Raw genomic sequence first — 110280 nt, 5'->3', positions numbered from 1 at the left:
GTCACGACATTCAAAACTGCAGTATTTATGGCATATTTGAGGTAAGAATTAGGCGGATTTGTATTATATTTTTAGAATAAACAAGCTACAGATCCTTAGGGTGACGATACGTGGTACCCCCAACCCTACATACACGTGAATTTCACAGTCATGCGTCGTGCTCACAATTTACAAAGCGGATGTGTAACTGACCCATGTGTAGTTTGCTAGTTTGTGTACGAGTTTGTTTTTCGCATCTTCTATATTATTGAATTATTTTCATAGCTTATGGCGCTTAAAGGGATCGTATAGTTCTGGTTGAGACTTAACTTCAGATTTTTATCGTTTTTTGGTGAGATAGTGAGAAACCTCTTTTGAAATATGAAAGAGCATGTAATTCCATGAGGATTTGATGAAAATTGATTTTGAAATGGCCGAGATATCCAAAACAGAGTGATCCAAATAAACACTTTTATTACGATTGTTCTGTTTTACTTTGTTTTTGGGTGTTTCAGCTATTCCAAACCCGATTTTCATCAAATAAACTTTGAATTCCTCTCAAAATGGTATGCTCTGTACTACTCACTAGGGTCAAGTATTTCATGTTTTCTTGGTATCTCATCTCCACCAAAACTGTACTAAATTTACCCCTTTAATCCAACGCGTACTTTATCGTTCTATACGCCAACAGCTGATACGTAGGGTGCCAATGTTATAGTATTAGCTATTCGTATTCCTAAATCAAAACGCTCTGTCACCTGTCTGAATGAGATGATGCAACGAATCTAATTTAGTTCTACAAGTACAATGGCCATGATGGCCAAGGCATAAAATTGTTTTGAAGGATAATCAGTGTAATTTAAATTACAATTATGTCTGTATCAGCCCCCTGCATCCTGAGGGTTCTATCCTGCAAGTTTACATGTAACTACAAATACGTAGTAACAGTACTAACACCTGTAGTTTTGCCTTGAATCGACATAATCAAAATCTACCGAGACGCCAATCGCATTACAACACAAAAGAGAGTACATGGGACTATTACAACGTAGGTCTAGTCCCATTTGTCGCTTTTCATGTATTTCAATTCTGTAACTGTAGTGTAAGAGTAGCGGCCGCGTCTCAAATTCTGATTCGAGAACGGGTCCAAGTCCGAATGTCAAATGACTTCTGAAAGAGGTTTTATTAATACGACAAATTTGAAATATATTGTCATGAATGTCGTTCACGTACGGCATAGAATGAGAATCAGTCGTCATCGTCGTTTGGTTTGGGGTCGGGCTAACTCGGCCCACGGGACATCTCGTCCCACCCGTCGAGGGTGGGCCGAGTTGTCCCACTCGTTGGTATCGATAGTGATCGTGAGCGCTCGTCTGTGTTTGAGTTTATTTCGTCTTTATGACGTCTTTTCTAACCGTAATATTTATGGAATTGTGCTCAGTGGTTTCTGTAAAGAATATTTGCCAACTTTTGGGGGATACAACGACGTAAAAATGAAATTTCAGACGTTTTTATCGCGGTTCGCGATCCCCATAGGTTCACGTTCATTTCGCGCGGTGGGCTAACTCGGCCCAGCTAAGTTTTAGCTGTTGTTTTGTCAGTAAATCTCCGTAAAACTGTCAATTTTATCATGTATGAATGTGTATTCAGGGTTCCTTCAACTAATTTCATCTTCGAGGGAATTTAATTTTGCACATGTTTGGTGAAATGTTGGATATTTGTTCGCATGATTTCATCTTTGCCGTGTCCGCACCGCACTGTACTGGTCTCGCCACTGCAGCTCGCTCACACACACAGTGGCAGAGCTGAGCTGGCAGCGCCATGCCCACTCGGGGAGGCGCGGCGGAGGGGCGCAGCGGGGCGCTGCGCGTGGGGCGCGAGCGGCAGAGGGAGCAACCGGCCACTCCGTACCCGTATCCCCAGTAGAGAAGAAATCAAATTATGTAGCAGATCATTCGATGTGAACTACATGAAGGTCATTATATGCATTTGATTTTAACTGTTAAATGTTTTGTTGTTGCTGTTGTTGTTGCTGATTTTATGTATAGATCTGCGTTCTACTCAAAAGTTATTTCTGTCCAATAAATGTTACCTTTTTTCTTTATAAAAACAAACAAGCAAAAGTCAAAGGGGCGAGTCTGTTTATGGGCATTACCGTGGAAATTAATAAATTGTTTGATATCCAGTGGTCAGTTATTTGACCTGTAGATATGGATGGTTTGGTTGAATGGCTGATATCATGAAACCGGTAATGAAATGTAGTGCTAGCTAGATTGGCCTTGTTTATGATTGTAGGGCCTACCTTTTGTGTGTACTTTCAAAAATAAAAAGGAATTGTTTTTGTTTCGATGACATTGCCATTTTTGCCATGGGAATCCTTACCCTAATTCAAGAGAAAAATCCTCTGCCACCTGTGACCTGCACGATAATGGCCAACCGTCAAGTTCTTTTTCTTTTTTGTAATTTTCTTTTTATATATGTACTGCAGGGCTGCCAACTCTCACGCACTGAGCGTGAGACTCACGCAATTCAACCAATTTTGACTGTCTCACTCTGATAAACGAAATCTCACGCTCAACCCCCTAAATGGACTGTACATGACTACAAAAATATATATATCTAAATTCTCTGATATTCCGAATATCGATATGCCCAAGCCCAAAATGTCGAGATTTTCCAGCCCGGGTGTAAAGCTTAACCAATAATAATCGTTTTCGGTTCGCGCGCAAAGACGAGCTATTGGATTACGATTGGCTTCTACCTATACCACGTGAGCGTAGCTTGTACTTTTGGCAAATTACAGTACATGTATGGCTATGACGTGTGCTTTACATCGCTTTACATAGGCCTACACTGACTGTGTATGTAGTACGTACGTACGTACGGCCGCACAGCAGGCCGCCAGGTGCTAGCCAGGAGGCCGCTCCGCTCCCTCGCAGTGTCTCACTGTACTGTATATACAGTGTATATCTCTCTCTCCCTCTAGCTATGTTGTGTATACTGTGATGATCTATTGAACCAAACTTGGACTTCATATCTTACATCTTTTCCATGCCTTAGCCCTATTATATGTGTTAATCTTTTACATCTTTATTTATTTGTACAAAACAAGGCTGATTATAAAATTCTCAAATCCTTGCTTGTACAAATTTGTACTGCACTCATACTGTTGAATTCATGCACATTTTTTTTTTTTTTAACAAGCAGCAAAGATGAATAGCTTCTCAAATGGTCTTCCTTCTCAAGCACGGTACCTGGTACTCAAAGTGTTACATAATTTGCAGTCATGCAGGGTCACAAAAGAAACATTACAACATGCACTGGTAGGCATTGGTAAGGTCATGCATATAAGCTCTCATCTTCCTTCACAAAAGAATCTCTTGTTTTGTGGCCATTGCATCCTTTCGACTGTTGCCCTGCCTGCCCTTGATTACAATGTACCTGTACTGCTCTTTCCAAGCCTGCAAGATCACAGCAAATGTTGAATAATAATAATGTGAGCATGTAAAGTATGTTTTGTTTTGTTTTGTCATTTTAACATCTATTACTTTATTATTTCCTCTCTATTTTTTTTTTCTTGAATAACAGAACATTCTCATTTGACTTGAAATAATACTTTCATTTTCAATTATCACATTACCAAGTATCATCTGTGTACAAAGCTTTCTTTCCACAACTGAATTGTAAAGTTCTGTATTTTTTTATGATTCTTCGTCTGGCTCTATAGATCGCCTACTGCCAATATTTCCGCTTCCTTTCCCCGTCTCTCTTTCACTCTTCCATCAACCCATTCTTTTCTTATGCGTGATCAATGTGTTTGTCAAGTGTCAAATGAGATTTGATTTGAAACCCTGCATACTTCATGTGAATTGCACACCAGTATTTTTTTTCCGAATTCATATTTACATAGAACAACTAGTGTGTGCATATCTACACTGATGTTCAATGTAGACAAAATTGATATCTTTAATAAATAAAAAAGTCTCAAGTAGCGCTGTACTATGGATTAAAAAACATATGTGACAAAAACATCATTTTTTTTTTTTAGAGTCATCACACTTCATCATCAGTGAATAGTGTGCACTCATAAAATGTGAATTTAATTCCGCCACATTTTATAGTGTGTTATAACGGTAATACAACATTTGTTCCTGTGACCTTGTAACAATTGCTCTGGTGTATTATTTTCTCCAAGGACTTGGGATCAAGGTTAGGATTGTGATAGGAGTACGGTTAGAGTAATGCTACTTTGTAGAATTTATGTTTGGTTTAGCATGCAGAATTTCAAGTGAACAATTGTTGCAGGAGCAAATGTCATGGAACCATTACGACACTGACTTCAGTCCTACTTCAGTTAATAGGCCTACTTCAGTCGATTGTTTGCTTTCTTCTAGATTTTCACCTCTTGACCTACCTGTAAAACATACAAGTAGTTTACCAGATAGTTGCCAATTGATGAACTCTGCCCCAGGTGAGGTGCATCGCAGGAAATGAGATTGTTGTACATATGTCAATCCAGATACACTTCATGAAATGTTGCATTATTGTAACACTCATTTCGGTGTCCAACATTATGCTCAGTCACTCCGCAAAACCAGACAATGTCCTCTCAAAACTGAATATTCACTATAGCTGTAGGGGCTGAAGAAAGCAGATCTGTTCTCGGTCAGTTCCTTTGGTAGACTCTTTCTTAATTCTACCCACTTACTTTTTCCAGGGGAGTTAATTTACATATTAAAATCATAAGATAGACAAATCAACCAAAACGAAAGGAGGAAAGTAGTTTCACCCGAGGACCGAAGGAACCGATGGAAAATAAAGGTAGGGCCTACAGGTGATCACAAGGTGAAGTTGAACATGAATGGAAACAGATCAAAAGAGTTTGAGGACGTAGGTGTGGAGGTGAGTGGAGAGAATTAGGTTGTGTGGAAAACTAAATGTGGATAATTCATTAGGGGTGTGTCTGAAAAGTAAACTACAAATATGGAAAACTACACAAAACAACAACAACAAACCAAAGCTACACAAAAAATTAGTTTCTGGTCACATTAATGCTCTGACATTATTGTTAGGTGTTTTGTTGATCTTTTTTGTATTTATTGGTTTTCCACTGATTGCAATACAGTATAAGACAAATAACCATAAATAAAAATGATTACAAATAGTCAAAATAAGAATTACAGTAAAGATTAAAAAAAAGAGCAGCTTACAAGATTGAGGCATGGCCACGGAGACTTTGCAAAACATATAAGGGACTGAAAGGATATCCAAAGCACACCAGAGACAGCCCCACAAACCAACAGGAACTTACTCCATAGCTACACAGTGTAGAAGCCAGATCCCATTTATTATGAAGTTGGAGGTACCGGGTACACATCAGTGTTTTGTTGATTTTTGCTCTATGAATTTGCACATGGATAGTATGTAAACATTAGTCCTGCATGCTTCAAGTCATAAACATAATTTACATAAACTTAAAATATCTAAATTAACTAATAGGACCAATATCCAACATGTCAGAAGGATGCATATCACCTTCCATGTACCCGAAACAATTTACGCAAAAAACAATAAAACAAAACAATAAATACATTGTGTATTATGTTCACCATGGGCCTAATTATTGAAATGAACTTCCCAATATGCTGCACCGCACCACCTTCTTTCAAACATACTCTTACAGTCTTAGGCTGCGTTCACATAGGAGTATACTATTCGGGTATACGGTGCTCGTTTTCGAGGGCACACAAATATAGCTTGAATCGAACGACAGGATTTCCTAACACCGGTTCACATAAGAGGGCACTATTCGAAAATGCCGAATAGCATAGAATAGTATAGTGGGAATCGTGCTTGTTCGATTTTCGAACAGCGTATACCATTTCTCGTTTATGAAATGATGACGATTTTGGTCTCAATTTGCCCTTTAGCAAAAATAAGCATGTAGACTGACATTCTGATGCAGTTTAGACATTTTTAATAAGATTGCTAGGATGGTTGTGTACGAGGAAGAAATCCGGATGGTGCAGGTGATGGTGTACTGGGTCGACTTGACGGCGCATAGCGAATAGCGAATAGCGAATACCGTATACCGAATACTTCTATGTGAACGCAGCCTCTGCGTTCACATAGAAGTATTCGGTATTCGGTATTCGCTATTCGCTATTCGGGCACCGAGTACACTATCACCCGCACCGTCAACTCACCATCCCATGCAGTGAGGATTTCTTCCTCCTACATCCCAGCAAATCTTATTAACAATTTCTAAACTGCATCAGAATGTCAGTCTACATGCTTATTTTTGCTAAAGGGCAAATCCAGACCAAAAGTGTCATTATTTCATAAACGAGAGACGGTATACGCTGCAAGAAAATCTAACAAGCTCGATTCCCACTTTGCTATACTTTTCGCAGCTATTCGGTACTTTCGAATAGTGCCCTCCTATGTGAACCGGTGTGAGGAAATCCTATCGTTCGATTCAAGCTATTCGTGTGCCCTCGAAAAACGAGCCCGAATACCCGAATAGTATACTTCTACGTGAACGCAGCCTTAAAGCAACATCTCATTAGCAGCTACGGCACGCAAGTGCATACCGGGTACCTGGTAGTAAACTTGTTGCTTTTTTTCCTTGTCTATTCTTCTACTCCGGAGGGATCCTAACCAGGAATGCAGGTATTGATCAGCCTGCCTGCTACATTCCACAAGTCCTTCATTATTGTACCTGATTTCAGAATTCTTGTACGTGGCCTCTTACGAAAAAGTCCTGTGGTACTCCTGTGGTAATTACCACAGGACGGTACCACAGGACGGTACCACAGGACAGTACCACAGGATAGTACCACAGGACAGTACCACAGGAATTGTCCTGTGGTATTTTGGGACATACCACAGGACAGTACCACAGGAATTCCTGTGTTATTTTGGGACGTACCACAGGGCAGTACCACAGGAAAGTACCACAGGACCGGTACCACAGAACAGTACCACAGGACAGTACCACAGGAATTCCTGTGGCATTTTGGGACGTACCACAGGGCAGTACCACAGGAATTCCTGTGGTATTTTGGGACGTACCACAGGGCAGTACCACAGGACTAGTACCACAGAACAGTACCACAGGAACTGTCCTATGGTATTTTGGGACAGTACCACAGGTCGATAATTACCACACAGCATTACCACAGGGCAGGACCACACAGCATTTCCATGGTACCACAGGAGAGTACCACACAGGATAGATCGAAAAAAAAAAAATCTGGGAGAATTTTAGCCACATATCAAGGAATATTCCTGATAGGTGAATGATGGATTTCAGGACAAACATGGCCCTACTTAATAACCTGTCCTACTCCTAACATATAACCTCAAACGAGAGTCTAATGGCCAAGTGCCAATCTAGTCCTATAATAGATCTATATAGTCATATTCTATTCCTAGGTAGCCATCGACCGTATCAGTACATATATATATGGCCGTCTATCCGTAAAGCATTAAGGCATGGTTAATAACTCAATTATACTTTATTATCAAGATATGAAATTACACTTTCATAACAATATCTATGATATTGGGAATAACATAACATAATTAGACAATCTTTCATAAAGTTCAAAGTAAGTTCCATCATTAATACTTTGACTTTTTAAGTCATATATGTATTTTCTAAAATCTAGAGTGCTTTTTATGAATATTCATGAGCTATGTAAAAATTTGTACCACAGGAGTACCACAGGAGTACCACAGGAGTACCACAGAAGTCCTTATGAAATTTCTCATGCTTTACATCAGCACTTTCATTAAATAGGTAATACTGTAGGAGTAGAGGACAGGATAAGTAATGGCAAATCAATTGTTATAATTCACAGCATAACTCATCTATCAATTAATTGAGGAATATTAATATGTGCTTTTTTGTTTGTATTTTTGTTATAAATTTCAGTTGATTCTGCCTTACAATTTTCCTGTGTGGTACTCTTGTGTGGTACTGCTGTTTGATATTCTCCTGATGTGATAGTCCTCTGGTATAAAATGTTAAGAAAAAAAAAGAATATCCTGTAGCATTTTTCTGTGGTACTTACGAATTTAATTTGCTGTGTGGTACTTCAGTGTGGAATAGCACCATATTATGATTTTCCTGTGGGATTTTGGACAGTTCCTGTGGTACTCTCCTGTGGTATACATCGAAAATTACCACAGGAATTCCTGTCGTACTGACCTGTGGTACGTCCCAAAATACCACAGGACAAGTCATGTGGTACTGTCCTGTGGTACTATCCTGTGGTACTTTCCTGTGGTACTGCCCTGTGGTACTGTCCTGTGGTACGTCCCAAAATACCACAGGGCAAGTCGTGTGGTACTGTCCTGTGGTATTATCCTGTGGTACTGTCCTGTGGTACGTCCCAAAATACCACAGGACAAGTCCTGTGGTATGTCCCAAAATACCACAGGACAAGTCGTGTGGTACTGTCCTGTGGTACTATCCTGTGGTACTGCCCTGTGGTACTGTCCTGTGGTATTGTCCTGTGGTACTGTCCTGTGGTACATCCCAAAATACCACAGGTCGTGTGGTACTGTCCTGTGGTACTATCCTATGGTTCTGCATTGTGGTATGTCCCAAAATACCACAGGACAAGTCGTGTGGTACTGTCCTGTGGTACTATCTTGTGGTACTTTCCTGTGGTACTGTCCTGTGGTACTGCCCTGTGGTATTGTCCTGTGGTACTGTCCTGTGGTACGTCCCAAAATACCACAGGACAAGTCGTGAGGTACTGTCCTGTGGTAATATCCTGTGGTACGTCCCAAAATACCACAGGACAATTCCTGTGGTACTGTCCTGTGGTATGTCCCAAAATACCACAGGACAAGTCGTGTGGTACTGTCCTGTGGTACTTTGATGTGGTACTGCCCTGTGGTACTGTCCTGTGGTACATCCCAAAATACCACAGGGCAAGTCGTGTGGTACTCTCCTGTGGTACTATCCTGTGGTACTTTCCTGTGGTACTGTCCTGTGGTACTGCCCTGTGGTACGTCCCAAAATACCGCAGGACAAGTCGTGTGGTACTGTCCTGTGGTGCTATCCTGTGGTACTTTCCTGTGGTACTGTCCTGTGGTACTGCTCTGTGGTACTGTCCTGTGGTACTGCCCTGTGGTACTGTCCTGTGGTACGTCCCAAAATACCACAGGACAAGTCGTGAGGTACTGTCCTGTGGTACTATCCTGTGGTACTGTCCTGTGGTACGTCCCAAAATACCACAGGACAATTCCTGTGGTACTGTCGTGTGGTACTATTCTGTGGTACTTTCCTGTGGTACTGTCCTGTGGTATTATCCTGTGGTACTTTCCTGTTGTACTCTCCTGTGGTACGTCCCAAAATACCACAGGACAATTCATGTGGTACTGTCCTGTGGTACTGTTGTGTGGTACACGTCCCAAAATACCACAGGACAATTTGTGTGTATACTGTCTTGTGGTACTGTCCTGTGGTACATCCCAGAGTACCACACGAGCCTGTGACACAGTACCACACAGTTCCTGTGTTAACATATATTTGTGTGGTACATTGTGTGGTACCAACCAGTACCACAGGGAGTACCACATGAGCCTGTAAAACAGTACCACACAGTTCCTGTGGTAACATTTATTTATGTGGTACATTGTGTGGTACTGACAAGTACTGCAGGGAGTACCCTACAAGCCTGTGGTACAGTACCACACAGTTCCTGTGGTAACATTACAAGTGTGTGGTACATTGTGTGGTACCGACAAGTACCACAGGGGGTACCACAGGACTTTTTTTGTTAGGGGCAGCTTGCTGGTTACCATGGTCACACAGTCTGGTTCTAACTAGGAGCCCTGCTGGAATGTGACTCCTGATGAGCTTATTCTCCATGTATAAGTTGCAGCTGAACAAACTTGCTGGTATGTATAGGCCCCATCATATTTCTAGTACCATAGCCCAATTCTAAACTCACCTTTGACTTCATGCCGAGACAGACTGCTGTACATTTTTATTTTGTCTGTACTATTTTCATGAGAAATATGGAAATACATGTAAATTGAAATTGAAATTGAGAGTAACAGGAATGGAAGAGACCAACTAAAATGTAAAAATCCAACTCACTATGACTACAAATGAAAATAAACTGGACGAAGGTGTCAACAAGCTGAGGTGAGAACTTATTTCTTCTTTTTCTATGTCACTGTCGAACATCCCAATGTAGAGGCCGACTGGACGAGGGAAGTTAAGTTCGGACTACCGAACTTAATATGGAATGTTAAACAAAAGAGTAGGTGTGGTGTGAAAGGGATGAACACATGAATGGGAAAGGAATGAGGGCGATAAAAAGAAACAGCATATGGTCAATGAGAATGTGTGTCAACCTATGAACCTATACAATTACAAACTGAACAAAATATAATGATCTGAGATTGAAAAGAATGAAATAGCCAAGAAGCTCAACAAATTCAAGTTTGCTGTCTTACCGTGGGCCTACAGGCCATCGTAACACAATTTTAAGCGCAGGTAAGAAAAAATGTGAAATATTAGCAAATGTTAAGCTTTGTCGAAAGTTCTAGGTGTTACAAAAAAAAAAAATCCCACTTTTGATCTTTAATGCAATGTAGTTCCAAAACTAGTACTACAGTACAATCTCAGAGCTTACCTGGTCATATTTTCCCCTACCAGGCCCTACTACTACTCGCAGTATCCATCCTGCACAAGTCTGCATGCAACTCAATACCACAGAGTTTACTGGTCTATCCTGCCAGAGAAGTAATACCTGGTACTTGGGTGTAAAAGAAAGAAAGAACATACATGTACTAATGTAAAATTAATTTCAGGGCCAATAGTATTCATTGTTAGTAGCAAGGTGCAGTCTATATGACAATTCAATGATAAAGTGATAAGTTAGGTTGCTACATAGATGTGCTTCGATCACAATGTAATTTACTATTGCTTTATCTGCTGCTTTCGTTACAAGGTTATATATTCCATTCATTTCAGTACCGGTATAACAGTATTTCTTTGAATTCATGAAATTCTTCCGTCAAGATGTTTTTTAATGCAAGTGATTGACAAATTGCCCTACATCGATGTCAATAATTATCTCTATAAATCATCATATTTACATAAACATTTATATCGATGTACGTGTAGGGCAATTTGTCAATCATTAGTGCAGTAACAACAGTATTTCTGTTAGCAATTATAGTACATTGAATAAATATCACTTTGAAAACAGACTTCACCATAGTACTAGTAAATCATTTCAGACACAAAAAGGTGACATTTTCACATATTAAAACTCGTATTATTTCACAAATGTTACATATTCGTAAATTAAGGAGCAGTGTCCCAACATAGCGAATAGTGTCATCCGAGTCACGTGATAATTGCCAACAATACAGCATGCATCCAAATCGTTATTTTATGTGTGTGTTGTGTGTGTTGTTGTTTTTTTTTTATTCAGTATCAATCATTAATAATAATAATAACGTTGATGCTGGGGGATAGACAGAAAAACAGCAAAATGACAACTGCAAACTGCATGAGGTTGGAATACATATTATTGAGTCATCCTGGAAAAAAAATATCAGAAAAAAATAAAAGACAAAAAAAAAATCAGAAAAAAAAAGAGTCAAGCAACCCCCTATATGCCCAGCCTTTAGCAGAAACCTTGCCCTTTCACCTTGGCATTGGCTGGCGGTAGCACACCAGCTCAGCCCAATTCACGCAACGTTGCAGCAAAACACAGTTGAGTTGAAACAAGTTGCTCCCTCTCTAGCTCTCAGCTCAAAGTTCAAGACATTGGATAGGAAAATGCCAACTGACTACTGCATAGAATTTAGTACTCACGCGAGAAAATTGGGAAGTGCAGCAAATGACGCCTTTTTCTCCAATTTCAACCACCGCCCGTATCCGTAGCGACGTTTACGGAGTGGCTGGCTGCTCTCTCTGTGCCGTTCGCGCGGGTGCCCCGCGCCGCCCCGTACCTCCCCGAGAGTGGGCATGGGCATGGCGCTGCTCAGCTCTGCCACAGTGATGTGTGAGTGAGCTGCTGGTGGCGAGACCGGTGCGGTGCGGATACGGCAAAGATGAAACCATGCGAACAAATATCCAACATTTCCCCAAACATGCGCAAAATTAAATTCCCTCGAAGATGAAATTAGTTGAAGGTACCCTGAACACACCTTTATACATGATAAAATTGATAGTTTTACGGAGATTTACTGACAAAACAACAGCTAAAACTTAGCTGGGCCGAGTTAGCCCACCGCGCGAAATGAACGTGAACCTATGGGGATCGCCAACCGCGATAAAAACGTCTGAAATTTCATTTTTACGTCGTTGTATCCCCCAAAAGTTGGCAAATATTCTTTACAGAAACAACTGAGCACAATTCCATAAAAGTTACGGTTAAAAAAGACGTCACAAAGACAAAATAACCTCAAACACAGACAAGCGCTCACGATCACTATCGATACCAACGGGTGGGACAACTCGGCCCACCTTCGACGGGTGGGACGAGTTGTCCCGTGGGCCGAGTTAGCCCGGATCCGTTTGGTTTATACCGGCTTGTCCGATCGTGCACAGCAGGGTACGGTCTGCATCCAAACGTTTGACGTACCAGCTTGGGAGGTGAGAGGAAAGTCTCACCTGCCTGGACGTACCGACCGGTGGTAGTGGCACGTACGTTGCTGATGACTCGAACAGTACAGTTGTAAATGGGATCTGAATCACACGCACCACGACCCAACCACGACCACCCCATCTCCACCTCCCTGCCTGCGACTACCCAGTACCCTGTGCGCTGTGGCCCTCTACTACGAGACACATCCACGTTGCTCACACAACACCAGTGCACAACACTCGGGGAGTAGAGAGAGAGAGAGGCGGGGGGGAGGGGGGGGGGGGTGAGAAAGTACAATATTGTTGTTGTTGTTGTTGTCGTCGTCGTCGTCGTCATTGTTGGGGTTTTTTCCCCTCCTTTTTTTCCTGGAAAGTACTAGTAGTATACAGTTCACTGCCAATTATAAATTTTGGCAGGTCTGGTGGGTGTTTCACAAAGAATTCAAGTTGAAATCATTAAAACATATTTAATAAATAATTTAAAAAAAATTCAGGTCGATCCTAAATTTGAGATTAACTTCCCTAGTCAGTTTAATTTTTTTTTTTTTTAAGAATCTGCTTCAAATTGCATATGAAAAATAATTAACAGAAAATCCCTTGATAATTCATTCCTTAATTTATTCTATATTATTAATGCCTGCATGAAAAAAAAAGTCTGCAAAATTGTTGTTTTCATCTGAAAGTTTAAGAATATCACTGAAGACACACACAGCATACCAAATTTCTAAGTTGATCTTGAAAAAGCTAAAATCGACTTTGAAAATCTTTGTGAAACCACTAGTGCGGTGATGTACAGAGTACAATGTCTTTGTATGGTAATGTATCATGTATATACTTAGTATATTATATTTGAGACTCTTTCTTCTTAGTATATTATATAATTATATATATATAATTATATATATATATATATATATATATATATATACATAAACAAAACTGGAACAAAGTTCATGCTGTATTCACCAACGGTTTATTTCTGTAAACAAATTTTCGAGCGACTTACTCTTTTTTTAAGTATTGGCAGGTCGCTCGAAAATTTGTGTACAGAAATAAACCGTTGGTGAATACAGCATGAACTTTGTTCCAGTTTTGTTTTTTATCTTTTTATCTTGCCAACACGTGGACAACCTACTCAATTATATACATATACATATATATTCTCTCTTTTCGATGTAATTCTGTGTGCAATTCAGTCTTATGACTGCAAGACATGAATTTCCTTAATACCATTTATCTATCTACTGTATACACCATATATTTCGCGAGTCTAAATTTTTCATGAATCGGGAATTCCCGACGATTTCGCGAGTGGTTAAATTCGCGATCATGGAGTCCTGTACTGAACGGAGAAATGTACATGCGTATGTCACATCCACATTGGGATCAGAGTCAATATTTTCGCGTGTCTTTAAATTTCGCGAATAGCACCTGACTCTCGAAAATCGTGAAAATAAAAACATCGCGTATACAGTATCTATCTATCTATATAACACCGTATATGCTTTGTAATTACTGAGGTGTCTGTATGTCTTGTTAGTTTATTACAGCACCATAGATACTATTAACTAGCCACAAAACCAGCATTTGGAATGAAAGATAAATGATAAATGTTTCTAATACAATGTATATTAAATGGACTTGTACTATCATTGAGTCAAAAGTACATGCAGGCCTTCATCAGTCAAATGATGTTTAAGAAAAATTTTGCTCTTGTTTTACTTTGCCTATAATGAGACATCTGGGCTGATTGATATTTGTATCACTAAAACATTATTTTAACACATTTTAATGCATTGGTCATCCAATCTAGTGTCTCAGTTTATAGATAATTATTCCATACACAAACAACATGACAAATACAGCTGAAATAGAAGAGTTTCACAAACAAGAGATCTAATTTGGGCATATTTGGTATCACAAATATGAATAAATTTGAGAACAAAATAACAAAGAAAATATAAAGAGAATTCAATGTGTGTACATTTATATAGGACAATGAAAAAGCCTTTGGCTTATCTTTTGGAAGGCATGGGAATAACATCACAATCAACAAGCATTAAAAAAAAAAATTGATAATTCTCTTTATAATTTCTTTATATCATTGTACTTCTGCAATATCAGCAATTATCGTAGTCTTCTTATGCAGTGATGGCAGTACAGAAACTTTTACAATTCTCGGTACTGCAAATGCACAGAAAACTTCTGCGCATGCTTAAAAGCCCTGTCACAGATGCAGTGTGGGATTCCTCACTGCCATTATCGCTTCCGGTTGTCCTGCGCGTGTCTTAGTTCCAATGCAATTCAATGCAATAATTGTCTGCTTTCTTTCATTGCTGCTCTCTTCTTCGCTTAGAAGTCAACTAAAAAGACCTTTAAAATTTCACAATTTTACTGATTTGCAGTCACTAGAGTCATGGTTCACTACTGCAAGGCTTCAATGTGCTGGTCACATGATGGAAAGTAAAGAAATATTCAACAAAAAAAATAACCCTGGATAAAGATGATTTGTGACCTGAGTGCATGTGCAGCCAAAACGGGGCAAGTTTGTCCCCTGAGCTATCCCATACTGCACGCTGCTCTGTGCACGGCACCTAGGTATTGGCGATACTGAGAATTACTTTTGAACACATTGTCCAGTCTCTTCTTCAAACTTCACTGATGTGTTCTCATGCAATTGTTATTAGAGAGCTTTACATTTTTGCTACGGACGTAAAAGGGAAAAAAATCACTTATCAAAGTGATCTCGCGAGATTTTAGTTTTAACATCAGTGCCGAGCCATTTTTGCGTTCACTCAAATTCATGACGCAGATAGCAGCTTGATGTAATTTTCGTATGGGTGGACCATTTTACTTCATATAGGCTGCGTCTTCACTAAAGCTTGATGCAATTTTGGTATGGGTGGACCATTTCACTTCATATAGGCTGCGTCTTCACAAAATCTAAAGCTATTTTGCAACACGACGCAGGGAGAGAGGAGAACAGCCAGTGCATTCAATTTGATGTCCGCATTGCAAATCTAATACTCCCTCCAGTATTCTCTTCCACACATAAATTTTGGGTTCATTGCCCTTTCAAATGCTCACAGCAGAACTTCTGTAATCTTGGTTTTGACTGTTCACGGAGGAATTGATTCATGAAAAGCTCCCCCCCCCCCAAAAAAAAAAAAAAAATGGTCATATTTTTAGGGTTTGCAAGCTTGTGTTATACACAGCTGGCCACTTAATTACAATGATAACAATATATCATTCTGACAATCATTCGTAGAATTTGGTATTGAATGACCAAGACTTTCTAGTATTCTGTCATTTGGTCTTAGAGTTTGATCATTCAGCTACAACTTTGCCATGAAAGTCACAATAAACTTGTGGAAGATCAAAGAAAACAATCAAAATAAGTCTAACCTGCTTAGTATATTCAAACTTACAATTCTATTTAATATCTCACTTTAAAAAAAAAATCTTTTTGCAGTAGTATCCTTCTCTACGCCACTATGCCCTTATGTATGCCCCTCACGTATCTTTCTGTAATTAACTTATTTCTGGTACAGTTATACAAAATAGACAAGATTAATTATGTAGCAATGCCCTCAATGGGGTCATTTGTTTTGTTTCAGAAGCAGATACTCCTAAAGTCTGAAGGTGACTTTTAACCTCAGACATCATGGCCATTGTAGTACAATGGCCATGATGGCCAAGGCATAAAATTGTTTTGAAGGATAATCAGTGTAATTTAAATTACAATTATGTCTGTATCAGCCCCCTGCATCCTGAGGGTTCTATCCTGCAAGTTTACATGTAACTACAAATACGTAGTAACAGTACTAACACCTGTAGTTTTGCCTTGAATCGACATAATCAAAATCTACCGAGACGCCAATCGCATTACAACACAAAAGAGAGTACATGGGACTATTACAACGTAGGTCTAGTCCCATTTGTCGCTTTTCATGTATTTCAATTCTGTAACTGTAGTGTAAGAGTAGCGGCCGCGTCTCAAATTCTGATTCGAGAACGGGTCCAAGTCCGAATGTCAAATGACTTCTGAAAGAGGTTTTATTAATACGACAAATTTGAAATATATTGTCATGAATGTCGTTCACGTACGGCATAGAATGAGAATCAGTCGTCATCGTCGTTTGGTTTATACCGGCTTGTCCGATCGTGCACAGCAGGGTACGGTCTGCATCCAAACGTTTGACGTACCAGCTTGGGAGGTGAGAGGAAAGTCTCACCTGCCTGGACGTACCGACCGGTGGTAGTGGCACGTACGTTGCTGATGACTCGAACAGTACAGTTTTTTTTTTTTTTTTTTTTTATAATTTTGTTTTTATTCAAAAAATCAATGAAAAATCACATTTACAAATGATTTTACAAGATTAGCATACAAATCACAAAAATAAAAGAAGAAATAATAACAATAATAATAATAATAAAGGGCAGAACAAAGATAAAATGCATGTATTATTCAAGAGCTGAGCTCCGAAACACAGGAAGAGAAGCTAAGGTATTCACATTATGTCTTATGTTTAACTTCCAGTTTGGTATTTTGGCCCTGCACTTCATTTGACCCCAATAAATTACAAAACATCCTTTGATGTGCGCAACCAGCTGGCATTCCTTTGATGTACTGAAGGCGATTGGAGTCTGAAGGTCGACTAGCGGAGCGATCTACATAATAGAGTTTACACCACCAGATCAACTTTTCTTAGCTAACGCAGCCACCTGAAACAAACTCTCTCCCCCTTCCCCTTCTCTCTCCCCTCCTCTCTCTCTCACCCCCATGCACATTTAACATACATGTATATTCAACCTCCATTGCATCCCGAAACAACACTCGAAATCACTGTTATAAAGGGAATCGCTCCGCCACCCGATCTCCCCCATCCAAATATCCCAAAATACGTACATGTACAATCGTATATAAATGTATTATTCCATTGGAAGGTTAAGAATTCAAAGGACATTTTAAAAGCAGATTGTTATTTGCTCGCAAAGGCCTTGTGAGTCAAGATGTCTTAATTAATCGGGGAGCTCGCCCTTGGAAGTATAAATGAATTAAAAGTACTATAGTATGTGAATATGCAGTATAACACTGAGCATTGTACTTATACTTTATAATTATGGTATTACAGGTACATAGCATAAACAAGATCTTAACAAGGAAAAAAATAAAGGAAGAGTGGCAGTGTGCACCACTTTTGTCGAGGGTTGCAGAAGTATATCAGCACAGGCAATAAATCATTTAGTACAAGTGTAGGGATGAATATAAATGAGCAAAAGGAGCAGGCATTGAACTACAATATAAAGTGTAATGCATACATGTACATCGCATCACTCAAAATAAACAACAAAGTAAAATATATCAAAACCCATCATCCAAAATAAATATGGCTCGCATATACAAATTTGATGAGATAGAAAGAAAGAAAAAGTGAGGGAAAATTATAAATCAAATCGCCATTTCTTAAAGTGCACGGGCAATTTGTTTCTTTTTTTAGCAGAAAAATATTCAACTTCTTTCTGTTTCCTAACAAAGCATTTAAATGCAGTAAAATTGGGGAGACTGTTATTAAACTTGCAAATATAAATGTAGTATTTTACAAGCAAAAACAAATACGTAACAAATTTATCACTACAAATGCCAAATAATTTTTCAAAATTGGTTACACTGCAAACATTCTCACATTTCTGTGAGATTACATCCAAAACCCCTTGCCAGATTAAAATAACTTTATCACATTCACAAAATAAATGAATCATTGTTTCGTCCCCAGTATCACACAATGAACATTTTGGAGAATCTCTTCTATTAATTTTATAAAGAAATTGATTCAAAGCAATTGCCTTATGAAAGATTTTAAAATAAAATGATCTCAATTTTGTGTCAATGGTACAAAAATAATTAGAAATATGTATTTTCTCCCAGTCTAAGTTAACAGGCACGGGTATTTTATCACCCCAATACTGATATCTCTTATCTGGAACATGGGAGCCTATTAAAATATCATATGCATTCTTTGGAACTTTCTTTGTGCTTAAAAGCTTTTGAACTATAGTTTCATGAACTCCAAAAATATCTTTGTCAAAATTCCTAATCCATTTTTCAGGTATATTTTTTATCAAGAAATTAAATTTTCTTCTATCACTCAAAGGAATGCCAAAATCTAAAACTAATTCTTCGAATAATTTATGACCTGTTAAAGGAGGGTTGAATAAATCCGACATGGTAAGAATATTATTATCGAACCAGGATTCATAAAATAAACACGATTTAGATTTTGAACGAATAAGCCGGTTAAACCAAAGACACTGACATGCACTTAAATCTGAAAATTTATGGCCATAAAACTCTACAGTAGCTACTTCTCGATATATATACCATGCACGGAGAGATTCTGCAAGTTGTGTACTGCCAAGTGAATTAAGAATATTTTCTGGAGCAAAGGAATTCCACAAAAATGAAATTTCAGCATTAAATTTTTGCAAAAAGGATAATTCAATAGATTTCCAAGGGGCAACAAAATTTACATCAAGGAGGTGTTTTACCCAAACCAACTTTTGGGCATTGGCAAAAGATAAAGGATCGATCATTTTTAAACCACCTTCAGCATAATTATTACACACAATCTGTCTCTGGACTCTGTCCTTGCCTCCATTCCAGATGAATCTAAAAAAGATTGAATTTAACTTTTGGAAAAAGGAACGAGGGATTCTAATACAAAGCACAGAAAATAGAAATATCAATTGTGGTAATACCAAAGTTTTAACAACACACACTTTACCTATTAGAGAAAGATTCCTCATTCGCCAACAGTTTAATGTTTGCTCAATTCTGTTCAATTTACTATTAAAATTTAAATCAAACATACGGTGAACATTCAAAGAAAATCTAACACCCAAACAATTAAATTCTGACTTTTGCCAGGATACACCATGACTGGTGAATGGGAAATCCAAACATCCTTTTTTTGCGCCAATCCATATAGCCTCCGTTTTACTAAAATTAAGTTTACATCCAGAGTACTGGCCAAAATTGGATAGAGTTTCAAATAACTGAGAAAAAGAAATATTAGACCCATCAATAAAGCAGACAGAGTCATCTGCAAAAAGAGAAATTTTGGCTTCTTCATCTACAAATGAGATACCTCTTATTAGGTCATTTTGTCGTACGGACAGTGCCATAATCTCAATTACGAAAAGAAAGAGATAAGGTGAAATTGGGCACCCTTGAAAAATTCCTCTCTTCATAAAAATACGACTGGATAAAAACCCATTATTTATTACATAACTTTGACGAGCTGAATACAAGGTTTTAATAGAATCAATAAATTTATGACCAAAATTGAATTTTTCAAGGATTTTAAATAAGAAATCATGAGAAACACTATCAAATGCCTTCTCAATATCAAGCAAAATAATTGAACCAGGAATGTCATAAGCTTCAGCATATTCAATAATATCTAAAATAAAACGGATGTTGTGCCCAATATTTCTCCCTTGCAAGAAACCAGATTGGTCCACATGAATGAGATAATCCAGACAACGTTTCAATCGGTTGGCTATGCATTTGGCTAGAATTTTATAATCAGTGGTCAAAAGAGTAATAGGTCTGTAATTTTTTACTAACAGGGGGTCTTTATCTTTTTTGGGAAGAAGGGTTATTATACCATTCCTTTGGGAGGCTGACATTAAACCATTTTGCAGAGAGAAATTAAAGGAATTTACAAGCATATCACCAATATCACTCCAAAAAACAATGTAAAACTCAATAGGCAATCCATCTAACCCCGGGGTTTTATTCTTTTTCATGGACTTGACCACATTAAATATTTCATTTTTGGTAAGGGGAGCCTCCAATAACTGTTTGTCATCCTCATGTAAGAGAGGTATGGAAATATTATTCAAATATGTTTCACATGCTTCATTATCAAAATCAGTATTAGGAACTGAATATAACTTACTGTAAAATTCATAAATATTATTCAGAATATCTTTAGAATCTGTAATCACATTATTATCATTATCTTTCAATTTATTTATATTTTTCTTTTGCCAAGATCTATTTTCCAAGTTACAAAAATATTTGTTACTTTTTTCACCTTCTTCTAACCATCTCACCCTTGATCTTATTATTAGTCCTTTTGTTTCAAAATCAAAAATTTTATCCAATTTATCTTCCAATTCTTCAAGTTGTGAGTACAAAGGGTCGTCAGGTAAAACAGAGTTGTTTGACAGTTTTGATTTAATCTTTTCAATGCTTTCTAATAATTCATTTTTCTCTTTATTTCTATCCCTTTTTTTTCGTGCAGAATATTCAATAGCGACCCCAGTGATGAAACATTTTAAAGAATCCCACAATATATTAGAATCGCATTGGGAGTCTTTATGAATGATCTTAAAATCCTTAATTTTTTCCTTTATTAAATTAATAAAATCTGTATCATGATATAAATAATACGTATTCAGTTTCCAATATCCTCTGCCTCTGGGAGGCTGATTATCATTGAAACAAACAGAAACAGTTGAATGATCAGAATTAATTCCAGGCAAAATTTTAGTTTCTTTACAGTTATTTACAAAGTTATCTGAGACTAAAATAAAATCCAACCTAGATAAGACTTGAGGTGTTTTTTGGTGTCTTGTATATTTTTTCAAATTAGGATTAAAAAGTCTCCAGATATCACACAAACCAAATTCGTCCATCAATGCAGAAAGCATTTCACTTGCTTTTATATTAGAATGTTTATTCCTAGAACCTTGGTAATCAAGAGGGCCAAGAACAGTATTAAAATCACCAGCTACTAACAGGGAAAAAACATCAAGTTTATTAATTTCAGCAAACAAATGAAGTAAAAACTCAAAATCGTCATTGTTAGGAGCATATACATTTACAAGAGTTAGGGGGAATTCATTGAGAGTGGAGTTCAAAATTAAAAATCTACCATTGGGATCTCTAAAAATGGATTTCACCTTAAGATTTATTGAATTCCTAATAAGGATTGCTACCCCACGGCTATTGGAGGTAAATGAAGCAAAAAAGGCATGTTCACCCCATTGAGAGTGCCACAATTTTTCATCCTCTCTACTGCAATGCGTTTCTTGGAGAAACAAAATATCACAATTAAGAGAGCGAAAGTAATGAAAAATCTTTCTCCTTTTCACATAATCCTGCAACCCTCGACAATTGAACGAATGTAATTTTATATACATTAAAAAACATCTATTAATAATACCATTAAAACATATATGGCAAAACAAAAGGGCCGAGCCCATGAAGGAAAGAGTACAATACTCAAAGCCAAACAAAATATATATAATATATAATACATTCCTAGGTTGCCTTGAAAATAGATTATGCAATGTCTGCCAAACAAAAAGAAAAAATTAAGTAAAAAACAATAAAAGAAAAAAGAACTAAAACCAAGCATTGGTGTAATCATGAAAGAACAAACTGAGCAAAATGTGGTGCAAGATGAAAAATGCAGGCCTCAAATCAAACCACGGACCTGCACAATGCACACTTCTCTGGCTTGGTGTTTGTGGGCAACATCTTTTTCATGCCCTTTATCCAGTTACTATAGTCAGACATTAAAACAAGCATATTTAAAAACAAACATACTTATGAAAACAAACAAACTTAAAAGCAAACATGGAATAGTCATAACATTTTATGACACGATCCAAAATATTGTACAAAGCTGTGACAATATGATCCTCTTGTTTGATCCCGTTCATATTTGGATGACAGATTTCTTTACATTTATATCCAATGATCTGTTAAAAATCACTATCACGGACACAAAATAAAACCATGATGTACTCTTGATTCTTCAGCGCTATTTGAAATCCAACGAGGATTCTTGTTGGTATCTTATTTTGATTGCTTCTGATCTGCAACAGCTGGTGGGTCTGATGGTGTTATGATCCGTCCACTAGAGTCCTTGGCTTTCAGTATAGCGGGAAAAATGAAAAAGGGTTTCAGACCCTTTTCCCTGAGCGCTTTGAAGGATGACATCTGAGCTTTTCTTCGCTCCAAAACACGCTTTGACAGATCATCACTGATGAAGATCTTCCTCTCCCTTTCTTCTTTGCTCGACACGAAGCGGATCAACTCCCTTTTCACTCTTTCTTTATCCCTGTAGTGGTTGAATCCAACATGCACTGGCCTGGGTCTCTGATGTGCATCATGCCTGTTGCTACGATAGGTGGGCGTTCGGTGTACTCTTGAAGTGCATCTATCAATGTCGACATCAACTTTGGCGATCTGAAGAAACTGCTTCACTACTTGCGTGGTGTTATTCTCCTCCTTATCCCCTTCGGGTAGGTTGTAAATCACAATGTTATTTCTCCTAGATCTATTTTCTAGATCGTCAATTCGGTCCTCAGCCTTGGCTAAAGCCACCGACAGACTATCAACTTTGGCACTTACAGTCAAACTCGGATACCTCGAACTCGGATAAGCCGAATATCGCTTACCTCGGGTGCAAAATGAAAGTCCCGATTGTTCCTATGGAGTTTCCGTGTATTAAAATTCGCGTAGCTCGAAGAAAATAACTCGAAGTTCGGTTACCTCGAAGTGAAATCTAATGTCCCGATCTTAATTAACTTATTGTTTTTCCCAGCATGTTGCTCGAATCGAAATTGCAACATCACTCAGCATCTCCGATTAAGCGCGCGTGGACAGCTGAGACATGTCACAAATCTTTTCACACTCGACTGTAAATATTCTTAACAATCGCGCGCCCAAAGAAATACCCGGTAGGCCTACACAGCTAACAAGAAAAACCCCCAACACCTACCTACTACACACGTACACGATTATGGACATAGCACCCGTGCCAATTGAGTGCTTACGTTAACACTACGCTCTTTTCTTTAACCACTGCGTTCTGATTTTTGATCGTGATACCGAGTACTAGTAGTCATACCGTGCGCGTAGATTTCTTAACCGTCGTGGCGCACCTGCTTAGGTGTTGACAGTTATATCTTTGGCATTAATCACGGTCCACTGTTCTAACATCAATCTCCCTGCGTAGTGCCTATATTTTGACTTTTTTGGCCTTTCACGAAGTTTGTTTCATTTCCGCGAGAACGCAAGCACTGGATATTTTTTCCAGCAATGCGATTATGAAAATAGTGTGGTATATGATCTGGAAGTATAGGCTGAGCATAATAAAGAATGGAATAGACAGGGCTCCACACTGACTTTATCGGGTCACGAATGTCATTGATTTTTATTTTTTGGTGGTCGAAAGTAAAATCTGCTGGCGCAAAAAAAAAAGGGGGGGGGGAACATTAGAAAAACTAAATCGGTCCTACTTAACATAGAAAAATCAATATTAAGCATTATTGAAGTGATACAGATGCCCATGTCTTAAACAAATGAATAGGAAATTCAATCATCTTATTCTGTGTTTTGAGATTTAGCAATTATTCGTAGAGATTATTATAAAAGTTTATGCTTATACTAGGAGGTTAAAACTTACGTTTGAAATGAGAAAGTGGGAGCATTTGCTGACATTTGTTAGCATCCGAAAGTTACCGTTATTAATTATTTTCTTATTGTAAAAGCAATCATCCAACATATATTAGTATGTATTGTTAGCACCTTATGGAGCCGAATATAACCGTTAATCATTTTTAAATGTAAAAGCAAACAACCGACATTCATTTTAGCATCTTGGCGGAGCTGAATGCTATCCTTTTCCAAACGTGAAAGCAAACATCCCCTATATGTTTTAGCATAACTGAGTGGGTTAATACCGTTAATCATTTCCAAATGTAAAAGCAACAATCTGTTATTTATTCTTGCATCGTATATAGGAGCAGAATATTACGGTTATTCATTTTAAACATCCGACATTTATTTTATTATCGTATCCGGAGCCGAAATGTACTGCTGTCCACTTCCGAGAGTGAAATGAATCATCTGACAATTATTTTATCATTGTACGGAGCCGAATATTACTGTTTTTCATTTTTGAACGTCAAGGTAGACATCAGACATTTATTTTACCATCAAACGTAGCTGAATTACCGTTATTCATTTCGAAATGTAATAGCAAATATCCAATATTTTTTTTAACAACGTATATGGGGCAGAATGTTACCGCCATTCATTTCCAAACATGCCAAACGTAAAAGCAATCATTCGACATGTATTTTGATAACTTCCGGAGCTGAATGGTATTGCCATTTACTTTCTAACGTAAAAGCAAACATACGGCATTTATCTTATCATCGTACGGAGTTTGATGTTATTGTTATTCATTTCAGAATACTAAAGCAAACATTCGACATTTATTTTAGCATCTTCCGGAGCTAAATGTTATTGCAATTTACTTTCAAATGTAAAAACAAACATCCAGCATTTATTTTATCATTGTTAGGAGTTGAATATTATTGTTACTCATTTACGAACGTCAAAGCAAACATCAAACATTAATTTTACCATTGAACGCAGTTGAATGTTGCTGTTATTCATTTCGAAATTTAAAAGCAAACATCAGAAAGTTATTTTAGCATTGTATGGAGCAGAATATTACTGCTATTCACTTCCGAACACAAAAGCGATCACCTGACATCTATTTTTGCATCTTCCGGAGCCGAATGTTATTGCTATTTCCTTTCGAAAGTATAAGGAAACACCCGACATTTATCAAACCATCGTGTGGAGTTGAATATTAGTTTTTCATTTCCGAACGTCAAAGCAAATATTCGACATTTATTCCAGCGTCTTCCGGAGCCCAATGTTATCCTTGTTCATTTTCGAACGCAAAATCAAATATCTGACATTAGTTTTAGCACCATACGGAGCTGAGTCTTATCGTTATTCATTTCCAAAAGTATTAACAAACATCCGACATTTATTTTAGTATCATACCGAGTCGAATATTACCGTTATTCATTTCTAAAATTAAAAGCAAACATCTGACATTTATTTTAGCATCTTACGTAGCCGATTGTTACCGCTATTCATTTTCAAAAGTAAAGGCAAACATCCGATTTTTTTTGGTGGCGCGATCGGGCCACCAAAATCTTTATTTCTGAAATTTTAATTTCAATTCCGATTTTCATTCAATTCATTCATATGAAAGTCGATTCAATTCCAACTGACAAGCATGCAAACAATCAGTAGGCACTACAACAGATACTATGTTGAACAACGATAAACTTCGGATAAGTCGAAGAAAATTCGACGTACGCGTACCTCGAAATTCGCATACCTCGAACCATTTTCTTCAGTCCCGACGAATTCGAGGTATCCGAGTTTGACTGTACTTCGTCTATGTTGTGTTGCAGCACGCCATGAGTATCCGCGCACTGAGCAGTAAGTTGCTCAAAACGGGCGATTTGCCTAGCCTCGTACGCCTTAAACCACCGGGGAGCGTCATTGTCGATTTCCGTACCTTCGGCCACGCCGACCATATTTCCACTGTCAGTTTTCAACTTTTTCTTCACTGGGCTGTTGGAGACTGAACCAGAGTCCATGTTTGAACCAAGAGGATCCTAAATGATAGTCTGACTATATAATTATATGTTAATTACTTGAAATGGCGTAAATCAGGGCATGATATGAAATTTCCTCAGAGCACTGTCACAGCACGTGTCGCTCTACCCGCCGCCATATTGCTCCTCTCACTCGAACAGTACAGTTGTAAATGGGATCTGAATCACACGCACCACGACCCAACCACGACCACCCCATCTCCACCTCCCTGCCTGCGACTACCCAGTACCCTGTGCGCTGTGGCCCTCTACTACGAGACACATCCACGTTGCTCACACAACACCAGTGCACAACACTCGGGGAGTAGAGAGAGAGAGAGGCGGGGGGGGGGGGGGGGGGGGGGGGTGAGAAAGTACAATATTGTTGTTGTTGTTGTTGTCGTCGTCGTCGTCGTCATTGTTGGGGTTTTTTCCCCTCCTTTTTTTCCTGGAAAGTACTAGTAGTATACAGTTCACTGCCAATTATAAATTTTGGCAGGTCTGGTGGGTGTTTCACAAAGAATTCAAGTTGAAATCATTAAAACATATTTAATAAATAATTTAAAAAAAATTCAGGTCGATCCTAAATTTGAGATTAACTTCCCTAGTCAGTTTAATTTTTTTTTTTTTAAGAATCTGCTTCAAATTGCATATGAAAAATAATTAACAGAAAATCCCTTGATAATTCATTCCTTAATTTATTCTATATTATTAATGCCTGCATGAAAAAAAAAGTCTGCAAAATTGTTGTTTTCATCTGAAAGTTTAAGAATATCACTGAAGACACACACAGCATACCAAATTTCTAAGTTGATCTTGAAAAAGCTAAAATCGACTTTGAAAATCTTTGTGAAACCACTAGTGCGGTGATGTACAGAGTACAATGTCTTTGTATGGTAATGTATCATGTATATACTTAGTATATTATATTTGAGACTCTTTCTTCTTAGTATATTATATAATTATATATATATAATTATATATATATATATATATATACATATATATACATAAACAAAACTGGAACAAAGTTCATGCTGTATTCACCAACGGTTTATTTCTGTAAACAAATTTTCGAGCGACTTACTCTTTTTTTAAGTATTGGCAGGTCGCTCGAAAATTTGTGTACAGAAATAAACCGTTGGTGAATACAGCATGAACTTTGTTCCAGTTTTGTTTTTTATCTTTTTATCTTGCCAACACGTGGACAACCTACTCAATATATATATATACATATACATATATATTCTCTCTTTTCGATGTAATTCTGTGTGCAATTCAGTCTTATGACTGCAAGACATGAATTTCCTTAATACCATTTATCTATCTACTGTATACACCATATATTTCGCGAGTCTAAATTTTTCATGAATCGGGAATTCCCGACGATTTCGCGAGTGGTTAAATTCGCGATCATGGAGTCCTGTACTGAACGGAGAAATGTACATGCGTATGTCACATCCACATTGGGATCAGAGTCAATATTTTCGCGTGTCTTTAAATTTCGCGAATAGCACCTGACTCTCGAAAATCGTGAAAATAAAAACATCGCGTATACAGTATCTATCTATCTATATAACACCGTATATGCTTTGTAATTACTGAGGTGTCTGTATGTCTTGTTAGTTTATTACAGCACCATAGATACTATTAACTAGCCACAAAACCAGCATTTGGAATGAAAGATAAATGATAAATGTTTCTAATACAATGTATATTAAATGGACTTGTACTATCATTGAGTCAAAAGTACATGCAGGCCTTCATCAGTCAAATGATGTTTAAGAAAAATTTTGCTCTTGTTTTACTTTGCCTATAATGAGACATCTGGGCTGATTGATATTTGTATCACTAAAACATTATTTTAACACATTTTAATGCATTGGTCATCCAATCTAGTGTCTCAGTTTATAGATAATTATTCCATACACAAACAACATGACAAATACAGCTGAAATAGAAGAGTTTCACAAACAGATCTAATTTGGGCATATTTGGTATCACAAATATGAATAAATTTGAGAACAAAATAACAAAGAAAATATAAAGAGAATTCAATGTGTGTACATTTATATAGGACAATGAAAAAGCCTTTGGCTTATCTTTTGGAAGGCATGGGAATAACATCACAATCAACAAGCATTAAAAAAAAAATTGATAATTCTCTTTATAATTTCTTTATATCATTGTACTTCTGCAATATCAGCAATTATCGTAGTCTTCTTATGCAGTGATGGCAGTACAGAAACTTTTACAATTCTCGGTACTGCAAATGCACAGAAAACTTCTGCGCATGCTTAAAAGCCCTGTCACAGATGCAGTGTGGGATTCCTCACTGCCATTATCGCTTCCGGTTGTCCTGCGCGTGTCTTAGTTCCAATGCAATTCAATGCAATAATTGTCTGCTTTCTTTCATTGCTGCTCTCTTCTTCGCTTAGAAGTCAACTAAAAAGACCTTTAAAATTTCACAATTTTACTGATTTGCAGTCACTAGAGTCATGGTTCACTACTGCAAGGCTTCAATGTGCTGGTCACATGATGGAAAGTAAAGAAATATTCAACAAAAAAAATAACCCTGGATAAAGATGATTTGTGACCTGAGTGCATGTGCAGCCAAAACGGGGCAAGTTTGTCCCCTGAGCTATCCCATACTGCACGCTGCTCTGTGCACGGCACCTAGGTATTGGCGATACTGAGAATTACTTTTGAACACATTGTCCAGTCTCTTCTTCAAACTTCACTGATGTGTTCTCATGCAATTGTTATTAGAGAGCTTTACATTTTTGCTACGGACGTAAAAGGGAAAAAAATCACTTATCAAAGTGATCTCGCGAGATTTTAGTTTTAACATCAGTGCCGAGCCATTTTTGCGTTCACTCAAATTCATGACGCAGATAGCAGCTTGATGTAATTTTCGTATGGGTGGACCATTTTACTTCATATAGGCTGCGTCTTCACTAAAGCTTGATGCAATTTTGGTATGGGTGGACCATTTCACTTCATATAGGCTGCGTCTTCACAAAATCTAAAGCTATTTTGCAACACGACGCAGGGAGAGAGGAGAACAGCCAGTGCATTCAATTTGATGTCCGCATTGCAAATCTAATACTCCCTCCAGTATTCTCTTCCACACATAAATTTTGGGTTCATTGCCCTTTCAAATGCTCACAGCAGAACTTCTGTAATCTTGGTTTTGACTGTTCACGGAGGAATTGATTCATGAAAAGCTCCCCCCCCCCCCCCCCCCAAAAAAAAAAAAAAAAATGGTCATATTTTTAGGGTTTGCAAGCTTGTGTTATACACAGCTGGCCACTTAATTACAATGATAACAATATATCATTCTGACAATCATTCGTAGAATTTGGTATTGAATGACCAAGACTTTCTAGTATTCTGTCATTTGGTCTTAGAGTTTGATCATTCAGCTACAACTTTGCCATGAAAGTCACAATAAACTTGTGGAAGATCAAAGAAAACAATCAAAATAAGTCTAACCTGCTTAGTATATTCAAACTTACAATTCTATTTAATATCTCACTTTAAAAAAAAAATCTTTTTGCAGTAGTATCCTTCTCTACGCCACTATGCCCTTATGTATGCCCCTCACGTATCTTTCTGTAATTAACTTATTTCTGGTACAGTTATACAAAATAGACAAGATTAATTATGTAGCAATGCCCTCAATGGGGTCATTTGTTTTGTTTCAGAAGCAGATACTCCTAAAGTCTGAAGGTGACTTTTAACCTCAGACAATATATAAAATAGATAAGGGTCACTTCATTCACTCTATGGGCATTTCCACGGTAACTCACGTTACATTTTGAACTCAAAATTAGGTTGTTGAGATCAATATCCTTAAAACCTAATTAGTGATATGAGTTACTATATGTGAATGAGTATCATGCACCTCCATCCTACCTCACAGCAGCATTACATCCACAGACTCTTATGAGAACTATGAGAAAAAACACTACAAATGTCGGTAACTCACGTTACATAATTTAGACATGCAAAAATTTGGCATGTCTTAAATTCAAAAGTTTCCTCAAACAAGAAACAGAGAGACTTTAAAGTCTATTGTGTCAAAGTCATGGACTAACAACATACATCACCAAGTATGGTAAAAATTCAAATTGTCTTACATTCTCCAGGTATCGTCATGTGAAGCGGTAACTCACGTTACGGTAACTCACGTTACAGTTTGTCCACATGATCACAAGACGATTTTTTTGTCTTAATAATCCAAAGAAAACTTACCAAGACAACTTTTTTCACAAACAAACTCCATGAATAAAGAATCTAAATTGATTTGAACATTGATCTGATAGTAATTAATCCCATTTTATCCATGAGATTACCAAAAGGCAGGAAACTTTACATTTAGAATACCAACTTGAAGATAAATTTCATTTTTAATTGAGTCGTTTTCCAAGCTTTCATTTGTACTGAGACAAAAATTGTATTCAACAAAATGATATGAAACAGAGTCTATTTCATTAAATTACACTCTTTTCCAGTTAACAAATGCATCAGAAATTGAGGATTTAATTGAGAATTTGATTTTTTTTTTTTTTACTAGATTTAAATGGATTTCAGGCTAGATAAAACAAGTCATCCATAAACTATTCCATTTAATACACTGAGTCACGAGACTAGAGACATGTACATGTAGTCTGTGGATCTCGAGTTTAAAGGTTCAGAAATGAAATATTTCAATAAATCTTTTAACTTTTAAACAATGCAATTTATATTCCAATTATTTGATAATTGTTTGAATTACTCAATAATCAATTGTTTGTATGTTTGATTTGTTTACAAATTCTTATACGAAACTGGTACAGAAATTAGACTTGAATGACAGAAACTGCAGATAAATTTTAGTTATCTTCTACCAGTATTGATCAGTTTAATAAAACATGTTCATAAATGTTTTAGCCTTAAAAAACAATGGCTTTGGTCTATGAAATGTCAAGTAGCCATTATTTAAATTGTACATACATGCAAAAAGTATATACCAGTATTTTCTAGAGTAATCAAGCAGACTGAAGCAGTAAATCCCAATGAAAAACATGAATAGTAAATATTTTGTGATCAGGAGGCTAACTACATTGTGTGTTGTATTAATATTACAAAATGTTGATAGTTTGCTTTAAGGTACATGACTGTCCAGCTCTTAAAGAAAATGTCTGATAATGAGGTTCACATTCAACAAGTTTTTCGTAATAGATCAGCATGTAAAGTAAATTATAGTAAACATGGAAAAGTTTCATTGTAGGATTTTGCAACAGTATAGCTAAAACCTCAGAGTAGAATAGTATAAAACACATAAGCGTGTCAAATTCACAATGTTCAGTTCTCAAAAATCTCAGAAAAAATAGCAGGAAGCGAGCTCCAATCTTAAAATTCTGTTCATACATGTAAATGTTTCAGCCTCATAAACAATGGCTTTGGTCTATACAGGTAGGTATAAACTATGAAATGTCAAATAGTAATCACTTGAATTACAAAAACAAGAACTTTTCAAGAGTAATCATGCAGTGATTATCCCAATCAGGAGGCTATTAATAGTTATCACAAAATTTTGATAATTTGCTGGAACAAGGTCCATGCAGCTTTAGAAGAAATGTCTTTTAACAACTTTTGTAACAGATCAGTATACATGCACTGTAATATTGAATAGTAAATATGGAACAGTTTCTTTCGGAAGTTAACATGTGATGAACATGTGTAATTAATACATTGTACATGTAGACCAGTTGGTTTGGTGATAGAGAGAGACCAAGAGAATAACAATCTACTGGAAATAGAATCTTAATACAAGAGTTCATGAATCATGTACTCATTGGTTACTTACAATCACAACCTTCATATCATTTCTTGGTATTAAAGAAAAATCATGTCGGTAACTCACGTTACATTGTGGTAACTCACGTTACATGGTAACTCACGTTACAATTTTAAGACCTCTGTTACGAGAATTTGAAGCAAAGACTATAAGTCCCATCATATTTCTTGGATGTGTGCTGCATAGTTATTTGATAATCCAAAATACCATGTCTCAGTTGGGCATAGTAAAATTGCTAGGTTAAAAAGTTCATGTTTCGGTAACTCACGTTACAGCAGCTTCTCGAGCTATGTAAGAGCATGCTGGTGTCCGAAGTACATATCTTGATGCGAGGTCTCCACTTTATTTTCTGCTAGATTAATATATTTTTGATTTGTAAAACCAAACAAAGTTTGATTTGAGCCTCAAATATAAAAAATAATCACAAAGAGCAACAAAAATGCATTTTTAGGGATTTTTAGGTCAAAAAATGCTTTCTGGCTTCAAAAGGTATAAAAATGCACAAAAGGGAACTTTTCTTAAAGGTAAAGTTGGTTTCACACACTTCAAACTATGGCTAACAAAGTAAGATTATCAGTTGTCCTGAAATATGCGGGTAAAATTTTGGTGGTCATGTCGCACAACTCACGGAAATGCCCCTATATGTACTCTTAATGGTCAAATGTTTCTAGTTTGCACAAACTCAGAAAGAAGATTTGCCTTCTCTTCAACCTTCTTGCAGCCTGAGGAAGAGAACTGCCCATTTTCTGGATAGTAAGAAAGTTTATCCGCAATCCACTCCATGTCTTCCCTCGCTAGGGTCACATTTTTCTGTGCTGCTGCCTGCTGAATGCACAGTAGGACGTGCTGTCTCTCCAATGGCAGAAATGGAATGTGACTGTCGACAACTGCCAGCAGTTGGGTGTAGACACTTTCAAGTTTGGTTGTGTCTTCCTCAACACCAGTGGGCAAGTCCTTGGGTGCCGATTTTGGAAAAACAGAGTGACCTGATTCTAAGATAGGAGTTAGCTCTTGCAGGCCTATATCCTCTCTCTTTCTGTCCTTGTGAAACTGTTCCATGACATAGTTTACTATCGCATTTCCTCCAATGTTTGTGATGAGGACAAAGGCCATCTTTTGCTCCTGAGATGCTTGTCGCTTGCGGACACTCTTCAAAGTAAATGCCAAGGCTTCAAAGAGGTTGGCAGCGCTGTCGTATCCCAGATCTTCTACAACATAAAGGACTACGGGGCATGATCTATACAGGACTCTCCCTTGGTCAATGAAGTCCTCCAGTGCAACAGAGTAGTCATAGGCTGTTACAAGGTGATCCCTGATCTCTAGAAGTGAAGGTAGAAATTTCAGCATGCACTGTTCTCCGGCACTTTTGGGAAACAATGTCTTTCCCATCATGTCCACAACGAAAGTCTTACCAACTCCTGGCTGTCCATGGAACATAATGACAGTGGATTGGTCCTTGGCATCCTTGGCTAAAAATCTTGACAGCAATTTAGGCAAGACATTCACAACGATAGGTTGGCCATATAATTGGCTGTGCAGGACTGTCTCAAGGGTTTCTCCACCAACAACAACAGCTGGACTGGCTCGATGCTGCGCAACAAGCCAGAGGCAGAGGTAGAAAAGGACTGCGAGTAGCACAGCTGCCATGCACACCAGCAGGAAGAGCCGTACGCAGGGGCACCGACTCCCACTGGCGACATCTTCCTCTGGATGGTCCTCTTCCAGGATTTCTTGTGCTCCTCCAGAGAACCGCACCCTGTCGCCTTTGTCCTTGCCTGAGATTTTCCTCCTCCGGGGACCTTTCTTCTTGATAGATGATGACAGCAGTGTTCTCGGTGAGTCCCCGCTGCCGCTGTGGATCATACTTGGAGACTGTCCTGGTGATGGAAGACTACCTGAGCTCTGGTCATGATCAGGGTTGAATTGCACTTTGCGACCTATTTATGGAAGTGAGAGACAAGTGGAATGATGGCCATTACTTTTCACTATAAATGCATTATTTCCAGAAGCAAATGAGAACTACACAACATGGCTCTACATTACACGTAGCAGTGGCCCAGCTAATATTGGTGTTGGGCCACATATCTTATCATTTGGTGGCCCAATCTGGCAACTAAGATTCAAAGTAGATTGTTACTTTTGCTTCTTAATTTTGGGCCACTACATATCTTTTTGGGACCACCAAAATTTTAGTGAAAAAAATGGTGGTCCCCAAAGGCCACCACATGAAAAAGTTAGTGTCAAGCCCTGCCCATAACGTGTACTGATATGACGAAGATTACCCAAAGAGCAAAATTTTGCATATAAGCACGAGCATAAAGGCAACAATTCAGGGAAAGACTGAGCAAATTCAAAATAATGAAGTTAGGAATCCTTGAGTGACACAGTATTCACAATCAGGATATGTGGTGCCCTGATGGGCCGACCTGACAGCAGTCAGACGACAAACATCTTTTCTTGGTCTGCATACACGTACAGTCAAGTCTTGAGTAATCATTGTATTAATCATGAAATGAAGACACTCTGCTGTCTGCTGGTTTGATCAATGTTTCTAAATGATCAATATATGCGGCATTCTTTTTCTGTGGGATACCAATGTTGCAAATAATGTTGTGTTGAGCCTTAGCAGAGTGTGGAACTGATATTGCTTTATTGTAACAAAAGGGATGCCATATATGACATTTGAAGGTTGCAGTTTGCTGAACTTAAATATTTATACGCACTTACAATATTTTGAAAGAGTGAAACAAATGGAACTGATGGACATAAAGAATCTTATCAAGCTAACTATTTGCCAAGGAATGTTTCAAACTAGGAGTTTGTGGATTTCCTCCAGTACCAATGAGAGGGGGGGGGGGGGTGTAAACTAAGCCTTTTTTTTTTTTTACTACAGAGTATTCACTGTAACTGAAACAGCTTTGATACAATCTCCACAAAATAAGACATACAACCTCATGATTCTCCTCTACTGACTTGGCCATTCCCTGGATCAAAATTTACTGTATCCAATACAATTACTGCGTCCATTTAGATGAAAGCAACAAAATTACATTTCAGCCTACACAGTAAACACCTGCTTGCATACAGCAATGAAAATCTGCATTCGCTGAATTGAGGGAAAGATAACTAGTGCTCAGATATTACTCTTTGTATCAAAAGGTAGGTTCTTCTGCACGAAGATCAAACAACTTTACAGTTGGGGCATCTAGTCTTAAACCTGGGTCCATCCCATATACCTGGGTTCAGCCATTTTTACACCAGGATCAATCCAGTTTTAATCCTGGATTAACACCTTCATACGTAAATGGTGTTTAAAAGAGATTAAAGTAAGTGAAACAAGCAAAAATGTTTAAAAGAGATTAAAGTAAGTGATACAAGCACCATGATGTGAATTGCGTTGAGAGTATTGATACCTGGAAAATTAGGAGAGGAAGAACGACCACTTCCAGAATGTAGCCACATGGTAGAATCTGGACTTGTGCCCATTTGTCTGGAACCAACCATAGAGGGCGATTTTGGACTGAAAGAAGAGGAATGTGGACTGTACAATGTGTATGGCAAAGTCGGGTGCTGCGATGCGGGAGGTGACCATGGGCGGCTGCTTGGAGTGGACAGGACAACATCCATGGAGGTTCTCATCCTGACAACTGTCTGACCAGATGGACAAACCATCACATCCATGGTCCGGTCATATGTTACAGAACCATCCTCATGGGCATTGTTCAGAGAATGTCTGAGGGTTTCCTGCGTACGGTGCACAGTCCCGTCCAGATTGCCATGAATGGATGGGGAGACTGGAGACAGGGACCTCCTGGCGCCATCGTCGCTGGCACTAGGCCACATCAGCGCCAGGCAGTTCTCCGAAGCACTCCTTTGCTTGTTGGAACCCGACAGCAGCATGATGGGAGAGGTGTGCCGCGGCTCATCAAGACTCGACACCGGGGGTAGTGCAGCAGCTCTCACACTCTTTGAAGATGAAAAGGAGGTCATGCTGATTGCCTAGAATCACCTGCATTGTAATGTAAGGTGAGCAACATATTGGCAGTGAGCAAACATTGATGTCACAAACTTTAGATGCTTTTTTAAAGAGAACACAACATTTCTGAGTGAGGCAAGATCAGATGTCTGAAGTTTTATTACATTTACACAAATTCTATTTACTCTTACATGAATAACAGTCCAACAGTTTTGCAGCCTGCTAATTCAACTGGCTGAGAGAAGAGTTATTTAAAGGGAAATGTATGAGAATTGAGTGAACGCAGCAATGCAGAACCAATCAGTGCTCAGAGTTTGAGGAATACTAACCAAGCCATTTACAAGCTATTACTTTTTTTTTTTTAAGTTTCTGTGCTGGCATGGCTAGATGAGAAGACTACAACAATTTGTGATACATGTCACTGCAAGACAAAGATGAATAGAAAGCCTCTCAAGAGAATATTCAACATTTTTCCATTTTTATATTAGCATAGTTTGTAATAAATGTCATGAAAACTACAAGTGATCATTGGACTTGTAAATCTCTTTCAAAAACAGCAGGAATAATATTACCCTGAAGGTATGAACATATAAATGTCAGTATTACTAAAAGTGATCAAGGAAATGTGTAAAGTTTAGTGGTTTACTCAATACTGTTCAAAACAATATAATTTTGTGGAATAGACAAGATATAGAATATATAATATTGACAAGGAATTAAAAGTTGGGAGGAAAGAAAGAAAAGATTAATAGGAAGGAAATAGATGTACAATATACATGTAACATTACTTGAAGAATGAAACTAAATTTTAGTAGGAAAGATCTAGGAAGAAAAATAAAGCACACACATATTCACCACACATACACACACACACACACACACACACACACAAACATAAAATATTAAACAACAAACATCAACCACTCTGTGGGCCTTAACAGCAGCAGTCTTGCTACAACTAAGCTCAAGCTGACGGAAAGAGGAAAAGCTCCCTGCAATCGCTTTGGCCTGGGATCACTACATTATTAAAGATCACACGTCTGACTGTAATGCGCACTGCCATGGAACATATGGTGTCCTGTATGTGAAAATTCATCATTTCAAATATTTACTCACACAAATACACACACACAACCAGCTTGCACACAAAACGAATAGCAACCCCAAACCAATGCTGCACACTGGCACTGGTCCGACAGTCCCTGACCAGAAAAAAAAAAAAAAAAATCACTGTTTGACCAATACTTTTTTCAGGAATGGACCAGTAAAAAATGGGTTTGTGTGCAGACCTGGGCCCCGTCTTATAAAGCCTTCAAATCAATCACAAGTCCCCAAATCAATCGCAACTTGCATTGAAGCTCACATGAAACTTGTGATTGATTTCTATCACAAGTCTTTATAAGACAGGCCCCTGCCCAAACCTCAATCTCAGTACAAGCTGAGAGAAAGACAGAAAAATTATCTTTTAAAAGATACAACAGAAAAACTTGCTCTGATCACTATGAGATTGCTACATTCACATCAATTGCAGTGCTCGCTGCGCCATGCTGCTGTGAATTTGTTCTGTATAGAGTAGCAGAACCAGTTTGCAGCAGGTTAAAGGGTGTGTACAGTTCTGGTTGAGGCGAGGATTTAGCTTTTAATGTTTTGCCAGATATTCAGAAACCACTCTATGAGATGTCAAAGAGCATGCAATTCAAAGGGGTATCAAAAGTTTATATGATGAAAATTGGTTTTGAAATGGCTAAGATATCCAAAAACAAGGTGAAACAAAGAGATTCTAATAAAAGGCATGGCCTGTCACCCCTTTTATTATTATCACTTTTCTGGATATCTCAGCCATTTGAAAATCAATTTTCATCAAATAAACGTTGAATCCTATTTCATAAGAGGTTTCTCATTATCTCACTTAGGAATGTTATAACAGCTACCTGAATCCCCACTTCAAATAGTACTGTACAGTCCCTTTAAGGATTTTTCAAGGGTATTTTGTAGTATGGTAAAACGGGCGACTGAAATTAAAATTGTTTTTTCTTTTTGTTTTTTTGTTAGTGGAAGAGGTACCAAAGGCCTCTTGACACTTCATCACAATTTTGTATGGTGGACAATTACCCTAGTCATAATAATCAATGTTATGCAGAAAATTTGCAAACCATCAAGAGGACTCAGTTTGCGGCATGCGGCAGGGAGGTCCAGTTTGCTGCACCCCACACAAAAATGTAACCTGATTTCTTGAAACATTAAACTTTTGCAAAAACCAAATAATTTTTAATGGTCCAACTAGTTTTCAGCTAGCTTAGAACACTTTATTTGGATTAATTATCTCGATCCTTCACGATTTTACAGTTTTTCAAGATTGCATGCATTTCATCAATTTCCACCCATTTTGACAAAAAATAGCGCTATAATGTGTAAGTCCCATTGGGGTGCCACAAACTGGACCCATCCCCGACATTTTGGTCACTGTTGCAATCCGAACAACTGACAAAGAAAATGAATTTTAGAATATTTAACACAGTCACAGGAGGAATCCTTACCATGCCAGGCCTCTTTTGATATTAAGATTTTGTATAATTTGTGGTTGCCTAGCAGAAGAACAAAATCTTAACATTTTGTTACATACTTTTTTAAAAACAGTGTGATACAATACAGATGGTTTAAATTAGAATTATGAAGGCCATCATCCGAGTTATTTCATAATTTTGGTATCAGAGAAAGCTTTTCAGTTGCTCTTTAAATAAAACAATTTAATTTTAGAAAAGAAATACCTTTCTACTTTTGAAGATATATGGTTAGACAAGACATTCCTAGTAGTAGGGGTGCCGCAAACAGGCACTGGTACTATAAACTACTAATGAGTGTGAATGTAGGCCGAGGTCGATCGATCGTTGTGCTGTGGCTGTGCCACTGGCCAAGTGAGCACCATTCTTTTTTTTCTCTCTCTCTTTTTTTTTTCATCACGCCTACGCCACAATACGGACAGCTGCTCTCTCTTCCCACCTCCCATACCAATTCTCAATCTCATCCACCACTGCACTCCAGGGTCTGCAGGGCAGGGCAGTGCCGTGGCATTGCATTACATTGATTGCATTGGCACCACCATGTTCACTGTCACTGTCTCTGCACTGTGCACTGCCACTGTCACTATTTCGTCTTTCATTTAATTATATCTAAGCATTCTCACCTCCAAAGATACCACACTGTCAAGCTGTCAGGGGTAAATTACAGAATACCGGCAGCCAATCACGGAGAGCGCAAATCGCTCTGAAAAGAGCGTAATTACGCTTGCCGATAGCAACCATCTGAAATATTAATCCGATCTGCGATACGGTCCGTGATTTGGCTGTCGACGATTGCATTTGTTTACGTGTGTTTTCTTTGCTCTGTGCGATGAGAAGTGTGGTATCTTACGTTGTTCTCGGGGGTTTCGGGGGTGTCCCCCGAATAATGTAGTTCTAGATCCTGACGGTGCTAGTCTAGATTAGCCGTTAAAATTTACCCGAATTTACGATGAATACTCACGTTTTTAGGAGTTGAGAATAGTCCGTATCCTAGAAATCGATAGCAATTTAGGTGAGACTAGAAAACAATCACTTATCTAATTGCTGGTGCTAGCTTACAGTAGAGCTTACGCAATGTGTGGGTGCTCGTGACAGCCCACCATGTTGACTCTATGCAGTCGTACAACAGTACCTACACACAACAGCTTATGATGCGTACGTGTGCAGTGGTAGCGCGTATTGAGTCTGCAGAACGCGCGCATGTTTACATAGCACAGTGTACAATACGTATAGCAGTTGAGTGCGCACATGTCTCTTGACAATACGCGTATACGCGCTGCCTTGCCAAACTAGTGTGTAGTGTGATTGATCGTGAATGACTTGTGTCGAAAAGAGTGAAAGGAAGAGCTGCCAGCTGTGATGACGTCATCACGTTTAAAATAGTTCCGTCAAAATCGGCTCAATTTTCTTTATCGACGATTTACTCGAGTTATCTTGATTTAGAGCAGTTTTCCTCCGAAACCACTCAATTTTCATAAAAATTGTGTGGTCACCCTACTTTTTGACGGCCGTTCCGTTCCCGGGCTTTTTGGGGGCCCCAGACGACGGGAAAGACGAATTTCAGCCCTTCGGGCTGAAATTCATCTCTAAGGGAGAGCCGCCGGAGCTTCGGCCCCGCCTCCGGCGGCTCTTATACGCACCAATATGCTAATTTATATAACGCAAAACCGGTATTCTGTAATTTCCCCGCTGTCAGCAGTACCTAACTCAATAAGAGGAATTTCAAGGTCCATATCTGCAGCAGCATATGGTAGGAAAAATGGTGTGCAGCAAGACAATCCACCTGTGCTCTGTGCCTGTGTGTCTGTGCTGTATATACCGGCAACGTGCATGGTACCAGTACACTAGCATAATATTAATACACTACACACGGTGACTTTGTTTCGCTGCGCGCGTAAATGCCGACTTTCCATGAGAATCGATGAATGCATCATCATACAATGGGACCAGCGATAGGAAATGTTGCCTTGGTTTCGTGTACGCTGCTGATGGCAGGCAGTGATGGTGTCTCTTTACTTTCGGCATCCAAACCACCCGTCTTGCGGCTAATTTTTCGAAGTTTTGCTCTCAGTCAGAGAGACTTGAGTCTTCAGATTTTTGGTAGGATAAACTGAAGCTTCTATTTCATATGATTTTTGTTTCATTGGTAAATCACTCGACGTAGTCACCTGTCGGTGCGAGTTGTGTACTCGTAGTCGTAGTACGACTCGTTCACTGCACTGTGTTTCAATATTCACCTGTCGTCGGGCACCCTGCCTGCGGCCTGCTAGGCCCAGTCATGTGCTAGATTTGATATGTGGTAACACTGCTGAGTTTGGTTATTCACCTAGACATTTGCTTGGTAGTAGTACTAGTGCATGTATTCACCTGTATTCACCTGTCTTGTCGGGCTTCTGGAAAGACCTTGTAATGCCCTCCCACTTTCAGCAGAATTCCACTGTATGTCAAACTTGAGTATCTCGTCTTCTTTCTTGCAGTAATGACTAACAGCTAGGGAGTAGTAATCCTATTGAGATGATCGAGTAATGTATGTGAACTTAAATGTACTTCTTTGACAGGAATGCATCTAACTTACACTGTACTTTACTTCAAGTTCAAGTTCAAGTTCAAATTTATTTCCATTCTTCTGACTTGAATTTGTTATTGTTAACTGAAGTTGCTTCCACAGCTGATTTTGGTAGCATGTTCCAGTGAGATACATTGTACCCTGCAGCAGTGCAGGGCCTGTGACGTGAGTAGAGTTGTTTTTCCTGATGTTCAGATGTTTCTGGATCTTGAAGTTGTGGCCCTGAAGATATACTTTCTCATCTTTTGTTTTGAAAAGCTTAGAACAGTTGGTTGGTGTTAGTGAAGCCATTCATGATTTTGAAGACTTGGATCATGTCACCTCTGAGTCTCCTGTGTAGGCAAGAGTAGGCAGATTCAATTTCTCTAATCTCTCAGCATATGGCAGATTATGTAGATGAGGTATTATCTTTGTTGCTCTTCTTTGAACTTTTTCTGTGGTGCTTATGTCACGCTTGAGTTGTGGTTATGTTCCTTTTTTTAAAATGTGAGCTTTCAAAAATCATGCCATTGTTTGTAATGTTTTGTATGCCTATGGCTTATGGGATTAAAGTTTCTGAATTCATAAAAATTAAGTGAAATCTTTGAAGTTGAATTTTTGTCATTTGTACAACTCTAATTTAATTGCACACTTTTTCAGAGAATGGCCTAACCCCGGGGCACTCCTTGTACACAGTTATACTGTGGGAGCGCCCTGAGTCAAAAGAGTGCTATCTCTGTACGTTGAAAAAGCAACACATATTTTCGCGCCACGATAAGTTTCGTAATTTACCAGCAAAAGGCATACTTTTATAATGTACGTCATTTCTGACCTTATTCATCCAATACGTTCACTTGTTAATTTCCACATTGATCCCATGTAGTCTTGAAAAAACGTTTTTCTACGAGTTCATCTCCATACATCCCGTTCAATCTTTGGCTTTCGATGCAACCGTTGCGTAGGACTTTACGCATGAGAGTCGCAATGATTTTAGCCTTTGAATAAGGCCCTTTGGCTGCGCGCTGTGTAGTGGCGAGCGAAAGGGGTGGGATTTGTCATGCAGCAAGAGTGCCTGGTCAAAAAGGCTACAGTGCTACCAACTCGCGCAAGCGCAGAGGTTTCAAATCCCGTCTTCGTGAGCAGTTGTCGATCTGGGAGATCCCTGCTGGCCGAATCATTTACAGTGTAGTCATCGATTTAGACAGAAATGGACTAGTAACAGACTATTACGTTCGGTGTATCCTTTTGTCAATAATTGCAATACATCAGTAAGTATTCATATTGACACATTTTTTAGTATTTAAGGTGAAATTTTACAGCGATACTACGCCTTCCCAGATCCCAAATCCTACAATGCGCAGCCCCAACGCATTAGGACTGGTCGCAGTTAAGAATGGCCTAGCGCGGGGCGCTGTAATTAGCAGTAACACGGTACATGTTGGGGTGGCTGGTGCAGTTAACAATGGCCCTGTAAACTGATCAATTATGGAATTTGCTGTGTGCGGATTATGTGTGAAAATTGCCCATTTATGATCCAGTCTGAAAAAAATACTATTCACTTAATCATTATACGATTTGCTATTGCCAGAACCTATATCTTGTTTTGAATACAGAGAACATCAGCTCTTAAGATGTAACGATAGCCATGCAAAAGCAGTGCCAGTGTGTACGTCTGATCTGATGGCCTGGACAATACAAGAGTGACTTTTCATCATGATGGCAGGAGACATCCCTTTGCGCCAGAACTTGAGCGTCACAAGTATTGCAGAGTTCAGCGAGCCGATCAGTGAGACAGATGAAATTGAAAGTGTAAGTGTGCATCAAAATATAGGCTATTGATAAGGGCTCATGACTATCATATGAGTTTACACAGCAGAATAAGTGAGACAAAAACCAACTGAAAAACAAATCCCAAAAGAAAGTCGTGCCATATATCTTATGTGGTAGGCATTGCCTGCATTTCGGTATGGTAGCTAATAAAAGTATCTGTCACCAGCATGTTTGAATTGTTATCACAGAATCATACATGTAGGTCAAACATTTATCCTTTATCATTTATTTGGCATCTATTCCAATTATTGTGTATATTTGGCACTGCATCCCTTATTTACTTCATGGACAACTTTGGCAAGATCCTATGCAAGGAGTGAGAAAAGAAAAATGATTGTGCGTCAAACACTGTGTTATCATTGTACATTATTATCACTGTTTCATATATTAGAACCAGTAATTATCATCATCGTCATCATTACTCTCATTTTGAGGATCTCCCAGCAATAATGGTTCTTGACAATACCATTCACAGCCACCTGCATGAACATAATGTGTATTTCCATCTGTATTTAAAGGTCCGGCAACTGCAGAAATTGGGAGACAAAGCATTCAAAAAGAAGGACTATGGAAAGGCCTCAGCATACTACAAGGAAGCGCTGGAGATCGATGCGGAAAATGTACAGCTCCTGTCAAAGAGGGCAGTGTCCAACATAGAGCTCAAGAATTACCGGGAAGCGAGGCTTGATGCCGATGTTCTTGTGAAGCTTAACCCTCATGTTCCCCAGGTGAGACATGAATTCAACATGTTCTCTTTTCCTTTCAGACTGCCAGCTTTAAAGGGGGAGTTTTCCCAAATATGTATGGATTGAGTGAATACAGGAATATTAGTAGAACACATCAGTAAAGTTTGAGACAAATCTGACAATCTCCAAAAGATAAGAGTTTTTAAAGTTTCTGTGCTGACATTGCTGGATTAGAAGACTACAACAGTTTGTGACATCACTGCAGAACAAAGGTATAAAGAAATTGTCAAGAGAATTTTGCAAAATGTCATTTTTTTCGCATAGTTGAAGAGCATTTGACGAACATTGTACTTCTTTCAGAAAGTGGGGATAATAATATTACCCTTAACATATGTCAGCATCAAGTCAAAGAAATGTTCACTTTTTATTTTAAGAATTTAAACATTTTGTGGAATTCTCGTTACATTTCTTAAAACATTTTTTATATCACCGTTCCGCGGTCACATCGCAAATTTTTGTAATCTTCTCATCCAGCAATGGCAGCACCAAAAGTTTGAAATTTCATAACTTTGGTACAGATCATCAGATTTTTCTCAACCTTCACAAATATGTTTTACTGATATTGTGCATTCACTTAATCCACAAAAGTTTATTTTTGAAAACTTCCCATTTAAATGGAACAAAACTGGATGGAATATGATTAATTTGATTTACAATGATCAAAACTTGATGGAATATGATTAATTTGGCTGACAATGATCAAAACTGGATGGAATATGATTAATTTGTTTTACAATGATCAGACTTGAGCAATCAAGAGAGATTTTAATGAGCGATACCAGATGCGTTTGATGCAGAGTCTCTCAAAATCAAGGTCAAAATGTTTTCAGTAAGATACATTGTGTGAAGTGAAAGATTGTTTGAGTGAAATACTGACAAGACTGAAGGATGTATCTCACCGGGATTGAAACTAGTTCGCGACTAGTTCGCGACTCCAGATTTTGCTAGTTGCACAGACGTCTCCGCGACGTCTCCGAGACATCTCCTGAAAATTACAGAGTCTCTGAGGAGTCGCAAGAAATTTAAACATGTTCGATTTTTCACGAAGTCTCCGCGACGTCTCCAAGACATCTCCATCAGTTGCGGAGACGTCGCGGAGACTAATCATATCCGCGACTGCTGAGACGTCTCCACGATATCTCCGCGATGTCTCAGAGACGTCTCAGATACGTCACCGAGACCTGCTGGAGACCAGAAAAACTGGTGAGAGGTCACGTCTCCGCGACTCTATTTGATGCTGTTTGACCTACTTTAGAAACCACATGACCCATCTGCTTGCTGACATCCTGCCTAGATCACGTCAGGTGATCCTGCAACGGCTCCATCATATTTGACATTTTTTGACACCTGCCATAACTCGTCTCAGAGTCGTCTCCCTAGTGAGACCGCAAGCCATTTCTATGTTGGAGACGTCTCCGTGACTGCTGTGACTGATAAATTGGAGACGTCGCGGAGACATCTCTGTTGGTGAGATACAGCCTGTAGCCACAAATTGTGCTGTGATAATCAAAACATGCAGGGGGAAGAGAGTGAGTGTGTGACAAGGAAGTGGGCAAATGGCAATATATTTCATTCACTTCACTTACAGGGGCACTATCTGTTGGCCGTGTGTCTTGATAACCTCGGGGAGTATGCTGCAGCTATCACAGCTTTCTTGCGGGCTGTCAAGCATGATCCAAACCATCAGTCACAGCTGGTTGATAATGTAGCCGTAGTGGCAGCAAACTTGTGTCAGTTCTCTGATGATGTCCTTCAGACGTTGGAGGGTGAGTTGAAACTTTTACATCCCAAGAAGTCCAAGCTGAGTGATAATGATAATAATAATGATAATGATATTAATAATAATAATAATAATAATAATGATAATAATTTCAATTCAATTCAATTCAATTCAATTTATTGATTTCATAAAAGCAATGCAGCCAATATTTGTACAATAATCAGATGGCAAGGAAAATCACGAAAAAGCCAGTGGCTTGAAGATTGTGATTCCCTGATACAGAAGTACATTAAAAAACAGATTGGCATGAAAATACAAAATACAAAATGTTACATAATCACTAGATACTCAATAATAGACAAAAATACACATGAAAACAAACAGAACATACATAAATACAACACAAAACAGAACGTCATGAATATATAATGTTCCATTACCTTGATAAAAACGTAATTAATCATAAGATTCAAAAATAACGGTAATAATAATGGCCTATTCTAAAGCACTGTCAATAGAGAAATTGAGAGTTAAATATTGTCAATCCACTGCGTTAACCTACATGTATGATAAAATTTTAGAACTGCCTTTGCAGTGTATCATGCACCAAGTTTAACACAAGTATCTATTTAGAGTGGGAAATACGTCTTTTTGACCAGATTTCAATCCATCTGTGGAGGTTTCGCAGTATGACGCGATTAGAATGCAACGTTCAATAGGCAAAGAGCTGTTTGAAATGTAGCTTGATCATCACCTACATTGTACACACACTCTAATGACTAATATCTGAAGAATATGATGTTGTCAATCGCAAATGTCAGAGTTGTGTAGAGGTGTACAGTATCCCTCACTTTTTATTCATTTCAATTTTCCTAATCCAGATGCGGCTCCCGTGGATAAGCTGATGCTGGTGGCTGAGTGTCTGTATGAGTCTAAGCAGTACATTGTGTGCATCCATGTACAGCAGACCATCCAGGACTTGAAGCAGACCAGTGTGGAGGTCCGACTCAAGTCCCAGTACCTCCTGGCTATGTGCTACCAGAAGCACCAAGAGCTGGACCGAGCCCTGGACCACTTCCACGCCCTCCTGGTCCAAGCCTTGAGCCACAAGAACAACATCTACGAGGCCTCGGCCTACCACAACTTGGCCCAGCTCAACCTTCGTGTGGGACAGATTCAACAGGGGATACTGTTCTACGAAAAGCTTCTCTCCATCTGCAAGGACTTGAAGACGGAGGATGGTGGGGAAGATGAGTCAGGGGAAGCCGAACACGTCAAGGACAACCTTGTTGGAGACAAACTACAGAGGCATGTCCACGAGATTCTGACGAGTGCATACAGAGCAGCCTCAGATCTCTCACAGGCCCTCTTCCATGCGGACCAATACCTGCACACGACCGTGAGCGGGGAAGTCAAGAAGGACCAAGAGGTTGTTGGCAAGGCTTACCTCCTGGTCGGATTCCTCAGAGAAGGCGTTGGAGACTATTCAACAGCCCTCAAGCACTACCAGGAGTACTTTGCCATCAGCAAGGCCAAGAGTGACCGTGTGGGCATGGCCAGGGGGTATGGGTGTCTTGGCCGAGTCTACCACCAGCTTCACAATCTCACCCTAGCCCAGTCATACTATGAGCAGGAGCTGGCCATCGCTGAAAAGTGGAAGTATTTTGAGATGGTCGCTGCCGCACTCAAGAGCCTGAGTAAATTGTTCGACGAAAGAGGTGAGCACGATGAGGCAGTCAAATACTTGGAGAGGTACCTGAGGGTGAGTCGAAAGTTGGATGAGTTTCACACAGAGTGCGAAGCTCTGATGGACATTGGGGATTTCTATCTCCGTCAAGATAGGCTGCTGCAGTCAGAGCACTACTTTGAGCAGGCCTATGGCTTGGCAGAGAGGACAAAACTCTCTGAGCACAAGCACAAGGCTGCCTCAAAGCTGGCAGGGATCCTCGTTCAGTCTAACGAGGAGAAGAACTTGGAGAGGGCACGGTTTCTCTGCCAGGAGAGCATCAGATTTTGCGAAGGACTTGCCACCATTCACGAGGAGGAAGGCAGTGTATTCCCCCAAGAAATGAAGGAATGTCTGAGGCAGAGTAGCGCCATTTTGAAGGTCAGTCTCTGCAAACTGAAGAGAACTATTGAAGCACTTGAGCATGCAGAGGCCTTGAATAGCATTGAATTCCAGGATATACTTGCCAAGCAAGCCAGGAACGGTGTCGTTGAAAGGTACGTTTCACTGGATTTCCAGGACATGTGCAAACTCGTTAACTCACAGTCAAGTTCTGTCCTGTATTATGATGTCACAGACTGTGGTGTCCTTACATGGGTCCTTAAACCAAATGAAGGATGTGTTCAGTTTGTCCTCGAGCTTCCGACCAAAGGAAAGAAATGCATGCAGCACCTCCACAATCTCATTCATGCCATTTATTCAGAGGAGGGCGGTCTTCAGAACATGTATGATTGTGAGTACAGAGCGCTCCCCATGTTGGACTCTGAGACACACCAAATGCAGATGTACTTCAAGTCCTTATCTAAACAATTCAGAGCTTCTCTGAAACGCCCAGCGAAGAAGACCAGTAATGTGACAAGCCCGCCTGCATCTGAGGCCAGTGAGAATCCCCTGAGAGTGCTGCACGAAATCCTCTGGTCGCCCATCGCGGAGTACGTTTCGGAAGGTGAGGTCATCGTCGTCTCGGACAGCATTCTGACTGAACTGCCCTTTGACTCGCTGATTGACCAGAGTGGTCGCCAACTAGGTGAGACTCATCGGGTAACAGCTGTTCCTTCACTGAAGGTGCTGCAGACTGTCATCTCAAACCAAACTAGCGTCAATAACATCTACTTGACAGACTCTGTGGATGACCAGGCATCTCTTTCTGGTAAGTTATATTTTTTTTTATTTCAGAGGGCAGACGATATGTCAGTGAAGTGTGATATATTTTTTAGAATCCTCATGATAGGAAACAATATTTAAAAGACAGTAAGAGTTTGAAAGTTATATCTTGGACAAAATGACTTCTAGTGTTACTATAATGTGCCAATATTGACATCAAAATTCTATCTCTTTTGTAAAGACATAAAGCTAGTTGAAAAGATATCAATTGTGTAATGTACAAGTAGCCATCACTACTTCATTTTCAAAAATCCTCATATAGGAAACAATATCTAAAAGTGAGACAGTAAAAGTTTGAGAGTAATATCTACGACAAAATGACTTCTAGTGATACTATAATGTGCCAATATTGACATCAAAATTCTATCTCTTTTGTAAAGACATAAAGCTAGTTGAAAGATATCAACTGTGTAATGTACAAGTAGCCATCAGTACTTCAGTAATGATTATATTATCAGGTGGATGCATGAACAGTTTGGGTTTCGTTTTTCCACATTTGGTTTCTGAATGCATGTTGAAAGTGAGGAAAGCTAAAGGAACAAGATTTGTTTGATCAAATGCAGTTGCACTCTTTATACTCTCTCTCTCTTTCTCTTTTACTTCATACAGGATTTTCTCAGACAAAGTCTGACCCTACCAAGATCTATCTAGACCACATGAATCGGGTGGTCATACCTCAGTCGAGTCGGCCTCATCAGCCCGTCCAGGACTCTATCCGGGTGGCACCGGAGATGGCTGCTACCCGGATGACCAACCCAACGATCGTGGCCTTTGACACAAACTTCTGTGACAGGATTCCAGATGACAGGGACCCCGTCGCAGTGATGGAAGAGCGGCGAATCGCGGGGGCGTGTGCCCGGGGAAGCACATTGATCAGTGAGACGTGGAGTGGGGTGGAGGTGCCCTCCGTTAGGGATGGGAGAGTGGGTACCTTCCGGCAGAGGGAGGGCAAGGCAGGGGTCATCGTCATGGGCAACCCAACTCTTCCAGAAAAGATGAGGCTTCATGGCAAGGTAAGGATAGATGATGGCATTTATTCTGCCCTTCCCATGTCCCATTTTTAACTAAATTTGCTATGAAGTATGTAAGATATATTTATCAAAATGGACATTGAGAAACGTCAACAGTTACAATAGAATAGATTGTACGTCTGACATGTAATACTGTCAATCTTGTGCTTTGTAGCACCACAAAATGATGATATTTCTGAAAATATTAAGCAGTGTCAACACCCAGAACTCTGAAGCTGAGAGAATGATTCGATTGGTCAGACAAGAAAAGCTTGGACTTAGCTACCAGGGTTGTGAATGAAGGGAAACATGGATATTACTTGTAGCAGTTTTGGAGTAATAGTAACAAAGCAAGATGTGGTGGTGTGAACCACAAGTAAAACAGCAGAACTAAGTTGGAAGAAAGGATTTGTATTTGTAATCCGTATTTCATATTTTTCCTCTATTATGACTTTCTGCAATTTCTGAACATTAATAGGAAAGAAAAAAGAATATCTGAGAGACTACCTGGCCATCTGTTCTGAAAAGGAAAATGAGCTATTGCAGTACAATTCAAACTTTTAACGACATAACAGAAGAAGTCTGAGAGTCAAGAGTCACAATGTTAACCCGCTGAGGACAGGCTGGTTTTGCTCAACACGCAATTCCCATAGACACGTGCCTGAGTATACTCTCGACTTGTCTTCAACGAGTTAAGGAGAATTGCTTTGCATTTCTTTTATTCCAGACTTGGAACTCTCCTCCAGAGCTTGCTGTGGCCCAGATGGAAGTCCATAAGATAGCAGACTACCTCAACACTGATCCATGGCTGGGTGCCAGTGTCACCAAGGATGCAGTCCTGTCCAAGTTGCCCCGGGCAACCATCATCCACCTGGCTCTGTATGGATCATGGGAGGAGGGGGCTCTGGTCTGTGCCCCTAACCCCACCACCCAGCCCCTGGAGGATGGGGAGTATCAGGAAGAGGCCTACCAGCTCAGGTTGCAAGATGTGCTCGGGATGCGGCTCTGCAGCCAGCTGGTGGTTCTCAGCTGTTGCTATGGCAACAGGCATCGCCCATTCGGCCTCAGTCTTCCTTTGGCCTTCATCGCAGCTGGTAAGTTTGTTCATATGGAGTAGATGTAGTCCATATTGACATGAATACCTTTACTGTATACCCCATAGCCATGGTATCAGATTTAAGTCTATTCTTAAAGCACACAAAAAATGCCTTCATATTTCATACTTCTATAGGAGATGTTATTTTTGCATACAGATATTTTTGCAAATGGGGGTGGGGAGCGTCGCAGACATTTTTCATAATTTTTTTTTTCTTTTTTTTTTGCGATTTTGACTTATAGGCTGATATAAGTGCCTAAATGCATGTCCGTTCACAATATTTTAATGAGTTTTTATATTCGCGGCCCAGCCATTATTTACTAAATGTGAAAAAATAACAGCTTTTACAGTAGATAGAAAGGAGTAATTAGCAATAGTTTCCTAAAATCTTAGACCCAACTTTGATCACTCAACTATATCAATGTCAAAAGAAAGATATTATTCAGAGGGGTGAAGGTTCAGGTGTAAGTTTCTTCAGTTTGTCTCCCTCTACAAATTGAATTTGTTGAGATTGCAACAGCTGATCTGTAAATTAACAAACATGTCGGAAAAAAGGAACCAGTGGGACTCAAACCTGTCATCTGCTGCTCGACACTACCACCAAGCTGTCCCTGGTTGCCGGCAGTGACATGATGAACATGGAACAAATACCCAAGCTCCAAAATTCTGACATTGTTATGTTGAATAGTCCAAGGAGGAAAAAGGCATATTAAATGAAAGAAAGATATTTATTTATTCACAGGGGTGAATCTTCAGGTGTAAGTTTCAATTTGTCTCCCTCCACAAATAATATGTGATTTTCAGAGGGAGACAAATTGAAGAAACTTAAAACCTGTATATCTGTGTTATTTCCCGTACATGACAATATGTCATTTTCAATACAGGACATTAGTCCACACACACAAATCTGTGTCAAAACTCTGTCAAAAGCTGAAAATGCACATGTTGTGACACCCAGCTGTAATTGGGCATTTTTAAAGCATACAGCACTAATCATCATCATCCTCCTCAAGTTTGGACCACAACCTTTCCATTGACTTCATCCACCAGGTGCCCAGTGTGTGCTGGTGATGCTGTGGGCCGTAAGCGACCTAGTGAGGGACAAGTTCTGGCACCACTTCTACATGGCCCTTCAGGAGGGCACCATGGTGTCCCATGCAGTGTACACAGCCAAGCAGGCCCTTCGACAGGACAACAGGTAACAAGATAGAGGTACATGTGTTGGGGGGGGGGGGGGGGGGAGTGGAAGAAATGGATTCAGAAACAGCTAGATGCACTTTATTAAAACCTAGCTAAAAACCTAACTAAACTAAAACCTACTCTAACTAAAACCCCTCTTTTTTTGTGCTACATTTATTAAAATCTATATACTAAGCTCTGAACTAACACCTTTTATGTCTACAAATGGAATATATATAGCAAGAAAAGGGAAGGGAGTGAACAAAAAGGCGGGGGTAAACCCTGGAGTGATTTAGTGAGCAGTTTAATTGTAAGCTTTGGACCTTTATGTGCCAAGGGACTTAGCCCAATCTGCCAGGCTTTTTCCTCAGTGTTCAGTATTTCAAGCTTTATGTATACTGAAAAAGTGGAAATTTTCGCAGTGTTGAAATTTTTGCGCATCTTGCGCAACCTGAAACTAGCGCAAAAATAAAAGCATGCAAATATTTTTGCTTGCCATATGTTCCAGTAGTCGATGTCTTGATTCAGCGGAATTAAAAGCACGCGAAACTCTTCTCAGCTCGCCCAGCGCGAAAAACTAGTCACGCGAAAATATCCACTTTTACAGTAGTTGCAGATTTGCAAGCCCACTCAGGTGTAGTGATGTGCCTCAGTCTAACATGGAGGCCACAGTTACACAAGAAGGTAGAGTTAGGAATAAAGTTAGGAACAAAATACAGTAGGGGTTATTAAGAAACTAGTATATTTTCAGTATTTGCAGGGCCATGATTACACAATAGGGTGGAGTTAGGAATAAAGTTAAGAACAAAGTACAGTAGGATTTAAGAAACTATTATATTTTCAGTATTTGCAGGTGTTTTCAAGATTGCATTTCTGTCACTTGATGTAGTATTATGAAAGTTTTTTAAGTAAGATTTTGTACTATTGACTATTTACTGTTTACTTGTTTTTTCTTCTTTCTTTCCACAAAGATTTCAAGATGCCCGCCACTGGGCAGCGTTCCACCTGATCGGCTTTGACCAGTACATCAACCTGATGACCATCAAGCATGCCCTCATTGACCACCAGCTGAATGAAACCGAAGGGCACATCCTCAATGCTATGAAGGAGAACGCCCTCAATGTTCGGGAAGACGATCCTGAGGGTGAGGGAGAAATTCTACTTGATGTCTGTTTGTTGTGCCTGAAGTCAATTCTTCACTGACAAAGATTAATGTAGGAATGGTTTGTAAATGTGCTTGAATGTGATATTCATGTTTTCTGTAGTAAACTGCTTCTTGTCTTCTTTTTGCACATTATTGTGATGTGTTCATTTTTTTTTTTTTAAAGCAGCAAACTTTTGAAACACACAAAAAAGCTAACTGCCACATTAATGCATGCAGATTATGTACAAATATATTTCTTGAGCCAAAAATATCCTCTGGTGTATGAAACGACTTGTTTCTTACCTTTCTCTTTGCAATGTGCCTCTTACATTCATAGTCCATTATGAATTATAGAAATAAGTCAGAAAAAAAATCTCATTATATAAGTGATGCATCCTTTCCTTATAGTCTCATTTTCCTGTATACCTTTTGCACTGGTAGTATTATAATGATGAGATCTAGATATAAATTGGAAAAAAAAAATGTTGCATCTCATGAGTAAAGTTTATGTTTCCATACACTTTCTCTTCTCATTCTCCAGAGGAGACCGAGTTTGCTCTAATCAGGAAGTTATGTGGCCATCTGTCTGCTGCCCTCACTCATCACGTCCAGCATCCATCCGTCCTGCCCTGCATCCTCAAACTGGTTCGTATCATTGTGATTGACCCGTTGAAGACTAGTCCCGAGTGTACTGTAGATCGAGGAATGTTCACATGCATTTTAAGTTCGTAAATTTCCCAAGAACCAAGATTCTTGAAATTAAAATGCATGTGAAGGCTCTTGTCTACACTATATGCATTGAATGCCAGAGGCACTTCGCAAAAATTTTATGCTGTGAAAAAGGCCGTCGGCTCAAATTCGTGAAAATTTCATGCTGTAAAATATCATGTCTTACAGTACTCGGGCAGATGTCCATAGGAAATGCATGTTATTGCAAAATCTGTTTGTCCTCGACGGGTTAAGGTTAGGTTTAGGGTTAGGGTTAAGGTTGGGGTTGGGTTTGGGGTAAGGTATGGCTTAGCGTGTGGTGTAGGACTAGGGCTGGGGCTTAGGTTAGGATTTGGGATGGGGTAGTGTTGGCATTAGGGAAAGGTCAGCGTTAGGTTTGGGACTGGCATTAACGTGTTGAGGACGGACTGATTTTGCTACAACACATATTTTCCGAACACCTGCTCAAGTATACTTGGGACTTGTCCTCAACAGGTTAGGGATAAGGCTAGGATTGGGTTAGGGTTCGAGTTTGTTTCAAGTCTGAAGTCATAGGATAACAAAATGAGGGGTAGGTTAAGCGTTTAATTTTGGGTTGGGATTAGGAGTAGGATGGGGACTAGAGTTAGGGGTGGGGTAGTGTTATGGTTAGGATAGGATAAATTCTGGGTCTGGACTGCAGTTAGGATCAGGTTAGAGTTAAGGGGTGCTAGCAGTAGTGTTAAGGTTAGGTTTATGATTAACTCTTTATGTGCCATGGTGGAAACCCCCTGTGTGCCACGTTATTCTGAGACACGAAGGTAGTCTTGCTTTGAGAAAGAATTCTGTTTTTCCAATTTGTATAACTTCTACAAATTTCTGTTAAGCTGGACATAATAGTGAACAAAGTTAAAGAGGAATGCCAAACTTTGCTTCCATATACAATGTATGACAATTCTATTTTAAATTTTTCTTTTGAATTACCAGTTGCTACATTACTGTAAAGGCATGACTTTTGCACATAAAACAGTGACAGAAACTTAGAATGTACACGCAAATTTAGTTGGGAACATCGCTTGATAGCCAATCACCACATAGAATGCAAGCCGTATATGTGAGAGGAACAAAAGCGCGAAAAACGCTTTGATTGTACCGCAGGATTAGCGATTTATTGATCGGTTTTAGCGGCTTTGTTTGTTGAGCAGAATATGCGAAGTTGGCACGCCGTCGACTGAGTCGGACGTGCGAACGTGGCACATAAAGAGTTAAGGTTTGCTTTGGAGTTGGAATTCTGATAAGGATTGCGGCCAGGGCTAAAGCTAGGGGAAGGGTTAGAGTTGAGGTAAGTGGTTGTATCATAATGTCCCTCCATTGCACTGACCCTAAGGGAAACAGACCATTGAAGCTGACTGTTGCTCCAAAGTACCAGAGTCAAACACACCCTTGCTGTGTTGTGTAAAGAATAAAAAGCAACTGAATTGAACTGTTACTCCCCTCTCCACCCAACACAGGAGTAAGCGAGCAAACAAAGTTTACAATGGTACAAGTTTGAGTGAAGGATGGTAGCCAATTTTTATGTGTAGTATTTGTTGTTTTTTGTTACTTTTTTATCAGTTTGTTTGTTTTGTTGTTGTTTTGTTGTTGTTGTTGTTGTGTTTTTTTTTTTTTTTTTGGGGGGGGGGGGGGGGGTCTTTTCAGTCCTTGTCTGCAAATCACAACCTGACACAAGTTTGCATAGTTTACAGATCTGTGTTTTGTGATTGGTATCAATTGCAAAATACGCCATATCTCCATGTCAAGAGAACTGGCACTACATATCAAAAAATGGTTGTCCTCCATTGTTCCCCTTTCTCACAGCTCCAGCAAGGCAAGGTGATCCTCGGCGACCACGCCCAAGATCCGCCCCCCTCTTGCATCCTTCCACCAGAAGTCTTAGCCTCACCAGCTGCCATCCCGCTCCTCACTTTGCTGGGCTTCCACTTCCAGCCCAAGGGTCCCACCAACAGTGAGCCCTATGTTGTCTTCCCCACCTGGGACCCTGACGGACTCTTCCCTCCAGCCCTTCAGGCGGTAGAAGCCATGACTGGTGAGTTTAACCCGTTGAGGATGGGCTGATTTTGCTACAACTCACGTTTCCTATAGACACCTGCCCGAGTATACTCGGACTTGTCCTGAACGGGTTAAAGCCTGCTACACACTGTTCGACTTTGCCACGATTTACCAGTGGTACAACCTTAAGACAGGAAGTGTGACATCACCAGCCTTGTCACTTTTCAGTTGTGCGACTGGGTCCTAGTGCCAGTAATAGAGATTTGATTGGACATGTCAAATTTTCATGACCAGTCTTTAACTTTCAGCCAATCACGATACAGTATAATGCAAGCATATGCAATTATGTGCATTGCATGCACTTCTATGCTCTTTGGTATGATGTACCAAAGCCAGAATGGTCGTAAGCCTACCTGTGTAGTCTGGTCATAAAGTGTGTGGTGTCGGGTCTTGCAGCTGGTTGTATTTTTATCTGGCCTGCCTCTCTAGTTCTGTGACTGGTCTGATTGTGTAGTGTGAGGCAAGCTTAAATTGATGAGTTTAGACAATTTCCTGTTTGGGGAGTATTGAGTATTTATAGTGGCAGTTCAGTTGTAATCAGATATTGATCTGAGTATTTCAGTATGTGTACTGGGTGAATGATAGTGCTTTTCATCAAAGCTGGGATGTTTAAGTAGTTTACAGGATAGAGTTAGATAACTGTGTAGTACTAGAGTTATGAGGCTGTTTATTCAGCTGAAGTTATGTCAAATTCACTTGCATGTGTTTGTCTTTGTTTTTGTTTTGTTTCCTCCAGATATTGCTGTCAACACAGAATGCAGCCACACTCTAGCCAAGGTCTTAGAAGTTCATGACAAGCTCACATCTGGCCTCATTGACTTGGTAAGTCAGGAAGTTCTAATTCATGAATTATTTAAAGAACCTTCTTTTGGAGAGTTCTGATATGATCATGTGAGAACTAGCAGAAAGTCTGTTAACCCTGAAACAAGTGTCAATACCTCACTCTCTCAACCAAGGAGGTCTTAAGGTGAGCCTAGTACCTCCTTGCTCTCAACTAATGTGTTGCAGTGTTTTCTAGCTTCCAAACTGCAGTTAGAGGTATCTGGAGATAACATAGATTTATAACAAAATAAGCAAGAGTCTTCATCTAGCAGCTCTCCATGAACTTGCCATCAAATAGGTTTAGAAGCAGAAAGTCATTAACTTTTGCTGACATCCTGTAAAGCAGCAATATCCCGTTTAATCTAAAATCTGTCAGCATTCCAGTCCTGTAACAATGTGAGTAGATTTGGGGGAATTTCTTTTTTAGACATATACATGTATATACAACCAAGTGAGCATGAATCTTTCTCTCGTAGCTCTCCATCACAAAGCACATGCCAGAGGTACAGCTGAGGGCAACAGACTCGGGCATTCAGAGCATGTGGGTGCAGAACAAGGCGAGGGCGCTGTTACATGCCATGGGTTTCCGACAGATCGGCAAGCTAATCATGTTTGATGGCAACAAGACCAATAGGTAAGTTGATCAATATTAGGTTCAATTCTTGATAAGCCTTTTTGTCCTTTTTTTTAAATCTCCTTGTTTTTCGTCACAGATTTCGATGTTTTTCGTCACTCAATCTATACATATTGAATCAGTTTCTTTCACAATACCCATTCCATTTCAAAACTAAGTGCATGTCGACAGCTTTACTATGAATAGAGAAGTCATCTGCTTTTTGTGCCTTTGGTTTCCAAGGAAACAATTGTTTGCTGTGCTCCAAGTCCTCTGTGCCATGTCTGGAGAGAAAGGCAAGAATATGCTGGAGCGATTGGACATGCGCTACCTTGGCATCGCAGCCAGCCGACTGGCCACCAAGTCCCCCAGGCAGTCGCCGGTCAAGTCGGCCCGAATCATGTCCAGCAGCACCATCCGGCTGACCACCCCGCCAGTGACAAAGGTCAACAAGCTCCGAACCCTGAACCCAGTCGTACTTCCTGGAAACAAGGTAGAGAGAGATTTGTTGATGGGGGCGGTCAAACTGTGCATGGTCACCCAGAGGTTCTCCCTACCAATTACTCAGGGCTAGAATAGTAATGGTCAGCATACATTCCTTCAGGGGTGACCAAGACCTGATGGTCAGGGGAAATCAGGTTTTAGTCTTTTCTTCGTATGCACTTTAGGTTTAAATGTGCAAGCTGGATGCCATAACTGGGTAGCGCATTCTACCGGTATATTCAATCCATTCGTTATAGTGTTGTGTTGTTAATTTGCTGTTGCTTGTTTGTAACATATCTAATTACAGAGATATATATTAATGATGATGAGTCAAAACAACATGAATATATTCTTAATGGATTTTGGTCCTATGGAATATGAGTATGTAAATATTTTCATAGGTGATTGAGGATAACCATGAGTGAAGAATGAATGAATATTTTCTTGATAGAGTGGTCAAACAGAAAGAATGACTGAGGTATATATACATGTGTAAGTAAATTTTTGTCAGTTTGGTTTAAAAGCTGAAAGGCATGAATGTATAGTGGGCTTGTATCATACAATCATACTGTGCTTTCCCTGCATATGTGCTTTTCTTTTTTTCGTCTTCTTCTTTTCTTTTCTTTTTTTTTTTTTTTTTTTTTGGGGGGGGGGGGGGGGGGCGTGTTCTCAGTTGTTTCTTAATGCAGTGGCTCTGATACGTACATTCTTCTTGCTCTTTGCTTTCTCTCTAGATGGAAATGTCCACTCCCTGGTTGATGGAGGAGGCTCACCCCCTGGAAGTCAGAGAGAAAATGAAGCTGGCAAACAGGTGAGAATCTGAGACATTTCATAGATAGATCAGTAAATGACAGGTTCAAATCCCACTGGCTCCTTTTGATGACATGTTTGCTCAAATTTGTGGATCAGCAGTTGCGATGCTAATAACCACTAGAAATGCAGAGGGTGACATTTGAATAAAATCTGTTATAGTACATCTTCTCCTCTCATGCAGTGATATTCTCTTTCTCTCATTTAATAAAACGCTGTTACTGTGTGTTGGTAATGTTCAGCTAAAAATACTCAAGGGATAGTTTCCCATTCTGCTAATCTGAGAGCAGGTCATTTAGAGGGAAAGGTAAAAACAGAAGTTTGACATGAATATTGCTGCTGGGCATTTCTATTTACATTACATTGTCCTACTCTGTCTATTAGTATACTGAAGGCCAACATTAGATATACACCGCAGTATTTCCTCCTCAGCTTCACACCCTCATGAATGCCTGTAAACACAAACTGATACTGGTGTTTTAAAAACAAGAGAGAGATTGCAGTAATGTGGTTTGTGTCATTACCAGAAATTCAACCTACTACTGGTGTACTACTTGTCCGTTATGCACAGAACCAAAATACGGCAGTTTGCTACGCAATAAATTTGACATCGGTCAGTTATTAGACCTAATCTAGATTTCATTCTTCTTCTTTTTTTCAGTAAAAAGCAAACAAACACACAAACACAAAAACTATGAATGACTTTGAGAAATATACAAGGAAGGATTTCTACTTTCTTTTTTCTCAAGACTGTCATGATTAATACTTACAAATGTGGAATAAAACGAGAGACTCCAACTCTCCCATTTTTGACGGGAGATCTCCCGCCGAAAACCCATTTTTGCAAAATCTCCCGTTCTCCCGCTTGAGATTTAATTTCTCCCGCTCTGGCTCTTTGTCTCCCGTTGGAAAGGATTTCTTACTTATTTCTGTAGTATGTTGAAAAAAAATAAGCCTTAGATAGCACCAGAGAGCATCTAAAACCCTAGGAACATCAACTTTGAGTCTCCCGTTTGCTAGGGGTTTCAGACGGGAGAATCTCCAGATCAGATGGTGTTTTGAGTTGGAGTCTCTGTAAAACATGCAGTTATGTGTGAAGAAACACCAAAACATTCACTGAGGAAATTGTCAAGAAAGATGGCAAAATGCCTTTTTCAAAAGTGAATATATTTTTTTATAATTTCTCATTGTTGAGAGTAGATAAATAAATGCTTTTTTGCAGGGGGGAGGGTAGTAAGGAAGGGTATCACAAATGAAATATCTGTCAGTGATGGCAAAGAATTGGAGAATTTTTTTTTTTTTTTGGTGCAGACCATCATAGAAATACCACATGACTGGACTGCATGACATTTTCTCTATCACTCTGCACAACAGTCTGCGGGAAAATCACATCAAGTTTGCCAACCGACTGAAGAGCAACAAGACGTGGCATCTGGATGGTGTCGAGCCGCAGGCCGACGAGGAGAGGCAGAAGTTTGGCCTTCCCCCTGACCGGCCCAAGAAGGTCAAGATGAAACCCAACGCCACTCCGTCCATGCCTCGAGTCCCCGTCGACTACGTCCAGCCGCTCAGCACGGAGGCGCTGGAGCAGCGTCGGGACTACGCGCATTTCATCGCGAGGGTCAGGTCAGTGGATCTAGAAAAGCGGCACCAGAAGTCCGTCCAGGAGCTGTTTCTACCCTATGTGGGCAAGGGTAGGGGTGGTGGTTTACAGAGGACTGAAGCCAAATGAACTTTTGACAAAGTGTGAAAGTATTAAATATATGATTTTGGTTATATCATTTCATGATGAAAATGTTATGATTTATTTCAGTATAAGCAGGAGATGGGGAAAAATAATGATTTGTTGCCCCTAAGAATGGAAATGAAGGAATCTTCTTCTGTAGAGCAAGAAGTGAGCTACGTCAGTGCTATGAGTAAATACATTCGTGACTGTTGCTTCAAGTTTGTTCATTGTGGATGCAGGGGTTCCCACCTACACCCCTACCCCCCTACCCCACACACACACCTTTTAGGGCTTGCGGTGGGGCCAAATTGGGGGCCAAATTTCACACTTGTCTTCTCATTAAAAATGCATGGCCAGCTTCAAGTTTGTTCATTATGGATGCAGAGGTTCCCACCCTACCCCCCCCCCCCCCCCCCCCAACACACACACACACACCTTTTAGGGCTTGGGGGTGGCCAAATTGGGGGCCAAATTTCACACTTGTCTTCTCATTAAAAATGCATGGCCAGATTTTCGCCAAACTTGGCAGATATTTTCGCTAGGGTGATAGAGCATGTATCAGTACAAAGAGGTAACATGTCTCAAACAGGGGCCCTTTAGGGAGCCCAGAACCCCAAAAATAGAGAATTTTAAAAACAAACAAACAAACGAAAAACTTTCTGTGAAACCAGAAAGGCTCTGAGTAAACACAACGTACATTGGTTGAGTGTACTCTCAAGTCTGTGTGTGGCAGATGCAGGGATGGTCCTCACTGGGACTGGCACTAAATTTGGGGCCAGTTTTACCATTTTGACCTTCTTTTTGAAAACGCATTGCCAAATTTTCAACAAACTTGGCAGGCATTGCTGCCGATGTGACAGAGTTTGCAATGTTCTTCTTGGTAATAGTCTGTAAGAATGCATTGAAGGTGAATTTGCATTACTCGGATGAGCACTAGATCCAAAGACCCGGTAGGTCTCTTGTTTTTTGTCCAATGCAATGCAGGTTTTATTTGTGTATGTGTCATACAGGAAATCCAAGAGAATGAAGTCGTTAGGTCATTGTTAAAAGGATTGTATAGTTTTGGTTGAGACCTAACTTCAGGATAATTCTAACATTTTTGGGTGAGATAATGAGAAACCTCATATGAAATATGAACAAGCATATAATTCTAAGAGAAATTCTAAGAGAACTGGTGAAAATTGGTTTTGAATAATTAGCAGACATATCCAAAACAAAGCGATCATAATAAAAGGTGGGACCCACCTGTTATTAGGATTGCTTTGTTTTACTTTGTTTTTGGATATCTCAGCCATTTCAAAACCGATTTTCATCAAATAAACTTTGAATTCCTCTTAGAATTGTATGCTCTCTAATATTTCGTCAAGTGGTTTCTTGGTATCTCACATATAGTTAAAAGCCTAATCCTCGCCTCCACCAATACTGTACCGTCCCTTTAATATTTCCGTATATTTTCATCCTGAACACCTCCCATGTCCTTTGCATGTCATGTAATCATGCAAAATGTCACAATTTATTTTGAAATCATGCACAGATGTGCAAAATGAGACAAAGACAGAAACAAGGGATTGCGGACAGAGATGAAGTCAGTGATGAAGTATCAGAAAGGAGTTAAAGCGCAATTTTAAAGTATATTCAAGTTACTTTGATTAAAAGAGTAAGCTCTATGAATAGAGAAAAACAGAATGGTAAAATTCTTATTAAACGATAATGAACCCCAAATATGTATGTACAGTACATGTATATTTGGGTTGAGTGAATGGAGCAATAAAAGTAGAACAAATCAGTGAAGTTAAAGTAGAACAAATCAGTAAAGTTTGAGGAAAATCACTGACAATCTATTATGAGTTCTGCATTTTTACAATTTTGGTGCCGCCATTGGGAGATGAGAAAACCACCACATTTCATGACGTCACTCATGGACAATACAGTACAAGTTGTACATGTATAAAGAAAACATACACCTGGATATAGGATTCAACGTATTTTCATTTTTTTATCATAATGAAATAGCACTTGACGTACCTCTTTCAGAAAACAAGGAGAATTATGTCACCCTAGTCATTGCCAGTATGAAGAGGACAGAATGTGTACTTTCATTTTTTTTTTTAAATAGTAAGTTTGTGGAATTCTCCTTATATTTTCATCGTCCAATGTGTGCTGTCATGAACTGTTATAGTCTTCTTATCCAGCAGTGGCAGCACCACAACTTTTGAATGGATTGTCCAATTTTCTTCAAACTTGACTGATGTGTTCTACTGCTGTAAAAGTGAAAATTTTTCACGGTGTTAAAATTTTTGCACATTTCACGCCACCAAAACTAGGGCGAAAATAAAAGCATGCAAATATTTTGCTTGCCATACGTTCCAGAAGTTGACGTCTTGATTCCATGGAATTAAAATCACGCAAATCTCTTCTCACCTTGCCAAGCGCAAAAAATTAGTTGTGCGAAAATATCCACTTTTACAGTAATATTTCTGCATTTACTCAATCCATGTACCATTTGGTATAAATTTGGGTTCCCTTTAGTACTGTACAATACATTAACCGTAAGTGTTTGTTTGGTTTTTTTGTTTGTTGTTGTTTCTGTTTTACAATGGTGTACCACTGAGGAGTAATTTGAGAGGGTAATTTTCAAAAATTATTTGGACACATAATTGTGATAAAATGTTGTGTTGGTTACATGGCATATCATGATCACGCTGAAGAGAGCTTTTGTGCTATATGTGAAGGATGTACAGTTGAACCTCTTGTATCCGGACAAGTCGGGACCGGGGCTCATCCGGATAAGGGATTAGGCCGGATACGGGAGACTCAATGCTTTATACATGTACATATACACACACATGTCTGATGTAGCCCATTGTAGTACCACATGTAGTAATGTGTATACTGCAACCTTTTCATTGTTACACTCAGTAACAGACCCCAAAATAGAGGTTCGTGTTTGCAAGAATGAAATCATTTTCTTTTGTAAATTCTTGGGATGATTTACCTAAATAACAAGGAAAAGTAGAAATTACGCGGTGCGTAATATATGTCCCCGCCGGAAGTAGCATTTAGTAGCAAAATGTACGATATAGGTAAAAAGATCAAGGTCAAAGGTCAAAGAAGTCAAAGGTCAAAATGCTATGTAGAAGTTTTGAAGCCCTCACCTAGTGTCATCACATAAAGCAAACGGAATCGAAATCGGGTTAGAAATGGCGAAGGAGTAGCATTTTGTAGCCAATGTACAATATAGGTCAAAAATCAAGGTCAAAGGTCAAAGAAGGCAAAGGTCAAAATTCTGTGTTGAAGTTTTGAAGCCCTTACCTGGTGCCATCACATAAAGCAAACGGAACCGAAATCGGGTTAGAAATGGCGAAGGAGTAGCATTTTGTAGCTAATGTACAATATAGGTCAAAAATCAAGGTCAAAGGTCAAAGAAGTCAAAGGTCAAAATTCTGTGTTGAAGTTTTGAAGCCCTTACCTGGTGCCATCACATAAAGCAAACGGAACCGAAATCGGGTTAGAAATGGCGAAGGAGTAGCATTTTGTAGCCAATGTACAATATAGGTCAAAAATCAAGGTCAAAGGTCAAAGAAGTCAAAGGTCAAAATTCTGTGTTGAAGTTTTGAAGCCCTTACCTGGTGCCATCACATAAAGCAAACGGAACCGAAATCGGGTTAGAAATGGCGAAGGAGTAGCATTTGGTAGCAAAATGTACAATACAGGTCAAAAATCAAGGTCAAAGGTCAAAGAAGTCAAAGGTCAAAATTCTGTGTAGAAGTTTTGAAGCCCTCACCTGGTGCCATCACATAAAGCAAACGGAATCGAAATCGGGTTACAAATGGCGAAGAAGTAGCATTTTGTAGCAAAATGTACAATATAGGTCAAAAGTCAAGGTCAAAGGTCAAAGAAGTCAAAGGTCAAAATTCTGTGTAGAAGTTTTGAAGCCCTCACCTGGTGCCATCACATAAAGCAAACGGAATCGAAATCGGGTTAGAAATGGCGAAGGAGTAGCATTTTGTAGGCAATGTACAATATAGGTCAAAAATCAAGGTCAAAGGTCAAAGAAGTCAAAGGTCAAAATTCTGTGTAGAAGTTTTGAAGCCCTCACCTAGTGCAATCATATAAAGCAAACGGAATCAAAATCGGGTTAGAAATGGCGAAGGAGTAGCATTTTGAAGCAAAATGTACAATACAGGTCAAAGGTCAAGGTCAAAGGTCACAACTGAAATTCTGTATAGAAGTTTCAAAGCTCCCATGTAGTGCTATCATATAAAGCAAACAGAATCAAAATCGGGTTAGAAATGGCGAAGGAGTAGCATTTTGAACATTTTGATCACACACGGACACACAGACGGACGGACAGACGGACAGACGGACACACACACGTACGGAGCCCATTTCATAGTCCCCTGCTCGAACTCGTTCGGCGGGGACAAATTATTAGGAAATGTATGAAGTAAAATTTATATGTAATTCATGTGTGTTTGTGTAGGAGTTCTCAAGGAGTTGGGAATCCTCCTTTCCTACCGTAATTATTTTTAAAAAAATCACGGGAGATTGCGTCCGTATAATAGAGAGATGCGGATAAGGGAGGCCGGATAAGGGAGGTTCAACTGTACTGATGAATTTTAAACTGCATCATTAAAAGAAGAGGTAAACTGATGCAACACTTTGTATAAATCAAGTTGTATTTGATACTACAGAAACTGCTGTATATATACTTTTCCAAATGAATGCATGTACAATTCCCGATGTCTTTCTCTGCAGATGTAAATTAAAGATGTGACTTCATTCATTAAATGTCAATGGTTTACGGAGTATTGTGTGAAGTTGTTATCAGGAAATTTCAGTGTTCCCAAGCAGCTCCTACTCATCTTTGCAATTTAACTCACACACACACACACACACACACACACATACACACACACACACACGCACACACACACACACACACATACACACATACACACACACACACACACATAGACACGGAAGTACGCAAGTTTAAAAGTTCACTCACTTTCATCTTTGCCTTTCATGCAGCTTCAGAAAATCCAAGATTCAAAACAGAGGATACAGCACATGGAGTAGAAATTCAGTGTAATTTACGCTAGTGCCTACACAGTGTCTGTCAACACAAAGTACAAATATTTGTGTTGAGACATATTTTCTGACATAAATAATGAGTAACTCAACCTCATTCATCAAATAGTTTTGCAGTGAAAGCTCATTTCTCACAGTTACCATCGTAACTCAAATGGTTGCTGCCTAGCTGATGCAGAGGTGACTGCAAATAGAGCAAGGTTGATATTGAAAAGATTTATGAAAAGGGACCCTGCAACACTTCTCTTTATCGAATACGGAATCCAAAATCAGTGGCATCTGGAACACACCTTTCATTCAAGAAGCACCCTTCACACCTACATTGTTGCACTTCATGGAATTTCGATGGAATATGTAGCAGGTTTAACAGTCGCCTCCAATGAAGCACATGTACAAGGGAGTGGGGACTTTAAAATAACGATAAAAGGAAGACTTATTTACAGAGTGAGTTGTCCACAACCCCAAACTTTAAGATCCCGCATTCCATAAGATGATCAACACTCCTGATTTTACACGGCCGCTGGTAAAATGGAAGTGGCTGCCGCCCACCAGCATTGAGTGGGGATAGATCGATCAAGCGTTAGTCTTTTGCAAAGGCAGCTCGCAATAATTTGTGGACGTGCGTAGTCACAGCGAGTGTAGCGACCTGCGAGCGGAGCTGAGAGAGCTGTGAGCGAATCTACCTCTCGTTGTGACCAGGGAGGTGAGATGTACACTCGCTGTGAGTGCACAGTCTTTTGGAAATCGGAATGATAAACCTGCTAGACAGTTTGGTGTAGCTATTGATCCAGTTTAATGCACTGCACCAATTCTGAGATAAAAGGTTCACTCATGATTCTTTACAGAAAATTCCTTCTTTCTCGTTTTAGCCTGTCTTGGTCCCACACAAACATATCAGGAAAGTAATTCGCACCTGGAAACTATCCCCGCTCAACGCTAGTGGTGCACTCCTTAAAAATCCCACAATTCCAAGCGGCAGTGTTTCACTTTTTGACTGAGAGTTGACCATCTTATGTAGTGTGTAGGATCTTTGACAACCCATTATGTCAAAGAACTGGTAATCTTTGATTTGCACCCAAAGGTACACAAAACAAATGGTTGATATGCCACTTCATACATGAAGGTATGCAGACACAGAAAATCTTCTCAGGAACGGAGATGGTGCACACTCTTATGCACTTGCACCACAAAATTAGTCACCAGGAATAAGGTGCAAAGCCACGAAAAAAAGATGATTTCTTACATTTTGCTGCCACTCACAACTATGCATCTGGGCCTTGTCTTTTTCCTTCAGGTTTTCTCTTTTACTTCTTTATGTTTCATACAATGATGTGCAACTTTCTCATAGAAGTGGTTCAAGATTTCATGATAGATAACAGAAGGACTGCGTCTCTCAGGTTATGGGCTGGGATGATTGTAAGTCTATTTCTAAAACAGAAGATCTAAGCTGTCAAACAAGATGTCACTTTGCTTCTTTTTTTAAAAAGATAATTATAATATTCCAGCATTGAGTGCCCCATCTTTAGAGTGGCAAAATGTGCTGTGGTGGATGGCTAGTTTAGGTGTTTTGTTTATTTTATCATTTTGCTTCTGCATTTACAGATAATGAATGGCTTTTCATGTTGAGAAGCAACCATCAGGTGTTGCACGCACGAGGCAAGAAGTCCATATATTGGTCTTGGTAGTTGCTCCACACTAAATACCACTCAGGACTGTGCACCATCTTTTTTGACACTTTGTCACTTTTCCACAGTTCTCAAGCACACTCTTAAATAGATTCAGTTTGCAACCCTTGTCTTTAAAGTAAAGTCAATCAGTCTTTGAAGACAGGAGGGACCATCATACTGGGGATGACTCCTGCTCTTTCTTTTGCTTGCCCAGTAAGACAGCTTCCTTGAACAACCTGATATAGAGCTCCATGGCACTAGGTGTGTCGTCATTCCCAGGTACGGGGTACGTGATCAGGTTCGGGTTGCAGTTGGAGTCCACGACGGCCACAGTGGGGATGTTCATTTTGGCTGCGTCCACCACAGCCTGATGCTGGGCGAGGACATCGTTGAGGGTGTTGAAGAAAACAAGGAGGTCTGGGAGACGTGTACCCGGCCCCATCTGGATTTGGGCGTTGGTGAAGCACCCTTTCTGCCAGCGGCGCGTATGGGCGTACTCGCCGCATTGCCGAGCCATCTCCTCCACGTCGTGTGCGAACTGCGGCGTGCGGCTCACGAAGAGAATGATGCCGCTGCGGTGAGCCATGTGCGCAGTGAAGTTGAGGGCGCTGCGCAGGAGGGGCACCGTCTGGTCCAGGTCAATGATGCACTGCTCACGCCGCGTCCCCATCAGGTACTTCTTCATGCGGGGGTCCAGCAGGCCTTCCTTGTGCCCGAGGTGGACCCGGGCCTCAAACAGGTCCCTCCTGGTGAAGAGACTCTGGAGTCCAAAGAAGTCTTCATGCTGCAGGGATTCATCCCTTGTGTCGGACTTTGTCTCAACTGCAACTGAAAAAGTCAATAAACATAATACATGTATTTATATTCAAAGTCACATGCACCTACAATAAATTGTATTTTTTCTTACTACATTTGATATGCAGCATTGTTAACCAAATACATTGTACATGCACACGAAAGAGATTACTATGTGTCATTACATCAAGGATTCACAATTTCTTTGTTCATTGAGAGAAGCGATGTCCAAGGATTTTATAGAATTTACCTGATTTTTTTTTTTAATAATTGGAAGTTGATTCACTCAACATATCTGCTCTAAATTTAAGTCAAATTATAGCAATCACATGGTATTTTCTTATTTAGCACTCATACATGTAAGTCATTCAAAATTGCAATTCCCCTTCATCTTCAGGTGACTTGAAGCCAATTTCATAGCATATTGATTATTAAAGAAAATCACTCAGAAACCATCAAAGGTGCTTCAATAATTAATACTTTGATCAACACAATAAAAGCTTCTTCATGACTTATTGCCTGTGAGTGTGTGAACACTCTAGTCTAGTTTAAAAATCTAGTTAAAAAAAAATCACAGAAACCCTGATCAACAATTTTCTTTCACTCTTTAGTGCAGGTACACATGTAAAACCACTTCATTTACAATCTAGAATCTTCTTTTTGATTCCATTGCCCCCCCCCCCCCCCAACAAAAAAGGAAAGTACAAAAATGGTGTACATGAGTCACATGCATTTAAATGTTCGCTTACCCTATGACACACGATAGATTCAAATGAAAGTTACCATTCTATAATTCATTTTCTATGATTTTACACTTCCTGCTTCTATTGTCATACACAACATTTCACTGAGAAGAGAGTACAAGCAATGAATTTAATGTGCAAGTAATTTGACAACTGGCTTTACAATAAAACAGCCCCAATAAGTTCAGCCAGAATTTGTATCCTATTAATCAAAAAGAATACATGTAGAATCAAGAAGTACACAGAACAACATCTCCAATCTACATATCAGTTAAAGTTTCTGTGAAGTAACTGAAGGAAGTCCACAATAAACATTCTTAATATCTAACGGTTGTTAGGTATGCTCAACTGAATCTTTCATTCTGTGGTCTTTCATCGTGCAGTTTGAAGCTTCTTTACACTCATACCAACCTTCTGCCTCAATTCCATGGTTGAACTCCTTTGGCTGTGCCTGAGAACAGAGACCAGCTCTCATGAAGGTACCCAGCAGATCATTCTTTTTCAAGCTTTGGTGACAAAGGACACCTGAAATAAAGAAATTACATATTTTATAAGATAAAATTTACAAACAATTCAATTCAATAGTGGTCAATTCAATAATGGTTTTATTTCGATCGCATTGCAGTCAGAGACTGAATTGCACGATGTTACAAAAGTATAACACATACACAATATAGATAAAATAATGATAAAATTATACAAAGAGCATTTCCATTATGAACAAATATTATATTCAGTCGGATATAGACTCGAGAGGAAGTGAGGAAGGGAAGAAAGACAGACGGAGGTTCAGATAGGGATTATGGAGGCAGAAATGAGGGTGGGAGAAAAAGAAAGCGGGAGTCCGCGTAAGAAAAAAAAAACATAAACATCATCAGTTAAGATACATTTATAAGTTCAATCATTTGTATGCAACTGTTCATTACTTCAAAATGCTGGAGCATTAAAAAAAAAAAAAAAAAAAAAAAAAAAAAAAATTTTAACAATTCCATAAAATGAATCATATCATAATAAAGATATAAACAGTCCGCGGAAGAAAAATGGAATTGATGAAATTATCAAATGTACAAAGACTAGAACAATTAACAGAATTACAAATATACATATTTTCATAAAATAAATCAAATTCCTCTATAAAATTTACACTCTTTCATATCAAATAAAATATTTCGCATTATCTCGAAATCATCGTCAAAAAAAACAAACAAAAAAAAAAAACATTGGAACCCATAAGCCCAATCGAAACAGTAACCGTAACGGAGGGATAACTATGCAGGGGAGAAAGAAGGTGAGAAGAAGAGGAGTGTTACATAGTCTAGTGAAGAGTAAGAGGAATCAATGTAACCAAAAACTATAGCGGATGCGAGGGAAGATATGAGAGACTTAAAAAAAATAAAAAATTACCCCGAAAACAGAAACATAGCAGTCTGCCTTGTAAACATTCACATAATACTAACATGAGTTTCAAACATCGGTATTGACATAGGGGAAAAACAACAACAACAACAACGGACCGTGCATATCTGGAATTTAAAAAAAAAAAAAAAAAAATACCACGTATACACACATATGCATTACATATTTAAACGGACGTATTGCTCAAAAGACATTGATAAACCTCAAATGAGAGCAAATTGCAAAAGTTTGGGAGGTTAAGTACAATGTACAATAAGTACAAGTATTTGTCACAAAAGAAAAGAAGGAGAGAGAGAGAGAGAGTGAAGAAAAAGAAATAACAGCTTGATCATAGACGATTCCATGTTGGAAGCGTACGTAAACACAATGCAATAGAGCACAATACAATACAATGCAAAGCTTAGAAAATGAATATTGCACATTTTGCATCCAGAAAGAAAGAAAAAAAAATACATAAAGAGAGTGTGACCAATAAACCATTGGGATTGTTATGCTAAAGCTTAACAGTGAATTGTATAACCGGACCATGTAGGGAGGAAGGGAGAAGAAGGAGAGGGAAGAGAAGAGAAGAGAAGAGAAGAGAAAGAAACAAACAAGACGGCCACTTGGCACACACACAAAGAAGCGAATTGTTGAAATCCATACTATATTAAGTATATATATATATTGAACATCTGCTTTTTAGAATAAATAAACAAACATAAGCAAGGTCGTAGTATTAAGACCAAACAATGAATATAATGGAGCTTTACTGAGAGTTGTATAGCCGAACCAGGTATGGAATAGGACTTTGCTTCATTCTATTGGTTTTGCATTGTATCTCTTGAAAACTACGAGTGTGTCGTAACTGACGTTCAGTTTGACGAGTTGGTGGGATAAGGTCTCTGAATTGCTGAGCGTTTCTCATAGACTTTTTGAAAAAGGACAAACAAATCAGCTTTCTCCTTTCTTCCAAGTATTGAAGTTCATGCGCGAGCAGTATTTGGTCGTAGGTTGTGTAATCTCTTCCAAAGATAATACGAAGAGCGCGTTTCTGGATCCGCTCCAGTGTCGCGATTTGCTCTTTGTTAATGGCACCACTCCAGACGGGAACTCCGTATTCTAATATAGGCCTGATGTAACCTTGGAATATCGCGATCATATCGGGGATTGGAAGATGATGGCGCTTCAATAGGCGTAACATGTAAAGCTTTCTGTTGGCACGTTTAACAAGGTCTGCAATGTGAGAGTCCCACTTAAGATCTTTTTGTATGGTGATACCGAGAAGTTTCACTGTGTCTACACAGTCAATGACACAGTTTTGAAGTCGAATAGGAACAATTGTCGGGGGGTCACGCATGAAAGAGATTTCCATCCTAGTACATTTGACAGGGTTGAGTTTCATTCCATTCATTTGAGACCATTCAGAGAACTGAGTAACCGTCAGTTGCATGTTGGATAGTTGATTTTGGGAGCGGCATTCAACGAGAGACACATCATCAACATACTTATACGCTTGAATACCGGGAGGGGGTTGGTAGTCATTGATCATTGCGAGGAAAATAATGGGACCTAATCGAGTACCTTGGGGGACACCTGCATGTATACTTGACCAGTCGGAGAGTGTGCTTTTGTAACGTACACATTGTTGACGTGAGGACAAAAAATCTGCGATCCATGGAATCACAGAAGGGCGAACTCCTAGTTTGATGAGTTTAGTTATCGCTACAGAATGGTCGATTCGGTCGAAGGCTTTTGTAAAATCAGTCAGAACCAGCGTGGAAGACGATTTCGACTTCTCTGCATTCACGTACATGTGGTGCAAGATGTTAATGATGCAATGTGATGTAGACAAAAACTTCCGGTTCCCGAATTGATGTGGATCTAGTTTTGGCAGCATGTCGTTGAAAGTCCACTTGGATACAAAGCCTTCAGCGACCTTTGCAAAATGATCAGTAAGCGAGACGGGGCGTAGTTTGTCAAGCCTAGGTGGGGATGCTTTTGGGATCGGGATTACGATAGCACGTTTCCACATATCCGGAACGACACATTGTTGTAGTGAAGAGTTAATGATATGTGCGAGTGGAGTGGCTAATTCGAATGAATATTCACGTATGATCCGTGCTGAAATCTCATCCGGTCCGCATGCTGTTTTTAGTTTGACTTTTTGTAGGGCTTTCTGAATTTCCCATGGGTAAATTGTTGGGCAAGGGCATGGGGGAGGGAGAAAGGCAGGAAGAAGAGCCAAATCTAATGGAGGTAAATCCTCTGAAATCGCGACGAAATATTCATTTATCGCGTCGGCAGTCGCCTTGAAATCAGAGGGCTCTATTCCGTCGATCACAAAGGGAGGAGGTTCACTTCTACTGCCAGTTAAGACACGGATTTCACGGTACCATGCGGTTGGATTTTCTCGTTTTAAGCGCTGTATTCGAGAAGAGTAGTATTCTTTCTTTGCTTTCCTGATTTCATCTTTGACACGGTTTCGGAGACATTTCCATTCAGTAGACCGCTTGTTATGGAACGCCACCTGACGACGTTTAATAAGTAACTTAATTTCGGCGGACATCCAGGGCTTGTCACGAGAGTGCAATTTTGCATGGCGTTTCGGGAAGTGTAGATCTATAGCGTCGCGAAGAGACTGGTAGAACGATTCGCACTGGGCGTTGACGCTGTTGGCCGTTGTAACTTCTGACCAATCATGAGAGCTTATCCACCTGCCGAACGAGCGTTTGGCGCTGTCGGGCATAGGGCGGTTCACGCGAAGACTGGATATGTTGCTTATCTTTTGCCATGGGGAGTGAGGTTGCCAAAGTATTGTCGCGTGGTCAGATGTTCCAATCGGAGACAAGATTTGAACATTGCAGTAATATTGGCTCACGTTGCTGATAATTTTGTCCAATATGCGGTCACCTCTGGTAGGTTGATTAACCACTTGAATGAATCGGTTATCTGTCAAAAGAAGTCGCACGTCTAGCTGGTTGAAATCGCCTGATAGAATGAAAGCAGCATCAGGATGGGATGTCGACAGCGTGTCGATACTGGTTAGAAGGTGTTCAATCAGTCTGTTCGCTGTCGTTGTGTCAGGCTGTGCGTAGTAAATAACAGCGCAGAATATACAAGAAACGTCCCGGGGTAAACGAGTAGGGCGAAGACGAATCCAGGTTACCTCTAAGTCATCAGGCACAACTATGTCACTTGGATAAGAAGGGTACAGGTCATGTTTCACGTAAAAGGCAACCCCTCCTCCGACACGATTCACTCTTGATTTAACAAACACAGAGTAGCCATGAATCGACACTAGTTCAGTGGGTAAATCATGCCGAAACCAAGTTTCAGTGACTGCACAGAGATCGATGTTGTGTTCGAGAATGGTGGACTCGAGTTCGTCAAATTTGTTAGGTAGTGAACGTGCATTGAGTAGTAGGAAAGACGGTAACGATAACTTACAATGATCACCACTGCTTGAAAGACGAGACGAATGGACTCGAATTAGGTTATGTGCATTCAAGGTTCTGTTCGAAACGTCTCTTTTCTGCCTGTAGACTTCATTGACCGTTGGTATATGGTTGCGAAAATGCTTGCTTTTCCTTCTCCCTGCACGAGTACCTCGATGAGTTGGTAATTTCTTTCTGATGCCAAGTTCTTTGATGGTGTTCCAGGTTTTCTCGGAGAGGTACGGGTTAGGAAAATGTGCCAAGCTATACAGTTTGGTCGAGTTGTATGTAAATCCATTACTCGCAGGTAATTCATCGTGAAGATGTGAGGTACACGGAGCTCGATACACGGGCCCAGGGTTCGATTTGATATCACCACAGCATATCAAAGGAATGTTGAATGTGGCACATGAGTTCGCATAATATCTTACCGGGGCGTTGAAGTATCTTTTCGGAGCGTAACAGTTAGCTGTTTTTGCACGGAAGGACGGATAGAGCGAATGGTCATCATGGCGGACACAAGCAGTACATTCGCATTCGCTTACCAGGAGTATCGTGTAGACAAGAATCAATGCCTTGAAGAAACCCATCGGTGCGGTTCGTTCATTGTCACGATCTTTAGAAGAGGGTTGAGTTCTTTTGCTTCTTTAGAAAAGGGCTGATAATCCAATGCCCGATGTTGTATAACACGTAAAGCGAACAAGCGTGTAGAGACAGATGGCAAATCAACTTGAGCTTGGAGGTAGCGAGAGCAAGTGTTTGAAGAAACGTTAATTCAAAGAAAAAGCGACTCCAAAGTGCCACGAATAAGATCCAAGGAGGTCACGATGCATTAACGAACACATTGATACTTGATTCAAGTAGGTTGACACAAGAATATTGTCGATATGAAGTGATTTTGGGAGACAAAGTTCGTAAGACGGCTGCCTGTCAGGCGCGCGCCCTCTGGTCTTGACTTGACATAGGCCCTACCGTACCAGTAACATCATCAATCATAAAATTAAAAGCTAAATTAAAAGCTAATTTTAGTTTGCATTCTGTTGCAGCCAATATCACTGCTTTGAGAGCTGAGTCTATATTATATAGGAAGCTTCAAAATATGACTATCCTGTTCTAATTCTGACTTGAATGGAATTTCTGTCTTTCTACATTAGAAACTAGTTTATACCGCCGTACTTGTATGCAGCTGCTGTCATGAAGCGACAGCGGCTGCACGTCTACCCTCTTGTAGACGTTGTCATTATCAGCGGTGGGTGTACGTTTCCTTCATGAATATCTTTATTTATTGTAGAAAACTAAAATATAAGGAATCTCCATAGTCTATGATATTCATTCAATAATCGGTATGCGATTTAAAAAAAAAAATTACGTCAAAAACCCACCAAAATCTGTGATTAAAATCAGGTCTGTAAGCGTCCGTATTGCTGCACTCCTCATCTTCTGCGTGTTATTTGAATGGCAATCACTCTCGTATACTACAACGTAGCGAGTCAGAAAAGTTCATATGACCTAGTCAGGGCAGAAGTGATGACCTTGTCAGATCGAAGTGACGCAGCAAAGGTCAGATCATGAGAGCAGCACGCGCGGAAATACATGTACGTAGCAGACGACAAGCTTTACGTAACACACAAAACGCACGGGTGTACGTAAAATGTTACCACGGTTCTTCCGGTTGAGTGTTCATGGTAGTTCTTTGATTTTGTGAATCATCGCACAATCTACTCCGAAAAATTCAACAATAAGGTCTGGATACCAATGTAGTGGAATTTGGTTTTGGGGGATGGTTGGCTTTGACTTCTCTCCTATTGACTGTACCTAATGACCTTAACCAGACCCGTACTGCGACTTTAACCTGACTAGGGGGTCACCTGACTGACACATTCAACTCTATCAGGTGACAATTGACCCCCCACAGAGATGCCAAGTTCGAAAGACTTTTATGAATGAGATTTTCATGACTCGGCATCTCGGCGCTTGCGCGCATGCGCGCGCTAACGAGGGGGGTGTCCCCCCTCCCATGGTAGGGAGCTTATTTAAATCATTAGCTCTTAATGATGCGATCTGATGCATACTTAAGTGACTATTTTTTTACTAATTTTGAAAGACAAAGGGGAAATATACCTTCAATTGCAACTATCACTTTAATCCTTTGATCTATGCTCCTTATTTTTGGCCCAAATTGCAGACTTCACCCAATGCGTGAGAAAAATGGGTGCCATGCGTGAGATCGTGAGACAGACCCTAAATGCTTGAGTCTCACGCAGAATGCGTGAGACTTGGTAGCTCTGCCCCCATGACCTTGTCCTTGATGACTTGGACTGGTACTTCACGGACGGAAACTTCTCAAAACCCCCTGGAAGATCCCGTGAAATTAGGCGCATCAGGCCGATGGCGTAGTCGGTAAGTATTTTACATTTTGAAGTGGACATAACTCCCACTTAACCAACAAAACACCAAATTCAACTCAACCATCATTCAGCAAAATACGATGTAGAATCTAGTAGTAGTAGGTGATCCGGTGAGTGGTAAAAATCATCTTACTGTTAAAATCAAACAAAATAAAAGACATTTTATGTGATTTTACCGTCAAAAGCGACGATCGTTTACAACGTGAATTAAACACTAACGTTTAGTATATGTCAGAATGCTGTGCGAAGCACAGCGGTCTGGTCAGGCTAATACCGCCGTAGCCGGATAGCCCAGTCTGGACGTCTAACGTTAACTAGTCTAGTTATAATGATGTGTAGTATTTGCCAGCAAAATTATAAGTTACTGGGACTAAAGCTACACTTGTACAATTGAGGATAACGTGTGTGACATTGTTGGAAATCGATGTAATTTCCTCCTTCTTCTCACATTATACGATTATCAGCAGTCAAAGCGTGCAATGTATTCCTACCTGCATTACAGGTTAAAAAGTGCTTGAAAAATGACAGCCGTCTTGGTATCGCCATTTGCATTTCCACAGTGTCTTCGACTTCGGTCTTTTCAGTTTAGGATCTCGACGCTATGATTATGCAACCGCGCTGCGACCACGCGTGCCACTGAAACAGGTGTAACTGCCCCCGCTCCGCTAGTAGTGGCGGATACTGGTGTACCAAACGTACAAGGTACGTACGTTATAGTTAAACCACTCGTACTGAAAGCTGGATTGGTTGAGGAGGAGCAGTCATCCTGAGGTGGACTGGACCATCTTCTAACGCGAAAAAGAAGGCATCACCGATCACCGATCCGCTCTTCTGTGGCCCGTTGCATAAAACTTACCACTGAATTTCAATGGTAACTACCGTCAAAATCAGGCGTCACAGCCAATCAGCATCAAGGATTATAAAATTTACCGCTAATTTGAAGACTTACCGCTAGAAAGGAGCGGTAAGTTCAGCGGTAAGGGTCCCACAGCTGCAGTTTTAATATACAGTAAACACTACCCGGATGTATTGTAACAGAGAGCGTAGTCTTACTTACAAAGATTGTTCAAAGTAATTTGACAAATGTTCAACTCCAGGCTTCTTTTCCTTTCATCATCGGCTTCCTCTGTGTACCGGATACTTCGAAGTGTGTCTTCAGCTGTTTGTACAGGGGAGATATTGCAACCGCTAACGTCTCATAGTCCGAGAAGTTCCCCATTTCGAGGTGCAGTACCACAAACCTTATCCAGTAAGCGGGGGGGGGGGGGGGGGGGGGGGAGGGGTTGAGTTCTGTAAAAGTGGATAGAACTATTTTCGCGCGACTAATTTTTCGCGCTTGGTCAGGTCAGAAGAGTTTCGCATGTTTTTAATTCTGCGGAATCAAGACATCATGCACAAGAACATGTGGCAAGCAAAAATATTTGCGTGAGGCACTTTTATTTTCGCACTAGTTTCTGGTTGCGCGAAATGCGCAAAAATTTCAACACCGCGAAAATGTCCACTTTTACAGTAGATTCTGCTACTAGTGGTAGTGGTAGCCCAGTGTGGTTTCTATACATCATATATATTCATGATATTGTAAATTGATACAACCGCCACAATGTATTAGATATTTGCAAGAGTTGGTGATATAGATCTGTGTTTGACTCGACTGTTATGATTTTACTAGCATCTGATTTGAGAGTGACATAGTGTAGTTTAAAGTAGTATGATGTTGAAATTCTTGAATTTCTCTACATTTTTTTGTATCTGAACCTAGATCACTTTATATCATGAACATCATTTGGCATCAAATGACCTGTGACATCATTTATTAACTTGTAGTATTGTAAACATTTTAGCAGCAGAACGTGGTTGATATTAAGTACAGTAAACGACTTAATATGAGTCTGTCATTGGAGAAAACATTCTGTCTCCATCCATGTAACATTACAGATGTATAATCTGCAGCCATTATCTGCTTTAAAATGCTAACAAATTGTCACCTACGCTGTATATGATATGAATTTTAAACCTTGTGTGTTTGGGTAGAATATGATCTCAGCTTGTTTTCATTGCAGAAAGGCCTTCAATCCCTGCGCAAATCTTCAAGAAGTATACCCACCAGCAGAGCTCGATCATGGCAGAGAAAGTTACCATGGTGATAGACTGCGACCCTGGTATAGACGATGCGGTAGCCATCATGATGGCGCTGGGTCAACCCAACGTCAATCTGATCGGGGTCACATGTGTCACTGGGAATGTCGAAGTCGACAAAGTCACCATCAACGCCCTACGCGTGCTGGAGAAGTTCAGTAAACTAGATGTGAGTATATTAGCCCGACCAGACGCTGTTACGCTATGCGTACCATGTACAGCGACTGGGCTGTGTATAGTTATGAGTATATATGAACAACAAATGATGGTGATGATCGATAAATTTTGCTGCAGTATTATAAACAAGGATAAAGGATTTATAGGATGATGATATTAAATGAACACAATGATGAGAATGATTATGGTTAATTTTAACTCAATTCACTTGTTCGCAATTTTATAAACAGTAACACTACATATGTTAACCATAATAGGGCCTGTACAAAAAGAAATAGCCTCGCATCACGGCTGTTGCTTTAATTTTCCAATTTATGTGAAATGAATGAAAGTACAATGTAGGGCCTGCTGTAATTCAAATGATCATACCTTACTATGAAACAAGGGTATGTGTAGATGCAATAGAAATTGAAATGGAATGCAACAAATATGATGTATGATTCTACAGAATTTGAATGATTACCCAAATTCTTTGAATCAATGTCCAATCCTAGATTCCTGTGTTCAGGGGTGCTTCCCAGTATATCATCACTGACCCCAAGGAAGCCAAGCATGTTCATGGAACGGACGGACTGGGCGACATTCCTAACCCAGGCCCCATGCCCAGCCGGGACCTTGTCCAATCAGAGCACGCTGTGCAGGCCCTGATTCGGATGGCCAATGAGAAGCCAGGGCAGATCACGCTAGTGGCCATTGGACCGCTGACCAACTTGGCCTTGGCCATTAGACTTGACCCTACCTTCACAAGCAAGTTGAAGGAGTTGGTCATCATGGGCGGAAATATTGAGGGTATGTCGTTCACTTTTCATCGTCTTGCAAATACTGACTTGTGAGCAGATTAAAAGTGATACAGTTTTAGGTTAGTTGATCTGAAGTCAGTTTTATTACAAATTTAGCTTGGCAAGTGTATAATTGTAAGATGCGTGTATCTTAATTGATGCCAACTGCATTGTGAACATATGTGATCACTAAACTCTATAGAACAATGAGAAACAGGAACTTGGGTAGTTGCTGACTATTTACAAGTCTTCCCACATTTATTTCCCCACACTCACATATTTGAAATTGCTTTACTAGAATAAGATTAATTTTACTCTTAAATTGTTAACTTATAAATTCTGTTTGTTGAGCAAAATGACATAGGAGGTAGATAGGCTTTATGAATTTGACATTTATTTGAATTGATTGATTAGTACAGTGCAGCAGATTGGCATTAAACTAAAGAGATCTTGCAGTGCAATAGCTAGTAGAGTATGCATAGTTTCTGTATTCAACAAATGAACAATAATATACAGTATAAAGTAAAATGAAGGAGCTCTGATGATTGAATGCTGATAGCACTCTTGCAGCTTAAAAAATTTCAAAATGTAATGCTCATGAAGAGTGTAACAGTGATAATGATGTTTGTTGAATGATGATCGTAGTGATGATTATGATGCAGATGACATGATCATGATTACTCAATTTACTGTAATTCACAGAACTACAAAATCATGATTTTTTATGATATTGATAGCATCTATTAGAAATATTGACTACCGTGATATAATTAATAAGATTAAGTTATAGTGATTGTGATGCACTGATGATATTATTCAATTTATCATCATTCATGGTTATAAAATCATCATGATTTTAATGATATTGATCCTATATCATTTATAGAAATTTTGACAAACAGATATGATGAGATTAGATATGACAATAATAATCATCATCATCACGGCTGTCTTTACAGCCAGAGGAACAGGTTTCTGGACCGCCGAGTTCAACTTTGGGACCGACCCCGAAGCAGCACACATTGTCCTCACGGATACCCAGTGTCCTACGCTCGTTGTTCCCCTGGAAACCTGCATATCTCATAGCATTGACTTTGTAAGTACAGGCCAGGATTAACAATTAATCTTTACAGCATTCTGGCTGTGATGAATATGCTTTCATCCCAAGATGGTATAAGTAGGGTCCCAAGCAACTTGCTATATTGAGGTTCCTTGTGCCTAGATAAGGTCAGGTTAATATTCCCTAGAAGAGCTAGGTCAATTGCTCTTTCATTGTCCTAGAAAATTGATTTTAGTTGATTTTGTCAGTGCATTGCTGTTCTTTATGTAGTTTTTCTAATTTGGCAATACAATTTCTTGAAGAGTTCCCACCAAGAGATGGTGGCAAATGGAAATAACCAAAACTTTTAGAAGTCAGATCTTTGAAAGGGATTGTCAGATTTACCTCATGCTGAGTTTTTCACACTGCTTTTTAACCCTTTCCTTCCGCAATTCTTTGAGTGCCCTAGATGCCCCAAAACGAGATTCTTTTTGCTCTTCTACAGAGAACGGACAGGTTGGTAATCCACCTGTGCAAAAGCAGTCAAGCGGTACATTATATCCCCTTTCCATGGTCAACTACATGTGCTGTCGAACAATGGAAATATTGATCGGGTGCAATGTATAAATAGAGCATGCCCTGATGGGCTCATAGACTCTTGTTCTACACAAAACCAGGCACTTGAATGGGATGACTGGGGTCAGCAAACACAGAAATCTACTCGAGCTCAGCTTTCATCACTGTGTATATGTTCATATGAGTTTGATATCAAAGCAGGCGCTAACTAAATCAGAAAAAAAAAGGTAAAAAGGCTGTGATATACAATGTACTCATTTTTCAAACAGAAAGAGAACATATTGGGATAGAATGAACTCTTATCGTTTTATCAAACCCATTTTTCTGGGCATTACAACACAAAGAAACATAAATTTAGGCCACAAAAGTAGGCTCTCTTGTCTTCATCTTGGGAACCTGGTACAATGTATACCAGGTTCCCGTAACGAACAGGTTAAAGTCAGGAGATTTTTTATATTTATGTTTGTCATTGTGTGATTTTATAGATACTTTTGGCATACTTTGTAATGATTTTTATAGCTCTTTGTAATTCTGGAAATATTAAAAAAGCAAATTTAGTGGGTGCACCCCTCTTGGATCTGTCACTAGAGCTCATGAAATATTTGCTCTAGTTGACTAGTCTTGGAACAGACACATTGCACACTGCAAGTGACCATGTTTGAAGTCACGCTCTGAGAGGAAATTACCTTCACTACATGTTTGTCTGTTTTACATGCTGACAATTATCAAATTGACAGTCAACCCCACAAATGTGGAAAATGAGTGAGGCGGTTATGAACCTATTAAAAAATTCCCACCTTTTATATTCATGGCCAGATGTGTTAAATCCTCTGTACATGCGGAAGTCGAATATCACCAAACTTGATGCATTTTTTTTTCTTAGTCCTGTCAAGATCTGCTGATGTGGAGTTGACTGTAAATATCAATTTTCTCATTTTATTATTACTATACAAACTGATTTTTTAATGTTTTTTTTTTTCTACCCTTTATTCAAGCAATGGTTCTACGACCTGGCTTCCAGCAAGTCGCCTCGGGGCCAGTTCATGCACGCCATCACCAAGGCCCATGTGAAGAATTCCAAAGAATGCTACAAGCGGCCTGCCTTCATGGTGGCCGACGCATGCGCCATGCTGGCGGCGGTTTGCCGTGGCTCCGTGCAGGAGTCCACCCACACAGTCTGCAAGGTGGAGCTGGTAGGCAAGTACACCCGGGGCCAGATGGTCACCAACAAAGTCAACACCCCTTGGATTCCCGACCTGGAAGGCGCGGAGAGGGAGGTCGTGACCAAATTGAACATGGACACCATGTACAAGCTGCTCAATGATGCTGTTGCGTGACATCACCATTGAGAAGTAATATTCGTAGGTCGTATTCTGTATTTTGAAGGTCCTTGCAGTCAATAGAAATGTCGAAGCTCTCTTTGGCACAGCATCGTTCCTGGCAATGTCATGGTATTTCCTCAGCATTGTTGACCAGCTTGACCGGATAAGATGCATTTTGTGTGTTTTTGATTCTAAAGAATCAAAATATAATGTTACTAGTATTACATTATTAAGCAAACAAATGACTTAATTATGATAATTGATTATATGACTTAATTCTTATTATATCTTATGCAGATTCATTTCATGCCATGTCAATGTGTGTTGCCACACATGAGGTTACTTGATTTTGCCTTAGATGTTATTTTACTTAATGGACATTTGAAGGAAAGCCAAAACATCATTATGAAGTGGGGAGGTAGCTCTGTCAAGTTTTATATAACCCTATTCCCACCAGGGGAGGGGGGCCATTTTGGGCCCCCCCCCCCTCGACATTTCGCGTGATTATTCCGCAACACGTGATGCTCTCGCCGCAACATTTAATGACTTTTTTCTTTTAAGTATCGCGCAACTTATGAGACCAAATTTGTTGCTCCCAGGCATACCGTTTTGAAGCCACGCCCCTTTGAAAAAAAAATTGTCGACCCAAAAATTGCTCAAAACGTGATTTTGTGTACAAATCCAATGTAAATTGTGTTTTTGCAATTAATTCATATAAAAACAAATATTTTTACTTTCAATGGCTGATAATGATTTATTTTAGCCTGATTATGCTGTAAAAAAGTTATGCGACAAATATTGACAAAAAAGCAACAAAAACAAAAAGTAAAAAAACAAAGAAATACATGAGAAATTCAATAAACAATAAAATACATAAGAAATAATTATGAAGCCGAATTTTTGCTTCAATATTATTGTTGAGGATATTGAAAAGATTATGTTCACCAAAGATTAGAAGTCTTGGAGCTTTATTTTTCGATTTATAGGCAAAAAATTTATTTTGCATAAATTAGCATAAATCAATTAATATAAAATACATAAATTAAAATTTGAAAAATCTAATTATACAGTCTTGTAGATTACATTGGCCTCTACCTCAGTGCAAATTTTTGCGAGGATCGCGCGATCCACGACCGAGATCAGAAGGGGGGCCAAAAAGCCCCCCCCCCCCCCCCCCCCCCCCCCCCAGTGGTTTCAAGTCCCTCAAAAAACCTGGTGGGATTAGGGTTAAGGGTTACTCCTTTAAAGATATTCATTAAGATCTTTCTTTTAATTTAATGTAGAGTCTTTCATTTTCTTTCTCTTATTTTAAAAGCATTCAACATTTGACTTTTTTTTTTGGGGGGGGGGGGCATCATTTTGTCAATTTGCTTTTGTGTATATTATATTTTGTTGATACACTAGATCCTTGTTATTAAGAGGTAGTTAAACAAAACCCTCTTATACAGAGTAAATTTTGCAGGGCCCAACGATTTATATTTCTTTGTTTTTGTACTACAATGTAGGGAGAATGCTGATACAGGTAGCAAGGTAATTGTCATGACTTTAAAGGGCCTTGTTATAACAAGGTTCCATTGTACTGTATATTTCATCCCCTCCCCCTTCTTTCCATTATGGATATCAGTGTTAGTGTTCAAATTCATGAAATTCTTCTGTCGAGATGTTTTTCAGTGCAACTGATTGACAAATTGCCCTACATCGACATAAATTGTCAATCAGTTGAATAATTATGCAGTACCCACTGCATGCTATAAGGATTAGAACCAACACTTGCTGTCGGGCGAAGCTCGGTGGTCTAGTGGAGATGACGCCTGTCAAGAGATAAGGAGGTTATAGGTTCAAATCCTGCTCAAGTATGTACGCCCATGATTTCTTTTATCATGGCTACTACAGTGGAAACTCGATATATAACGAGATCTGATGTAACAAATACCTGATATAACAAATTTATTTGTCCAGTCCCAGTGAATTCATTTCCTTTGTTTTGTATTGTTTATTGACTGCTGATGTAACAAAGTATCTTATAAAAAGAACAAATTGTCTTGGTCCCAAGGATCTCATTATACCGAGTTTCCACTGTACTAAAACACTGATCAATTCAGTGTTAGTGTTGTGATGATAAACTTCAAGATGACATAAGTTTAAAGGGGCTGTACAGTACTGGTTGAGGTGGGGATTCATGTGTTTTACATTCCTAAGTGAGAAAATGAGAAACCTATTATGAAATATAAAAGAGCATGTAATTTTAAGAAGGATTCAACGTTTATTTGATGAAAATTGGTTTTCAAATGGCTGAGATATCCCAAAAAGTGATAATAATAAAAGACTACATGCCACAACTTTATTAGGATCTCTTTGTTTCACCTTGTTTTTGGATATCTCGGCCACTTCAAAACCGATTTTCATCAAATTAACTTTTGATACCCCTTAGAATTGCATGCTCTTTGACATCTCATAGAGTGGTTTCTGAATATCTCGCAAAATGTTAAAAGCTAAATCCTCACCTCGACCAGAACTGTACACATCCTTTAAGGCTACGTTCTTTCACCTTTTATGGAGCAGTACCTGTACATGTGTATCTTTGCTTGCTGTTGGAGTCACATACAGAATGGTCAATTTATTGTCACTGATAAAATGCTACATTTTGCTCGTAAATCTTTTTATCTTCACATGGTAAAGGCATAATTTGCTGTAAAAGTTAACATATTAGTTATGATTTGCTGGCACTTATGAAATTTTTGCTCATGAAATCAAAGTTTATAATTGGGTGTGTGTCTGTACATAATTTGAATGAGAGAAAACCAAAACCCAAATATAAATGTAGATCGAGTGAAAGCAGCAATAGTTTTTAGTGGAATACATTGGTGTAAGTTTAACGAAAACTGAGCAATTGATTCAAAAGTTGTTGCTTTTTTTATTTTTATTTTGGTGCTATCATTTTTGGATGAAGAATACTCTAATTCATGATGTCATTGTGGACAACAATATAAAGAAAATATAAGAATTTTTTTATTTTTTTCCATGTAAAGTATGCATTCCATTGATTAGTTACTGACATGTTATGGGTAATACTATTTCCCCTGCTTTCTGAAAGAGGTTAGTCATTATGGTAAAAAAGGTACAATATGTCTAAATTCTCTTACATTTTCTCGGTATTGTTGTCTATATAATGACATCATGATAGTAGTCTATTGATCTAGTGATGATGGCACCAAAACTTTAAAACTTTGTTTATGAATTAAGAGGTTCCCCTGTAAAGTTGTATTAGAAATTGAGCACCTTGGCATAGTGGATAGGGCTCAGTGCTGACAATCGGAAGAACCTTAGATCAAATCGTTAATCCTGCTGGGTGTGAGCATCTATGGGCAAGGTTTCAATGTTTCTCTTGATTCAAGAAGGAGGTGATTATTGTTATCTTCTTCAATCTTCTTCAAATCTTTGACATCATGTCATGACCCCCACAGTATCAATGTGTACACTGTGGCAGATCCAGGAATTACATAGGGGGGGGGGGGGGAGGTGGGGGCACAAAAAATATTTCTGGTGCCATTCCAGGTTTCATTAGCTGACAAGCAAAAAAACAAACAAAAAAGCTCCCATGCAATTTTTTTGCCACTTCTTTCTTTTATTTTCCAAAAATTAAAGGAGGCCACGTGACCAGTGCCCCCCGCCCCCCACAATCCTCCACCGGTACATGGACATGTACATGTATTACATTTTCATGTTGTATGGAGTAAAATGTAAAACCAATTACTGGAACATCATTTGTACTCGGTGAAATTTAGCAGAAGATGTATTCTTCAACCTTTCTTTACATGCATGTTTGTATAGGTGGTTGAATGTCTCCTGTAAAGCTATTACATGTACCAAAGCAATAATCTTAACTGCTACTGAAGAACATGTACAATATTTGTACCATCTCCCATACTTATAATACAAGCTGTGTGTCTATGTGTGTATGTTCATTTCTGCTTATTTAGGGCCCCCCCCCCATTTTTCCTATAACTTTAAAATGCAAAAAAAAAAAGAAATCGCAGAAATTTCGTGACTTTTTTCTTTCACATCTTTAGCACATGTTGAGACCCTAAATTGGTGATATGCTTGCCAAGATTTAGCATGTTTTCGTGACCACTGTCACCAAAAATGTCTTGCAAAAATTAATGATTCAATCTTGCAGATTACATGATGGGCAATATGTGTTGAATCTTGGAGATTACATGATGGGCAATATGTGTGTGCCAATTTTCACCATGGTCACGCAATTGACGGGCGAGATCTTGGTGGGGGGCCAAATAACTCCCCCCCCCCCCCCCTTCCGTTCTATACAATTTCAAAATAGCTTGGGCTATGTGCTATGTAGGGTTAAGGTAGACTTCAGTGAAGCTTCTGCATGAACTATCCTGTTCATCCAATTTTACTCCATTTGTTACAGTGTACTTTGGGACTGGATGTTATAATGCATGCAAGAAAAAAAGAAGAGATACATCGGCCCTACTGTGTACACATATTACATGATATGTACAGCTACTCGCTTACTCACAAGATATATATTTGTGTGTGTTATATACATGTATATATAAACATATATACCTTTATATAAACAAAATATGAAAGTTCTGCTTGTGTTTGTAATAAATATCAAAGAAATCAACCAAAAAACAAACAAACAAAAAAACGCCACAGGGGCTGAGAATTTTGCCTTTTTCCAAATTTTTGGCTTCTGCCATATACATGTATTTCATATATGATACAAAATAAAACACGTATTTAGTATAATCATCAAATATGTTCTGAAACCGTTGTTATAAAATCCCATTCAATCCAAAAAGTTCATTCTATTTTATTCCATGAGTTATTACGGTATTTCATGTTATCCTCAATATCTATCCCGTGCATACACCTCAGTTTAAAGGCCTAGTCATTTTTTGTCCTGCCATGTTTGTGTACAGACAATAAAGCTGAAGAGGATCAGGTACTATAGTATCAAAAGCGTCAACAACTCAAAGCTGGTTGACATCCCTTATATTATGTTACGTTTTTGTGTATTTGCGTGTGTGTGTGTGTGTGTGTGTACTATATACATATGTATACAAACATACATAATTGTCTACATAATACACAGTACACACACACACACACACACACATATATGTGTGTGTGTGTGTGTGTGTATATATATATATATATACATGAAATTATGGTTATCAATGTACTCACTATAATGCCGAAATACTCTAGCACTTCTGCTTCCAGAGAAGAAAACTTCAACAAATTTCATTCAGTTTGGAGCACGGGAATGTCATCTATATTTGAACAAGTGAAACCGGTTATATACCGTACCTTAGAGATGCTACCTGCCAAGTTTGCAGAAATTGTCTACATAATACACAATACACACACACACACACACACACACACACACACACACACACACATGTATATATATGTATATATATATATATATATATATATATATATATATATATATATATATGTGTGTGTGTGTGTGTATATATATATATATATATATATATATACATGAAATTATGGTTATCAATGTACTCACTATAATGCCGAAATACTCTAGCACTTCTGCTTCCAGAGAAGAAAACTTCAACAAATTTCATTCAGTTTGGAGCACGGGAATGTCATCTATATTTTTTTTTAATTTTTTTTTATTTGATTTGATTTATTGGTGTCTGTATCATCATTGTACATATACACATTCATGTACAAACATAAATATGATAATATATATAAGTATTTTCTTGTTCATTGCCTGTGTACAATGTACAGCAAAAGTACAACAAAACATACTACAATGAATAATACAGAGGGGCTGCAGCATAAGCGTAGCTTGATTTGCGTGCAGCCCCCGTAGCATAACATAATATTATAATGTACATCGGAAGTAGATTAGGAGGGAGGGATGACTTGCATAGAGATGGATAGTTGAAAGGAGAAAGGGAAGGGAGAGGCTTGTCTGCTTTCACTAAAGGTTTATACAAAATAAAATCACCTGTATCACTGATTAGCAAGACATGACAAAATATTTCTTCAACGAGGTACAGGTGGACAGTTGATACAGGTCATGGTAGGTTACATAATCCTTATTACATAATAGATTAATTGTGTCGATATTTGTACGAAAGAATTTCGTGTATATAACAATGCCACTAGAATTACTGATATTCAGATAACAACATCTTTTTTACAGCCTTCCTAAAAGAATACGTGGACTTTAAACTTCGAATTTCAGAAGGAAGAGAATTCCAAACATCAGGTCCGGTGTGTCTGACAGATTTCAGAGCCATCACTGTTTTGGGATTATACAAGTGAAACTTATCAGATTGTCTTGTTGGATAAGAATGTATTTCCTTATTTAATTGAAATAATGAGTAAAGAGAAGATGGCAACTGACCATTATGTAAAGCGAAACATAAAGAGTGAGTTTTGCAAAAAATTAATGTCATTTACCTTAAAGGGTGGGTACAGTTCTGGTCGAGGTGAGGATTTGGCTTTTAACGTTTTGCGAGATATTCAGAAACCACTCTATGGTCAAAGAGCATACAATTCTAAAGGGTATCAAAAATTCATTTGATGAAAATCGGTTTTGAAATGGCTGAGATATCCAAAAACAAGGTGAAACAAAGAGATCCTAATAAAGTTGTGGCCTGTCACCTTTTATTATCATCACTTTTTTGGATATCTCAGCCATTTCAAAACCAATTTTCATCAAATAAACGTTGAATCCTTCTTAAAATTACATGCTTTTTCATATTTCATAATGGTTTTTCATTATCTCACTTCGAAATGTTCAAAACATGAATCCCTTACCACAACCAGAACTGTACAGTCCCTTTAAGTGTTCTTAATTCTGCGAATAAAGGATCTGAATGGTCTCGATAACCTGAGTTGGTGCATATACGTATTGCTTTCTTTTGCAAAAGTAATATACTATCAATGTGGCTTTTTGATGTTGCCCATACAATGTTGCAATAAGAAATGTGCGATAATATCAATGAATTATATAACATAAATAAAATATTCTGAGGGACATAGTACTTTAACTTTTGAAGTATACCAACATTACGAGATACTTTATCAGAGATATATTGTACATGAACATTCCATTTCATATTTTCATTTATATATATTCCGAGGAATTTAATACTCTCTTTTTGTTCCAATAATACACCATCCACCATAATATCTAAATGTTGATTTTCATTGTTGTGCTTCTTGTTATAGAAATACATAAAAATTTGTCTTTTTCAGATTAAGTGATAATCTATTACTCTTAAACCACATAGATAATTTCGGTAATTCAGTGTTAAGAGTTCTTAGGAGCGAATGAAAATCAGAATTGGAACAAAATACATTGGTGTCATCAGCAAACATAATATATTGCAGTGACTTACATGAGTTTGAAATATCATTTACATACACTAGAAATAATAACGGTCCCAATATGGATCCTTGTGGGACTCCACATTGTATAGGTAATACTTCAGAGTTAACAGATTCATAGTACACATATTGCTTTCTATTTAACAAATAATCTTTAAACCATTCAAGTGGAATGCCACGAACACCATAAGACTGCAATTTACGTATGAGGATAGTGTGGTCAAGAGTGTCGAATGCCTTGCTTAGGTCCATGAAAACACCGATGACATGTTTTTGTTCAGCTAAGGCAGTCGACACTCTATCGTATAGGGGGCTATAAGTGCCATATCTGTTGAATGAAATTTCCTGAAACCATACTGGTCTTGGTTAAATATATCGTATTGTGTCAAAAAATCATACAATCTGTTTTGAACAAGTGAAACCGGTTATATACCGTACCTTAGAGATGCTACCTACCAAGTTTGCAGAAAATCCGTCACAAGGTTTTCAAGAACAAGCTGAAAATATGAACAGAATCAGTCCCTGTTTTCTCCCCCCCCCCCCCCCCCCCCGGGGGGGGGGGACCCTTGGATCCACCATAAACAGCCTTGAAACTACAGTCATCAATGTATTTCTTCATAGCACTAACATATAGCTCTATTCTGGTTCTAGAAAAGAAGATTTTTAAAAGTCCCAATATTATTACCTTGGTTGTTCCTGCCCCCCCCCCCCCTTCCCCCGCCATATATAAACAAATTAAAAACCCAACACCCTGAACAGGGATTCTATGATACCTGCCAAGCTCAGTAAAAATTAGTCATGGGGTTTCCAAGCAGCTAAGGTTTACGCGCAGTTTTGGCAGACTCTAACTTTCATTTACATACGTAATATTGACATGATAAACTGATTCCTGATGACAACCATGATTGATTCTGCACATTTTGGGGGATACTCTCTAAAAAAAAAAATCGAGTGAAAATACTCACTCTTAAAAGAGTGAATATAAAAAAGAGTGAATTTAGAGTGAAATTGGATTGAATTTTGAGTGAAAATGTTCATTTTCACCCGTTTTAGAGTGAGTCTGTAGTCTGCCAAAACTCTTTTAAGAGTGAATATTTTCACTCGATTGTTTTTAGAGAGTATGTTTGCACATTTCACATTGAAATTGATCGCTTGCGCAGTTTACGGCGTATAATTTGCACATTTGCGGTCGATGCAAGTTTAGATGTTTTCACTTTAAAGAGTATACAGTATGATGTTTGCACAGTCATGTACAGATTGTGCACATTTTTTTTTACCACTCAAGATACCCCAGTCTGTCGAGTGGCGCTCTCATATTCCACGATTCCTACTGATTAAAATAGCAGGCCTATACATAATATTATTCCTATCTCACTTGAACTTCCTGTAAGTGTTGGTGTTAGGAAGGGGTGGATTCCTAATTCTTTATACACCGCTATGTACCACTCATTAGGAGCGTCAATAAGATATAGACCTACATAGAGATTCAAGTAACTTGATAAAATGTTCAGTTCAAAGTTTTTCCCCGTCATCTTCAGTTACCATCGTGTATCGGATACGTCGAAGTGTGTCTTCAGCTGCTTGAAAAGGGGAGATTTGGCGTCTCGTATCCATAGTCGGACACGTCCTCCATTTCGAGGTGCAGTATACCCACAAAAAACTATAGAACTCTGTAGGCCTATATTCTACTATTGGAAATAATATTCTATATAAGGTCATTTTTATGTCGGGAAGAGGGAGCTAAAATGTTGCTAACTATCATGACTATAGAATGATTGCCTAAAAGTACCGCATTACCAACAATGCAAGGTTCTTGCAGATGGTTTACTTGCAGGGAATATAGTGAATGCTCATTACTCCTGTAAAAAATAAAAATATCTAGAAACGCATTATTCGAGGAGCCTTTACAGTAGTATTATGAATTTTCTACATCATGCACCCCTCTGTCGTACAATAAGCAGGTGCAAGTATATGTCATATAAGTGCAATGTTGTCAACAGTTTTCATGGTTCTGATAATGATCAAAAGTAGAAGGACTATAATTATGATTCTTAAATTCTCGTCTTTTATCAGACTCTTTTTCTAATTCAACTCTTGTTCAAATTCTGCTCTGATCGTAAGCAATATCACTATTCGTGAGGGCATCTTTTTCTTAAGCCATCGCATGATCACCAACAATCGCATGCGCATATTTCTGTATTTACTTTGTATTTACTACTGTTTGGTATTTATTCTTCTCCATCATTCTTTTGTTGGGGAGCAACCACTACTCAGCGAATAGTGCCTGCAGCTATTCTGAACTTGTTTTGTTTTTTGTTTATGATAATATTAGTGATATACATGTATTAGTTTTGGGTGATCCACTTGTTCTAAGCCTTGCTTTTTAGTGGACCACTCTTTTTTCATACTTTCTTTTCCGTCAACTATTCCAAGTGTGCAGTGATGTTCTTAATTATTCTGCATAATTACACAGTTGAACATATCATATCTCACTATACTTTATGATTCACATTGCGTTATGCATTATGTACTTTTTTTCAAACTGATCAAACAATGTGATGGTGTGAATAATGCTTTGTATTTTGTTTTACTCTTTGTTGGATGAAAAAAAAAATGAAACTGAACTGATCTGAGCCAGGGGAGTTTCTCAGGCTGCGGCAGCAAATTTGTGAGCGGTTATGGCAAAATCTTTGGCAGGCAAAAAAAAAAAAAAAAAAAAAAAAAAAAAAAGATAATTATGCCCGAAGACCTTGCGAAAGTTTACTGAATCCTCGTGTCCATTTTGTCCTTCCTACAAATCGTGTCACCTTCGCCTTTAATACCATGTGTTTGTTTGTTTGTTTGTTTGTTTTATTTATTTCAATACGGTTTAAAAAAAACCCACTATCAGCCTCAGGGCTGTTTTTCAGTGAGTCCGTATATATCAACATACATGGTATAAAACAACAAAAGTAAAATACAAAACAGAAATTGCATTCACAAACACGACAAGAAACATTGACAAAACAAAAATACAGTAACAAAGTTTGATAAGGGAAAAAATGTAGATACGAAAAACAAAGGGAAAAAGTAATCTAGACAAAAAAAAATCATACAAATCTGCAAATTACCATATTAAAACGGAGTTTGGAAAATGGTGCAATTAATGTTTGACACAAATCTATTCAACTGGGTTTCACATCTGAGATTAATCGGGAGGCCGTTATAAACTTTTGACGCTACATACAATGCGCTGTTTCTCTTGAAATTTGTGTTTGGCTTTGGGAGGGAAACTTTGGATACGTTATTTCTCAGTTGGTAATGTGACAATTTTGTTGTTAATTTAGCAGAAATCTCCCTAGGAACAAGTTTGTGTAGTAGTTTGAAAACCAATATAGCCAGATCTTTTTCTAACTTCACATTCAGACAGTCTATATGTAAGATATCATCGGGCAGTTTTCGCCGCACGAATGAAACAAGAAGCTGCCGATTGTTGGGAAGGCAACACGGCCAAACGCGTAGAGCCCTCGTATAATGCCGCCATGTAGCATCGTATCGCAGTATTGTAGCATCGAGTTTTGATGGGACCACGGCGTCGGCGAAGACAGCCGAATTCAATTAATACATTGGCTGTAATATAGGGCAAAATAACGGAAATCGAAATTTTGTCACTTTTACGAAGATAACCTGTCTTTAAAAATGCTGTCGTTTTCATAATGAAGGACCCAAAACTGAAATGTTAACAATGTTAGAGACAGAAGGACGTATCTGGAACATTTTTTTTTTTCATAGCTTCGTCATCTCTAGCTAGGCAAAACAGCTTATCTTGAGATGCACATAAAAATTACAAGAAAACATTTACAATGGTAGGGCAAATGAATGTATCTTCACTATACACTATTCAAGTGCTTAAGTGTTGTGCTTTGGGAAGGAAAAGAGTGAAAACGCGATGCAAAGACAACGTACGTCAACATACAATACATGTATGCTACCATACAGACGCGACAAATAATGACATGAAATGATACCGAAGAAGAACAAAAAGAAATGATCCGTCATCAAAGAACTGTAGAGCTGGTATAACCTGTAAGTCGAGATATTACGCTCTTCTGGTTCACTGCGGTGTGTCTCCGGAGGAGGGTGACGATTTTGCGATGTATAAAGTTTAGAAGTACGCTCTTCTGGCAAAGTGGAATTACCCCGATGTAAAGTGATGCTATATATTTTCCCTCATCCTCCGTAGTCTTATCATAGAAATTTGCAAGAAGTTCCAAGTCTCCTGCCCTTTGGCGTCAGTGTCATTGGTTTTAGCAAGGCTTGTGATAGCATACATTGCCCGTCTCTGGAAAGTGCTTATCTCATATGGCCCGGTCTACCTGACATAGTGGTCCAAGCCATAAAGAAGATGTATGCCGGCTCAAGATGCTGTATAAGAGCTGACGATGGTCAAAGCGACAGGTTCGAGGTGCTAACAGGTGTACGTCAAGGATGTATTATATAGGCCTATAGCCAATCCTTTGTGCCATGGTACATATATGATAATTGGGTGTTAGACTAAATCTTAGAAGCAGGGTTTTTTTTTTTCAGCAAACGTACTAGGCCTATCAATGCTTGGAATAGTTTGCCAGAACAATTGGTTACTGCTTCAAGTTTGAATATTTTCAAAATGGTCTCGACAAATTTTGGGCAGATAAGCGATTCAATTATGTCCGACATCCACGCACACCGCACACAAAGTTAAAGTTTAGTTCTTCGAGACATCTGCATCGAAGGCGTTCGACCGGGAGAACTACAGGACACCCTCAACTCCCGTACAGATGATGATGATGATGATGATGATGATGATGATGATGATGAAGCAAGCAGCGCCGCTAATAAAGAATTTGATTGGATTGGCGATAAGAAGCTATCAGACCTCAACTTGACTAGTATAGGTTTTCCCGGTCAATTTCATACTTTTGTCATTCAAGTTCCTATTCCGAGCATTCAATTTCACGCATTCCACGCTGGCAGCACTGTATCGGCAATCAAATTCAAAATCCGGTCATTCGAATTCACTTTCGGAGCATTCGAATTCACTGTCGGAGCAATCAAATTCACTTTCGGAGCATTCAAATTAACCATCGGAGCATTCAAATTCACTGTCGGAGCATTCAAATTTACTATCGGAGCATTCAAATTTAAGAGAGGAGCATGCATTTCAATAATAGGCATTCAAATTCATGTCAAGCTGGCGACGGAATCTCGTCGGTCATTCAAATTCGTGAATAGGCAACCATGTTCCAAACAGCTGCATTCAATTTAAAAGATGACCGGAATTTAGTTAGTTTAGGGCCGAGTATGTGGGTCTAACCGGAGGGCCAAACCCCAAAAAGTCGCTTACTTAAGGAGTGAGTTGCACTCTCTCTACAAACTAAGTAGACCATGCTTATTTTCAAGTTTTTGCTGTAACAAACAACATTCCACTGGTCTACCTAAAAAAAAATTGTTGCGAAAGCCTCCAAATCCAAGATTGCATCCACGATGACCGCCATATTTACTGAATTTGTTATTTAAATGATAGAATTCGATAGAAACATCAGATTTCAACAATTGTGATATCAAATGAAAGAAGATAAAATTTTCTACAAGTTGACACCATTTTTGTGGGATATTGTGATAACTGTGTTGGCCCTTTTCCCTTTCTTATATAAAAGTCTACTCCATTTTCCTCGTTAAATTGATTGCACGAAGTAGGAACTTGATCGCCTAAAAATGAATTTGAACGCTCCAAACAAGCTCATTGGGACTATCACGTGACTATCGCATGAATTTGAATGCACGAGTAGGAAAGTCGGTGCTCGCATTTTGAAATTGAATGCCCAATCGTGAATTTGATTTCACAAAAACGAAATAGAGCGCCCATAAATGAAATTGGTCGCTCGGATTCTGAATTTGAATGCCCGAATATTTTCTCGTGCGTGCGCTGCGTGAATTTGAATGCACATTAATGAATTTGAGTGACAAAAGTATGAAATTGACCGGGAAAACCTATAATATAGGTTTTCACACCCAATTTCATCAGATTTGCATTCGAATTAATGAAAAGGCGTTCAAATTCAAGCAATTGTGGCCACTGCTCTACTCTCACGGTTCATTTTACTTATAACTTTCAACTTATAGCATTCAATTTCATTTCATATCATTCTTTTTAGATTTTATTTCATTCAATTTAGAGCGAAATTTACTCAGTTTCACGCCAGCTGGATAGACGTTCAATTTCGTCCCAGATACCAGCAGTGACCAGTTTCAATTTCATTAATAGGAGTACAACTTCGCACTTTGAAATTTCAAATTCAATCAACATGAGAATTTCCCATGCGTTTCTACGGTCCATTCCTTTTTTATCTGTGATATATTGGATTAGTGCACTCAATTACATTTTCATTTCAAAGTTTCATTTATTCAGTTTAGTCTATTAATTGTATTGTCTGTATAATCTTGTCTTATCCACCTTCAAAATCATCCCCTAACAGTATCGATGTAACATTAAGAGAATTGCTATATCAAATTCTGAAAAAATATCTACATTCAAATTTACATTTTGATTCCATTCCTACCTTGCCCGTGTCCATATCATAAGTTGCCACAATCTGCTCAGCTGTAGACCTGTTTCACCCAAGGGTCCCACCAGTGATATAGTCTTGCTAGTTGTCAAAAGCTTTGCCACAAATTCTGTCCGTATTTGAGATATTCATGTATACTCTTCTCTAGCGGCGTTAAAGTCGTGTACGAATACAGGGGCGGATCCAGGAATTCTGTAAAGGGGGCGTGACTAATATTTTTTGGTGCCACTTCCGGGTTTCATTTCTTTTTCTTTTCTTTTTTTTTCTTTTTTTAACAAAAATTAAAGGGGGCGTGCGCCGCTTGCGCCCCCCTCTGGATCCGCCACTGGGAATATAATGTACAGTGTTTCAATCAAGGGGAGTTACACGAGCTTTCATAGGCCATACAGTATGTTCCCCCCCCCCAAAAAAAAAGGAAATACAATCGGATTTTCGCATTGATAACACCCAATATGATTAAACCGTCTAACTGCTACTTCAGGGTCTTAAAATATAATATCTTAGCTCTATTTTGCAGAAAACCCCATTCAATTTGGTTAAGCGGTCACAAAAAAATGTGGATTGTTGTAAAGCATGTCACGAGTCTGATTCTTCCAAGTTTAGCACTTAGATGCTCTTGGAACTGCATATTAATGTGTGAACACAATATAGACAGAACTTGGAGGGAAGAGATTCCTGACATGCTCTACAAAACTCCCCATTTCTCTTTGACCACTGAAGCAAGTCGAATGGGGTTTTCTATAAGATGTGGGTAATGAGTTATAGTTTCATACACTGAAATTATATTTGGATTGATTAGCTATTTTTCAAGTTATTGTTGCGGAGGGTACTGTTGTATTTTTTTTTTGACATACGGTATGTTAGCTATTATAAGGCAAAAGTCCTATTTCAAGATGCATTTGCGTATTCTGATAGATTAGTAACTACAAAGAATATGACAACGAAAAAAGATTGCTCATAATTATGTTGTAAAATAATGTTGGCCTTATCTTGAATTTTAATTCCTTAACCTTCTTCACGACGATGCTGATTCGAATTTGAATGCGTTGCACGTACGTTTTTAATTTGAACGCATTTTTTTACATGTTTATTTGAGAAACTCATGAAGTCGCGTGCTGATGCACGGAATTAAATTGAATGAACTACATTTTGTATTTACTTTTTTGAATGTTGATCTCGGTGATCATTCAAATTCACTCGAACGTGAATGATCGCACTGTTAAATCGAATGCATATCTGATGAAATTGATGGGCGGGAAAACCTAAATAACAGCAATTGCAACAAGCTCCTGACTTACAATAGCTGCTGGTTAATGTCATCGATGACAATGACCATCCCCCCCCCCCCCGTGATGTTTCCGTTGGTCATCAGGAAAGGGCAATTTCCGATACTTCACGTATAGCCTTGGCAGTTCAAGGGGACATCGTATAAGGTCATTTGCAGGATGGGTTCAGCTGCATTCAGGCAGCTAAACAAAATTTGGTCAAGCAAGACATTTCCTTCAAAGATTAAACAGACATGTTACAATATACGGCGGTGGAGACTTGGGATGTTAAGTTACAGTCGTATGTAAGGAAAAATTATCATTGGTGTTCTCGATGCGAAGTGTCTCGGAAGAATTCTACCGATCAAGTACAGTGACTTTATAATCGAGAAAGAAGTCAGAGAAATGGTAAAGCAACTTCCAGTATCCGGTGCAATCTGCAATAGGGGGTCTTTAATGGTTTGGTCATGCTGCAATTATAAGGCTCCTGCCATCTCGCCTTGCAACGCCAACTTTGTGGTGGAACTCGAAAGGGTGAAAACGCAGAGGCATACCCAGGATGAGCTGGCAGAAGATTACATTCATTGTGATCTTATGGCAGCCTTAAAAACCATGCATGAAGACTTAAAATATCTGACCGCCACTAGATTCAAATAAAGAAAGCTATATAGTGCCCCGTGCGCCAGTCGGCGTGGGAGTTACTAAAAGTCTAAATAGGGCCTAAGTGAAGTTCTCTGATATGGTGACGCCACTGGATCTGTTTGAAAAGCAGGTATTCATCTCTAAAACGACAAATCCTTTTTTTTCTCTTTGCTGAAATTTTACTAACTTTTTCTACAAGCATGGGTACATTGAAGAAAAATGAAAAAGTCTGTCGCGGTTAAATGTCATAATCAAAGGACGGAAAATCGTTTGAAGATTGAAATTTCAAAGTCAAACTTGTTTTTTTTTTCTCAAAGTATATGAGTTTCTCTTCTCTGCCTTATACCTTTCGTCCGAGCTGAGTTAAGCGATTCATATGTGTCATGGTAACGTGGACCATATCAAAGGACAACCTCGAAGCATCTTTCCTATAGTCCGTTCTGGGGGACCCTACAGAGCAGAGACGTGTGTGAAACTCCCAAAGCTAAAATCGCAATCAGTCACTGTTCTGTTCCAGCGGAGAGGCAATAAAATTTGATGATGAGACTAGGAAAAAGAAGGCAGCATGCATTGCATTTTTTGGAAGCACCTCAGACAGCATGATAAGCAGTTCTTGTATAGACCTAGGTTTTATATCATCGGTAGGTCATTTCTTCGCATCGTAATCTCGATACGACGTCGTCCATTGTGTGGTCTTCGAGCGTCAGTTCGGGCATGGAGCTACTAACAGAGATCTGTTAGTAGCTCCATGGTTCGGGTAAACTTCGCAATAAAACTTCACACTTTCAGTTATTATAGCCTGTATGTCATTCGGGTGTCATCGTAGGACCGTCTGTAGACATCGTGTGGCTTCGTTTGTTGATTGGTTGTTGACCACGTTTGGGGCCAACTTCGAACAGAATTGAAAATTCCATTCTAGTATACTCGTGCTTTCATCTCTCCTGCGTATTATAATATGATAGGTATCTCACAAACTGTCATTTCAGAGAGGTCTTCATCGTCTGGGCAAAGGTAAAGATTCAGGAAGAATTCCATCCTCCGGACTTCAGTCATGGCGGAGAAAGTTACCATGGTGATAGACTGCGACCCTGGTATAGATGATGCAGTAGCTATCATGATGGCGCTGGGTCAACCCAACGTCGATCTGATTGGGATCACATGTGTCACTGGGAATGTCGAAGTCGACAAAGTCACCATCAACGCCCTACGCGTGCTGGAGAAATTCAACAAACTCGATGTGAGTACGACCAAGGAGGTTCAAGAGATGGAGTAACAACAGCGTTATTCCCTTTGATCCCATGTTTGATGCCGCCACTAAGAAATATTTGAAGTATGAGCTGAACTGGAGCTGCCTCACAGATAGGAAGACAATTGATTCATGTGGCATTACATTATGACGTCACTCTCTTAAATGGAAGATACGTCTTTATGACGGTAATCACTTTTCGCTGTCCCTTCTTATGAAACATGTGAGGTACATAAAAGTACAAACACAGGGATGTGAGAATAAAAATTCCACAAAAATTGATGAAATAAGAATTAAAATTACCCGACTTTACATGTTTTTACACTACTCTAATATATAAATGAATAAAGAACTACACTTCAATATTATACCATATCAGTTTCATTCGTCGGAAATGATCGGAAAGATGATAAAATCGACTTTCCAGTAAGAGTGCAGTTCAAATATTTTCACAACGTACGGCTCAGATTTACACTTTTTGACATAATCCTGGACAGGAGTTACTTTCTTTTTCATATGCGTTATCATAAGCTGAAATTTGATTCACTTTAGTACAAAAACAAACAAAATATAGCCGACATTATGTTAGCGTTCCAAATGAATCATCTCTTTGCTCGGAAAGGCGGCGGCATCGAACCCCGATCATCATATTCAAAAATGCACCTGTGGAATTCTTCGTACGTCAAAAGAAAACTGACAGCTGTTTGAATGTTTACAGCCAGTTGGAACTCTCTCAAATTTTCAAACCTCCTTGGTACGAACATCAAATTTTATGATGATGATCTTAAATTGACAATAAGTGATTGCAATGATAATGTTGATAAACAATGATTACGAACGTCTTCGATGAAGATAATGCAAATGAACACAATGGTAAGAATGGTGATGATTGATTTTTGATTTCACAAACATTTTGAAATTTCATAAACAGCGACATAACATAATGGAATGTCAGCCATGAGGGCCTATACGCTATAATGTAATAGAAAACTGACGCATATCAAAGTTGTTGTTTTTTGACACGTGTAAGTGTATATGCCCTGGAAATGAAAACAAACTTTGACAAAAGAAAAAAATATATATATACACGATTCTTTATACAGTATTTTAACCGGATAACCCCAATTCTTTGAATGAATTATCAAATGCTATATAGATTCCTGTGTTCAGGGGAGCTACTCGGTATATCGTCACTGACCCTACGGAAGCCAAGCATGTTCATGGAACGGATGGATTGGGTGACATTCCCAACCCAGGACCCATGCCAAGCCGAGACCTTGTCCAATCAGAGCACGCTGTGCAGGCCCTGATTCGGATGGCCAATGAGAAGCCGGGACAGATCACACTGGTGGCCATTGGACCACTGACCAACTTGGCCCTGGCCATTAGACTTGACCCTACCTTCACAAGCAAGCTGAAGGAGTTAGTCATCATGGGTGGGAATATTAAAGGTATACGTCTTTCGTTTTTGTTTGTTTGTTTTTTCTTCAGTAGTCTGGCAAATAATCACTCTGGGTGGAATAAAAGGAGTACACGTAGGTCAGTTAATCAGAAGTTGGTTTCATTATCAATTTACAGGGATGGTAGAGTTTTAAATCCCTCTTAGAATTGTCCGCTCTTTCATATTTTATAAGTGGTTTATTTGATAGATATCGGTTTTGAAATGGCCGAGATACTCCAAAAACCAAGTGGTCCGATCCTATATAAACATTGGGTCCCAGTTTTTATCAGGACCACTTTGATATGAATATCTCCGCCATTTCAAATCGATTGTCATGAAACTTTGAATTCCTCTTAGAATTGTATGCTTTTTCATATTTCATAAATGTGCATAGAGTCTAGTTTCTCATCTCACCAACAAAAAAACAAAAAAAATCTGAGTGACGTCAGGGATCACTGAAAATCTTCGAGTGATCCCTGAGGTCACTCCATAATGAGTGAAAATGAACATTTTCACTCGAAATTCCCTCCAATTTCACTCTAGATTCACTCTTTTTTGTATTTACTCATTCAAGAGTGAATATTTTCACTCATTTTTTTTTAGAGAGTACGGCTGTATATATATATATATATATATATAGGCGTACCTGTGTTTTGGTGCCTTGTCTGCTACCGGCGGTTTCACGCTGTCGCGATCTTCAGGCAGACTGACAAAGTGGTGTGTTTCTGTGCTCATGTAGCGCGGTGGATCGGTTTGACGCATGGATGATTTTTCTTTTCCGGTGTCTGCATTTGGATTTAAGTTCGGACCTTTTGTTGAGTGCTTTTTTGTTTCTGATGATGATGGCCTTCTCATCGAGGCAGAGGTTGCACATGCCACTCCTTCTTAGAGTTAAGTTTGACTTTTTTTGGATGTCCCATGTCAGTGTGAAGTTTGCGCGTTTGTCTTTCAGGCTCCAGATGTATTTTGAGAGTTGGGTTTCGTTTTTGTATTTCTCGTTCTTGATGGATTTCAAATTATGGTTCCTATATCTGTCCTTGAAGGTACCCCCGCCAGTCCGTAGTAGCACGGACTGGCGTCAACAAACACTTTCCCAAAGGGCACAAGCTGAACCCAATATTCAATAAGAACACGGTAAAAGTGAGCTACAGCTGCATGAAAAACATGGATGCAGTCATAAAATCCCACAACCAAAGAGTTATCGGAAAATCCAAGTCACATGACACCGATCCCAAACCCAAATGCAACTGCCGCCAAAAAGATCAATGCCCGTTGAGAGGAAGATGCATGGAAACGGCTCTTGTGTATAAAGCAACCGTCAAGCATGACAATGAGGAAAAGTGCTACTACGGACTGGCGGGGGTACCTTCAAGGACAGATATAGGAACCATTTGAAATCCATCAAGAACGAGAAATACAAAAACGAAACCCAACTCTCAAAATACATCTGGAGCCTGAAAGACAAACGCGCAAACTTCACACTGACATGGGACATCCAAAAAAAGTCAAACTTAACTCTAAGAAGGAGTGGCATGTGCAACCTCTGCCTCGATGAGAAGGCCATCATCATCAGAAACAAAAAAGCACTCAACAAAAGGTCCGAACTTAAATCCAAATGCAGACACCGGAAAAGAAAAACCATCCATGCGTCAAACCGATCCACCGCGCTACATGAGCACAGAAACACACCACTTTGTCAGTCTGCCTGAAGATCGCGACAGCGTGAAACCGCCGCACAGTGGGCCAGAATGAGCTCAAAGTGCGCCAAAATTATATGCCGTGGTTTCTTTTTACCCAAATTTGGTGTCTAAGGAAAATTTGGGGCGTAGAATTGATTGAACATAATTTCAAACTCATATGACGTCACTGTGATGCTGTTTTTTCATTGGCTACCAAAAATCTGTCTGTAAATGACAAAGAAAGCAATGCAAATCTTAGGCTGTTATTTTTTTTTCTTTAAAGATTAATTTATCTTTTCACATTCACTGACACTGCTTTTATACTACCATTGAATACACGATGCTTACATGTCATAGAAAGTGTATATACATTCTGGTTTCGTTAAAAGAATCGAATTTATGCTGAAAGTTCCATATTACACACGGACTGCAAAATGATACTGTTGTCCGTGTAAACTAGTTAAAATATAAGTTTATGATGTACGCTGTACGTTTGGGTGAATTTATTCACTTTATTCTAGCAGGACATAAATGTGCGCTATAAAATCAATTTCCGATATAGTTCTTATCTCTCTACTTCATATTTAACCTTAGGCCTATGCAATATCAATTCATACAAGCGCAAAAACCATTTTGTCTAATTTTAATGGAAAGATAACAAATCGTGAAGTCAGTAATCAGGAAAATGAAAAGTTATGACTTAGCAGCTAAGAATGAGTCTGCCGTGTATGAAAGTTTACTTGGAAAAGCTAAAATAAAAAGATTTTTTTTTTGAATGAAAAATTCATCGGAATCACTATCATATGAAATTATTAATTCATCCACGTTCCACAATGATTTTTTTTTCTCATCAGTCGTTTTTTTTTTTTTTTTTTTTTTTTTTTTTTTGCTTCCGACAACCCACAAAGTGTATGGGATCACAGTCTGATGAATCCGACTTGTATTGGTCGCCTATCAGGTCAATGTCAGACAGGTCGGGCATGATCCGATGAAGCAAGATTGTCCGATGAGGATCACGCGAGCAATGTCTGACATTGACCTGCAATCGGATTCACAAACTGCGATCCTATACACTTCGCTGAGCGGCCGGAAAGCAACAGACTTTGCTTCCAACGAGTAACCGATGATAACAAAATCTCTGTGTTTTGGTGTATAACGTTCTATCTGCATATGTCAAGAGTAGGATCGATGTATTTAGGTGTCCACACAATATGTATCGCAGTGGGAATAGCTATGTTTACAGTAGTAGCTATGACAATTATGGAAAATATGGCTATATGGCCTTGGCTATGTGCAATTATGTACTCTTTTATCTTCGGAGGAGGGGTCTTTTAGGTGCCGGACTAGCCCTATACATGTATTTTATAACTCTGTTTGCCTCTTATTCAGTGTTATTCATGTTTCTGTGCCTTTAACGTGCGAGAAAAAAATAATAAATAAAAAAAAATGCCGCCCTCATGCGGCCCCGTATGATATAACAGCATTCCTAAGCGGCTGCAAGATCCAAAATGGACGTAATGTGTCGCGGAAAATCGGCTCTAACACAAAAAGTGGCAAAAGGTGGCAGCCAAATCCGGTATCAGCTTAAAGCTGAGACATCAGGGAATGTTGTGGTAATAGAATTTAGTTGGAAATCCGTGGCAATCTAAACTTTTCATTAGGGTATATTAAAAAGACAAATAATTAGCCTCTTTTCCAGGATATTTAGCATAGAATATTCATGAACATTAAGTTTCTTTGCATTTTTATGGCATTCGTAACGTAAAATGAACTCTGAGAAATATGTGGGAGAAATTACAGGTTGATATCTCAAAAACTACATGTTGAAATTACTTATTTATTAAAGAGGTTACAATTTGCTTTGAAACTCTTAAAATATTGTATTTTGCTACTTCAGGTGGGAAATATACCCCTTTAATGTACATACCTGATTTAAATATTTTCATGATATATTCTTTAAAGTATTGCCTCTCAAGAGTGCATGTCAAAAATTAGAAAATCCCAAGTGCCCAAAGTGACTTTTGGCGCACTTTGGTACCTCTCTGGCCCACTGTGCGCCGGTAGCAGACAAGGCACCAAAGCACAGGTACGCCTAATATGCTCTGCTTTACAGCATTGAGCACTTTTCGACCCTCAACAAACCATATATTCTCGACGGATATATACCCATTGGATATATATATATGTACACGTGTATATACATATATATATATACATTTATATATATATATATATATATATATATATATATATATATATGTACATGTATATACATATTTATATCAGTTATAATGATATGATGAAAACCTTGTTATGATATAATAACCGTCATCATCGCCACTGTCTTCGCAGCCAGAGGAACAGAATTCTGGACCGCCGAATTCAACTTTGGGTCTGATCCAGAAGCAGCTCACATTGTCCTCACAGATACTCAGTGTCCTACGCTCGTGGTTCCCCTGGAAACCTGCATATCTCATAGCATTGACTTTGTGAGTTTACACACCAGGAAAATCGTAAACATCATGGCATCATGCCCATGATACACACACATTCATTTCGAGATGGTAATGCTCACAATAATAGGGCCTACATGGAATTAACCACAATTTTGAGATAGTTCTTTGAAACGGATTGTCAGATTTTCCTTACACTTTCTAGCTCAGGGTGTCTTTCTACATTAATGGATCCACATAACTGTTATAAGTGATTTGAGACTTCCCTTTAAAGTGAGACTTAATAGAAATTCATCTCATGGAGACAGTTCTGTGTAAAAACCCTAGCTGATGAATATTTGCACTTATAGGTGGCTATAGTCTCGAACAGAACCATTCTACACGCTTTGCTACACTATCATGATCATGTTTGAAGTCATGCTCACCTGAAGAAGAAATCGCCTGTACCTAACAAAATAAATGTATCAAAGTACTCTCCGCTTTATCGGGTACCGCTTAATCGGGTGCATTGTACTCCGCTTAATTGGCAAATGAAACATTATGTATTTATACTTCTCACCATAATAATGTCAATTGGGTTCATTTTTTTTTTACTCTCTTTCTTTGTACCCTTTATTCAAGCAATGGTTCCACAATCTTAGTTCGTGTAAGTCACTCCGGGGCCAGTTCTTGTATGCCATCACCAAGGCCCATGTGCTGAATTCCAAGGAGTACTACAAGCTGCCCGCCATTATGGTGGCTGACGCATGCGCTATGGTGGTGGCCGTTTCCCGCGGCTCCGTGCAGGAGTCTACCCACGCCGTCTGTAAGGTGGAGCTAGTAGGCAAGTACACCCGGGGCCAAATGGTCACCAACAAAATCAACACCCCGTGGATCCCCGACTTGGAAGGAACGGAGATTGAGGTCGTGACCAAATTGAACATGGACTTTATGTACAAGCTGCTCAATGATGCTGTCGTTTGACATCACCACTCACTAAGTGCAATATGATGGGTAAGGGTAGCCCCTTTAAATGTCTTTGCGGTCAGTACAAAGGTCGTAGTTTTCCTTGGCACACTTGCTAATTGCTATACCGTTTAAATTGCATTCAATGTCGAAATAAATCTTTATTTCGTAATTTTCAAAATTTTTACAGTATGAAGAGAAATAACGCGTTATTTTGCGAGATTAGAGGTTCACGATCCAAATCGCACAAGTTTGTGTTATTTTTATTATTATTGTGTTTGTTTTGGGTGTTTTTTTTTTTTTTTTTTGGGGGGGGGCAAATAGACGCGAAGTTGACGCAATCAGCATCGCGATCCAAATCCCAGGAAATACGCCATTTCAGCATCATCACGATTCAAACCCTATGAAACACTGTGCTCATTTCTGAATTAGTAGCGATAACATTCACACCGCAACGAGTGTGTAAACGCTGGAGCAAAATCAATAATCTCGAGATTTTCTATCCCATCGTACACTCTATCATAGCGCACATCACAACATCGCGAGTGCGAACACAAGGGCAAGCACCAGTAAAGAGCATGAATACCAGCACTCACAGTGGAAGCGCATTGTGCGCTTTTACCATACTCTTTAGCCGCATTCACGCATACAAATAAATGCGGGATAACGATCGTGATCCAAATCTCAGACGTTTGCAAGCGTTCACACGGACACAAATAGCCCTCTAATTGCCGATCGCCATAATTTGCCAGAGAGCCTCCACGCATGCATGACATGCCATGCCAAAATGGTGCACACTGAATTACATGTATGTGATATGAAATCCCGCTACTTGCTCCAGCATTCTCACGTTCACCACGGGTCAAATCATCTACGAGGATACTATACTGTAATTCAGAAATACGTGCAAGATTTCTTAGGATTTCCATCGGGATGTTTATCGCGAAAATTAGTGGCATTTCTGTGACCACACGGGCAAAAATCTTGAGATTTTGATCGCGATGCAGCTATCGAGACTTGTATCCCGCTATTATAATTCGCCTCCTTGTGAATGACACTGATGGTTCCAGTTTGGTGAATTTTAGGCATGAGCAGTTTCGTCTTATCACGATAGATTGCATGCCAATTAGCTGGATATATCAGTTCGTGTGAACGACTACAAACAAACAAAAAGAATAAAAAACTCGAGATTTTGATCGCCATCGTTATCCCACTTTTTTGTCTACGTGAATGCGGCTATTGTCACCCAAAAGTTGTATATATTTTTTTTTTTTTAAAGAAAAATAGACGCAACCCTGATAGCGACCCAAATATCCATTTTTTTTAACTATGAGAACGGCACTATTGTTGCTAGCAGCGTCATGGTATTTGCTCGTTCAAGCTTTGCCAAATTAAAGGACAAGTTCACCTTCATAGACATGTGGGTTGAGTGAATGCAGCAATATTAGTAGAACACATCAGTGAGAGTTTGAGCAAAATCGGACAATCCGTTAAAAAGTTATGAATTTTTGAAGTTTCTGCTCAGTCACGGCTGGATGAAAAGACTACTATAGCTTGTGATGTCACATGAGTACTACGATATAAAGAAAGAATGAAGAAAATTCAACATATTTCCATTTTTCTCGCATAACAAAAGAACACTCGACTTCTCTCTTTCAGAAGGCAGGGGGAATAATATTACCCTTAACATACGTCAGTAGCAAGTCGAAGAAATGTGCACTTTATTCAAAAAGTAAAGTTTTGTGAAATTCTCTTTTTATTTTCCTTATATAGTTGTACGCATGTGACATCATACACTGTAGCAGTCTTCTCTTCCAGCAGTGACTGCGCAGATACTTAAAATATTCACAACTTTTGAACGGATTGTCCAATTTTCCTCAAACTTTCACTGATGTGTTCTACTAATATTGCTGCATTCTCTCAATCCTTATGTATATGAAGGTGGACTTGTCCTTTAAGCATCAAACTTTAAAGGTAGACGAGGAATTCTGTATAGTCAGCTTTACGACTTGGACTCATTGTATGACTTTATTCTTTGCAGGGAGACTGAATAATCTATTACGTTAAAAAAAACAGATGAAGATTCATGCCATGCCACTGATTATTTAATGCATGTGGTTACTTGATTGTGCAGGCGTAATATAACCTAATGGGCATTAGAAAGAAAAAAAAATCATTGTTCAGTTCATTTTTTCATGTATTATAGGGTTGAGACCTATACACCTCATCGAAATATTCATTATGATCTTTCTCTTAATCTAATATAAAATGTCTTACTCTTATACAAAAGCATTCATTTATCATCTTTTTATCATTTTGTCATTTAGTGTTTTCAGGACTTTTTATACTATAATTTTTTCAATACAGCGCAACGTGCTTCCTGATAGGTCGGATATGACAAAACCCTCTTAAAACAAAGTTAAATCTTTTATGTCCCACTTCTTTACACTTCTTTGTTTTTATGCTCCTATATAAAGAGAAAGCTGATCAAGGCAATTGCCATGATTTGAAAGGTATACTCGTTATAACGAGGTTCTATTGTACTATATACCTCATCTTCCCCTTCTCTTTCCAGTAAATAATCTTTAAGTGTTAGTATTGTGATAGTAAATTTCAAGATGATATAAATTTGAAATGCATAGTAAAGAGAGATCAAAGGCTATGTTGTTTTACTTCTTCTAAAGCAGTACCTGTATATTATTACTCGCTATTGGAGTCACATACACAATACCTCATTGGCAGAATGTTACATATCTAGTGAAGCTTTTAATCTCACTTAGTAAAGTCATAATTTCCTGTAAAAGTGAATAATTTAACTCTGATTTGCTAGCACTTGAACAATTTTAGTGAAATCAAATTGTATTTCTTTACAACGGAGAGTGTGTCTATACATAATTCAAAGGAAATGAAAATCCAGATATATGTGAATGGACTGAACGCATCAATTTAGTGCATGCGAACACATCAGAATCAGTGAAAGTTTGAGAAAATCAGACAATCAAGTCAAAATTTTGGAAGTTTTTGAATTTTTAGTGGCATCATCGCTTGATAAGAAGACTATTACAGTTCATGGTGTCATTATGGATGATACACAGAAAACATATGAATTTCAAAGAATTTCATTTCTCTATTTCATTATCCATTTGTACTTTCATACATTTGTATGTTATTGGTTATACAGTATAATACTTCCTGGTTTCTGAAAGAGTTTAGCCAAGTGCTCTTTTATTATGCAAGAAAAGTTAAAATATGTTGAGTTTTCTTTATATTATAGTATCTTTATACTGTTATCCATTAATGACGTCATAAACTGTAGTTCTCTCCTTATTCACTAACGACAGCACAGAATCTTTTGAAATAAAATCAATGTATAATGAGGTTCCCCTGTACAGTATGTCCCCCCCCCCCCAAAAAAAAAAAATACAATCAGATTTTCGCATTGATAACACCCAATATGGTTGAACTGTCTAAATGCTACTTCAGGGTCTTAAAATAATTATAACATCTTAGCTCTATTTTGCAGAAAACCCCATTCAATTTGGTTAAGCGGTCACAGAGAAATGAGGATTGTTGTGAAGCATGTCATGAGTCTGATTCTTCCAAGTTTAGCACTCTGATGCTCTCATGTGTGAACACAATAGACAGAACTTGGAGGGAAGAGATTCCCGACACGCTCTACAAAATTCCCCATTTCTCTTTGACCACTGAAGCAAATCGAATGGGGTTTTCTGTAAGATGTGGGCAATAAGTTATAGTTTCGTATGCATGCAGAAATTGTATTTGGATTGATTCGCTATTTTTAAAGTTATCATTGCAGAGGGTCCCGTTGTATTTTTTTTTTTTTGGGGGGGGGGGGGAGGTGGGGGGGGGGGGGGGTACATACGTTACAGTGTTGTATTACAAATTGAGCATCCCAGCACAGTGAGTAAAGCTTAAGGCTTGCAATCAGAAGATCCCTAGTTCATGACCCCATCACCGTTTGAGCATCTCTGGACAAGGTCTAAATGCCTTTCTTTGTTCAGAGAGGAGGTGATTATTTTCTTCTTCAAATCTTTATCTTTGTGTCATGACCCAAAGTATAACTGTGTATTCCGGGTTTTTTTTTTTAAATGGTGTATGGAGTAAGATACAAGATCATCTTCAAAAATAGCATTTGCACCTAGGGAAATTTCACGGAAGAGCAAGAATAGGTGGTTGGGTGTCTGCCTTGATTACTAAATCAATAAATTCTGCTACAATTGAAGAACATGACTTGTGTACTACAATATTGTATGTTCCCTACTTACACGGTACTTGTCTATTGTGTGTCTGTGTGTATGGTGTGTGCATGTTCATTTTTGTCTCGCCCACCGGAGGTGAAGGCGAGACTAACGCCCCCGTCACACTAGAGCGGATCGAGCCAACGAATGCCCAGCGGATCCGAAAATTTGGAGATACGCTCACATCCGTTAATCGTCGTTCGTGACCCGCTTGACGTTCGCTGTATCCGCTAGCAGTTCGCAGAGATTCGCAGAGATCCGCCGGAGTCAAATTTTGATTTTGGACATCTGTTCAAAATCTTGAGCGGATGACGAACGGAATGACAATCCGCTCTGTGTTCGCTTAGCATCCGCTGATCGAAAGTTTTGGTCGCTCTGAGTTCGTTTCTCATTCGTTCGCCGTTCGTCCAAATTCGCTCAGCAAATCTGCACAGCAACACACGTTAATTAAACGTTAGTAGAAAAAATAGATAATTATAGCAGACATTATAATAGTACTAATAATGATGATAAGAAAAAAAAAAAAGGTCTTATACCCAGGGTATAGCCTCTTCAGTGTTGCCACTGTTCTACCAGAGGGCCCTGCTATCATTATTACCCTAGCGTTGCCAGGTGCCCATTTATAGACCTGGGTCGAGAGGGACATAGCGGGTAAAAACATCTTGTCGAAGGACGTAAGCGCTGGGCGGGATTCGATCCCGGGTCCTTGGTTCGGGAGTCGGGAGTCTTATCCACTATGCCACAGCCCGCCCCCACATGACATTTCACAATACGTATGCTGGCTGGCATTAAGTAATAAATGGCAGATATAACCGCACTTGCAGCGCTTGTATCGAGAACATATTATTCTAAACCGCTGCTGTAAAAGTCAACCTGTAGTAGATGGGAATCTCTGCAT

General features: G+C 39.0%; 5 protein-coding genes across 7 annotated transcripts; 3 read left to right on the top strand and 2 right to left on the bottom strand.

Moving 5' to 3' along the window:
• Positions 1-32600: 32600 nt before the first annotated feature.
• On the bottom strand, positions 32601-35938 carry LOC139721815 (uncharacterized). Its single transcript, XM_071633138.1, has 2 exons — positions 35357-35938; positions 32601-33880 (listed from the first exon to the last, which is right to left on the bottom strand). The coding sequence occupies exons 1-2, from the start codon at positions 35931-35933 to the stop codon at positions 32601-32603; spliced, it is 1857 nt and encodes a 618-aa protein (XP_071489239.1). The 5' UTR covers positions 35934-35938.
• A 4550-nt stretch (positions 35939-40488) lies between these two features.
• LOC139721814 (uncharacterized) lies at positions 40489-59896 on the top strand. The gene is made up of 16 exons (XM_071633137.1): positions 40489-40580; positions 42639-42834; positions 43374-43583; positions 45190-45367; positions 46203-48197; positions 48821-49224; positions 49949-50315; positions 51368-51515; positions 52468-52640; positions 53182-53285; positions 55185-55413; positions 56173-56258; positions 56735-56892; positions 57115-57364; positions 58089-58165; positions 59539-59896. The coding sequence occupies exons 2-16, from the start codon at positions 42739-42741 to the stop codon at positions 59894-59896; spliced, it is 4833 nt and encodes a 1610-aa protein (XP_071489238.1). The 5' UTR covers positions 40489-40580; positions 42639-42738.
• A 6799-nt stretch (positions 59897-66695) lies between these two features.
• On the bottom strand, positions 66696-76013 carry LOC139721858 (small ribosomal subunit protein uS2m-like). Its single transcript, XM_071633179.1, has 3 exons — positions 75921-76013; positions 68601-68714; positions 66696-67479 (listed from the first exon to the last, which is right to left on the bottom strand). The coding sequence occupies exons 1-3, from the start codon at positions 75979-75981 to the stop codon at positions 66824-66826; spliced, it is 831 nt and encodes a 276-aa protein (XP_071489280.1). The 5' UTR covers positions 75982-76013; the 3' UTR covers positions 66696-66823.
• A 147-nt stretch (positions 76014-76160) lies between these two features.
• On the top strand, positions 76161-81473 carry LOC139721857 (inosine-uridine preferring nucleoside hydrolase-like). Of its 3 annotated transcripts, none has more exons than XM_071633176.1 (5): positions 76161-76300; positions 77490-77734; positions 78237-78531; positions 79481-79617; positions 81132-81473. In XM_071633176.1, the coding sequence occupies exons 2-5, from the start codon at positions 77549-77551 to the stop codon at positions 81471-81473; spliced, it is 960 nt and encodes a 319-aa protein (XP_071489277.1). In that variant the 5' UTR covers positions 76161-76300; positions 77490-77548. The 3 variants fall into 3 exon arrangements, with proteins under 3 accessions (XP_071489277.1, XP_071489276.1, XP_071489279.1); XM_071633175.1 differs by lacking the exon at positions 76161-76300 and adding an exon at positions 76552-76654; XM_071633178.1 differs by lacking the exon at positions 76161-76300 and adding an exon at positions 76570-76678.
• A 16934-nt stretch (positions 81474-98407) lies between these two features.
• LOC139721856 (inosine-uridine preferring nucleoside hydrolase-like) lies at positions 98408-105141 on the top strand. The gene is made up of 4 exons (XM_071633174.1): positions 98408-98596; positions 99762-100056; positions 104078-104214; positions 104800-105141. The coding sequence occupies exons 1-4, from the start codon at positions 98411-98413 to the stop codon at positions 105139-105141; spliced, it is 960 nt and encodes a 319-aa protein (XP_071489275.1). The 5' UTR covers positions 98408-98410.
• The last annotated feature ends 5139 nt before the right edge of the window (positions 105142-110280 follow it).

The sequence above is a fragment of the Diadema antillarum genome, unplaced genomic scaffold (genome assembly GCF_040938485.1).
Source record: "Diadema antillarum isolate AM-2024a unplaced genomic scaffold, OU_Dant_1.0 scf00000151, whole genome shotgun sequence".
Taxonomy (NCBI): Eukaryota; Metazoa; Echinodermata; class Echinoidea; order Diadematoida; family Diadematidae; genus Diadema; species Diadema antillarum.
This window is presented reverse-complemented; position numbering and strand designations above follow the sequence as displayed.

Coding starts and splice junctions, on each gene's coding strand:
- LOC139721815 (XM_071633138.1), bottom strand. CDS start 35,933: ATGACCTCCTTTTCATCTTCAAAGAGTGTGAGAGCTGCTGCACTACCC. Junction 33,881..35,356: donor TTCCTCTCCTAATTTTCCAG/GTATCAATACTC, acceptor TTCCATAAATAG/GTCGCAAAGTGCAATTCAAC.
- LOC139721814 (XM_071633137.1), top strand. CDS start 42,739: ATGATGGCAGGAGACATCCCTTTGCGCCAGAACTTGAGCGTCACAAGT. Junction 43,584..45,189: donor TTAACCCTCATGTTCCCCAG/GTGAGACATGAA, acceptor CTTCACTTACAG/GGGCACTATCTGTTGGCCGT. Junction 56,259..56,734: donor CATCTGGCCTCATTGACTTG/GTAAGTCAGGAA, acceptor TTTCTCTCGTAG/CTCTCCATCACAAAGCACAT.
- LOC139721858 (XM_071633179.1), bottom strand. CDS start 75,981: ATGCAAATGGCGATACCAAGACGGCTGTCATTTTTCAAGCACTTTTTA. Junction 68,715..75,920: donor CTTTTTAACCTGTAATGCAG/GTAGGAATACAT, acceptor TCTTTATTTCAG/GTGTCCTTTGTCACCAAAGC. Junction 67,480..68,600: donor CCATGGAATTGAGGCAGAAG/GTTGGTATGAGT, acceptor TGACTTTTTCAG/TTGCAGTTGAGACAAAGTCC.
- LOC139721857 (XM_071633176.1), top strand. CDS start 77,549: ATGGCAGAGAAAGTTACCATGGTGATAGACTGCGACCCTGGTATAGAC. Junction 78,532..79,480: donor CATGGGCGGAAATATTGAGG/GTATGTCGTTCA, acceptor CTGTCTTTACAG/CCAGAGGAACAGGTTTCTGG. Junction 79,618..81,131: donor TATCTCATAGCATTGACTTT/GTAAGTACAGGC, acceptor CCTTTATTCAAG/CAATGGTTCTACGACCTGGC.
- LOC139721856 (XM_071633174.1), top strand. CDS start 98,411: ATGGCGGAGAAAGTTACCATGGTGATAGACTGCGACCCTGGTATAGAT. Junction 100,057..104,077: donor CATGGGTGGGAATATTAAAG/GTATACGTCTTT, acceptor CTGTCTTCGCAG/CCAGAGGAACAGAATTCTGG. Junction 104,215..104,799: donor TATCTCATAGCATTGACTTT/GTGAGTTTACAC, acceptor CCTTTATTCAAG/CAATGGTTCCACAATCTTAG.